A 144179-nucleotide genomic window follows, 5' to 3' on the forward strand; every position below is an offset into this window, starting at 1 on the left:
TTTCTTCTAAAGTACTGTACAGATTTGAATTAAAGTGCGGGATTTTGTTTTAGTGATTTCTTTCGAAACTTTTTTTCGAGTCCCACGCGTGTAATGAAGGCGAATTCTGAAAAATTGTCACGAGCTAAACATCACCGTTAGGCTCTAATGATTATGTGTACCAAGTTTCATCAAGCTACGTTCAGTATTTTGCGAGATATTCTACGCTCACTGAATTTGGAATCACGGCCGCGAGACCGGCCGTGAGAGAGGCCGCGTTTTTGTCCGAGACGTCGTTTTTGTCCAGGAGGTATTTTCTTATCATGAGCATGGTGACTCAGTGGTGTGGTTACAGACTTACACTGTCTTACACTTTAAACACTTACAGTACTGTCAGGTCAGTGACAGTTCAGAGTACTCGGAGAGTAGTCCACAGCTTGGACCGATTCGACACTAGCGATTTTTGAAAGATAATCAGCGAAGGCGAGGAGGCCGGGCGGTTTAGCAAAGCAGAATTGGAGCAGCAAGTTGCGACTTGCGTGTTTGAGACCACAACAAGCTGAGAATATTATTATAATTATATGATGTTTAGAATCGGCCACAGCCTCACAGGCAGATGGCCTAATAAACGCTGAAACCGCTAGTCTGCTACTATTGTTATATTATTATTATTGCTGCAACCAGCATCTTCAGTGGCCAAACTTTCGACCGATTTTCAAGTCAAATGTGCTTCTGGACTTATAATGGTCCTTTTTGATTGGCCTTCTCTAAAGAAATTAAGTGATGATCACTTGGTCAGCAGAGCTGCTGAGGCCTTTGTTAGTCTGAGCCTCTGAGGCTCTGTAGTCTGTACAACCTTGAAATTTTGAACCATACCAAGTTGAACTTTGAAGCCCCTCTAAAATAGGCATTTAGGCGGCACCTAATGATTGAGGCTAATGACGCAACAGATTCTTTACTTTGGTCACTCACTTTCCTGAGTGAGGGTGAGGGACCCCTTTGACTTATTTTTCTGTAACTAGGCATGATATTTCTTTCTCTGCTGAGTCTGCTCGAACTGCTCCTGATGCATCATGCAGGCCCTGGATTCCTGGAACTTCAAGAGTTGTATTGTTCAGCCCCAGACTGCCAGTCCTTTGTGAAATTATGATATATGCCTCTGGCTCTAGGCTCTACTCAGCAGGCTAGATAGTACTTTATACTTATACATGCCACTAGTAGCCTAGCACCCTAGCTAATTTAATCTTTGCACCTACCTGTACATCATTTACACCACGGCACCACGTCCTACGGTCCTGGTAGTCCTGCCCTACATTAACTTACTTATAAACAGCAGTCATATCATGGAAGCTACACCCTTCACCACTTTGATTTTCAAGCGGCTTTCTCCAGTCAGTCCAGTGCATCATCAACATTTTTATGTCTCCCGGCCCCAGCTACCCACCAACTGGCCTTCTCTAACTCTAACATTTGCGTGTCTCTTCACCAGATTTTACCATAATTAGTGCACATCTTCTGCTTCACTGCTTGCTATATCCAGGGCCTACCATTAGTACCATATCCATAACGCCAGAAACTTGAACCACCTCTCAATTCTGATTTACTTGATGTACTTACTTAGTGTGCCTGTGCTATTTCCAGCCCCCAATGAGTCCAATCAGCTTACAAATTTGTTAGATTCGACCAAGCTGACTGGCCTGCCTCTGAGGCTGCTTTCAAGAGATCCCTGCCAGCTGCCTCCACCTTGAATGGAGACAAATTGACCCTGAGAGTGAGAGACATCCTGGATGCCTCACTTATGCCATTTGTGTCAAGCGTTATCTATGCTCCAAATTACAGAAGGACTTCTCTTCCTCTCTTGACCTGGGCACCTAGTTCTCATTGTGAAATGGAGCAATATAGGAGCACACAACCGTAATTTCCACATTAGCTTTCTAAATACCCTGGCATGAGCATCATATGCCCTAATATGAAATATGCAGGCTTTAGAACTCCTCTGCCTTGTTTTGCCAAACCTACTAAGACTGTACTAACCATTCAAAATTCATTTCTGAATGTAGCCACTGCATACCACAAAATAAGGTCAATGGACCATCTCCACACTGAATTGGTAGTTTTCCCTGTCAGCTCACCAGAACCTTGCAAGCTTACAGCTCCTATGACCGTGCCCTTGCCTCCAGCCCATAGCCCATCCACCATTTGTTTTCTTTTATAATGGCCTGAACAGATCAAATAAAGATGCCATCAATCACGTTGGCCGCGATTGCACGTTGGCCGCGATTGCACGTTGGCCGCGATTGCTGATTTGGCCCGAATGCCGTACGGGCGATAGGTTCAAACTTGTATATCTTCAGTTACCCGGCAGATAGCAAGGAGAAAAGTTGTGTGCAGCTCTGCAGGGGTATGTTCTGTCATTGTGTCACGTAAAATTCGTGGCCGCATTTGGTGCACATTGCTCAGGGTTGAAATTCGTCATTATTCCTGCCGATGTGTACCAAATGAAGCCATGCCTGTTGTGGCTCATATTGGCTCACGCCGCCTATCGTAATCACTTCTAATACTGCGAGTGATGTGTACCAAGCAAAGACATGCATCTATGGCTCATATTGCGGAAAAACGCCTAAAGTTATCGCTTTTATCACTGTGAGTGATGCGCACAAGAAATCTACATTAGTTTTGAGTCACAATTGCACACATAATGACTACTGGTATCTCTTAGCTTTTTGTGAACGATGTATATTACGCATGGAAATTACTATGGAAAGAGATTGGTGTCCAGGTTTTCATAATCCTGAATAAAATTGAGGGTATTTACATTGTTAGTTCAGTTATATTTACCTTATAGAGATCATTCATTGTATATATTGTCTTTAGCTTCTGTTACAAGCAGCATTTCAGAGAAAGAGAAAAATCAGGATGTATATCTCAAATTATCGAGTGGGACAGAGGACAGCCCACTTTCATTGAACCAACTTGAACTAAAGCCAGGATGCGCTGCCATGAATGCTACAACATACTCTCAGCAAATGAGGGAAGTGCCGTAGCAAAGGTGAAACGCGAAGGGTACAAAAATATTTTGATGACTGTGAAGGAAAACCATACATGTGCGATAATTGTTTTTCAATCACGTACTGCCAACATTGGGTGATGTTGACAACACCCAGTGTTGTAGTTTCAGATAAATAAAAAAATATTTTATTTTGTTTTCATGCAAAGATAGATACATATATCGCTTTCATCAATGGACACAAATTTCGTAATTTTTGTATTACTTGCATTTGACAATAAAACTATTTCTCTAAGCAGTAGTTGACTTCAAAGCATTCCCTAACATGCCTATTTAATAGCATCATTGAAATTTTAAATTTGAAAGAGTAATAAGATTTTATAAAAATATGTATTTTTCATATGAATGTACCACATGTGTACACATCGCGATTTTGAGAAGTACAGCGTGTACATATATGGCGCACATCGCGGCCAACGTGTTAAACACTCTTTTGGTTGCCTACTCCTAATTGGCGCCATCATGACCACTGGCACTCAAGGGCAGGTAGGTAGGTTTCAAAAGTTTCCACCCAAGTAGCCGAGATCACAAAGAAGTTTGTGATTTTTTATCTCCATTTATCTGTATGTAATTTTCACACAAGGAAATGTGGCTAAGCATATGTAAACTATTTGTTTTCCATATTACCTTCATTTTGAGTATTGTGCTAATTGCTAATCTATTGTATGCTGTACTTAACTAATATTGTTGGTATATGCTTATGGAAAAGTCCTTCATACTTGTTCAGTGATTGCAAAAAATCCTTTGTGCTAATAGAGTAAGGATGTATTTATATTCATCTATCCCCTGCAGTTTCAGCCAATAATTATTTCTTAATAAACATTGCCATGGCGAGTAAAGGCTCTAGAGTTCCATCAACATTTTTTAAGCTACCATCACTGTTTGGTTTCATTTTGATGGCAATTGCTACACCATTCTTCTATGTAAGTTGAAATATTGTTATTAAAAATCATAATAATAAGCATCTGTATAAAAAAGTTAGTTATCTGTGCAATATGCCATTCCTCAATTATTTTTTATTCATGTATAGATATAAGGTCTTCTTATTCTGCTAATTATCATTATTTCTTGTCTCTTTCTGAGGTCTTTCCATCATTATTAAAAATTTTTGCTCTTGATAGATTTCAGTAATTCTAAATCTCTAAAATTTAGACTTAATCAAATTCCAATTTAAATATTTGTGCAACTTTTTTGTTTCAAGTAAACAATTAGGCACACTATCTCATTTCTAGTAGGCTAACATGTTGCTGCCACAGATAAATATATAATCCATGAATTTTTAGAATCCCATCCCATTTAATATAGTAATTTAGTAAATATTTCCATCTGATATTTTCTGACTAATTATTATAATAAGAGGAGTAAAATTCAAATCTACATTCAACACAGAATCCCAATTAAACTTCTTCATGAAATTAAACTTAGATTCCTGATTTTCTATCCAGTCTTATATTACAAGTTTAAATCATATAACAATTCTCTAATGCAACCTCCCATTTTCAGTGAGTTGCAACTCCACCTTAAAAATTAAATTTATAGGTTATGTCCTAACACCATAATTATTGAGAATATGTGCCCAATCACCCATATATATTTCCATGAATTAAGTAAACTCCCAAAATTTTACAAATTCATAATCGAGATATGATCAATGGTAATAATGTTTTTGTTCTAAAATATATACCTATATATATATATATTTTTTTTTTCAGTTTGTTTGGTTATCACCCAAAGAAATTCCATCATTTGTCATCAGCCCCATTGCTGATGTCATTGTGTATTGTGATGCCCACTTTGCTTTTTGGATCAACTTAGGGTGAGTTCAGAGCAAATTTCAGAAATGAAAAGTACTCAAATTTAATAGGAGACATTGAAAGAAAATAGTTATAGTTATTTTTATTATTTTTTTGTTTTTTCATATTAGTATTAGTATTAGTATTATTTATTGTTTTCATAATATTGGAGTTTAGTATTCATTATCAAATATCTGTCTTCATATAACTCATGTATTTTTCCTCAATTCTGCATGCATTCTGGAATTAGGTTTGTGAAATTTGTAGTTGGTTTCTTATGATGGATTAGTTTTTTATCCTGGACCCAAAAGAACTAAAATACATTCAAAATGACCATTGTATTACAGGATTTAAATTATACACTCACTCCTTAAGCTGGTATAATTTTTTTTCTGGTATAAATAATACCAGAATAATAAATATTATTATAAATAATAATTTATTTTTATTCTGGTATAACCATGCTGCATTTATATACTCTTTTTGTTCGATTAATTTTAACATATCTTTTTGTTCATGATATTTTTCAGTTCATCTCATAATTTGTCATCTCACAAGTTGAAATTCTTCAAAGAGTTCTATCAGATGTACTCCAGGCTTTACCACATCAATGATTCCTTTATTAGCGTAAAGAGATATATCTGAAAATAACCCATGAACGCTTGTAGTTATTGCTATTGTGTTTCAGGATGTGGACTACAATTGGGATCCATGTGTGTGAGAGCATTGTGGCCTTGATTCTCAGTTTCCGGTATGGACTTACGCTACTGACTTCACTTCTGTGGATGATACAGACTTTTGTGTTTGGAGTCTTCTCATTGTCAATTCTGTGGAATGCACCTGACCATTTTGCCAAATCGAAAAAGAAAAAATATTGAGGACTTAACGTGCCACCATCGTGTAACGACCGTGCCATCTGTTAACTATATTCTCCTCGGGACGATTCAATTTTAGTTCTCTTTCAAAGGGCCAGGAGTATTTTACTAAATGACTTGTAGCTGTAGCGCGATCTCCACTTGATCGCACGATTGCTGGATTTAACGATTGCCGTACGATGTTGTCGTGCCTCGCGACCGAACTCTCTTGTGACGCTGGTGCTCTCCCTCGCGACCGAACTCTGTTGTGACGCTGGTGCTCTCCCTCGCGACCGAACTCGGTTGTGACGCTGGTGCTCTCCCTCGCGACCGAACTCGGTTGTGACGCTGGTGCTCTCCCTCGCGACCGAACTCGGTTGTGACGCTGGTGCTGCCTTCAGTGTAGCGCAGCAACGCGCGCTCACTCGATATTGATGCACTCAGATCCACAGCTTATCTGAGCTGCTCCGAATACATCTTTATTTTTCTGCATAAACCTTCTGAATGGCCTTTTCAAATAAGGCCTGAGTTTAAATTTCTAGCATTGGTATGACAACACGTCAACACCTCGCTTGTGAACGGTATGATATCAAGCGCGAGGAGATATCGAGCTGCTAGCAGAGTTGGCTACTGAGACAGAGCTTCTTTTTCGCATATTTTCTCAATTATGGAAAAAAGGCGCTATTGTGCTCTACATGTCCGTCCGTCCGTGGTGTCCGTCCGTCCGTGATGGACGGACGTGAGAAAATGCTCTTTCTGTCACTCACTGCAGTGAGTACGGTACTGATCTAATTTTTCGTACCTGATTTGTTTTTGGCCTCGTAAAACACGCCAGTGATTCTCATCCTTGTCCACACCTTTACTCTTGCGTTATTATACAACTTGAATTTATATCTTGCGTCTATCGTTGTTTATTGAAGGAGCTTTATATTTTACTATGTAATTCTGTGAATTGGAGTATTGGATGCAAGCACACCACAAAATTCTAAGTTTCACACAGCAGGCGTATTTAATAATTAAACACTTAACATCATGCGCTCTAGCTTAGCTATGGTACCTACGGTACTTGATTTTTTGGGGTTGATGATGAAAATTATTTTTGCATAATTTATCGTCTTGTAAAATTCACATGCAGCATAAAATTATATGAAGAACTCGCGATCATATTATCTTGAAACTGCACTATTGGATAATTATTATTTACATTTAATTGATCGCTTCAGAATATTTTTTGGATAGATTATATGCACGCAGACGAACCGAAGGTAATGATCATTTGTTCACCAGGCCGCTCGTGTCTATTGCCCAACATAAATGTTATTTTCTTTCTTCGTCGTTCTACTGAGCTCTCTAAACGTATATTATAAACTTGTTACTGTACTGAATGCTGGATCGACACTGAACTTGTTCACGCCATAATGTGTCATTGTTGTATAATATCACGGCCTTATACGTGAGCGTACGTTGGCTTGAGTGCTTCCAATTCAAGACTTAGCACCTTATATAAATCTAATGTAATGCTCTTGTAGATGCTCAAACAAAATAGCTAATTTTTCAGTAACGTCCCGATAGTTTGAGCAACGATTATTACTCCTCAGCAACGACCACAACACAAGTTCTCCGTGTAAAATTTTTCTCGAGAATGCAGCTGGAAGACACCCTAAGCGGCCGCCTGAGCCGTCGGGAGTTCCCTTAACAAACTAATTACAACGAGAGAAGCTCAAAACCTTGACTTCTTTTGTCACAAAAAATAATTTAATCGGTGAATCAGTTCTGAAGTAGGATACGACTGGCATGTATTTGTTTTTGTATGTTTTAATGTGGCTTGAAGTGTTGCGTTTCGTTTAGCGGAATCAAAAATGAAATCTGTGTGGTTTATGATACCTGTAAGAAGATTGAGCTGTCATTTCATAGTAACTTGCTCGTTAGAAGTAACTGGGTTAAACGTTCTCTTGCCAAATATGCGAATTCAAAGCAGCTGAAGTGAAATATATTGTGTAAGATGCTTGTGCATTAAATGTTATTAATTTGTAGTTTGTACCATTCCATTATTCAAATTTTAGTACACCTAAGTAGCATTCCATAATTGCAATAATCAACAGGGTCGCAAATTAAATACGCTTCTCTAATACATCATAAGGTATTATTGTCCGAGCTCGAAACATTTCGAAGAGCCTCGTTTTAATGCATGTTAATAATAAATTGTTTATATGGTACTGTATGCGTTATGAGAGGGTTTTATTTGTTGGTATAATATAAAACGTTTTCGTTAAAATTGTTTTTATTTAATTTTCCTTCAACTAAACGGTATTATGTAAATTTACCGAGATCTTTTTACGCGACGATGAGTCGAAAAACCGGAGCTCTGAAGCAGTTGTTTGATAGCCCATTAGTAAACTACGCTTTGTTGGTACCATCAGGCCTTTAATGGGACGTCCAGAACCTTCTCCCCAAGCCATGATTAAGCTTCGGACTGTAGTGCTGAAGATAGAATAGAATAGAAGTGTCGGCACTGGAGAAATAGGCCCATGGTCTGTTGCCGATTCTTGATTTTTTTTTTTTTCTTGACTTGACTCACAAGGGATCCGCCCTTTGGAACCCGTTCTTTCCATAAGTGACGATTGATTGAGATAGCTGCTGGACTTATTGTCTGTTCTTGAAGGCGTTCATACTCGGAGTTCGTCTTCTTAACGAGGTGCAGATTGGTAAGAAGATATGTATAATTTATTTATGATTGTTAGTGACATTAATGATAGTTCAACACTTTCGGGTTTTGTCGCAATTTTTTCCTGGGATTCTTCACATGCTGAGAAGAACTGCGCCACCAATTGAAGCTTTTTGTACGCTTTATGAGAGTGGAAGTACTGTGTTAGCATCGCTATAAAATTATTTTAGCACTGCAAAATCTAGTTTGTTGAATGCTTGTATTAGAGTCTAAAATTTCAAGACACTTCTTATCCAGATGTTTTTAGTTATATCGACTGTGAATATGTAATATTTCTTGGTTAATTACACGTGGCGGCTAATTTTTCTTTCCCGAGAAAAGAACGCCTCCAGGCAAAAAAAAAAAAACACAAAACCGGTGGCCCAACAAATTGATTTGCACATTGTACAAGCATTTGAAGACCAAAACAAAACATGTCTTCTCGCTTCGAATCACCGACATGTGGAACAGCCTCCCCGATTACGTCGTTGACTCTCCGAGTATGAAATATGGAAAAATATATAATAGCGGTTTCAGCGTTATGGCCGTAGGCCTGTCGCCGATTCTTAACATCGCAGAACATTCACAGCATTTTGCGGTCTCGAACTCGCAACTCACTGCTACAATTCCGCTATGCTTAACCGCCCGGCCTCCTTGCCGATTCTGACCAGAAACTGGCGCACAGAGCTGGGATCGAACCCGCGCCTCTCTCCGCCAATCCTGGTACTCTGAACTTTAACCACTGAGCCACCCTGCCCATTTATGTTCAGACTTGAAATGCCTAGCACCATATCGAACCCGGTGGGAGTCTAGTAGCTATTTCAAACTATCGTCAGTCCTGAAGAGATCCAGTCAAATGACACGATTTTAGATCTTCTGTGAACAAGTCACGAAAAGTAAGAATTGGCGACAGGCCACATCAGGCCTACTCTTTAGCCCCGACATAGCTGTGTAACTTATGTTATGTAATCGCTGGATCAGTATTTCTAGAGATACATTTCATTGATCTGATCCTGCACAGTCCGCATTGCGTCCTTGAATATTTTTACGCTAAAAGAATCTCAATATTTGTTGCTATATGCTTTATATACACTTTTTTCTGCCGAATAATTTACGTCGCTAAGGTGTTATTCAATCTTTCGTAAAATTCCCTGTGATTATATGCATTGCTTAACGAGCATTTCTCGTCCTTGATTAACAAGTGTTTATCAATAATTTCCCAGTGAAATATAATTACTCATTAGGAGTTTTGTCAAGCCATAGATATAAATTTGGAACAAGCGTAAAGGGAAAACGGCACTGGCTATTATTGCTATAATTTGATAATCCCGCTTTCTTTTGCGCATCATGGTAACCGGCCTAGTTTGGCATCAGTCGATGTAAGCACGGCAGGACTGTGTGAAGTGGTTGTGTTCATGATGGCATCTAGAATATTGAGACCTGCAGGAAAATTATTCACTAAATATTCTAATAGAGCTTCTTCAGTGCAGGTAAGACACAATTTTGCAAAGTAAAGCAACAATAAGAATGAAGAAATGATTTGAATGGCTGAAACTTTAATAAAATGTTGAAACTATTTAGGTAGGTACATCAAAAATTTTTGCATCCGAAATGCACTAAATCAGTAAATGACTTGTAAGAATAATTTCTTTCTTAATCGAATATCTATCTAGATTCAAACTCAAACCTTCTAGGTTAATGAAACTGATGCCAATGCTTGATTCTGAAAAGCCCATAACTTAATATTGTTAGCTACTGAATTGGGCCATACCTACCTACAGTCCTACCTAGTCTACTCTATAGAGATATTAGTTATGAATTTTTGTACCATCTCTTTTGACAGTTTGACTTAGTTTATAATTCCCTGTAAATTTCTAATCATAATAATCAACTATCAAGTGATTTTTTCATATTTTCTACCAGGATAATAAATACCTAGAAGGCTAGAAGGTTTGATTTCTTTTTTTTTTTCTTAATCTACTATCCCATATCTGTTAAAGTGTTAAGAATGTCATGATTTTGGTTTTTAAGAGGAGTCAACATATGAACTGGTAACAAAACTAAACATATGATAACCTACCTAGTACCTAGTGACATGGTGGCAATCCATAGGTTATTCAAAAGAACCTGTTCTTATGTCATTTTGAACCGATCAACGCTTCTTTACGGACCGATCGTAAAACACCTTCACCGGCAAAAGCTTTTGCACTTCTGAAGAAAGTCAGCTGACAGCTACACCTGTCTCTTATACACATCTAGATGTGTATAAGAGACAGGCATCCACTTGAAATCCTATCGACTCATTCGACTGTATAGTATACAACTTACAAGTCATAGAGCTGTCTCTTATACACATCTAGATGTGTATAAGAGACAGCCCCCCCGCTGAGCCGGACCGGGCGATGCTCTTGCAAACGCATAAGTATTCACAATAATTCCCTGCCACCATGCAGGCTAGTGACTTTGCTCCCATTATTTCAACCACTTGACTGTGAGTTTTTGAACTCAATTTTACAAACTTAATGTGGGTTTGTTTACATCTAAAATTAACATGAAAAATAAGTTGTAGCCTTGAACTAGGCCTACTACTAAACATAAACTGAGCGATAACTAAACCAAACAAACCTCATACGACTTAGCAAGACTTAAGTTATAAGAAAAGCTAACACTGTTTGAAATAAACATGTGCACAATTCAAATATTTTATATCCATTTACTTCATTTAATTATTTTATATATAGTCTTATAATTGTTTTGTTTCTAGTTTTAAATTCACATGTTTGAAGATTGAAATTAAATATTTTAATTAGAATACCTACTTGTATTAGGGGGGAAAATCTTTCTAATTGCCTTAAAGGTCAATACAATCTCAACCTCTCTAGAGTCTAGAGATATACAGGGTGGGGCACAGGGGCAGAACCAATCCAAATTGGCGATTTTTTTTATTTTTTTAAAAAAATAAAAAAAATCAAAAATCAATGATTTTTTTTATTTTGTCATGATTTATTTGATTTTTTTTATTTTTTCAGTTTTTTTTTGTATTTTTGAGGTGTTATTTTTTATGTTGCAATTAGCCTACTAACAATAACAGTATATGGATCATAATGGATGGCTAAAAAAGGTAAAAGACTGTTTAGTATTTTATCGTTATCAGAAGAACTGTTTGGTGATCTATACACGACGCCTATGAGGAGGCTATCTTTGCCTTTTAGATTAAGTTCGCACCACACTGATTCTCTAGCTGATTGATGTTCTGCAGATAACTTGACTTGCTGGGCCCCATAAGAGGTTCTAACCCACACTAATTTGTCATTCATAGTACATTTATACTAAAGCGTGAATAACAATACCTCAATATATATTAAAAAATGCCACTCAATATTTTCAAATATATGAAAAAATCAAAAAAAATAAAAAAAAATCATGATTTTTTTATAAAAAAATCAAGTGATTTAATCACATGATTTAATCATTTTGATTTAATCATTGCCAACCCTGGAACCAATTGAGCAGTTTTGAGTTAAAATAAAAGAGTAATGGAGGTAGTAGGTACATAAAGTAGAAAGTTTATTTTCCTAGAGGTTAGCATAACGTACCACTTAAAATACTTGTGTTTTGAAAACAATATCTGGAAGATGGGGGCTGTTAGCTGCAACACAATGTTGGAGTCGTTCTCAGAGGAGGGAGTAACCATAACAGTGAATTCTGATTGCTATGCTGCAAAGTTGCAAAATTTCTTGCAGCTCATGATGGAAAACATTGTTGAAAATGAAGCATTGGGAGATGTGTGGTTCCAGCAGGATGGGGCACAGCCTGAATGTCACTCAATGTTTTGAAATGCATGTTCCGAGACTCTGAGTGGTGATTTACAGTGGCCTGCGAGGTCACCTGATTTGAGCATTTGCGATTTCTTTCTTTGGGGACATCTAAAAGAAAGGGGTTCAGAAGTCACCCTCACACCCTACCACAGCTAAGGGAACGGATTATTGCAGCAGAGGTTATGACCATACCTTGCCATGTGTGTGAACGTGCTGTAGAAAACTTCCAAGAATGACTCCAACAGTGTGATGCCGCTAACAAACCCCATCTTCCTGATATTATTTTCAAAACACTAGTATTTTAAATGGTATGTTATGCTAATCTTGAAGAAAATAAACTTTCTTCTTCATGTACCTCCATTCTCTTTTATTTTGCCTCAAAACTGTTCAATCAGTTCTGCCCCACCCTGTATAACCTAGCTAACACATTTAAATTGTATATTGTAATCAATCTATAACAAATAGTCAAATAGTTAATGACTACTTATAGCCTTATAAGAATTAGCTAAGCTGCTAGCTATATACAATGTATTGCACACTTGATGCTTCTGTACCAAAAACATTCAATTTATTGGAACCTAATACACGCTAAAGGTAACAAGTTTATATACCAATTTGTGATTCATAGTACATCTATACTAAACCATGAATAACAATGCCTCAATATAAATTAAAGACTGCAACTCAATATATTTAAATATGAGAAAATAAAAAAAAATAAAAAATCATGATTTTTTATAAGAAAATCAAGTGATTTAATCACATGATTTAATCATTGCCAACCCTGGTTTCATGTATTCAATTTATTTTTTCTGGCAGCCTGCACTCTGGCGTTCTGCATCGACTGCTCTTGATTATGAACAAGCAGTTCTGAATGTGCCTGCAACTCGACTCACTGTCCTTGACAATGGCATGAAAGTTGCCTCTGAAGACTCGGGTGCTCCAACTGCAACTGTTGGTCTCTGGATTGACACCGGGTCTCGTCATGAAACTGAGCGCAACAATGGAGTTGCCCACTTTCTGGAGCACATGGCCTTCAAGGTAAAATTAAGTAATAGGTGGTTTTTCTGTATCATCAACATAATTGTGATTTTCTGCTGGCATTCTTTTCATCATAAGCAGTTGATTGATATCTTGATTTGAAAATTAATCAATTTATGCATTTTTCTCTTCATTATTATCATTTTTTGAGGCTTTTCATTAATAATTCTTATTCATTTTTGTTACATTGTTTTTCTCGATATCTTGTCATTCATTCTGATAGTTACTGTTTTTAGTTAAATTCAAACTTTCTTTGACCCTGTGTGTTCACAGTATTTGCACATGAACACCAAGCTCTTGTAATTTATCATCAAAGTTTCAGAGTCTTTTCCTGGTAACAAAACAATTATGTCTTCAGCGTACTTTTGCTTTCTAAAATTATTTTGAGTTTAGGTTTGTAGAAATAAATATCTTACTTTCACTCATTAATACAGATTGAAACTTTCAGGGCACTAACAAGCGCAGCCAGACTGACTTGGAGTTGGAAGTGGAGAACATGGGAGCTCATCTGAACGCATACACTTCACGGGAGCAGACTGTGTTCTATGCCAAGTGTTTCAGCCAGGACGTTCCTCGTGCTGTAGAGATTCTTTCTGATATTGTACAGAACAGCAAGTTGGGCGAGGTTTGTTCCAGGCTCCTCTTGATACAAAAGTTTGAATTTTACTATTATTATGGCTGTACTAGTAGTATATTATGGGCTATTTGGAACGTCTTGTTTCATTTGTAATTTTCTAACTGTCCGAGATTAAGGCATACGTATATATACTGTAGTAAAAAATTTTTATACACGTGCTATTGATGACCAGATTATTCGTTGATTTATATTATCTGGGAGTGGAACTTTTCTTCAGATGACGGTAGATCAAAAGGCAAGTTTCAGGAAGTAGTTTTTCTTTATTAACGACGTTTCAAATGCAACAAACATTCATTTTCAAGTTAGAAGAGGCATTAAATATTGACATTTTGGTGGAAATTAGTACATAATATAAGTAAGTAAGATACAACAGTAAAATTTTGGACCAAAAACTACTCGGAAAACTCTTCCAGAGTTCAGACAATTTGGTAGTCAGAAAATAGATAGCTGGAGTCCAATCTGTAGAGTTGAGGGGTTCAGCTATCGCCGGTCGGTTGTTGTCAGGCCACTGCATGATCACGATGCTGGTGAGCACCCTCAGCACAATGCGAGTGACTGTCTAGTTGTGAGCTTGTCTCGCGTGGTTCACCTGCCCTCCAGTTTGAAGGTAACTAACGAGACAGCGGCTCGGTGTCTTGATTGTTAGTCCAATTTGTCTGATGTTGTCCAAAACATGAAGCAGTCTACAACCTTCTTTGAAGCAAAATTTATAGACTACACCGGCCTCTCGGATAACTCCTGCATTTTTTTGCAGGGGCCTTTGTTGCTCTTAGTTTGGAATTTGACGTTGTTGTCAAGGGTGTCACGAAGCCTGTTGAATTCATCGACGATTTTGAGATGAACTTGCTTGTTGATAATGCTTTGAGACCTGCTATGGTTGTGAGCTTGACTCTGGTGGTAGGAGAAACAGCAGTGTAATGTCGCAGCTGTTACTCCAATAAACCAAATGTAATCCATAACGTGAAGAAGTCTACCACCTTCTTTGAAGTAAAATTTATAGAATACACCGGCCTCTTGGAAAACTCTTGCTTTTTTGCAGGAGCCATTGTTCGATATAGTCCGAGGTTTGATTTTGTTGCCAAGGGTGTCACGGAGCCAGTCGAATTCATCGACGATCTTGAGATGCTGCTGCTCGATTGTAATACTTTGAGACCTGGTCTGGTTGTGAGCTTGTCTCTGGTGGGAGGAGAAACGACTGTCCAATGTCGTAGTTGTTACTGCAATCACCCGAATGTAATCCAAAAAATGAAGAAGTCTACAACCTTATTTGGGGCAAAATTTACAGATTACACCGGTCTCTCGCAGAACTCCCACTTCTTTGCAATGGCCATTGCTCAGTATAGTCCGGGGTGTGACGTTGTGGTCATGGGTGTCACGGAGCCAGTTCAATTCATCGATGTTCTTGAGATGAAGCTGCTCGATTGGAATATTTTGAGGTCGGTTCAGATACTTTTCGGAGTCTCCAGATTTCATATTCATGACTGCACGTTTGACGTTTCTCGAAATTAGTTCAGTTCTGCAGTAAAATTTTTCTGCATCTCGAAATTAGTTCAGTAAAATTTTTCTGCATGTGCAGGCTGAGATTGAGCGCGAGCGCGGCGTAATCCTGCGGGAGATGCAGGAGGTGGAAGGCAACATGCAGGAGGTGGTGTTTGATCATCTGCACGCCATTGCTTTCCAGGGCACTCCTCTTGCCCAGACCATTCTTGGCCCTACTAAGAATATTCAGTAAGTTCAATTTTTCTTACCAAGGATGTGGAACTTTCATTTTGTTCTTGTTTCAATTATTTTTCCAATTGTAATACACTATAACTTCAATTATTCAAATTTGGCAGCCGCAAGTTGGTTGCAATCAATATCCATTTTGCCACGAGCCCAAATCTTGTGTAAATTTTTTAGTCTCATAGTGGGTGGGTGGGTGAGAGTGTTTGAAGCCTGGTGCCACAACTAGGTCGAGGCTGTTCTGACGCGTATCCATGATAGGTACTTATCATGTATTACATTAACCAAAAACTGAAATTTCATTCTTATTGGGAGAATAGGAAATGTTATGAGGAAAGGGACGATAGCATAAGACCGAAAATTTGAATTTAATTATGCGATGGGTAAACATAAATTTATTTTATAGAAAGCAAAAGTCTTTTCCTTATTTTGAAACGAGAATACAATTGGTGTCCTATTTTCTATGTAAAATGCGAGTTTGAAATGGTCTTTACCTAATTAGGATACATACGCTTTATTATTATCAGCTGAATTAGAGATTACTAGAATAATGGCATTTGGGTTGAGAGGATTTTAAATTTCAGCAATTTATTAAGCCCAGACAATGCTGGGCTAAACTGACTAGTATATAATACCGGTAGTTTTGTGATGCAATTTTTTTATCTTGAATACCTGCTGATGAAAATGAACATCTATCTTCAAATTTAATTTCATCCTGTCATATGTAATATTAATTACAAATTCTGTAGGTAACTTAGTAAACTCGAGACTTTTCCATTGCAATAGTTTTTATAATTCGGTATATATGTTGTACGCAATATTTTCAAATATCACTTAATTTCTCAGGTCAATTAGTCGGCGCGACTTGGTGGACTACATCCAAGCACACTACACAGGCCCCCGCATGGTGCTGGCGGGCGCTGGGGGAGTGGACCACAATACCCTCACTGATCTTGCCAAGGAGCACTTCAAAGGCCTTACAGGCTCTCATAGGGATATCCCATCTCTGCCTTCCTACTGCCGTTACACTGGTCAGCCTGCCCATCATATTATTATACACACATGATTCTTTTGTCACTAAGTAACATTCGGCTTATGGTTGTGCTTTTTGTATGATAGAGAACGTGGCTTTGTAATCGCGTATCAAGCAGTAGTAAAGGAAATTTTTTCATAAAACCAACGCCGAAAATTTTAATTACCTCTTAATTTAAATTAGGATTACCTAGCGACAAGATAATTCCAACTGTCACCACTCAATGCTTTCCTCGATTTTCGCCTTATAGTAAATAATGACTCGTGCGCGACACCGATCACCTTATTTTTTGCTATCTATCCGCAAATTCTAAAAAGCATGACCCTATATCAGTTCACTTCTGTCACTAATCATTCAACTAGAAATAATTGCGTGGCCTGAAAGCAGATATTATTTGAAATTTTTTTCGTAAGTTTTTTGTCATGGCCAAAATTTTGTGAAAATTGTATAATTAAAGAACATTTATTTATTTTGGTCCGGAATTATGTCATCCTTGTGACATTATCCATCTGATTTATTAATGTCTGTTAATGATTATATTAATTATTAATTAACATACTTCTTATTTCTCAAGTTCCTGAGCACATGTGCTCGAGGACAAATATGCATAATCATGATTATAACCTAACTTGATTTACTTGAAGAAATTTTCACTTTTTTACTCAGGTTCTGAGGTTCGTGTTCGTGACGACGACATGCCCCTTGCGTACATGGCGATCGCCGTACAAGGCTGTGGATGGAACAACCCTGACAACATCCCTCTCATGATCGCCAATACCATCGTCGGCAACTGGGACAGAACGCACGGCGGCGGCATGAACACTGCAGTCAACCTTGCTAAGGTCAGAGATTTTAATACAGTGCTGTGAACTTATCCATGCTCGAACACTGCAGTCAACCTTGCTAAGGTCAGAGATTTTAATACAGTGCTGTGAACTTTATTCATGGTCGAACACTGCAGTCAACCTTGCTAAGGTCAGAGACGTTAATGCAACGCTGTGAACTTTATCCATGCTCAGTGTTTGAGGGAACTTGAGATTTGTAAGATAATACAGTCAACCATGCCAGTGTCAGAGACATCATTGCTATGCACTGCAAACTTTATTCATGCTCCTTGCTTCTGAGAAAGAAGGGCTTGTAAAATAATTCTGTCGATCTTATTTTCCTTCTGTTTATTATGTTCAAATTGCATCCATTTAATATCTCGTTTTGATTATGTCCCAGAAGATCTGAGTATAATATTACGTTATTAATTCAATTGGAGCATGAAATCGTTGTTATACGAGTACCGGTAATAGCTTGTGTGCCTGAATACTAAAGTGATAGAAACAAGTGAATGTACCAATTTGAAAAATATTAAAATAAATGCGTTTCCTAAATTGAGTACCATTGTTTATAATGTATACTACAGACCTGTGTATACAGCTTTTATTCTTACGACAGGCATGCACTGAGGGATCGCTTGCTCACTCTTACCAGTCATTCAACACCTGCTACAAAGATACGGGTCTCTGGGGCATCTACTTCGTCACTGAGAAGATGAAGATCATTGTGAGTGTTGTTTCCTGACGTCACTTCTTTGTTGTTCAAACCTTCATTATTTTACGGTGACATTCCTAACAAATTACTTTCTTCGTCGAAAATTCTATTTTGTATTTTTTCTTGCGACTCTCCTTTTCTTGACTCCTCGTTTGTCTCACTGCTGGTATCGCTCGACCTGTCGTTCGTCGTTTATTTATGTTCTGTCTTACTTTCTTAATCCTCTTAGACAGAATTTTTTTTTTCGTCAATGAAAGTTTGGCAAAATGTTTATTGATTGCTGTTCCAGTGTGTATTTTATGAATATTATGTATTATTGCGTTCTTGGTGGAACTCGTGCATTGACAAGTTCGACCTGTTAAGGTCGCATTATCCATCTGCGGCAACATCCTTTCTTTTAAATGTTTATTTTCCTGAAATATGGTATCGGGACACCATATTTCTATTCTTATTTAATTTTCCCGTGCTGCTATCCAAGACCTATTTGATGCTTTCGTGGCAGCCTGGTGTTGGGAAATGGTTTATATTTCTATTGTTAAAAATTCTCGTGTACAGGACCTTGTGTTCAACATTCAACACGAATGGATGAGGCTGTGCGAGACAGTGACCGACTTTGAAGTGGAGCGCGCCAAGAACATGTTGCGGACCAACATGCTGCTGCAACTGGACGGCACCACGCCCATCTGCGAGGACATTGGTCGTCAAATTCTCTGCTATGGCCGCCGCATTCCCTTCTCCGAGCTGGATGCCAGGATTGCTGTATGTGCATAATGATAGATGGAAAATTTTGTTATAGTATTTTTTATTATTGTATTATCGTGATAATGTGTATGAACGTCAGTTTTATGGATCAAATTATAGTTGTAAATTCTTACAATATTTTATGGCTCTGAGAGGTTTTGTTCGTGTTGGGTTTGATGATAAAATGCAATTTTTGATCCTCCGTTCATGAGAACCTGTTTGTTCATAAATTATATTACGATAATTTCAACTGATATATGTTGAAAAAAATAGAATGTAAGACGAGGGAAACGCTGTTATTAAACTTTTTGCACACTATATTTAACTCGTTTACAGCAGAAGAATCCATCATGTGCTACGGCCACAATTGTTCAGCAGAAAATTCTTAATTAAACAAAAGTTAAATATTTATTCTTCATGCTTATTCGAATGCATTGCATCTAATCAATATATTGCGGATATCAACTGAGCAAAATTAGTACAGACTAAAAACCTAATTTTCATCAATGAGTAAATGTGATAATAACGATGGTCCTTATGTTTGCAGGCTGTGAATGCGGAGGTGGTGCGCGAAGTGTGCACCAAGTACATCTACGACAAGTGCCCAGTTCAAGTCGGTGTTGGGCCCATCGAGCAAATGCGTGACTACAACAACCTGCGCTCTGGCTTCTACTGGCTCAGGATCTAAAGTAAATTTCCTCAATATCCAACCCATGATTTTTCTTTTGATTGTATTGTTTTCATAGTGGCGAAAAAGAACCTGTTCGTGCGGGCATGACTTTGGATATCATTCATTTAAAGTTTTATGTCCTTTCAAACTAGACATTCGATAGGTGAATTACCCAGCATATTAAATGGCAGAGCTAATTGTAGAACCAATCGGAGAGCAAAAACTTTTTGTCTTCACAGCCATAGAATGAGTGAGCAAAGACTTATGTCTGCAACAAGTGCCACTCATGCTTTTCGTGGAGCTTAAGCTACAGTTATTTGTTAAGCTGTTATAAGTTATTTTGTTGCATCAATTGAGAAGAAAGGTGATTAAACAATACCTCCGCCAAGGTACAAATTTAATTGCGAAAATGTCTACGAAAACATCTCCATATCGTCATCAGTTATTTAATGTACAGGGATATACCAGCGGCGCTGTGTGACTGTTGTAAATAGTTTCATAAGTTACAAATTATAAATCACAGGAATTTACTCAATGGTTTCATTTCAACCTGTATAGACATGCTGACATTTTCAGAGAAGTTTTTCTCGTTGCTATATGCAGGGTTAAGCTCCCCCAAATCAAGTTGTTGATGTTTAAACCTCCTGAAAGTATTGATGAAAGCCTTTCTAAATCATTACTGCCTCAAGTTACTGGGTTGTTATATAATCCTTAATGGACCATTGAGCACTGGTGACCACATATCAATCAGGGATTATGATCTTAACCGCATCGCCTGATAGCAGCACCTCATGGTTGTAATTAATACATGTATTAATTCAACCATGGCATCACATCATCTTCCCTGCATAAGAATTCCCATCAATCCTCATTGGAATCCCATTAGACTCGCCCATCCTCATTACCCTGCGTTTATTTTACAAGGCATAAATGCTTACGGTCTCACTAACTGCAACGAAAAGATTAGAGAAGCTGCGTTGGGTATTTTATTTCAGCTGCTCTATCCACTAGACGTTGGAGGTTCGATGAAATGGGAGACGCGGAGTTAGCTTTACTAAGATTCGTGAAAGCGAAAGAAACTTATGCCCTTCATCTTATGAAAGCGAAATGCCGGTTCAACTGTGTTATTGCATTCTGTACTGAAGTGTTCCAGTGAATAGTCTGGAATTAAGTAAAGTCAGTAAAAAATTGAGTGCAAATAATTGATTGAAAAACTGAGTACAGCCATTAAAAATAGAGTGCGGGTAACGATTGATTGGGAAAAAATTGAGTACGATTTAACTTTATTAATGATATATGCTAAGCAAATTAAATAATCTCAGCCAGTATAAATTTGCTAACATGGTAGAAAACTAATTCTAAATGTGATAAAAAATTATCTTAACATCACAAAAAAATGATCTGATCTAAAACACCATCGTCGAGTTTTCCTGTGCTGTTTTTTTTTTTTTTGTTTAAATGTGTGTATGTACATGTGTGTGTTTACTTGAGTGTACACTGTACATACGTACATGCTTGATAAGCGAGCATGAACAGCTGCACGGTGCTAGTTGCTGGTAAATGTATATATTTTACGACCAAATTCCGGTGGATGCTAAGTTTCATTATTTAATTCCCAATTATTTGGAATTTCATCTCTCTCATTGCCTAGACATGTATTTATACCGCTGTAGGCCTTGTTGTGTGTTTTGTTTCTCTAATCCCCGTTTAAGTGAAATGTATATACCTGCCGTCCGACAGCGCGAGACTACTGAACTCGGGCAACGATTTTGGATCAACAATTGAATAAGAAAATTAGCATTTGATCAGGTGAAAAAATACTGTACGGCAAAACGCAAGACCTAATTATTAAAGTTTAATTTATGGTCAAATGACGCATTTTGCATCCACAAACGTGTGTTTTTTAAAGGGAATCAATCGAAAAATTTCAAAAATATTTCACAAAATGACAGATATAGCGTCGGTATCCACAATACTTGCGAGTATAAAGCTCGACTTCCAGCTCAATTTGAAAATTTACTGCGAACTTCTACGAATTGGAAATAAAATCGGAAGCATGGAAAGCCAAAAACCGAAAGCGCAACTTCTTCGAAACTTTGGAAACTCACAGAGGAATTGGCAGCTTGGAACTGCCTGCTGTGAAGAATCTTTAATGACGACCCGAAACAATTTATGCGGGGCTGAAACAACCAGCAGCTCGAGCAGTACAAAAGAAAGCTGCGAGTGCAATGACCAAACGGAAGATTCTTGCAAGGAAAGCACCTCTTCTTCGTCAAGTTCGAGCTCCAGTTCTGATGACGGATGCCGGGATCCATGCCGGGGAAGGCGCAGGAAGATGATCAAGGAAAAGATCACCGGAGCTTTCACTAGAAACCGACTATAGAAGGGCGGTGTGGACAACAAATGTAAGGTTGATAACTGTGAAAAAGCAGTTCCTAAATGCAACTATAATGTGATCAACGCTCGAGTCTGTGGCAGCAGTGGAGCATATATACACCCAGCATTCAAAATCGAAGAAAGCACAGATTCGACATGTGCTAGCAGCAAAAGTCTGGATGGTAACCCGTGCAGTGCGGCCTGTGGAAAAAGTAAATCTGAAACAACATCATCAGGAAGCAGCTGCAAAACTCGAAGCTTGAAGTGCATTAGTTTAACTGAAGATGAATCGGACGGTTGCTCAGCCACCAGCGAAGTTACAGTTTGTGCAGCGCGCCGTTGCTTCTCAAAGCCAACCTCAGAGGGGAATAAATATTGCTCAACAAACAGTGGAATTAAGTCGTGTTCAAGCTCAACGAGATGTAAGAAAAGTTCTGGAAGCTCATCCTGTGCTCCATCGAAAAGCAAATGCAGTTGCTCATCAGGAGGTAATACCAGAACGTTTTCTTCCAGCGGAAAAACGTGCACTTCTGATTCGAAAAGCAAGTCAAATGAATCGTCGAGCAACACGCGATGCAAAACTTCTGGGAGCAAATCTGCAACATCTGAGAAGAAATGCAGCTCCTCGCGGTCAGGGGGTGAAAGTACCGTAACAGTTTGCTCGGCTACTGATAATATGGGAAGAAAATCAAGTACGGGTGCCTCTTCTAATTGTAAATCAAGTACGACTGAAACCCACTCCTCAAGATCTCAATCCACTACAGACTCCCGAGGCAAATAAAAGAAACTGAATTCAGCATCCAGCAGCGCAGGAATCAGAAATCGATCAGAGAGGACTTTGAACCGAAGCTCGCAGTTGAGTGACGACGAGTCTTCCGAAGCAGACGACACGAAGAGTTCGGCAAAACGCAGCTCAAGCTCTTCCAAGACCCAAAAATCTTCAAGCTCTAGCAGAAAAGGGGTCAGCAGTGACTCGTCAGATAAACTGACTCGATCGACGACAGAAAGTGGTTCGTCTCGAAGAACTTCCTCGAAATTGAGTTCAGTTTCTGGGACCGCTTCTACATCAAATAATTCATCGAGTAAGAGCAAGACTGGCGACACATATTCCACCTCTTCTTCCGGCAGTCAGACTACGAGCCCGAGTTCGGCCTCGACGAATGAAAGTTCCAGCACGACCATGTCGACTTCACAAACACGCAGTACAGGTTTTAGTTCAAAAAGCGCAACTCAAGGCTCAACGGACTACTGTTCGTTTTGTAAAACTGCAAGCACTTATACTGAGAGTGACTCGGAGGAATCTTCCTGCAAAGCTAACGCATCGAGCACAACCTCGTCGAAAGAGTTGGATTGTTGGTGCAGAAAGTCCAACTTTTTAACAATGAACGGCGGAAAGTACTGATGTGGAGATCTGATTACTGATGTTTCCTGATTGCTGAAAACAGCGAATCAAATGATGCTCCTGGAGCCTTTTCAATTTTGAGCGTAAATGATTGATTTAAAAATGTGATTTGTGAACTGATTATGAATAAACTCTCTTTTGTTTGACTTTAAATTAAATTATAATTTAAATTATTATTTTCCTTTGAGAAAAATCAAAGCAGCTCATGTAATGAATGATGAGGGATCTTTACTAAATCACGAAGTTAATTAATTTACTCAGATGCCACTCCTCCGTCTCGGAATAGTGCTTTCGAAAAGAACCAGGACTATGAAACGAGTCGAGACAGATCCAGGAAAAATCTAGAAAAAGTTTTTAGAAATATCCTGAATTAAATTTCGTTAACGTTAAAATAATTCAGTCCCGCAATTTTGAACGGGCGTCCCGAATGTTATGAAACATTACGAAACAGATGTCATATGAGATATGACGAACGCATAGATAAAAAGTGAATAGATAGATGTTCAATTATTAACTCACTGTTTAACAGCCTTGACGATGGATGGCTGATGGAATAATTTTGGTGTTAATCCATGCATGGTACTGCGTGCTATTGCTGACACTGCAGTACTGCACTGCACGTCGGTGCAGCACCTAATAAACGCTGAAACCGCTATTTATTAATTAATTAATTAATCTTAGGTTGCGCATTTTATGTAGTGATTGCCAACCTAGTGATCGTGATTTTCATCCGAGTATGAAGCACGTAAAAATTTTTGTCTCGAACATGCCAATTTTACAGCCTATTTAACTTTTTGCCGTGAAACCCGTAAATCAAGGCGAAATTGTCATGACTTAAATATCACGTTACATTCTAATGTATACATGCGTCAAGCTTCATCGCGCTGTGTTCATTAGTTTGGGAGATATTTTAGGGTCGCTCTGCACTGTAAACCTATCAGTGATGTCGGCGCTGAAGAGTAGGCCTGATGTGGCCTGTCGCCGATTCTTTTACTTTTCGTGACTAGTTCATAGAAGATCTAAAATGGTGTCATTTAACCGGATCTTTTCAGGGCTGATGATAGTTTGAAATAGCTACTCGACTTCCACCGGGTTCGATATGGTGCTGGGCATTTCGAGTCATAACATATATTTTTCCATAGCTTTATCTAGTCTGTTCTTGAACGCGTTCATACTTGGAGCGCCAACGATAATGATAAAATCTTGCGAACCGACCCGAAAATTATCTGAAAACGGCGAGTCCCGTCAACTAACGTGCAATGAAGAGGGAGAAAGTTTATATCCAAGGTCACCCTAATCGAATGCGGCGCACGTTACTTAAGGAGAATATGATCTGACAAGAAAATAGTTAAAAATTAAAATACTTATAAATAAATGGTTCTGGCGGGTCAGCGAGCCAGTGATGGTCGTAGAACTACCAGTGGCACCAAGTGCCCGGAAAAACTGACCTATCACCCCCCCCCCTCTCTAGTCGCCACTACCAGGATGGGCAATTACAACAACAACAACGAGTTTGCCCGCGCTTTAGATATTCCAAGGGATTACCACAACTTAAATTGACCTTGTGTAAATTACGACACACTAAGAAATGAGTGAGACTTTACTAATGGTGGTGCACTTTTCGTTCCTATGTGTGTTCCCGGACCCAATTTTGCCCGGCTAAAGCTCGTATCTGAGCAGAAAGTGCGTCGGAATTTGAACAATATAACTTATTCAGTCTTCTGAATGTGATTACGAGACCTTCATTAATGTTACGTGGTCAAAGGATTAGTTATGATATGATGTGCTTAAGTAAATTATTGTACTTTATTGTCGATGCGACATATCGCTAAACGACCTCCAGTCGAAGTTGCGTTTGACATCAATATAAGGAACGTCCCAGTTCAAAAATTTAACAAATATTTCGAAGCAAGGTAGAGAAAATTAGGCGTTTGAATCGGTTTCAAAACATATATGTAATGTAATAACATAGAAAGAGGTTAATTATTTCTTCCATCATAACCTCAATCCTGATACTAGAAAAATATTTGTCCGTTCAAGAATCTTATAAGAATTGCAAAGTAGGTGTTTAGTTTAGTAGCCGAATGATCAATTTATAAGCGATTGGGGTGTTATCCAGATTTTCTAATGAAATAGAAATGAACTTGAATGAATTCCAATGAAATGTCATCAAAGAATTCAAGTTTTTTTTCCAGTCATCGTTGAGCTACTGTAAATAATATTATCTCGTATCCTAGACGATGTCCATAGACCCCTTAACTTTTGGGCTTTATTTGACAGAAACTTTTTTTTCAATAGACCTTGTCTCCACTTCGTAAGAATTATGCTGCAAACAATATAATTATTCAATTTTACAGCATCGATGATCTATGATTAGAGGGTTATGGGTGCATGTAAAAGTGACCGCCCACTCAATTAACAAAACTATTAGCATTAATTTAGGCATCTTATTATGCACGAAGTCGAAGACAATTTTACTGTGCTACGATTCTGTCCCCGAATGCTTAGATGTGCAAATAGGCATTACATTGAAAATGAAAACCACTTCAAAAAGACAAATTTATTCATTACAGGGCATTTCTGGTCACAATAACCGAGGTGAATATTGTATGCGTGCAAGTTTATTAAAGTTAATAAACCAACCACGACAAGTTCACATCAGAAAACCCAAGCTGCTCATTCCTATATCCCAACCTTAATAACATCACCATTTAAGCACAGGTTTATAATCCCGTGTGTTGGTTCAATAACTATGGCTTGAACACATAACTTAGTAGTCATCTACTTCCTATTTAATAACTTCAACACAATAGAAGCTATATAATATACTTTAACACAATTCTTCCAAGAGATAATAAAGCTTGTGTTAATTAATGTGCTGAAGTGCTTCACAAGAAACAGTGTACTCGCAGCATTCAGCACGCGGTTGTCTTAACACAAGACACGGGAATGTATATATAATTCATGATGCATATCTAAGGCTTATTCACATCAAGCTAAATTAACTGAATAAAGCAGTGATAGCTTACACATTATCAAGTTCAACACTTGGAACGTGGCACAAACAAGTTAATATAGAACTGAGGGATCGCAATACAGAAATCATGGTAATCTTATGGCAATTTTTCAGATGAAAAACACACGAAGAAACAACATCGCGTCAACAGGAAGTTACATTTTGATAAGACAATGCAATCGGTTATCAATTAAGGCATGCCGATTCAGTTAGTTTTGAAAATGATTGTAAAGTCAAATCACTCAATGCTTGTTGAGTCACTTAATGTTGCTCAAATCACAAACAATGTTGGCACCATTTGTCATTGATCTGAACATGCGAGCAATTGTCACTTTAAGAGATGAAGTGAGAATACAATAAATGAAAATTTAACAAATATTTCGAAGCAAGGTGGAGAAAAATAAGCGTTAGAATCGGTTTCAAAAGAATATGTATTGTAATAACATTATAATCCTCGTGTTATATATTGAAAAAACGTGTAAATGTGATAAGTATAAATTTTACCTTATTCAGGTCGAAAATGTTGGGACCAGCTAAAACCGCAACACGGCTTGTGCTAGTCACTGTATCAGTCATGACATGTCTATTTCATTGCTGAGGAACCCAGTGACATTTTGAAAATAAACTTCAAGTTGAAATCTAAAAAAAGAACCTCCAATGATTTGACTCTCAATTGCTTGGAATTTCACTGAACATTTTTTGACGATCGTACTCAAAGTTGGGCGCAATGATCCACGGTATGCACGATAGCCCTAGTTGGAGTCGATATATGTGACCGTGGAATGAAACCTACGAATAATCTGGTTACATTTAACACGTCGCAATATCAATACAAAATCATAGATTCCCGAGTTTTCAGCGTCATTGCGGTAGGTTAGTTAGACCTAGAACAAAAATAAAAGTATTTAGTATCGTTTTACACGTGGGTAGCTCAACTGATATAGTTATTGTCTTTCTAATACAATTGCTTGACCAAAAAGCTTTTTTCGGTGAAACATGTTGAGTTCACTACTGGGATGTATGGAATTACACGACAATGCAATCATTTATATGAATAAATGCTCATTTCATTTAATCATTCTACGTTTTATCGAGAAATTTCAAGCTTCAAAACAACTCCAGCTCACCTTTAACAAATGCTTTACTTGCTAATGGTGTTTGAAAGATTAAAATTCATCTTACGTGATTTGTGAAACAAAGCGCGTTTATCAGTGTTATATGTGAAACAGTGAACCCATCATAATATTGAAAATTAAGCCCGAACTGGGTACTTCACCATTATTTTGTAATTTACTCTGGCCTGATTCATCGACCAGAACATTTACAAAGTACACTTAACGATGTGGAAATGAATGTTAAATAACATCAAGTGTGCTTCCACGGGGTTGATTTGCTCAATATGATTTCCTGTTGAAATGAAAGAAATGTAAAAATTAAAATTGCATATATATGCAGAAACGCAAATTTATTTACTAACTTGAACGTAAAAATTTACCTGAACAGTTTCTACGAATGCCTCTTCAAACGCCTAGTAAGTCAAATTATCGAAAATTATGGTCGCATTTGAACGTCAAAATCGCAGAAACAAGATGGACAGGAGGAAATCGCGACATGGTCGCTAGTGACATGGTTCATGTCTGTAGTGTAGCGGTCTCTTGTGCAGATGGCAAGCCTGCAGTAACAGGCTATGGTGTTACATTTATCCGAGTTGTCAGCCACAATTCCTACATCAATAGCATTTCCATACCAGTTACAAAGCTATTTCTACTGCAATTTTCTCGCTTGTTCCAATGCATGTTTTCCACCAAATCAACTATCTTTGTTATTTAAAATGCAAATTTATTCTTAGATTGTTTTTCCTGGCCCGTTAAAACGTTTACTCCTCCTCAATCAAAAATGAAGCAGAAATTCGAGGTCTGATACATTCCCTAGCATCAATTCCTTGAGCCGTTGTGACGCCGTCACTCAAAGCATGGTAAATAAAAATTCATCAGTAACGCCCCAGGAAACTGTGAAGCTCACGCCTACGTATTTGACAGAACATCGTTCACACGACTTCGAACATCCACCAACTCTCCACAATACTCAGCAAATGAAATTTTATTGAAATAAAACCTACAAATATCAATGATAAGCCTAGTCAGCACAACCTTGACTGATTATGCATATAATTATTTTTCGATGGTCCAGATTAATCATGTTGGAGCCTCAAGATGTACCACGAAAAATAATAGTATGTGAACTTTGGAAATTACATCGCTGTAGAATATTTAATAATTGAAGTTCAAATTATTCGCAAAATAATTTTTGACACTTTAGCTGTAAAAAAACAAGCTACAGGTCGTCGGCAAATGCCTCCAACGCAAGAAATCTAACCTTGTATGATCACGCTCGGATATTGAGAAGCGATACACATATGAAGTGATATATTGGAGAACACAACATAAAATAAGGAAACCATGAGAAAACTATGCATCTAGAGTGAGAATAATATGCTGGGTCAGCTCAAAAGTCGAACACATCTAAAGCAATTCAAATTTAAATTTTATACAACGAGGATAATGCATTTCTCATGGCGAGATTCATCAGTGGACATTGGTGGTCATGGCTCTGATGCCGTTGACAGCAGGAGTGTCGCCACAGGTCGAAGGTTCGCTCTCCTCAGGGATGCTTTCTTCAGGGATGCTCGTGTCCAGCTCGCTGGCCGAGTTATCCTCCTGCGTTTCTGACCGGGATTCCTCATCGGCCTGAGCACCGGCGCCGTTCACGAGGCTCTTGCTCGTCTTCCTGCTCTTGTAGCCTTCAGGCTTGGGCGTAAAGTTTGTCCACTCCATCGTCTCCGGGTCCAGATACTCGATGCTGTTCAGGAAGTTCTTACCTGGGGATGAATAACTTCATTATTTATAGGAAACTATCGATGTCAATTCACAGAATAATACATTACTTATAATTAATTGAACCTGCTCAGCGTCCAGTTCTTCAATAGTACCGTACGGTACCTAATAAGAACGTGGCATGGTCTCAAGTGTAGTAGTTAAGAATGAACCTCACCTGAGAAGCCACCAACAGCGTAGAGCTTGCCATCGACGACAGCGACGCCGACGTTCGCCCTGCATGTGGTCATGGAGGGGCCTGGCGACCAGCTGTTGGTGTCGGGGTCGTAGATCTCCGTGGAGCACAGCGACTGCTTGCCGTCGAACCCGCCCACCATGAACAGCTTCCCTGCTCACACAGCGAAAGATATCAGCGACTTGCAAGTAGTATCAAAGTTTCTTATCATATTCCATAGTATTTTTTGTAATTTATGTTTAAAGCGAGCGGGAACATTCCACAGCGGATCCGCTTTCAAGGTAAGTATTTGAAGATAAATCTATTAGGAACCTTTCACAAACGTAGCACAAGTGTATTAGAGTACATGTAAACGGTAGTGTACTGAAAAAGTTGCATTTGTAAATAAAATGTGAAGCTTTAACGCACATAATACAGCGTCTTGAAATGATAAGGGAAAAAACAAGAAGTATCATATAGACGCCAAATACAAATAACGAGTTGTTAGCTTACTTGTGAGCGCTATTTTTCAAACAGGTTTTACAAGAAAAACAAACAGGTAACAACAAACATTTACAAACAGGCCATGTAAATCACCCACTCTAAGTTATGCAAGTAAAGTTAACAATTTCCGACACTACTTTACAACATCACATCAAACAGTCTAAGAGTGGGCACCTTTGAAGGCGGCCAGTCCATGCCCTCTTCTGGCGGTGCCGATGGGGGCGCCCATGCGCCACTCGTTGAGCTCCGTGTCCAGCACCTCGACCGAGCTCAGGCAATTCAGGACGTCGTAGCCGCCCACGGCGTACACCTTGCCATCCAGGGCCGCCACTCCAGCTTGGTACCGACCTGACGTACATGAAAGGTTAGCAAGTTATAAGTTAGTAAACTTTAGCAAGTTACCGGTACCTCGACTGCCAGGTAGCGACCTGACGTACATGAAAGGCTAGCTAGTTATAGGTTAGTAAACTTCAGCAAGTTACCGGTACCTGGACTGCCAGGTAGCAACCTGACGTACATGAAAGGTCAGCAAGTTATAGGTTAGTAAACTTCAGCAAGTTACCCAGTTACCTAGACTGCCAGGTAGCGACCTGACGTGCATGAAAGGTTAGCAAGTTATAGGTTAGTAAACTTCAGCAAGTTACCGGTACCTCGACTGCCAGGTACCGACCTGACGTACATGAAAGGTTAGCAAGTTATCTCGACTGCCAGGCAGCGACATGACGTAAATCCTAGCTAATAAAATGGCTGATACTTTGCTTGGCCACCACTTGAAGAACCTCCACCGACGTGAGTTCAGGGTTGTCAGGCTGCCAGCTAGCAGCGTATGCCATTACGTTTTTGCTACGTCACCACTAAATATTATTGCAAACCTTCTTGCAGTCCAGTATATACTCACTGAAGAGCCTAGGAAGCATTTATAGCCATCTAAAGTAGGATTAATTAATTAATAAGCGATTTGTTGTTTCTTGCGCCAAACGTCACGCTCGCGTGGGCGGAGGCTCTGGTGGCGGTCGGAGGGGCTGCACCGGATGAGGAGGAAGGTGGGCGAAAGCAGGGAGGGTGGCAAGGAACGTCGACGAATAAGAGATTTAATCGATAGCGTCGAGAAGCATATCAATGAGCTACAAAGCATGAGTTAGCATGTCAAGTAATAAGACAAAAACGAGCAGCTTACCGATGTTGAGAGAAGCGATAGTAGTCCACGTGTTGGTCTGAGGCTCGTACACATCGCACTGCTTGATGCCACCGTGACCGTAGCACCCGCCCACGCAGTAGATCTTGCCGTTGAAGCTACACACTCCTGAAGCATAACCAGAAAACCTCATCTTAGATGCGGGCGTTCATCTTAAATTCAAACGTTCAAGAGTGATCGCTGAAAAGCAAAAGCCGTTAATTTAATCATACTAGGAATTCCCAGGAATCTGTTAATGCTAATATGGACTTTCCAACTTGAAATCAAAATTATTTTCCTCGGAATAAACTGTGGAAACACTAATAATGGACAATTGAATCGCTAATCGCTAAACCGAATTCGGGAACCTGTATTCATAAAAATGACGACTGTATGTTGAACAGAAATTTTGTAAACTGCAAACAATTTGCACAAGTAGAAAGAATTAGGCTGAGATTATTGTACCCAATGCTCTCAATATTTCTGTAAAATCATGCTAACGTTAACGATTTGCTTGGTCTAGTGACTCATATAATAGATCGTTTATATTAAACCTGCAACATAAGGGCACAGGCGGCTAACGTGGCTTCGAGGTGTGTTCGGAGCAAATGCAAATATCGTCAAATAAACGATCTTGATCAGCTATAGAGGAGTCACCGCAAGATTAAAACTCAACATATCACAAGTGCACCAAACTTAACCTTAGTCACCTTATTGATGGGAAAACCTACACCACATTGAGTACCTGTCGTAAAATTAAAAGCAAATATCAATGCAATACCAACAGAAAATTTTCTAATGACACATCTTTTGCGATCCAAGAAAATTTTGACAACGAATTTTTCTGCAAGCAGCAGCCACTCTGCGATTAAAAAAAATTAGAACTTTCCTTCCCGCGCCGGCATAATACAGAATTTGGACTTGTTTGAGTTTCTCCTCATACAAAAACCTGCCTCGAACTCGAACTTCACGTTCAAAAACAACAGTGCCGCAATCTGCCACAAAAAATTCTCAGGAAACACGCTACAACAAAGGGCTCTCTGCAAGCAAATAATTTCATTATGGAATAAGGAGCAAAGTTAATGCAATACGGAAACGAAACGAGTTATTTAAGAACGAGTTTCAATTTGAAAACTACACCTTGTTTTCAAACACATCATGTGTACTCACGAGCCGAGTTAATAATCTTCAGAAGCATCTCTATTACTCAAGTAAGGTAGAGAAATGGGCAGATCAAGCTACAAATGGCAGTCTTGTTGTGTTCCATGAAAGGATTAGCATATTTACTTGCATTGGAAAGCTTCAAACGAAGTAAGATACAACACACCGTCTTTATCAATGAGCGTCCTGTCAAAAAAAAAGAAGCCCCGCTGAAAGGCAAACAATTTATCTTCTACAAATCAGGCATTTATTTTGCAACGCTCCGGAAGCACGGCTACTCACCAGGACATAAATTAGATGAAGATAAAATAATAATATTTTATGCCAGTCCTGGATTGAAATAAGATGATCATCACTTGAGTTGGGCGCTCTGAAAAAGCACCTAACCTACAGAAAAAGTCTTGTCGCCCACTTGCAGCGACTGCTGTCCTGCACGGAGAAACAGGGAGCAGATGAGCGTACGTTCATGAGAAGCTTCATGCATGACCGGGAGATTAGGATGCACACATTATCACATATTTCAAGATGGCCCTGCAATTACTGATGCTGTGAGTGCAAGTCGTTTGAACTTAAGATCTCAGCACAGCTCATAAATTTACCTACCGGCGTCAGAGGTTTTGATGGAGTCGTACACCGCCATTCAAATTATATACGCTATCAGCATTAATACTTCCTGGTGAAAGAGGACACCAATGCAAGCCAGAAGTCATAGCCAATACAGGGATAGAAGAGCTAATAAGTTGCTAAGAAAAGGTGACCTGCGCATTGCGGGAGACACTTGGTTATCCCTGAGAACTGATATTGGATGGGAACACTGGCGTGGCTGAAGGATATTAGCTAGCAAACAGGAGATGAATCATTAGAGGATATAAAAAAATTAAATACTCCCACGGTAAAGTCAAGAAATTAAAAAACGGAGACTACGGAGACTATCTACACTGTGGAAAAAAAACAATAACGAAGAATTTAGTTGAACTCGAAACCTTTCGAAAACCAGAAAAACTCAACCAAACAAAAAAAATAAAGGATGAACGGAAGAGTCTCCTCACTCCTTCACAATAAACACACACTTTAGAAGTAGAATTAAAGTTCGGAAGCCAAGCTGGTGTCCACGATTCCCTAGACAATTGTCAGGAGTAAAAAATATCCGATTATGAGCATTTGAATGCTCAGATATACGTGAGCTTTGTTCCTTCAGAGCTGAAGAAAAAGTCCAGTAACTCACCGGCATTGGATCGCGCCAGAGGCATCTGAGCCACATTTGTCCAGCGCTTGGCATCGGCGTCGAGCACTTCGACGGAGTTGAGCTCCCGTGTTCCGTCACTGCCGCCGATGGCGTAAGCGATGCCGTCCAGAACAGCGAGACCAAAGCGACCGCGTCCTTGTCGCATGTCAGGAAACTTCGTCCAAGTGTTGTCCTTGGGCGAATAAACTTCAGCATCTCGCAGACATTCAACTCTGTCGTAGCCCCCGGACACGAGAAGAGTTCCATTGAAATTATCGACGCCGCAGCCGCACTTGGAGCTCGCCATGTGGGGGATTAGAGTGTAGCTGTCAACCTTCTCGACGCTGGCAGGGCGTGACTGGTGCGGCGTGCGTAGAGTGGGCGACGGGGGCTGTGACACTTGCATGATGGACAGCACTGAGACCACTCCGTTCAATGTTACGATCGACAGGAACGAGCGATCTGCAACCACAGGTAGATAAGCAACTAAGAATAGAAGCTACGGACATTCAATGGAAAAATATTATAAACTCGCATAACTACAGCATACTCAAGTCGACATTCACCATATATAAATCTTAGAATTGATTATTATATCATCCCTAATGGCGTCAGAGAGTGCAAGCCTTGAACGTGCGTACGAATTGATTAACAAATAACTCAACTAATTAACAGATTGACTGGCTTCGGGAAACTGTATGCTATTAATTTTACTTCCGACTCGTGTTAAGTATATCTAGCGATGTTTGCAGGACTTAATATATTTCAAAAGACTGACCAGTAACTTCAGAATGAGCGATGAGCTTCCACTCAGCGTCCTGCGCGTCCTCCTCGTCCGAGATGCTGCGGGAGTAGAGCATCATGCGCGGCTTGGCAGGGTGCAGCCCCACAACTATTTTCTTCGTCCCCTGTAATATACAAAATATTCATCACACCAGTGCCATAAGGACCGAGAAATAAAATGGAAAATAATACAGACTTATTTAATGTATACAAAGTAAATATTCATCACACCAGTGCCATAAATACCGAGAAATAAGATGGAAAAGAAAAGAGATTTATTAAATGTAACCGTGAATATGAATGTCTGAAGTGGCAGAGCACTTGCATAGATAATTTTTGTCTTCGTGGGAATAAGCAAGATTGGCAACTTTATGCCCCTGCATGTTTTGTTTCGTTTTTATATGAAAATTTCATTGAATTTGTTACAAATTATCAATCAAATTTGCCGACTTAGCTTAAACGCATCTCGAAATAATTGCAAAGCAATAAAACGAAGATCATTATAACATTATTAACTATAACAGCGCAAAGACCTACGAATGCACTTTACAATTAAATTATTTACAAGATCCGCAGACACTCTGCCATAAAACAAATGTCATCTCCTAAAAACAGAAGCCCTATAATATTTGAATTATTCAATTTAAAGGGATCATGTGATGGCGGAGAAGAGGCAGTACCTTCAAGCTCGTCTTGGAAAGCCTATAATATTTGAATTATTTAAGTTAAAGGGATCATGTGATGACGAGAAGACAGTACCTTCAAGCTCGTCTTGGAAAGCCAATAATATTTTAATTTCTTAAGTTAAAGGGATCATGTGATGGCGAGAAGAGGCAGTACCTTCAATTTTGTCTTGGAAGGCCTATAATATATGAATTATTCGAGTTAAAGGGATCATGTGATGTCGAGAAGGGGCAGTACCTTCAAGCTCGTCTTGGAAAGCTTGCGGGAAATTTTCTTGTAGTCCTGCACCATCTCCGAGTCCTGATAGTCCCCAGTGCGGATGTCGCTGCAGTCGTGCAGGGAATTATCGATGTTCAAGTACAACAGATGTTTCTGTGAACATAATAATATCGTTACATTTTTTTAAACAAATTCCTATACACTTTTAAACTCCATTGAAGCGACAATTCTAACCCAATACAGGGTTATGCAAACATAACATTATTTTAACCTTTTTGAAACAAATTTCTACACTTTTTAACTCTAATGAAGCCAGAATTCTAACCCAATACAGGGTTAGTTGAAAAAAGAGGTGACATGTACAATGCGCGGTCCTGTTTCTAATCCTTGGCCCTGCAGGCATTTATACAAACATAATTATACAGTAACCTTCTAGAAATAACTCAATAACGCTATTTTAAACGTCATCCACAATATCTGATACAAACAAACGAACTACTTGAAATAACTCAATAACGTTATTTTAAACCGACATCCACAGTATTTGATCACAATTAAAAACAAACGAACTACTTGAAATAACTCAATAACGCTATTTTAAACCGACATCCACAGTATCTGAACGCTATTTTAAACCGGCATCCACAGTATTTGATCACAATTAAAAACAAACTTCGTTAAATATTTTACGGACCTTCTCCTTGAGAGACTCGAGCGTGATGTCTTCCTCTTCCATCTGGCGCCGGATCCACTCGAGCACGAGCGTGCAGAGCGCGTGGCTGGTGATGGACGCGTCGTCTGCCGAGTATTGCATCACGCGCACCTGTAGGCGACTCACGCCCCCCGTGTCCTTGCTCACGCGCACCAGGTCAAGCTGCCCACGCGTACGCAGTTAAATTACATCACTGAAAATTGACAGCCATAACTGGCATCGTGAAAATTTACAGCCATAACTGGCATCGTGAAAATTTACAGCCATAACTGGCATCGTGAAAATTTACAGCCATAACTGGCATCGATAATAACATTTATGATGAAAAGTTCAGAGCCGCTGCAATTCCATCTGCATCATCGAAAAGTTGAATCAATCAGTCCTATTAATAACATTTATGATCAAAAAGCCCAGAGCCCTGCAATATAATAAAAACGAGCCTGTAACGGATAGAAAGAATATAATAGCCACTTGATGTTTATATAAGCAGGCACTAATAATTTTCCAGTTATAGTGTAATTTAAATTCAAATTCAATGCCAGCAGCGAACAATTCAGAGATTATTAATGTGGAAATCCAAGGCTGCGCTTCCATATGTAACAGCTGGTCTAGTCCCTCCAGGCGTTGTGTAACCCATTAACGCAACAGACAATAATTGGACAATGATGGGGATTTCTAAACTTCTCAAATTCGTACTTCAGTCTTAGAAAAACATTCCCTTTAAGATGCTAGGTGCACTTATTGCTTCTATGACGTTCGCAACAAAAGTTATTAGCAATAACCATGAATACATAAGCTATAGAAGAGTTAAATGAAAGCATCAATTAATGCAAAAGAAACAATCACTAATATATAAGTAAATTTGAAAGATACTCCAACTTTATTTTCACTTACAAAGAATGGCCTCACTTTGTGATTAATTACGCCGGAAGCAGCAGTCACATGGTTAATTTCAAAGAATCCAGATCACGAACTCAAGATATGAAGTGAAAATTCAATGTAACTACGATATCAACTGTAACGAGACTTCCGTTTGTATATAAACCGCAGCTCTACAGTAAAAAACATAGAGACGAGTTACTGCACCGAGTGATGCTATAGTGACTAGTCTCTCTGCATTAGCTAGGCTCACCCTGAGTTTGTGCGTGACTGCACCGAGTGATGCTATAGTGACTAGTCTCTGCATTAGCTAGGCTCACCCTGAGTTTGTTGGCAGCGACATAGACATGCCTGACCAGCCTGGCTGGCACATCCAAGTCTCCTGTGTAGGCAAACTTGACCAGCTTCTCCAGGGACTCCTGCTCGAAGCTGCCGCTCAGCTTGTACACAACCTGCACAGAGCGGCATTCGTCACGACATTTCATTCTCTTCACTGAGCGAACATGATTAGGAATAAGAATATAAATAACCGATGATTAGGAATAAGAATATACAAATTCATACATAATTCATAATTTTAAAAGTCATACATTTTGATAAAATCCCAATAGTCTCTGGAACAACAGCAAATTGAAACTTAGGTTTTTCTAATCCTTTATCAAACATCTCTTAGGTTGCACTAAAATGTCCAGATCAGCGTTCCATGACATCATTGAGAGTACTTATCCCGTCATGGTTTAGACAACAAAATTCAAGAAAATAAGAATCACATAGACCTTTGTATGAGATAAACCGATATTTCTGAACTGTTATTAATTAAATATTGAATGATAATTAAAAGTGTCGATAATTAAAAATTCCATAACTACAACACGCAATAGCCATACACACGAAGACTTCAGCACGCAAAAATCAAATACCTACACTAAGACTCTAGCACGCGATTAGCAGTTATAAAATAAAAGACCCAATATTAAAGCAAGACAGAATTTTCCGGGCATCAGCTTATAATCGTAAATCACGGACTGAACCTGTAACGAAGAAGACAACAACGTAACAGAACAAAAATGAGATTTTTCTTGCAGACGCTCGCAATCATAATCTTGTAACTGAAGATTAGCACGTGTGACCTTTTAGAAGTATACTGATAAAAGATAGATACGTTGTGTCGGAGACTCGATGATAGAAGTTCTTAAACGGTAGAGCACTGAACTGTTGTTACTATAGCAAGGTCTAGGATGCAACATTCCTTATTGTTGCTGAGCAAGTCCTGCTACACTTATCATTACGGGCTTAAGCGATCAAACCTCTAGTGTTTCACTTTCGCGCGTCGTACGAGTAAGTGTAACCAATAATTTTGTGATAAAGCAGCTCAACCACAGTAAAAAAAGTCAGTAAAAAGTGTACTAGCTCCACGAAGTCGTTTCTTATGGATGCTCCTGTGAAGAGGCAGCGATACAAGGTCAAGCTCATAAACAAATGCTTTATCGTACGAATAAGCCAGTTTTACTTGTTAATACTAACATGAAGAGTAATGCAAGATCACTGGGCAAATAATGAGAGCTAAGGAAGGCACTCACCTTATCCTCTCGAGCCGTCTTCTTGCTCTCGTCAGTAGTGAAGAGCTCGAAGAAATACGGACTGGCACAAGCAAGCACTGAACGATGGGCATGGATTTCCGCAGTTCCGATCTGCATAAAAAATCCATATGATTATAGAAATTCAAAAAGGCAACATAATGAGATTAAGATGACGCAGCATTGAATTTTTCCCGAGAATCGAACTAATTTCTTGATATTTTCACACAAATATAGCTCAGACCTAAATCATACAGGGAATACAATTAGAGCAATTTCAAAACGAGAAATAACAGCTTTTTCATATGATGAATCTAAGAAAGGCCTTGAGTGAGTCAGTTGTTCTTTATTAACGACTGCCTGACACGAGCGATCGATAGAACCTTAAATGAATAAAAAAATAAATCCTAGGAACCAAAGATCAATAAGCGAGTCATGATATATGATGATTAGCAAGAGAGTCTCAAGCATAATCAATCTCATTAAGTTTTGGCTTGTTCTTTGGTCATTGGGAGTTGACTTAAGTAATAAATTGGGAATTTCTAAACAACTAGTAGCAATAATGAATGATATTCAATAAGATACCATGAAACTTTATGCAAACATTTTCTACCTTCAAACTGTTTACACCTGCAGAGCGTCGTCACTGAACTGCATACACCTACAGTACAACATCACTAAAGAACACACCTGTAGTACATCACTATAGTACACACCTGTATTACATCACTACCTACACAAGCCTGTAATACATCATTATATGAACACACTTGTAATATATCACTAAATTACGCTCACTTATGAAACAACACTAATCTACTCAGACAGGCAATACATCACTGAAGTACACGTCTGTAATACATCATATAACTACACACCTGTAGCACAACATCGCCTGTAACACATCACCACAGTACACACCTGTAGCACACCACAGTACACACCTGTAGCACACCACCACAGTACATACCTGTAGCACACCACCACAGTACACACCTGTAGCACACCACAGTACACACCTGTAGCACATCATAGTACACACCTGTAGCACACCACAGTACACACCTGTAGCACACCACAGTACACACCTGTAGCACATCACAGTACACACCTGTAGCACACCACAGTACACACCTGTAGTACATCACAGTACACACCTGTAGCACACCACAGTACGCACCTGTAGCACACCACCACAGTACACACCTGTAGCACACCACAGCACACACCTGTAGCACACCACAGTACACCTGTAGCACACCACAGTACACACCTGTAGCACACCACAGTACACACCTGTAGCACAACATCACAAAAGTGTCGGGTTTTGCGGAACTGATTGAGCTGCGCCATGCGCTGCTTCATCATTTCGGTGCTGTCGCTCAGAGTCAAGTTGCTCGCCATGGTCACCATCCCTGCGTCTGCAATAAACAAAATACAAAAATGCTGATCATTTATAAAAAATTATCATTATTGAGATCAAAAAGACGTTGGTAACGGTAAATTTATAGTCACCAAAAAGTCAAAGGGCAGATATTCGTCAGTTTTTTCGGGAAAAGCCACAGGATAGAGCGAGCGAATGTTGAAAAATATTGTCGTCAGAGAGATTAGACAAGTCGGCCAACGCTCCATGGTGGAGACACGAGCAGCCGTGTATACCGAGCTCTGCTCAAGAATTGAGTATAGGAAAAGTTATTAACATTTCTATTGAGATGAAATGCTACAGACATTATACTGAATTTTGTTCATTAAAAAATAAGACAAGTCGGCCAACGCTCCATGCTGGAGACATGAGCAGCCATGTATACCGAGCCCTGCTCAAGAATTGAGTACCTACCGTATATAAAAAAGTTATTAACATTTCCATCGAGATAAAATGCTACAGACATTATACTGAATTTTGTTAATTAAAAAATAAGACAAGCGTCCAACGCTCCATGCTGGAGACATGAGCAGCCGTATATACCGAGCCCTGCTCAAGAATTTAGTATAGGAAAAGTTATTAACATTTCTACTGAGATGAAATGCTACCGACATTATATATACTGAATTTTGTTCATTAAAAAATAAGACAAGTCGGCCAACGCTCCATGGTGGAGACATGAGCAGCCGTATATACCGAGCCCTGCTCAAGAATAGAGTACCGTATATAAAAAAAATTATTAACATTTCCATCGAGATAAAATGCTACAGACATTATACCTACTGAATTTTGTTCATTAAAAAATAAGAGTACGCGAAAAGAAATTGGGTATTGACATCAAAATAAGCCGTCTGAGGCTTCTACTTGTACGTAATCGTAAATAAACCGTGAAAAAAAAACTTGAAAAATCATTGTGTACGGAAAATAAAATAATGGTATGTTGAATTATGAATCTCGGGTCCACATAAAATTTTTTCTAATTCAAACGAATCCATTCACCAGCATGATGCAGTGAAATACTATCTGCACTGCGGTGTATTCCATCAGAATTCTTGCTGCCGATAAACATATTAGAAATTAGAAATATATTAGAATATCTGAGAAAACTTCCGCGGAAACAAAGCTGAAACAAAGTAGATATATTAACAATCTCTTGCAGGAATCAGTAGGTAAAATTTCTCTAATTTCCAAATTAAACCTAATATCAATACACCTAATAATCAAAAGTACACCACATCTCTAATTTCTAAACTAAACCTAATATTAATAAAAATTTAAAAGCAAAGAATAGTCCACAAAAATTCATATCTTTATAGAAAACGTTTTCTATAAAGATATGAATTTTTGTGGACTATTCTTAGCTTTTAAATTTTTAGTCAACTTACGATTAAAGCAAATACGTGACATTAATACTCTAATATTAATATACCTAATAACCTAAAGTATACCACATCTCTAATTTCTGAACTAAACCTAATATTAATATACCAAATAATGCTAAGTATACACTACATACCCTCAGTGTTAAGCCTGAGACGAGCGTTGCAGCGGTTAAAACTCGTATGCACAGAAACCTATTTCTAGAAGCGTCAAGTTTGAGTGCGCGTAAGAGAACGCTTCTGCATGACATCTTGTCGTTCAAATTAGTTTTTTGAAGTGTGTAATGCGCTATTGAACTCTTAGCTGAACGGCTGCTTTATCACTCCTACTTAAGTAAGCAAGGGTAATATAAACAGAAATGCTTGTTGAACGCGTTCCTCTCGCTGAATAATTATGCCTATGGACTATTTATTCCAATGACAAATAGATACGTGCCAATTGCAGAGTTTGCAGCATGAGCAATCAATCAATTAGCTGAAGTGCTCGGAATATCAGATAATTAAAAGCTATATGAAAGGCCCCGAAAATAATAGGAAACATAATACTCAGCAGTAACTTATAAAATAAAAGTTCATCGAGTTGTGATCACTTGATATTAATCACTATTTGACTGCAGTCAAATTGTACGTTCTTATATATACTTCAATGAATATTATGGAATGATAGTAAACCTTTATGCTATCATTAGTCTAAATACATATAGATTAACACTTAAAATTATACCATTTACCTTTATAAAAATTATACAAAAACTTTTTTCAATTCTCGACCCAGTATTAAACTGGCAAACATATACGAAACGGAGGTATCTGAAATAGAGTATTTCATATCCGTCCCTGAGAATTGTTGTAATGAAGCTCAGCAGCTTTCGGTCAGAGGCTCAAATGTGAGCAAAATATCTTGTGAATATCTCAAAAAATATCTTATCTCTCAAATGTGAGCAAAATATAAGCTTTTGGTCAGAGGCTTCGAAATGTGAGCAAAATATCAACACGACGAGCATGCCGTGATCGTCGGTAGCAACGATATGAAAAACGTAATTCTGATACCTGCGCCTAATCAAAAACTAGTCAAATTTCTCAGAATATACAATACTATATTCATCATAAATGTTTCTAAATAATTTGGGGACTATTCTGGAAAATGCCACGCTCGTTATCCGAGTTTACATTGTAGGATTTCTTTTGTTTGCATTTTTGGAGATTGTAGAGTCTAATTTATGTTAGATAATTTGTTAGTAGAATGATTCATTTGTAAGCTCTAGATTTTTGAGCGCAATGCGTTTTCGTAGCTAGTTTAGCGCCAGTAGCTCTTCTTTGGAATCGAAATAGATTTTCATGAAGGCAAAATTTAGCACTAAAACCGAGAATAGTCATTTCGATGGTCAACTTATGGGGAGCTTGAAGATTTGAGCGAAATAAAGGAAATAATTCTTAAAGGGAAAAAATGTTTTGAAGTAAAAAAATGAATAGAATAAGAAATGATATACGTTTTGTAACCTTGACGACTGACTAATTATTATATTGAGATATTTTCGAGTCAGATCAAGCAGACGAGTTTAACTTGTTGTGAACACCAGAAATTGATAATTGTTAACCGAGGTCGGTTATATCCTGCAGAACAATTCAAGATTTAACAAATATATTGCACTTGCCCGTTCCTCATTCTGACAAAAGTTGTACTTTTTATTCGAGGCTGGTAAGTGGTAACTGATTTAAAAGGGTTCGTTTTTTAACAAAGATATTTTTTGTCTTAAAATCATAAATGAGGTGAAATTCTAGCGTACGAAACGATACAGTTGAGTTTTTGCCAAATAAAATATAAATGACACCAAAGATAGCTTTATCATCGAGCAGGCAATTCGCGCAAAAAAATGAGAATTTCCTAAATTGAATGAACGAGCCTGGTTGCAAATCTCATCATGACCTAATAAACTTTCAACTCCATGCATTGAGATTCACGACGTAGTTCTGGGGTGGTTGCCATGGTAACACGTGTTGACGACTGTACTCCGTTGCCATGGCGACCACGGGTGGCAAGTCTAAGGTCACCATGCATATAGCGTTCATCGAACCAGCACTGCACCATAATCATTGAAATATAGCTGATTAAATTGAACAATAACGGTCATTAGAACATTCTCACAGAGTAATAAACAACAATGTATCCGCTAATATCATATATATGAAGGTTTCATCAAAGATAACATCATTCTTAACTTGCATAATTCGCGCGTTTACAAAATCGCAATGTCTTATGACTCAGCGTTGACCAACCTTAATACAAGACTAGCATATTGAATACAATATTTATTTTTAAGTACAAGCAGATGCGTGCAGCGCGATTAAATAGAATATTAAATACTGATGCATTGGTAAAGCTACCGCCACGCGGCCATTGATCGCTGAACATGTTGATGCGCACTCAAGAAATGTTACAGGTTGTATCCGGTCCAACGCACGCACTTGACTGGATAAGTAGGTTAACGGTACTCATAATTATGAGTCACAGTTGTTTGGTTATCAAATCGCCATCTGTAGCTGAAATTGTTCGCAAAAAAAACAAACCTTACGAACAAGCTGAGTTTTCGAGAAAAGATTCCTTCTACACATCTGTGCTGCTAACAATTAAAATACGCTTCATAAGAGTCGAATATAATGGTAAACTAAGTAGAAATTTTCAACTTCTGTGTGATCATTTTCCATCATTGCGATTCCATAGAGATAATCTCAAGCATTTAACGTCTCAGAAAAATATTAATAGAGCTCAATGTTTTGGTCGCGTAAGAGCATGATTTTCTCAACTCAGGATTCCTGAACACAGCCTATTGCGCAAAAGTATAAATTCATCAGCAGAATATCTTATAAAGACGCTCCGTGCCTTGCCATTAATTATTGATGGTGGATCATAAGGGCTGAACACGTATACTGGATACATTAAGTTACAGTTTGTACGCTTCTAGCAGTTCATATGACGCATGCGTTCTCTTCGTTTGCGGCACCAAACTCAGCAAATGCTTCCAATATATGCTTGCTCACACATTAAATAGATAAAAATAGCACAATAGAATTTCCAAAACAAAGGCTATTTCCAAAAACAAAAGGCTCCAAAAAAAAGATTTTTTTTTTTGAGCCTTTCGTTTTGGAGGTTTTTTGGAGCCTCCAAAAAAAAGGTTTTTTCCAAAGGCTCCAAAAACAAAGGCGATTGCAAAGACCAGTTATCAAAAACGAATTCTGGAGATATCTGGTTTTGCTCTCGAATTTTTACGACAATTCCTAAAAGCATGAACCTTCACTTGCACAATACGATGAATTCAGTTCAGTTTTGCTAACCTCTATATAGTTTATTATGCAGTACATACAATCATGTCTCTACGTCAAAGAAATACATTACTCCTGGCAATTAAAGGAAGCTATTCCACGCGACTTTTCCAGCCATGCACACAACGGACTTCAAACGGAATGTTCGCTTCATCCGCAAACTATGACATTCACTGCACAAAATCTTCATAGCTTCGACAAATTGTACTCCCACACGTGTCCTTTCTGGAACCTTCACTCAAAATGTTTTGGTTATTGCGAGGAAAAACCACTGATAAAAAATGTGATGCCGTGGCCACGTGACCGACCAGAGACATGGCCACAGGTTTTCTATGATCTTTCCTTTTCTTTTCCAATACACAAGCAAACGAAGGAAATAAAGAACGTTCCCCTGAACTTCGTAAGCCTAACGCTGGAGGGTATAGCTTCAGCAGTGGACGTATGCCCTACCAATATGCAGATCCAACTGCACAACTCATGGCGTTAAGTAGGAGACGAAATTAACAAGTTTCAGCCTAGATCAGATGAAAATGTTATTTATGAGAACGCATCTCCTTCACAACTGTCTCGTTAAGTAGGAGATGAAATTAAAAAGTTTCAGCCTGGATCAGATGAAAATGTTATTTATGAGAACGCATCTCCTTCAAAACGGTCTTAATGAGAATATTACAATATAAAACCGGCAATTTCTGGTTTTTTGATGGACGAGTGAAGTTGGAATTTTGCATAGAAATCGAAGTCGATTTGCTCAAAATAATGGTAGAAAATAAATTTAAAATTTCTGACTCTTATTAACAAGCTCGACTCCAGCACTCCAGATATTGACGTAGAACAAAATTGGTTTGTAAAGTTTTTAAATGTTAAATTTATCGATTATGAATTAGTATCGCCAATTGAAATTGAAACAACGTAAACTTAGTCATGTTCATATTGCTGTGGAAGAATAACACAGCGCAATCGTTTACAAAGATACACGAAATACAACAAAAATGCCAAAAATTGATACAGATATCGAATAACATGACAAATCGATTGATTCACTCGATCTCGAAAAAAACTTGAACTTCATACAAGAAAGCCATTGTGATAAAAAGATATTGAATAATTAAAAAGTACAGAAGACCGTGGAACAAGCTATCTCAAAATCAAATGCTTTCTAACAATTATATATCGCAGATACATTAGACACTCACCGTGTGGTTCATCATCGTAAATTTCGAAAGAACCCATGATTACTCAGAAAGATTGTTTAAAATTTTCGATTTGAATGTCGAAAAAGAAGCTTCTCGAGCAGAAGGCCTAAGTTAAGAAGCCCCACACGAGGCAGGCGGCAGAGCGTCGATGTGAACTGGACACGGACTCAACCATCACTGGACCAGCCGCTGAGCCGCCCGTCAAGAAGCCCAACGTGGTCCGCAATCGCATTTATCACAATATAATCGGACACAACGTTATGTTCCTAAAACCAATAGATCTTGATGTCTGATACTACAAAGGTATTTACGTCTAGGCCTAGCACAAATCTGAAGTGATAACAGCTCTGATAACTTAATATTTGGGTCTCGGGATGTTTTTACGTAGAGGAAAGACCAATTACGTCGCGTGGTGATCCCTAGGCAACAGTTCGCATCCTGTAAACAAAGCCTGGCGCTTCGTGATGGCAACATTTGGGACTGCGTCAGCGCAGTCATAAAAGACAGTTCGGTGAGAATGATGAGAAAGAAAATATAACTATTATTTCTTATTCTTCTCTAAACATCTGGAAGTATAGATAGCCACAGAAGTTATACTATATATATATATAGATAGTAGTAGTATATATAGCCCGAAGCGAAAATTGTAATGAATTTGTACTCTATTTACACGACAAAATCATGTACACAAATTCTATGCAAATACTGTCTCTGAGTAACTACGAAAACCTACGTAGTTTTTTTAACGTATTTTATTCTAAACCTCTGGAAATTGCGTCACACTCTTCAACATTTTTTACCAGAACGTATCAGGCACGAAATCATAATATTTTCCGATCTTCCTTACACATAATTTTATGTGGGAAACATTGTTTCGGCACGTTTTATTATTCAGTTTTGCATGTAGAGCACATAAAGCGAATTATTCGCAAGTATCAAGCAACGTTAGAACCATGTTTGACTAAACATTTTACTTTGAATATTGAGATTCTAACAATAAAATTGATTTGATTTCTGGCGCACGCCTAATTTTACTTGTCTAGCCTTCTTAATTTAATTTATGCATACATCTTGAAGCAAATGTTTTCGATACATTTCATTTTTTTTTTTTTTTTGCGCATTTCTCATTTATGGAAAAAATGCGCTATTGTGCTCGTCATGTCCGTCTGTCCGTGACTTCACGTTTTCATCGATTTTGAGAGAATGCGCTCTCTGTCACTCACTGCAATGAGTACTGAGTTAGGTATATTTTTGTATATATTACACAGACGAGAAAACCAGAGCCTTTTTATCCAAAATTTAACTAAATCCTCAATAAATGTTTTAATGGAAACTTTGCAGTTTCCTGCCTCGAATAAAATATATGAAGTGAAACAACAGGCCATGGGCCTATTTCTTCAACGCCGACACTTCTATTCTATTCTATGACATAGCTGGATATAATTATGGAGTACTATAGCATGAGAAAGCATGTTGCCACAATACTTTTAATATGTACGACAGAAGCAAACTCCATACAAGTCGCAATTCTCTTCAAGTTAAGAAGAAACAATCGAGCGACAAGTCGGAAATTTAACGCTAGGCTTGCTAAACTCATTCGGTGAAAGTGAGCCATAATTATTAATAAATTGTTATTAAAATTAAATGAATTATTATTACAAAATTATTTGTATGAAGAAATTTTAAAAATAACTTTCATGATATAATAACTTTTAAGAACTTTTTTCCACATGCGCGTGGAATGCAAATTTGTACGTCATGCACTTGTCTGCATATACATGAAAATTGGGTAATGGCGCAGTTCTCTTGGAAAACGAAATTGGAAGACGGTAGGAATAAAAATGTAAAGAACTTTGCTACTTTAGAAACATTTACCAGCAACTAGAACAAATTTTTAAATACATTTTTACTGGTCATAAATTCAATATTATATAATATTTATTGAATAAATGACTAATTGCTTCTCGTATTAACCATTTTAATACTTGCTGCTCATACATACAATATGCTTTCTTAGCTGTATAAAATAAATTTGAAAGATAAAGCGTCCGATGCGATCGTAAATAATGAACGCATTCACAGCCTTGACTTGTAAGTGAAAAATATCAGGGCCTTTACGAAATTACGAATAGCCACGACTCAATACTAATATTCAGAGGCTTGTGCATCAAGTAACTTATTAGTTTCGCTATTTGATCCAAGAAACTCAAGAAGATAACCGACCAGATGACGGAACAAAAATCCCCCAAAATAGGATGTTTCGGTAAAGATATTTGTTGACCAAAAAAAGAAAATTATATTGTCAACGCACCCGGTGAAGACGGCAAACGTACAGAATATGTTTCACTATAAGTTCAACTAGGAAACAATTTCTCATAGCTCGGTGAATGCAAAGCGGTCACATTATAGACGCTATTGTACAGAGATAAGCAAAGATGACTTTATAACTTCTATGCAATCCATAGTTCTCAGAAATTCATGACATCAATTATGAAGCGACCGTTTTTCACTCCATTTGTATACCAGCATCATATGCCACCTCAGATCCATCGTTTACTCAGCTTGAATTTTTGCAACTTAATGAGCCAAATAATTCAAATAAAAATTAAAATTATTCGTTAACCAAGCAGCATGGCTTATACCTTCTACACAACTCATGGAAAAACGATATGGGTTTCAAAGAAATAGAATCAAGAATACGTCTGTCTCAATACTGGGCGACGTGATAAAAACTCTACCTAGTTTAACTAGCAGGTAAAATAAAATAAATAAATAAAAATAAAATCACATGTGCAGCAGCAGTTTTACGTAGTTTTCAAGGACAATTTAAATAATGTAAATCTCTAATTCAATGCTCGTCTAGCATTAATATTATGACCCTAACACCAAGACTTCCCGAACAGTGTAGGTACTGCCTAAACAATAGACATACAGTAACTATCTCGGGAGTACTTTCAAATGAATCGAAAACATGAATTCTACTCAAGATACTTCGTTCCATGTGCACCCTTATACAGATATTAACACGTTTTTTGAAAAGTAAAGAGATATACACTCACGAATGTAGAGTTTATTACAAGTATTCGGGTAAAACAGCCAGCAGAATACCAGTTTGAATCTGGATTGAATCTTGAATCTGCTCTATACGCCGTTATACTGCATGCTAGAAGCGTCTTACGTTATTGCATTGAAAATACGGTTGGAAAATTACGATCTTTTACGCAATTGTTTGGTGTTTTGATAAATCCGATTCGACAATTACCTAAAGATAACGTTCAATATTGTTTCAACATTCGATTGCAATCAATTTTTAAGAGATACATATGTGCACCATAGTTTTCTACGAAGTTCACGGCAATTGCTCTGAACTATAAAAAAAATGAGTGTATTGCTGTAGCATGAAAAAATTGAAGAAGGAAAAATAAAAAAGCGAAAATCACCTAATTCGTCATAGGTCAGACCTATTACACACATAGCTTCCTTATACGCAGTTGGATAACTTGAGTGAAATCGCCTGACAATCATTTTAGAGGTCAACTTGACGATAAAGAAAAACACACACGCCTCAACAAAGAATTTACACGTGCAGGTCTGCGATATGATTTTTTTGTCAGTTCAATCACGTCAACGAATTATCGCGTGTTACGGCGAGCTTTAGAATCACCATATTAATAATCATCAAAACTCCAGCTTTGTCCAGGGCACTGAAAAATTTAACTGCACGTTTCAGCCTAACTACAAATGCTATTTTAGAAAATATTTGACTATTAAGGATGAAAAGCCAGCCATAAAAATTCACGGTCATATAGTAGAATGCCAAAGCTTAATGCTACAACTTATAATTTTATTTAAAACCCTCAGTCAACTCTGAATAGCATTAAATGTGAGCAAATGTCATCTGAAAATTCAACGATGAATCATGTGAACATTCCAAATTTATGAACTAGAACAATGTTATTATTTTAATTATTGTTTCAAGTTAAAAGAATGCAAGAATTTTCCAGCCCGTATGAAGCTGCAGCGCGTTCAACAATATCAAGGTACTGCCTGTTGCCTGGCAGTACATATATGCATTATGCAAGGCATTCAAGGACCGGTTGTCCCGTCTAGACTTCTCAGCCGCACCATCAGCAACATCACTACTGAATGTGAAGAATACAATATTTGTATTCTATGATACAATATTTGTATTCCTACATAACGACAAAGAATACATAGGCATATAACTAAAGAACAGGAAATAAGATTAAACATTCATAATACGTACGGTACCTAGTATTTTGTGACTGGTATTTATCGGGAACGTAATGCGGCAAATCTCAAATATTTAAAAAGTGGAGGAGCATAAAAGTTTGTTAACTCAAAAAATAAATGCAGCTAATAATATTCGTATGTTTCGAGTAGTACAAAATAATTTTGAATGCTATACGAATTCCTCCACAGACCACTTTGAAACGGCATCAAATAAGTAACAATAAATAAACTTAGTACGGCATCGAATGAATACATTCTTGGAACCTCAATTGAAATATTCAAGGAAACGCCGAGTAATTAGCAAATCGAGGTAAATTAAGTTTGGTTTCTGAACAAAATGTTAGAAGGCAAACAACATAAATCATAATGGTTGACTTAGCGATAGTCCGCGATACCGAGATATGATTGCGAGAAGAATGCACTCACATTGTTATGCCACACGAAGAAGAGACGACGCTAACGAATGAATATACATAAAGTGACATAAACTAAAAATAAAGTTTATGAAATTCAAACTTATGGAAACGTTATTAAAGAAACTGCGCATGAGGTGAGACGTGAGCCCACCACGTGTAACCATGGGCTGGATCAAGCAGTGAGATGGCGGCCGAAGCCTGAGAGTTAGCCAGAAGTCGGCCCCCAACGCGCGCAAAAAGCTGACTAGTTCAACTGGTTTCTCTGGTGATTTCAGAGGAAGCGATCCACCTTTACAGATGTCTACCCCAAAGAGTTGTTCTGGAGAATAATTTCCAATAAAGAGAAGAGGAGACAATGAAGCAAGCGAGTTCTAATTCTTGCTGTAGTGATTCAAGAGGTTGGAATGTTTACGAAATATTGTTCTGCTCATTCACTTAAATAGTGACGATTCTTCAGGAGTGAAATGATTTGTCGAGCAGCAAGGATGCAGTCTCATATACGTTTAAGATAAAAACACTAAGCGAGTCGGTAGAAATGCATTAACCCCGACTTAAATAGCTACAATTCAACCAACGCCAGACGATTTTGTAATTATAATTAATTTTAGCTTGACTACCACAGTGCTTTGCCGCAGCAACCTAAGCATTGCTATAATTAATTTGCATAAATATATACTATACAAAATAAGAAAGTAAGCTGAATGTAATTTTAAGTTTAAAAATTAAATGACCATTATTGAAACTAAGTCTGTCTATAAGACGAGTAACGTGGACACCCTTAATTCCAATGGACAACTTGATAATAATCTGATTATTCTGACTCTTATCAGGACACGCGTCCAACTCCGAGGATTTGTGCAGCTTTTCTCCTGAAATTAGTATTAGATAAATAAATAAATATTTTTATTTTCGCCAAAAATTTCTAATCGGTGTAAACCTAATGCGTTGATTTGTGGAAGTTTTTTTATTAATATTTCAGACTAACAGGGACCATTTTTCACATTCACTGACGCGTTATTTCCCGCCTTGTAAAACGCTACAGAATTACAGAATAGGCTAAACGAAATTTTGGATCGGTCAATCTAATTCCAATCAAAAATACAATGTTCGATAGATTTTGGGAAGTTCGATAGATTTTGGGAACTAGCTAGTTCACATAATTGTGTGCTCCTACCTAACTGTTAGAGAGTGAAATATTGGCAAGGGCAACATATTACTTGGACTAATCAGACGCTCATACGAGTTCCTAGATGCAGATACGATGAAGCAGTTGTTTGTTGCCGTCGTACACCCGAGTCTAGAGTTTGGAAACGTTGTGTGGTCACCGAGATTCGAAAAGGACAGAAATTTTGTAGAGAATGTTCAAAGACGTGCAACATGGATAATTCCAGGCTTGAAGGGCAAGTCCTATGAAGAAAGATTGAAGATTATGAAGCTTCCAAGCCTCAGTTATCGACGTCTGCGTGGGGACCTCATTGAAATGTACAAGTATACTCATGGTTTATACAAGGTCCCCGAAGGATTACTAGAATTTGAAGCAAGAACCAACACCAGGGCCCACGGCTATAAACTAAAAAAACTGCGCTGCAACTTCTCCACGCGACAAAATTTCTTCTCGCTTCGAATCACCGACACGTGGAACAGCCTCCCCGATGACATCGTTGGCGCTCCAAGTATGAACGCGTTCAAGAACAGACTAGATATAGCTATGGAAAAATATATGTTCAGATTTGAAATGCCTAGCTCCTTATCGAACCCGGTGGAAGTCTAGTAGCTACTTGAAACTATCGTCAGTCATGAAAAGGTCCGGTCAAATGAAACGATATTAGATCTTCTGTGAACAAGGCACGAAAAGTAAAAGAATCGGCGACAGGCCACATCAGGCCTACACTTCAGCGCCGAGATCGTTATGTTATAATTATGTAATTACCTACGTTAATTGTCATTATGAGAGATCTGCATTGTATACTTATTCTTCAGGTAAGAACAAGCACCAAAGCCTATTAAATGTCGTAAACGCACAACACAAAAACATTTAGAATGAATTGAAAGATTCTACGGATTAAATAAAAAATTATTATCATTATAATACTTACGCCGAAATTTAATGCTGCCGGTTCCATATTACTCACCTTGGTATAAAAATATGTCTGGAATGCAAAGTACTATGTGGGCTGAACGCCTCGATTTTCCTTATTAAAATTTGTACAGCGGTACCTCACTTGAAGTGAACGAACTAGCACAGCTTATCACTAACCACAGACAAACAGCAGCACACAATTGCCGCCAGTGAACTAAGGCTAGAGAATAACAGTTCTGGCGCCCATAATCCGTTTTCTTGGGGCCCCGAAGGAACTATTACAGGAGTGAAAGTTACACGAGGTATCCAGCTTGTCTTTTGAGTGTGCTAAACCAAGAAATTCTCCAACACAGTATTTAAGCAAAAATCTCAAAAAATGCTGCAGGCCGGGAAGTTTTACAGAAGCCCCAACGCTATCACAATCTTGTCGATAATTATCGAACGAGATATGCCGAAACACACTCCAGTTTCTGCGTTCAGTAGCCGCCAGTGTTCATGAATGACTGTTGTATGCTTGGTACGCTACAATCAAGCAAACGATTAGCTTTTCAGATAAGTTAGGAGATAATGCACGAATGATAATCGCTGTTCTTCTCAACACCTGAACTCAGCATGAGAGATGCGAATTGACTAGCCCGGCCACCCAGAGCTCTACCTTCTCAGTGCTATACTGCCCCCTTCTCCCTAGTCCCATCCCCCGTCTTTGCCCTGCGTTGCCAAATGCCACCATCTAAACATTGTCTCGTTTACGAGGATGCAACAATCCGCCAATTTCGACACTACATCTTTAGAATTTGAACTCAATAATTATTATTCCTCTGCAACTACCTGTTTATCTATGTTATGAGAATAATTTTCATAATCTAATATAAATGATCAGATCCAGAAGAAATTGCATGCACCTTTAAGCCAGTTTTAGCGAATCCCGGCGCAGAATGTAAGATCAATAAGTGAGTCTGCTAAGAACGGCCGCACGCGTCTCCCACATCACATTGAAGGCTGCGAACATGCGGTTTGATGTTCACTTGAAACTGATCCAACATATCATTGAAAAATCTCATTATCAGCTTCTTTCTATAATTTAACAATTATCTTCATCACACTCTGGTAAAATTACTTGGATCTGGTATGTGTAATGACGAAATTGGTTGACTGCGACTCAGATATCGTTTCCCAATGTTTTTTACGAGCGTTTAGCAATCATGTAAATCCTCTGGCCGGGTAGATGCCGCTACTCTCTTGTAACATGATCGAGCCAAAAAAATTCTAAACAAAAAAGTACTATCATAGTATGATAATCTGCGCATCCACTTGTTATACGCTGTTTCTTTACAATAGTGACGAAAGAGGCCTGAAAATGAACCCGAGAAGCAGTCGCATGTTCATTTTCCTTTAATTCGTTACATCACGAGACCTACCGGAAGCATATCGGAAGAAAAATATATCGGCTCGTCTAATGACAAGATTTTTCCTGTTCGCCTACTTAATTTTTTTAATCTTTTCCTTCAGAGTTCTTATTGATACTTATTTTCCTTTTATTGCGATTGAAAGAATACATCTAAGAATTTTGAGAGCACTTACATACTGATGGAATCACACATTTACTCGTTTACTATTGCAAAAGCTATAATAAAGCTACAAATGTGTAACGCTTTACGGATTATATATGATGCTTTTTCACAGATTTCCTATTAATTTGACAGAGCATCAAAATTTCCTACGTGAATCTGTTTCCTGCGTTAGAGAATTAATCGAATTTTTAGGTGGAAATTACAGCGCTATCAATTTTGTGGAACTTGATTGAAATGTGCGGAAAATGGATGTTATTTATACTAAACGCACTTTGATCAGAATTACAATCATAATTGTTATTGCTTTCTGTAAGTTGTTTGTTTCACAAATGACTTTCAATGGCGTTAATTTTCAGCAAACGCGCACAATGGAAACAAGTAAAGTTAAGTTTGATAAATTAACTTGCAATCAAATTCAAATTTCTAAAAAAAATATAAGGGCAAATTCCGAGTAAACGTTAGAAATAATAATTTTAATATATATTATTGCATGGAATTATGAATTACACATGCAAATTGATTCAACGACCAATTATTGATAAAAAAAATACGTATTCAATCAACTCTCTCTTCCTTACGCTTTAACAGAGGTAATTTTAACGCTGTTAGTAATTGGAAAATTTTTGTTTCAATTTCAAAAATTGTAAATTTCTTGCTTAACTTTAGGGAATTGAAAGCTAAGATTTTTGTAAAAGTTTCTAGGAACAGCTGCTTTAATAGTTTTCGTGATCATTGATCGTTGTTTAAAGAGATGGAGTTTTTTTTATCATTCCTGACACTCGTTCTATTCTTACATTTATATACTGTAATGTGTCGCAATTACCTCTTTAATGACATATATCTCTTTGCCATTTCTATTTCTAAAATAAAATTGTTTTTTAAATGTGTCCTACTTTTTGTCCACGACGCTACAATTAAGCGTGTCACTCGCACGATGTTGGGATATTGTATTTATTAGATCTCATATCCTACCGCTATACACTTTCAATTAGGAAATACTTCCATAGAGACTACCCGCACCCCGTGCAAGAAAATATATTATGTGATGAACCGTTTACCGGTCCCGTTAAACAATCTCGTGCGGTAATGGAGGTTGTGGGCCAGATCTTCCCCATTTTTTGCGTTCCGTGGAAGTCATTGATAACGATAACAGATTCCATGAGTCACGAGACATCACATGAGTGCTGGAGATAATTCAATTTTTGTTAAAAAATTGCTATGTGTGAATGTAATTTTTACCAAACGCAAAATTGTTCCATGCAAAATTTGCATATGAATGGAACTTTGAATTGATTGATACGAGCTACGTCGGGCCAACCTTCTATTAGTGTATATTGTGGCTCTGATATACTAATAAACAGTGATCGACATAATTGAAAATATTTTAACTTAATACATGCAGTTATTTACACAGGAAGTGTAACTGAATATTGTTTTCTTTCTGTAACGACAGCCTCTAAATTTTGCTCTGACGTCACAGAGTCAGGTGATGCCGCTGTGCGGCGGCGGGGGTGCATGAGACATGGCAGCCTGCCCTGTCTTGCACTCTTCTTTCTTATTTCAGAGGCTAATTGTTCTACAGAGAATTGGGAGCGTTTCTGTTTAGTGGTGAGAGAATTAAGAGACCGTATCAACTAACAGTGCGACGGTTGGCGGGTGCCCAAGTTTTCTTGGTCTAGTCTGGGTCGACTAAATTTGGTTGCTTTTTGTCAAGTCGAGCGGTAAAATTAGGGCTGCTTGAATGTAGCTGTCGATGTTATTATTTTAAAACCAAATCCCATATTTGGTGTTTTAGAATTTTATACTGAATATTTTATTTAGCTGGTCAAGATAGCGTTTTAGGATCGCAAATCTCGTATTCGCGGTTGCAATGGAAGTCAAATTTACATTCCGACTTGCTCAAATTATTTATTAATTAAAAAAATTAGCCATTTGAGATATGAATAGATGAAGTTTGTTGTAGATGAAGTATTAATTTAATTTTTGGAAGTAATGCCTTATAAAATTTGTCATATAGGTTTCTAAAAATAATGTATCACAAGCGTAAGAGTTCAGCACAAGATAATTTCGGTGACCAAAACTTTGAGGCTTTACTTACACAAACAAAAATCTATGATCTACTGCATTAACAATAATAATGTTAATTTAACGACAAATCAAGACAGTAGAGACTATTAAAAATTATGGTTATGATAGATATAAATGATTATAATAAGAAGGCATGATTTGCCAATTTGCTTGCAATAGAATTAGTTATCAAACCGAAAGAATGTTATCTACATACTCCCGCGACACGACTATTGGACTACGTATCCAAGATTGAATGTAAGGACTAAAAATTAGGGTTATGCTTATGAAATAACAATGATTATAATAAGAAATCATGATTTGCCAATTTGCTTGCAATAGAATTAGTTATCAAACCGAAAGAATGTTATCTACGTACTCCCGCGACGCGACTATTGGACTACGTATCCAAGATTGCACGTTATCAGCCCACGAGAAGTAGGGCGTCAGGCTAAGTTTAGCTTCCATCTCTTGTGACAGCTCACAGACTGATGCTTCTTCTATGTTGCCATATCTTCTCAAATGGTTCGTCCATTTATCGTCAGGACGCCTACTACTCTATTTTCTTTGAATGTAGCCTCAACTTTTTGATGGTGTAAATCTGTGACCGTTCGATAAGATTTACTTTTGTGGAATACAAGTTAAAAAAAGTACCAGCAAGCCATGCGTATTCCACTAACATCAGACTAAAACTACACTCAGCTTCTCGTAAAACACAATCATAAATGGGAGCAAAAAACATTCCTAAAATCGTACTTATGGCACCAAAGTTCTGTAATAGTATATCAAGTATTCATCGAGCATATGTTTAGATTTTTTCCGAAAATTCATATATATCGCTCTTTACCTAAATCAGCTAAGCACTGTTGGCAAGGGGAAACGATGGGTTGATGATAGACTTGTGTCAGTGTACTTCAGTAGAAGACGTTGAACCCGACACTTTAGTTCTGAAAGTGCAGATTAATAGGATGAACAATAATCAACGACATCTTACGCAAGCAGTCATTTGGCTATTTTTTTTAATTTATATATTTATATATATAAATTCATAATCTATTATATCATATTAAGATATTTATATCTTAATAATATCTTAAATCTTTATATCTTATATATTTAATATATCTTAATAAATATCATATTAAGATATTTACATCTTAATATGATCCAAAAAATTATAAGATATAATTATATAAATAATTATATCTTATTTATATTTTTTTGGCTAAATTTTTTGGATCATGTTAAGATATTTATTATTTTAATAGATTTCGCGTGTTTGAAGCCTGACCCTGCAAGTCTGCAGAAGCTGCACCTTGTATGCAGTTTTTGCTTTTTTTATAAATTTAGTTTCGAAGAGTTAGAGTTTCATTCACATTTTAAAAGTAAATTTAAAAAGAGCTCCGTAGTAAATGTTGAACGGGTCTTTCTTCAATAACCATGTCTTTCGATGGAGATCACGCTGGTCGGTGTCTTTGTCACCATAAGTCAAAAACCCCAACTATATACAAAAATAGCTTTCGTTAAACAACTATAAATGAGCGATGAGAACATGGATCTAAGGTGGATAAATCCACAAATCCCAGTAATATCTCATCCCAAACAAAGTCCGGATAAAGAAGCTATTATTCAATAATGATGAATATACTAGACTAGACAGTTGCACGCATTTTGCGTCTGTATGTAATTTGCGGGAAGACAATTTGTCCTCGCGGTTAGCCCCATACAGAATCTACCTGGTATCGTAGTTTCAAATGTTAACAACTTGATTTCTTGAAAAACAAATTTTGGAGTATAAATTAATAAATTTTTTATCTGTGAGAGTAAGTTTTTCTATTTCACAGACCTTACACCGTTTTAGCACTATGCTGAACCTGAGTTTACACAAAAATAACTATCCGAAAGGTTGTTATCGATAAATGAGTCGCAGTGCATTTGCAACAGCAAGAAGAACTTATTGTACATGATCGATGTTACTCTACCCATATGACTGTAGCAATTGTTTGTTAAGTTGATAGTATTTGGCTCACAGCACATGGATACATATGTTCTGGTGAGACCGGAGTGAGAAGAGTTACCAGGAGAAAGTATCGTTACTCTAGACATCCTTGATCATCCCTCCGAAGCCACAATATGGACGATTTCACCTTCAATGTTTAAACACAAGGCCTACCAGCATCACGGTCTCGTCTTGTTGCTGGGTGGAATTTTCCCCCCAACAGCGTTTCTCCTACTTATGATGCTAACAACTGCGAGATACCAGAGAACAGCTCGTGCTATAATGGCTGCACAAAATATTATGAAAGTGTTACTGAGAAATATTCAGTCCACCTCAGCAGTTTATTAAACAGTTATAATTGATAACTAAATGTAGAACTACGATTTAAATAGTTTAAATTCGTCAGACACTGTACCTCCACGAATTTTATACGTACCGTACATGATGTCAAAAACTTATTTGACAAGCAGATAAATTTTGTAATTTTCAATGGAAACTGAGTTACTTCGAATCAATTTCTGCACATTGAATACAAAAGAATTGAGCTAAGTTATTGCTCCGTTCTAACTAGAGCGGCAAGTGCAATGGGTGATGCTTATCGATGGTGAAATAAGACGGGATTTCCTTTACGCACAATGTGTGTCCCGACCTTGGAATACTGCAGGGTGAGCACGCAACGAAGCTAAGAATGAGCTTCACATACAGAGGATTAATTGGAATCTTCATTAACTTTATAAAATAATTCACACACCATGTTTGCAGAGGAGTAATAGAAGCCATCAACTGTGTATCTGTTGCTGATGATGAAATGGGTGTTCTTGAATTGAAAAACTTGCTTCTAAGTTTCGGTTGCACGTCCATGGATCCGTACATACTTTTAAGTGAGACGTAGTCAAAATTTATCTTTTTGCGCTTAAATGTGTCATTCTGGCCCAGTTAGGCTCGGTAGAAAGCGTACTAGTGCTACGATAGCTTATCAGGTGTTGTGGGTAAAATGTGTCACTACTGAAACAATATGAACCATTATATATTCTGGGCGAAAAATTGCCACTTTCATTGTAATGGTAAAACAAAGTCAAGCATGCCTGCTATTCCCCAAAATGAAGTTTGTTAACCTTATATATAAAATTTATTTGTCATAAAAAGGCCCATCAGATGCTCCCATCCCCATACTGCAATAAACAATAAATGAAGCAAGCACATCTCACACGTTCCGTACGCATTTCGCTTCGCCATGCAGGTCTTAAATATTTCATCGTCTCTAATGCTTGTGTAAGTCTTAATTCTTGTCGCTTTACCCATTTTGTGAAGTAGCTAGAGATCACGCAAAAGCGAGTTTAAGAGAATTTTAATACAATAGTTCTTCCTATGTAATAGAATATTATTTTATATTTAATTTTATGTAATAGAATAGAACTCAAAAATGTCGTTTAAATGGTTAACGCAATGCCGACATTATAAACATTAATTTTTCTGGTCAATTATCCGGCGGATAATTTTCCGGCTTTATTTTAATTTAATGTAACCTAGCAATTTGACTTAATCAAAATTAAAAAATCGAATATTTTAATCCAAGATAGGTTTCTAAAAAAACACAAAACTTATATACGTTTCTCACACAAGTGCAAAGCCTACTAAGAAACCGACAATATAATCGAACGAGTTCTGAGTTATCTTTAGAGTGGTTGTTTTATGGTAGTACGTTTATGAGAATATTGTTTGATATAAGAAGCTGCAAGAAGATGGCTTGTTAGCTTCCCAAAACGTTGCTAACCTACACACGATAGTTATTTGATAATAAATATAATTTGTATTACTAAATAATGATTTCTACTTTGGTCGAATATGTAACATTTACGCCCAACAGCTGTTTAAATATTTTGCGACTCACTGCGAACGTTCGGGAAAAACTCCTAAACTATAGAGGTTGATAAATAACCTAATGCAACATTGTTGTACAAATTGGAGTATGACATAGTTACAAATCCAAATAAAAATTTGAGTGCAGCGTAATCTTGATTCTGAATTTAATGGCGAGTAACTTCATTACTTAGACCATTCGGCTAACTGTAACTGTAAGAAAATGTAGAATCATTTTTACTGGTTTATTTATGAACTTGACTAAACACTATCTTGTTAAATGTGAATACCTAGAACTGATATGAAAAAAAAACTGACGCAGAAAGCGAATGTTTGGAGTGAATCTTGCAATAGTTTATGTTAATACAAACATGCTTATTTATAGTATAACAACACTAATTCAATTAAAACCATTCGCCCTGATATTTCAAGCAGAGATTAGCTCCATTCAAAGAATTTGTAGTTATTCATACTGTAGGTCTTGCACTAATGTATTTTTTTAAATAATGCGAATATTTGAGCCAGATTACATTCAGAGAAATTTCAGCCCATAGAAACGAGTCATCCGGATAAGCATGGTTGAAGTAATATTAGTTGAAGTAATATTAGTTCAACCATGCGTATAAGAGGGTCATAGGGACGCAATTTATATACGTCACAGATCAGCAGCTGCTCATGTCAAGTCCATTATATTATTATTGAAATTGCATTGTCATTTGTTTGAAAATTTCTCTAGAATTACAAACACTAGCCCGGAGGCCCAGAACTCTGGAAAAAAAATTAACGCGCTGACGCTTATGGGAGCTGTGAGTTAGGCATGCAAATGGTACCAAAACAGGGTATTTAGCGTAATGCGTAAAAATTTGCAAAAAAAATCTTAAAAAAACTCGCAGGAAGATATTGTGAACATTTTGAATAATATCCTGCGTAAATCAACAGTTGTGGCTGTCCAGTGGTTACAGTTCAGAGTACCAAGATTGGCGCAGAGAGGCGAGGGGTCGATCACAACTCTGCGCGCCAGTTTCTGGTCAGAATCGGCAAGGAGGCCGGGCGGTTAAGCACAGCGAATTGTAGCAGTGAGTTGCGAGTTCGAGACCGCAAAATTCTGTGAATGTTCTGCGATGTTAAAAATCGGCGACAGGCCTACGGCCTACTAAAGCTGAAACCGCTATTATTATTATTATTATAATATGGTTATGATCGTTTATGATTTAACAAGGATGGGCGTGGAAACCCTGCTATGAAAATTCGTGTTGAAAAATTTTCCAGAGTGTCCCAGTGGGGGAAAATTTAGTTTTTACGGTCAATGCAACTTATAGGTCCTCAATTATAAAAAAATTTTGTTCCAGTCATTGTAATTGTTGCACCAATCAGTAAGTAATTAGTGATAAGTAATAATAACAAGGTGAATTGAAATGCCGTCAATGGCATTGTTTGGCAAAGGATTGGGATAACAAGTTGAATTTGTTGAAATGAGATTTATTCGGATGTAACTAGGAAATAATGATATAAAATGATGAACTACCGTGGATAATGCAAAGTATTCACGCAAACAAGTTTTAGAAATGACCAAACATTGGATCCGCAGTTTCGGCTGACTTTGACTTCAAAGTGATTTGACCGTTAGTTTCCCTCCAACAAAAGTATTGCTTCTCAAACAACAGCCTAAGCTGCCTAAAAATTTAATACTATTATTATTAACAGGCACTCATCAGGCGGCAGGCGCGCCCTGTGGCTGATTATGAATTATGTTTTGTTATTTTTATGATCTGATCGTTAGGTCTAATTCGTGGATTTGGTTAAAAAGTTCTATTCATATATTAAAAATTAGAATTAGCTATTGAATTTCTAATTTTGTACAATTGTATTTGTACTGAACTGACTACTTTCTTTCTCAAATTTTCTGTGCATAGCCCTAGTTGCCAACCAGAAATTTTTTCAAGTCAGTTCATTTTTAACTACCTTATCTACCTACTCAACATATAAACTGATAATGATATGGAACTTGAGGGAGAGTCTAAAAAACTCTCTGCTTTGCCACTATGAATTTTATTGATACCTATCACATTATTCTCAAATCTCATATTTGTCTGACACATTAAGGATGAATCGAGAAATGAAAAACTCTAAAAAAAATCGTATATGTTACTCGAGGACTCGAGGTCTGTTTGCTTTACGTGACTCTCAAAACACCGCACGACGCACCACGGCACCAGCAATGATGAAACGTCACAAAATTTTGCCATATTTATTTAAAAGCCTTTAGCATGCAAACCTACCAGGCCACTATGCAGAGGGTGGATGCAGCGTTGCCAATATATGGATTTTTAAGCCCAAAACGTCGCCGGCCATTTTAAAGATGCGTCGCCGGGTAATTTTTAATGAAAAGCCCTTTACGCTGAGTAATGACGAACTATTTACAAGCCACGAACTTATTTAAAGGTTGCATGCACGTGTTACCCCAAATAACTAATTTTACCCTAAAAACAGTCTGATTGTACAGCAAGTGTCAAGTGAACACGTAATAAAGCAGTCTGACTGCTCTAATGTGACTGAAACTACGCAATCAAAAAAACGTTGTTTACATTTTTTGCGGGAACTCATCGCAACTGATTTCCGGACAAGCTTCGCTGCATCGTAATCCATCCAACGTACCGGAAACCTTACTTTTTTTTCTAAATAGTTGACCGAAGACTGAGAAATATATTAAATGCAAGAATTTCAATCTAAATGTGTCAGCAAGATCTTCTGAAGGCGAAAATTTGGCTACTGAAGCGTCGCCAAAGATCTTGCAATATTCATCCACTCTCTGCACAGTGGCTACCAGGCTACCAAATCCCTATATTCCGACACTGTGTGTGACTAGGCTATATTTGGCACGTGGTGAGACCGCTGAGATGTATTTCAACCGCGCTTCAAATTTTACTAATACGTAATTCCGACATCCATGGTGGCAATCCATAGGTTATTCAAAAGAACCTGTTCTTATGTCATTTTGAACCGATCAATGCTTCTTTACGGACCGATCGTAAAACACCTTCACCGGCAAAAGCTTTTGCACTTCTGAAGAAAGTCAGCTGACAGCTACACTGGCCGTGGGGCGTGGTGGACCAAATTTGAATTTGAATGCATCCACTTGAAATCCTATCGACTCATTCGACTGTATAGTATACAACTTACAAGTCAATGAAGTCATAGAGCCTAAATTTTAAATATCTCTAAAAAAATTTACGTTTCTGCATGTATTATAATGCTGTTAACATTAGCAAACTTTGAATTATCTCTGATGCAGCAAACGCATAAGTACTCACAATAATTCCCTGCCACCATGCCGACATCCACGTGTTCAAATTCCGATTGCTATGTGAGCTGTATTGGAATATGACATGGCTTTGAATTAGAACACTATTGAATATTGAGCACTAATTAATTAGGCTTTTAATTAACAGTTATTAAGCTTTTAATTAAGAAAATTTTAATTTTTGCACACAGCTTGGAACGAGCTGTGTGTGTCCAATTCAAGTTGTGTCAGAATTAGTTTTTATGTGTCTAAATCAATTTCTCAACTTAATCATCTATTAATTTATTTACCACTTAAAATCAGCAAATACAAGTATACTTAAAGGATTCCTAATATATTCACAAACGTATTTAAAAGTCTCAAACCATAATATTCTTTCTACACAAACAGTTTATCACTATTTGGTAGAGCAACTGAGCAAGGTCACCTGTCAACTTTGACACATTTTTGGTTGATCTCATTGGGTGGCATGCACCGTCTCTCTTTGGATTTCAACATTTTCCTGCTAGATGGCCCAGACCTAGTATTTTGGCAGTAGTTTGTCACGCAAATGTATGACGTCGCTATTTCAACCAATAGACAACCATCAACAAATGCATGGAACTAAAACAAAGCTTAATATAAAGGAAAAACTAGAGAGGTGTCAGAACTCGGAATTACCCACGATGTCGGAATATACCGCGTTTACCCTATTGAGTGTTGAACTGTGTCACTGTTATTAGCAATGTTAGGAATGTTAGGTAGGGTAACCTGTAAATGTGGTATATTCTGACACTTTAAGGACATAGCAAAAAATAAATGGCTAAAAATACACCGTACACGCAACTCGAGTTCTGTTTGCTTTACATCACTCTCAAAACACCGCACTAGGGTAAACGTGGTATATTCCAACACTTTAAGGACGTAGCAAAAAATGAATGGCTCTAAAAAATACACCATATGTGCAACTCAAGTTCTGTTTGCTTTACATCACTCTCAAAACACTGCACTACGCGCCAGCAACAATGAAACGTCATAAAATGTTGCCATATTTAGTTAAAAGCCTTTAGAATGCAAACCTACCAAATCCATATATTCCGACACTGTGTGTGACTAAATTTGGCATTTTGTGAGACTAATTCCAGCCGCGCTTCAAACTCTACCAATTCATAATGCCGACACTCTTGTGTTCGAATTCCGATTTGCTGTGTGAGCTGTATTGGAATATGACACAGCTTGGAATTAGAACACTATTGAATATTGAACACTACTTATGAGCTATATTTACTACACTTTTAATTAAGAGCTATTGAGCTTTTAATTAACCCTTTATGCCCTGGCGTGACGAATTCGTTACACCAGGGACTAGCTACCTTTTCCAACAATTTCACGCTTTCTGTCATTTTTTTCGAAAAATTCACAGGATTAAAAAAAGTCTTAGATTTATTTTTTACATATGTGTACCAAGTTTCAAAGTTATCTGTCAGTAAATAACCGAAATATAATTTCCAATTTCCAATGGCAATGTCCAATTTCTTATGGAAATTCTATTTTGGTTATTTACTAACAGATAATTTTGAAACTTGGTACACATATGTAAAAGATAAATCTAAGACTTTTTTGTTCATAGGAATTTTTCGAAAAAAGTGAAAGAAAATGTGAAATTCTTAGAAAACCGCCAAAAAGGGGGTACTGTAGAAATCTATCTCCTATGATTTTCAAGCTACAACATTGAGACGCATATCATTAGATGCGTAAGGACCATATCTATCCATTGGTCCTTGCTGTTTTTCGAAATTCTAATTTTTGTGGGTGGGGTGGGCATTTAAAAAAAAATTATTTCTCCCCCACCCTTTCGAATTTCCCCTCCCCTTTTTTCAAAATATTTTCAAAACTTTAACGAAATTGAAAAAAAGCTTCAACCAATCTCTAGATCTTTTACTTGCGAATCGAACGGTTTATTTCTCATTGCTGTAGCTTAAAAACTCTGGGAGGAAATAGGTTTGCAGTGACAATAAGTGTGAATGTTCAGTAGAGCGCAACTAAGTCCCAAAATAGGCATTCAAGGTGACATGGATGCAAGACTAGACATTACTGGAGCCGAAATTCAGTCAAGGATAGTGGGAACAACTGCATGAGCACCATCCCACACGACAGCAGCCGGGTAACTAGTCTTCAGGTTGCATATTTATGTGCCCAACCAATAATTTTCGCCTATATTAAATGTGAAAGAACTCCCCCACCCCTAACACTTTCACGAACTGTCGTCATGGCATAAATCAACGTACAGAGATGATTTTGGTACCATTGGATAGGTCAGAATGTCAGCTTCAAAGTGAGACTTAAAACCGAAAAAGTGAATTTTACGATTTTTGTCCCAGAAATTCAGGGCGTAAAGGGTTAAGAAAATTGTAATTTTTGCACACAGCTTGGAACGAGCTGTGTCTGTCTAATTCCAAGCTGTATCGGAATTAGTTTTTATGTGTCTAAAACTGTTTCTTAACTTAATCATTTATTAATTTTTTTACCACTTGAAATCAGCAAATACAAGTATACGGTACTTAAAGGATTCCTAATATATTTACAGGCATATTTAAAAGTCTCAAACAAATATATTCTTTCTAGTTTCTACACAAACAGTTTATCATTATTTGGTAGAGCAAGGTCAACTATCAACTTTGACACATTTTTTGATGTTCTCACTGGGTGATGCGCATTGTCTCTCTTTGGATCTCAAGATTTTCCCACCAGACGGCCCAGACTTAGTGTTATGGCAATAGTATGGCGCGCAAAAGTATGATGTCACTATTTCAACCATTAACAAAAGCATGGAACTAAGAAAAAGCTTAATATAAAGGAAAAAAGTTGAGTAGTGTCGGAATTACCCACGATGTCGGAATATACCGCGTTTACCCTAGCCAGTGGCAGAGTTTTTTAGTGGCAAAGCAGAGCGATTTTTAGACTCTCCTCAAGTTCAATTTTAAGTCCTGTAATATAAGTAGATCAGCAAAGTATCATGGATACAAGAATAGTAACAAACCAGAGATTTTTTATAACAGCACTTCTCTTCAACTTCACTTTTTTTTTTTTGTCTGTCTGCTACAAATCATATAATTGATATTTAACACACTTCTACCTGTCCAATCAATCGTAAATTTTGCACACTTGTAAACTTGCGTAAAGTTAGAGACAATGCATGAATCAATTGACAGAATAAATACTTTTTTTTAATATTCTTTCATTGGGCATCAGTCAGAGTTCAGAGTTGCATTTCAATTTTTTTAACAAGCATACTGGCAACTTTCTTCCCTGGCATACTGGTGTACATCCTAACAAGTAACAACAACAAACCACACCTTCCACTTTCCAGACCATGGCAATTGGCCCAACCAGGATGTCAATATAACTTATAAGATCAAAATGGGATGGCTGATGAAGATCCTCAAAAGATGCCAATGTAAGGACAGAAAGGTCAAGGTGGCTGATCATTGCTGCTGATGATGATCCTCAAAAATTGCCAATGCACGGTCAATGTGACTGATGAAGATCCTGACACTGATGGGGGTTGAGGCGCTGAGGCAAGGTTGAGGTGGCTGATGAATTTCAAAAGATGCCAATATCTTGAACTGAAAAGCCCTACTCTACAGCCTGGGTCACTGCAAATTATCATTCATGTCCTTAATGATGGTAATGCCCAATGTCCATTCCAATCATTGCGCATTGGCCGTAACAATCATAATGTACATACATCTGTGCCAAACATTGTGCATTGGCCATATTGATAAAAAATCACAATCTATGGAGAAGTTGAATTGGCAGCTGCCATCAGCGCGGTCTGCCTTGATCATACCTTGGTGTCTTTTTGGTGCCCTTGACCTATTGTCAGGCAGCAATATTAAGTGCTACCTGACTAAATAATATGTCAGGTAGCGCTTAATATTTCTCAAATCCCTTAAATATTTCTCTTGCACCTGAGGACAAGGATTTGTTGACTGAAGAAGAGGGATAAGTCAAGACACTATCTGTTGGTGAAAACTATCTTGATATGGAGTGGTTATACATGAGAGATACAATACAGGTATAGGCATCAACCTAAGGTTGAGGTAAATTTGACAAATGTGACACGATGGCATGCTTGTCAGTTACTGGAGGCTTTACTTAAATTCCCAGCCCTTTTATAGAATTATGACTTTGATCCAGTATATACTGTAGTCTTGTTCGTGTGATCTGGCACATGATGTTGTCTATGCAGACTAAGGTCATGTATTTCTTCACCAATCTCTACCACATCTAGTGTATATTCCATATATTCACTAGATGCCAGGGTGCAAGCAGCGTCGCCAATATATGGGTTTGTAAGCCCAAAGCGTCGCCAACCATTTTCAAGATCATTGCTGGGTAATTTTCAATGAGATCTCTGAGATCAGAGATGGATACAATATAGTTTGACTGGGCCTAATCTTTCAGGTTGCTGACGCTTGTTTAATACAAAGTCAAATACATGCAGGTAAAGTTCTAGACTGCACGAAGGTTAAATGTTTCTTAGGTAGGCAGTACATCGGAGCTCAGTACTCGTGGACACGCTGGAAATCTTTAAATCTAACAGTCGCCGCTCAGTAGAACTGTCTAGTTATGCTGGTCAAAATTTATAGTCATTCAACTTGCATAAATGATCGTCTAAGCAGAAGGCAGAGCCAGTGGCAAGACCATAATCAAGGCTGGTCCTCTGGGTCTGCCATACTTGGTCCACTCATCCGGCCAACTTAGACAGCCAGTATCAATTACAGATAATCTAATGTACATATAGTCTCATATGTATATATAGGTAAGATATATAGACTATATTATATATAGATAATATATACATTTAGTCTCAATTACAGAAGATCTAATTTTAGAATATGATTATAATGAATATAATAGATGCCTAGTTGACACCTGACACTATGCTATGCCATATAAACTTTATTGTCTGGTGAGAGAGTTGGCTGTTGTTAGCTAGATTGGAATTTTTCTACTTTTGAATAAAATATTGTGACTCCAAAGTGACCAATTTTTATTCATTTTGAATCTTGCAGCACAATATTTCAGTTTTATCAACAATAAGATAAGAGATAGTTCATCTAGATTATTCTAGCAAGAATCTTGCAGTTCTGAATGCATCAGCAAAGCTCTAGTCACAGCTGGCACAGTAGATGTGTTCCATGCCAGGTTGTTGGTATGTGAGATGTGACATCAATTGCTGAATCTTGACTCTGGATCCTGCTCCTCCTTCTTGAGCTTGAATCCAGGATGAACATTCAAGATTTCTGAGCAGGCTGGAATTCTAATTTCTAGGACAATGCATAAAGCCTGTCATTTTTGGGTGGATGCATGTCTAGAACCCCTAGGGTAGTAGCTTCTATGAACTACTACCCTAATTTGAGTTTTTCATCGGACAGATATTACTAATTTGTAGTTTGATCTTAAATTTACGTTAATAAGTCCTAACTTCCTTGTATGATAGTCATGAGCTAAAACTGAAATTCGTCAGGCCATCCTTGAATTCTCTAATCATGACTGTTTCCAAATGTTTGACTGTGTTTTTAAAATCCAAATGTTTGTCATAAAATCCAGAATTTCCAGGGATATTACTTAGATTCATAGAACATAAACTCGTAACTTCTCACCAGAGGAGAAAAGAAAATATGTGCTTATTTTAGTTAGTTGCCTTGATTAGGACTAATTTATGCATTTCACTTTCACCAATTCCAGGGTCTTTGACCTGATTTATTATTTAACTTGAATGACTAAGTTCTTTTTTTTTATTACAGGTGCAATATTTAAGTTATTTGAGGATGCCTCTTCCCTCTACTCAAGACCTGGATGCCAGGTTTGCAGTTTTTCTTAATCCCATCAGAGATTTAACTAAAAATTGGGAAGTTGATATTGCAAAGGTAAGCTATTTTTTCTGTTTTATTGCTTGTAGAGAAATATGATAGTCATATTAATGGAAAAATGTTGTGTGCTCTTATGTTAAAAGCAGAATAACTTGTTCATGTACGATATAATTATTTATTTCTTGCTTGCAGTATCTGGAAGAATATTTGGAGGAGCTTCTGGAGGTCCAAATCACTTTTGATGGCGGGGAAACGGTGATGAACTTTGCTGAGGCTGCAATGCTAATACAAGGCTCTGCAACAGTGTACAGTAAAAAGGTGAGCACCATAAGTTTTGTTTAACAGATGTTATACAATGTGTGACAAATGCAACTATTATTTAGATTGTTTTTTTTTTTTGTGTTAATAGCTTTTTTTAACAGCAACAAGATGAATGACCTTCTGAATAAATATATACCCATATGTTTTTAATGTGCTGATGATAATTGTACTTTCAAAATGATCTAAAACATATATAATAATATTTCAACCTTGATATTTTTCAGGTAGAGTTTTTATGGCAAATGACACTTCAAATGCTTGAGTTATTGTCAAGTAAACGCAAATTTGAGTCCCACGATGGAGACAAAGCAACTGATGGTGCAGCTGCTGGTGGCAGTGGCAAAAATAAGCCTGGAGTTCATGACCAAACTGTTGATTTTCAACGCATAGATAATGTAGGAATGGGACGGAACATAACTATAAAAGAAGATGATGAAGTTGATCTGGATGAGTTTGGTCATAAAAAAACATTTTCATTTCTTCCTGCCACTCCTTTGCATCTGGTGGAAAAGGAAAGTGAGAAGTGCAAAAACAAAATTAATCTCTACCTGATCAATGGAGAAACCTTTGGTGGCAAAGATGACTTCCGGCTAAACAGATCTTATATGACCCCTGCTGGCCTAATGTGTTTGGACTTGCCAACTGAGCTGCTGCAGCGGAAAGATGAGCTTGGGCCGGCTGAAGATGGACCTTGCGCTCTTTCACCAATTAGAGAAGATCCTGAAGTGAGTGCTGTGTATCACCTGCTTCATGTGTAAATGATATTCTAAATCAACTGATTTATTTTATTGGCTATTTTAATTAGTTTGCATGTTATCATTCCTAAGGAACTAAAATTGTGCATAGGAGATTCAAAGGGGGTGTTACTTCTTACTGTCACTCTTGTGTTATGTGCTGCTTATGTATTCAATTAAAATAATTTTAAAGACACTTTTGACAGAAGAAGAAAAAATTCTGTGCATAATATTAGATTCTGTGCAATATAAGATTTATCTTATATTCTATTTGGTTGTAAAATAAACTTGTGTTGGAGGGTTTTTTTGGGAAATTTTTCAGTGAATTAACATAGTTTTCAACAATTTTATTGTTAATTTTAGGTTTTCAAAGAATTAATCAAGTGTGAGATAACTGCTGCTCATTTTAATAACATCCCTTTGATGAATATTTTAGTGGAGAAATATTTTAGATTATTTGGAGACAATTTTGGTTACTGATCATTTTACAAAGCATTGACTGGTTAACAAATTATGTAGTTAGTAGCTGGAATGATGTTAATTATACAGATAAAAGATCCTGTTGGTATAGTAGTGCACAGTTTTTAAACAGAAGAATTTATTGCATAGGAAGCTTGTGGTATTTTAGTATAAATTCACATATATAGTTTATTAATATAAAATTTATTTCTTTTCTCATTAGTTGGAAGAAGACAATCATGATGGTTTTTCTCCTGGGCAACTCTCTCCTCTGCCTGTTTTTGGTAAGTCTTGATGCTATTTCAAAATTATTTTTGAAATACAAAAACTCATAAATACAACCTTTTGGCATGTGTGATCAGCTGCTGCAAATTCTTTGATGCATAATAATCTGATGATGCATAATTTTTTATGTATTAAATCAGTTACTTGGCCCTGTCATTGATACAGTTTTGTCTGCCATGAGTTCTTTGCTCTGTGCCATGAGTTCTTTGCTCTGTGCCACGAGTTCTTTGCTCTGTGCCATGAGTTCTTTGCTCTGTGCCATGAGTTCTTTGCTCTGTGCTATGAGTTCTTGTGAAGCATTGCTTGGTAATTGGTTTGTGCCCTTTATTTTTTTCATAATAATTCTGTGAGGTCATTAATTCATCATCAACCAGTTTTATTGTTTTGATGTTCCTAATGATCAGGGTAGTTGATTTTTAATATGTGATGACACCGGCATGCCGCCATTCAGTAGTTAATTAGACTTCTAGCCACTTTTACATTGTTCAATACATTTTTGCTTACATATATAGCTTTGAAAATGTTCAGTACCTGTTTTAATGCCAATACCAATATATAAAAGCCTACACAATAGAAAAAAATGGAATTACTGTATAGACTACATGAGTTCCCCAAAGTTCATGTGAAAGTTTTGCTGGACGAAACGTTTCATGCTGGTTTTTGTTGCCCTTGTAAATAAATTTATGGACGTTTATGTGAAATATTGCAGAGGATCATGCAACAGAATTGAACCTCGGCCCATTGGAGGACGATGCAGGGTTTGCTGACGCTGCTGCAGTGTTCCCTGAGGCTGAAGGCTTCCCTGCCGTGGAAGTCGCTGCACCGCCCCTGGAGATGCGGAGGTTTGGGGGACCATCCATTCAATGAGTGTCGTTTCCACGTGATTAATGGAACTTGATGATGATTGGTTGATGTGTCAATCGGTATCTATGTGTGCTAATTGTTTAGTGATGTGGTGTGCAGCGTCAGGTGTGCAAATTGTTGTGTAATGTACCCATCACCAGTGGCACCAAATGTCGGGTGTTGTGCAAATCACCAGTTGCGCCAAATGTTCTGTGTGGTACAACATTATGTATGCCAATTGTTGGCTGTGCCAATTCTTGATTTTTGTGTCAATGGTCGAGCATTATGAAGTCATTTTTAGCCAAATGATTTATAATTGTCTGTTTATTATAATTAATTAAGTTTTGTATGTGCAGGCAGGGCATGCGTCGGCGTGCCGCTGCTGAGGAGATCGTCGCACTGCCACTCAAGCTACACGAGCCATGGAAGCCCCTGGACTGCCATGAACCCAAACTCTCACCGCGCCCCGTCAGAGCTGGCAGACTTCGGCGTCCTCCTCCCTGCTCCTGCCACAAAACTCCGCCTGTAAATCCTTATTTATTCCTTATAACTTATTGCACGTCGCTTTGTTTGTAAACGTCACTTTGTTGGTAAATCGTCACTTTGTTGGTAAATCGTCACTTTGTTGGTAAATCGTCACTTTGTTGGTAAATCGTCACTTTGTTGGTAAAATGTGACTTTGTTGGTAAATTTTCTAAGAATAGTGCATAATCTGAGACCGGCTATGTAAGCTTCATGGAGAGTATATATTTAATTGTCAAACCATTGAACTTTCTATTGATGAAAGTTCAACAATATTGTTGCATGTAGGGTAGCGTCCTGAATGTATCAATGATCTGCTATGATCTATAATCTATTCCCAGGCCAACATTCGGAAGCGCAAAAAATGTGCCGATAAAATCTCTGGCAAAGCTACTGATGAATCTCCACCCATCGACCAGCACCTACTGAAGCACCTACCCGATCTTGCTAACAACAATAATACCACTAGCAAAGCAGATCTTCACCCTGCTCTGAGAGACCAAGTAAGTATTGTTTTTTGTATTGATATAGATTTTCTCTCGATGAAATACAGTTCTTTATTTTTTGTTTGGATTCTTTAACTCTCTTTTTTGTTTTGTGTGACCTATTTTAATTCAATAGATTTCAAGATTTGCGATCCCAGATACAATACAGGTTGACTTAGTGATGAGTAAGGTTCCTGTTAAGTTAGACAGTCAAATGTCTTCTAAGACCATGCTGAGGTGGAGGACTTAAGACTTGAGAAAGTCTTAAGTCTTGGGAAGACTTAAGTCTTAGGTCTTGGGAAGACAAGACTTAAGACTTGGGAGCTGTATCCAGTGGAATCTGATACACTGCTGACGGGCAAAGGCTTGCCAGCCTTACACTAGCATATAACACGTAACAGTTTCTTATGATGTAACGCCAACGCACACATTACAGACCTTGTGACTTGTGAACAGATCCTTGTATAACTTACATTAATGTTGCCAGGCTTTGCAAGAAGAAGAAACCCGCGCTGAGCTGTTGAGACAAAGACGCGTATGCGCGGCAGCACCAGACGGCGCGCCCGAGAGGATTGCGGAGACGGACAATCTTCAGCAGCACGACGCGCCCTTTGGTCTGGACGATGATGATGATATTGCTGCCGATGCAGCTTTGGGTGGGTGATTTTTTTAATAGATATTAAGTTGCAAATTCAATTCTTTACTTGCTTGACAGTGTAATCAACATTTACCCTTTATCAACCTGATTACTTAACTAAACGCGGCAAATTAATGAACCTATTTGTACTCGTTGATCTGTTGGTATCTATTACAGTATTTCATCTATTTTACGACGTATATCACTACCTATAGTTTGTATATGTAACTTGGTCTATTTATTTGATATTTTTAAGTAATTTTTTTAATTTGTTGGTGATTAATTTTCATCCTTTAGGCTTTTTGTTATCGTTTTGCATATCTTAATTAAGGTTTCATACAATGTATAATTTCAAAGTTATTAGTTCACCTAAATAATATAGGACCATAACAGAGTTTGTGACTAATGACATTCATCAAGAATACATCCAAGTAAACAATTTTCTTTAGGATATCCTGCGTTAATGTTTGTTGCCTTCAAAGTTTTTATTCATTTTAAATCAGTTTGTCTTCTTTGAAGACATCAGCGAAGTTGGAGATACTTGAAATAGAGTGCAGAGATTTTTGGATAGTTGCTTCGAAATTGTACCTGGTAAGTGAAGGCAAATTTGTTGTGCAGACGTTGACGACGCAGAGATGGTCCCTAATTTGTCATTTGACCTGCCCGACCCACACACTGGCTTGCTGGGCGATGACGACGTCGGACGGTCTGGACGTGATAGGGTGAACCCCTCAGCTGCTCACAACGACACGCTGCAGTACGAGCCTGACGGCGAGTACGAGGCACTCGTGCAGCAGTGGGTGGCTGAGTACATCGTTAATGCCCAGGTATTGTTCGATGAGATCTTAGTTAATGCTTTAGTGGGTGTCTGGCTGAGTTACATTGTTAATGCCCAGGTATTGTTTGACGCGATCTTAGTAAGAGCTTTAGTGGAGGACCGGCTGAGTTACATTGTTAATACCCATGTATTGTTCGATGCGATCTTAGTAAGAGCTTTAGTTAATGGCTGCCTAAAGTACATCGTTAATGCCCAGGTATTGTTCGATGCGATCTTAGTAAGAGCTTTAGTGGGTGTCTGGCTGAGTTACATTGTTAATGCCCAGGTAGTGTTTGATGCGATCTTAGTAAGAGCTTTAGTTAATGGCTGCCTAAATTACATCGTTAATGCAGAGGTATTGTTTGATGCGATCATAATAAGAGCTTTAGTGGAGGACCGGCTGAGTTACATTGTTAATGCCCTGGTATTGTTTGATGCGATCCTAGTAAGAGCTTTAGTAGATGGCTGAGTGCATCGTTAATGCCCAGATATTGTTTTATACGATCTTGGTAATAGCTTGGTTTTCAGGCAAGAATTCTTAATCAGGTTGGCGCAAGAGAGCAACTGTAACGTTACACTTGTGAATAATTTTTAGTCATAGTTCCATCAATTCCAATCATACATTTTTAATTTCTGACACAACGTGTTGGTGGAATAATCTAGTATATTTTTAAACTATGCTTTGGTTTTATTGCAATTATTACAGTTATTTTTGATTTCCTCATTCATAATTGCCCAACTGTTACGTGTTATAAACCTTGCAGGACAGCATAGCGTCGAGCGAACTGGTGAAACGTGTGAGCAAATGGAGGTCTAAAATTTCTCCTGTTTTGGCTTTGGAAGAAGAAAGGCAAGCGTTCGACATTCATGCCTACGGTGACAAGGTTATTATTGCTCTAAAATTTAATATATTGTTTTCATGTTGCTTGTATTTAATTATGCACCAATGGAAAGAATTAATTCACTAAGCACCAAAAAAAGTTGCATTCACATTGATTATTAAATTCGGTGAGCTTTGTGTGAAGAATGTGTTCTTATGTTCTGAACAGTTTGCTCCACAAATGAATCTTTATTTAATAGCGAATTCAGATTTCCGACAATTCAGGTGGTCGGACAAGTTGGCAATAGAATTGAAAAACACTATAAATCAAAAGTCAGGTTAGGCCTATAATATCTAAGTCAGCCAAGAATCGAATATTTTATCAAAGTTTATTGAAATTGTACATTAGTTTGCCTGAGAACTTCTTTTAAGATTTATTTCGACTTGCAGATTTTGCGGAGTTTTACGTCCGATGTGGGTGAGGTGCTGCCGTTCAGGAACATCGTGTCGGGATTGCAGAGAAACGAAGTTGCTAGAATGTTCTTGTCATCTCTTATGCTGGTGAGCCCATGCATAAACAAATTATTAATTTTTCTTGTAATTTTATTTCTGTGGCCATATAAGCTCTTATTGGTTTGTATCATGACGGCACGCTGAAAGTGATTGCTACGGCGTAATGCTGCATGGTTACAATTTAATTTTAGTTAAAAATGCGCACTATTAGCACGCGATGTTTATGAAGCTGTCACTAAACCCTTCTTTTTTGACAGGCAAACACGTACAACGTGGAGCCCATTTTAACTGAGCCTGGGGAGATGCCGATGGACTGCCTGACGTTAAGATTGTTGTCCCGCGTACGACACCACGAGGAGATGGAGGCGTACGTGGCCCCTTCTCAACACAACGTCCGGCCTGGCGAGGTCCAGGCGCCTGCCAGACGTTTGCTCTCCTCCCCTCGTCCGCCTGCCAAGAGGTGACAATATCTCGGTATTTTCTCTCGATCTCCGTATTTTGACATATGATTTGTACTTTCATCCGTTTTCTTTGACGATTTCAGTAATACTTACTTAATGAAATAATCAGAATCGTTTTTTTTTTGGCATGCATAATTTTTTCACTTACATGCAACGTCAAAGTATTGTCCATAATTTTGAGGACTCGTCGGACTCTCAAAGCTTTACAATTATTATGATAATGAATATTTGGCGTTTGCTGGATCCACTTAGAACGTTAAAGTTCCAAAATACTTAGAAGTGGAGGCAAGAGGTTAAAAATATTCCACTGAATCTCTATTTATGCTCCAAAAATATCATTTTGCTCAGGCCTTATGATTAAACTAAAAATGCAAACTTTCATTTGTAATTTAATTGATAATGTTTTTCAGAGGCAAACAATTACCTTCAAGAGGCAAAGCCAAAGTTTCACGGCGTCAGGAGCGAAATTTGGGCGACTCAGATACATCTGACTCAGACTCTAGCATCTCTACAGCTTCTGAGCCTCTGACCAACGGAGTGGAGGAACCCACTGATCTCATATGTGATCGAATTACCAAAGTTACGGAAGGAACTGTCTGCACGGACATCACACAGCGGGCAGTCAACGATCCAGAACTCCTGCTCCAAGCGCGAGCAGGAAAGAGAGCTTTAAGTGTAGAGTAACTGTAAAGATGATTAATTCGTGCAGAGTGAATGACGGCACGGCTTAACATGGCGTGTATTTTCAGTTTGGGATGTTGCTCTTTTAATGTTGAAGTTACCTGTTGTCTACTAAATATTTCTGATTGAGGTGTCACATTTGTTTTCTTGCACAGTTTTGGTGTGTCACCCCACAAGGGACCTGATTATTGTACATTTAGTTAATTTATTAATTTCTAAAAGAATTAGAGGTGTGATGCATGCTGGAATTGCGTTTTGATGGATTTTGGTATACTTTTACACACTTTTTATGTTGACAAGAACTTGGAATATTGGATTGGAATGTATTTTTAGCCTATTTGTGCTCAAGCAAAGAAAGTACTATTTTTGGAACTCCATTATTCACAGTAAATATTTTTCCAGAACCGTCGAAAAGTTACTCTCCATTCCAGTGTAATCAATGACTCTGCTATTAGAGAAAAATGGTAACAAGTAGACAGATTGTGAGGCATGACCTAATTAAAAAATATCAACGCTAACTGGTCGTAATAAACTAGTTTTTGAAATTTAACGTTGTTCGTTATCCATAAAACCTTTAGAGTAAAAAAAAAAGAGAAATGAAAGAACTCGTTTCCACACTCGAGGTCAACAAATTTATTGATGAAAATTGCTGTCAACTTGCTAAGCCGACTAATTGATAAATTCACTGACAAATTAAACCAACAACTATGTTGATAAGTAACAATATTCAAAGGATGAAACTGCAGAGACGAGACATTGAACGATTTTTTTCGGGCGACTGCACTAATTCTTGGAGCACCATGAAATGTTGAAAGGCAATATAAATGCAATTCAAAATCAGCGTCAAAAAGAAAGATATCACTTACCCGGCCTGCTACCCTAGACGTTCAGATGAAGTCTGTGATCGCTAAAAAAATCAATATTGCTGCTTGTGGCACACGATTGAGCAGGAAACGAGATTATGCATTTTTTCTCGGAGCTTGGAAGCTGAGGAACATCAGCAACAAATTACCTGATTACTAAATCAAATTCTCCGTTGATGTCGAGTTCTTAGTTCTTGCACACATGAAAGATGAAATGAATTGTGAGAAAAACGGATCAACAAGTGCCAACTACTCTTGCAATGAGCACGCGGCAGCGACATCCTAGTGACGCTCACTAGGATGGCACTTTTAAATAAGAGAATCAAAGACAACTACAGATTCTCAGTCGCGGCCTGCGGTACGCTAAGGTTAAAACAAGTGGATCAAAACAACATCGCACTCTGAACCAGGGTGAATAAAATTCAACGATGAAATAGATAAAAAAATAACAGGACCAAGAAGTAACACTGGACATTTAAAACACTTTCATGTGATCTGGCCATTAATGACTAGACATTTTCCTACTGATTGCATTTTTTGACGATTGTTTACATCGCGATTCTTCATTCAAAGTTCATTCATCAGCCCGCACACAACTATGACTTTGGTAGCAAAAAAAATTATCGTCCCATCATTTATATTGCTAAGCAGCTTTTTAAAAAGAAATGAAGTAATCATTCAGTAAGGTAACGGGCTTCACAGCAAAGAGACATATAACAGATTTGAATGAACGGCAGGAGGATGTAGAAAGTTCAAACATTTATAATAACAACGTAAATTAAAGATGAAACGACTCAGGTGCGTGGAAAGCTTCAATTTGACAATGTCATTGAAACAATTACACGTAAAGCACCATTAGTTTTTATGGTGTAATCGAGCTGCCTACCGTACAAGATAAGCAAGAATTTAAGTACTAATCAGAGGAGATAAATGTCGCAAAACCATGCAATTATATACGTACTCGTATCAATGCTAAGTGGAAGACATACACATGGAAACCAGTTGATGGTTAGCAAGCCTGTTCAGCGAGAAGTTGTTCGCCAGTTATCCAAGTCAAGTGCAGCTGTCGGTATCATGAATAAGATGGCTAAGTTCAGAGAAAGAGATAAATAATAATGAATAATATTAAGTACAAAAATATTAATAGGTACAAAATAATCATTAGCAACCAATTCTTGATCGCAAGAGCAAAGGCACCGGACAATTAGGCAGTAACTAGATTCATTTGCAACGCAATTCTTTCGAAAAGCATAAAACAACTCAACCAAAGGAAATGAATTCACTTTAAACTCAAAGCTCCTATGTAACTCATGATCCAAACATTGAAGCCTACAGCAATCAAAACTAAAATTTTCACAAGAACAACGAGAGTAACAGAGCAAAACAGACTTCTGGACTGGATGTAAAAGGTCTTGATACTTTACTATTCTGAATCGAATCTCTACTTCTTGCAAGCAACGGAGTCTGACATATTTTTTGAGGCCACACATTTTTATTGCATTCATAAATGTATTACAAGGCATTAATGCTTCACATATACATAGAGATTCGTAGATGTGAAAATACGTGAAGAATAAAACATTTTTTTACTATTGGCTCATTACCGCAGATAACAACATTATATATTAAAACATATTGTAACCATTAGATTCGATAATTGTCAAGAATACTACAAAAGAGATAACGAGGGCAAATATGACATTCTTTCCATACAACTTCTCAGTAAATTGATGCTAACGCCGAGCTAACTGTTCTGTATTACGAACGGTGTTAGAAACTATCAAATCCACGAGTTCTTTGTAGAATTCTGTACTTATCTGGATCTCGAACCGACAACTCACTGCTCCAATTTAGCTCTTCTTTACCAATGTACAAATTGCCCGATTTTGATAAAAATTTGCACAGGTTAGACAATAATCGAATCCTCAACACACAGCTCTTATTTCGGTAAACTCAACAGTGATTCAACACATTTATGAGGAAGAAATGCCGCAAACAATTTTATCTTTACAAATAATCCTATTTAAATAGAGTAAAGTAAACACTTAGCAGGATCACTATATAAATTATCGATATAAAAACACGCATGCACAAAATAATGCTACAGATTCATTTCAAAATTTGAAACGCCGAAAAAGAGACACATTACCACGAATCATCCATTTTTCCAATGAAGGTCGACATTATTTCGTCGTCTTGGGTGAATTTTCCAGCTTCCTGAAGGAGCGAACAAATGTAAGGTCCAGCATGCAGTTATTACAAATAAAGGTTATGCTAAAATAATAAAATATTAAAATCAAGAATGAAAACTAATTGTGAATTTCTGGCTTGATTTATAAATCGATGATTTCTCATGTACATTTATAAGGCTGCAAATAAGAAGTTTACAGAAAATCAGCATCGTAGACTGAACGATAATGCCCAAAAAAGAAATGGCTATTTGGCAGATATCAGATGTTGAATGAACTTCGAGTAAACCGATTTTCAACGAAATCAACATAATCATTTGCCCAGTACAAAGGCTGTGAATAGGGACAAAGTGTGTTGCGTAACATCAGTATAGTAGTTATATTTCAACCTAAATCAATACATTTAATTTTAGAAGAGGAGAGAATATCATACCATTTTGAATTTCTTTAAAATACTGTTTAGCTTTCAGGGAAGCTGTATGCATATCAACGTTTGCTCCCGCACGTCTCAGACTTTATCTTAGCCTACTTACGACAAAACACACGAAAACATGAAAAACAATATAAAAATAAGCTACAGTATACAAATTCCTAAAATTTATTACAAAAATACAGCTTGATAAAAATATATTCTTTAGCTACCTAATTCACTCAGTTTTGTAAGTAAGGATATGAAGAAGACTTATTCTCTTAAAATATCCTATGAGTAATGAGCTCAACTCGTCTTCACTACAGTAAATTACCTCTTAAATTACAGAAAACGAAAAACAACTTAGTTTTAGTCGCGTACAAATGCAGCAGTATCCCCTCTAGGACTCGGATGGATATTTCCCATAACACCGTTTAGGTTCAATGCCTCAACAGATTAACACATATGCCCAGCTGACAATCCGGACAAATTCTGATATAATCCTGATATTGGAGCAGATGTGCATAAGAAATCGAGTCTTCAGATCTGGACAAATGGAAAATTACCAAAGTATTGGTGAGTAAAATGACGTGAAAACCACAGTAATTTTTGATTTATGATAAATTAAAGGTATCAATAATTATCTAATATCAGATGGAAGAGAAGATGACTTATTTACTATTCTAAGAAACGAGCATTGATTTATAATTGAGATTCACGATGATAACACAAGACAGAAGAGTGCCTTTAAAACGTGTAATAACGAGTCGTCACTAGCTCGCAGGTTTGGCCGAAATTTATAGTTTCCAGTATGCTGGATTAAGTACTTCGTGGTGCAATGCTTCGTATATTACGACATTGTAGGAAAGTAATCCTTTAATCACACAGGCAACAACAATGGCGTAAAATTAACGTTACAGAAATGATTTGCATTGTTATTGCGCAAAGTTTTTTTTAAGGGAATTCTTGTAATTTAACGTAATCAACCTAGCTATGCAAGTTATAATAATATAATGACAGAAATAATATCGTCCATAGCTAAGATGATAAGTTGGAATTAACATAAATTCGCCTCATTAATTGTGGAAAATCCATTGCTAAGGAGTTAAAATCTGAAATGCACGTTGCCTTACAGAAGAATTTTTGATAGCACAAACACTCATTATGTCAGCATTAAAATTGAAGATCTTTCAGCAACATCACAATATTTGCCAATCTTTCTTCAGATTGAATCCAAATATTTTCTGGTGCATCAGTCTCGATGTTCTTTTGACTTGGCGGTGGTGGCTTTAGAGACAACACTGGATGCTCCTGAAGCGACAGCACCAATAACAGACCCCGCCCCGTTCACCACGCCTGAACTCACTGAGTAAGTGGTACCAGCAATCCATTTTGCTCCAGACACTCCAGCACCCACGCTGCCCGAGCCTGTAGACACCAACAGTCACTTAGATATAACAATTGGATGTCAGCTAAAACCACGAGCAACAACATTATTCAATTCTGAACAGGGATGGTAACTGACTATTTTAATGCTGAACAGGGATGGTAACAGACTATTTTAATTCTGAACAGGGATGGTAACTGACTATTTTAATTCTGAACAGGGAGGGTAACTGACTATTTTAATTCTGAACTGGGTTGGTAACCAAATATTTTAATAAAAACATTTTTTGGCTAAAGTATAGGGTCATCAGCTTCCCAACAGTTGAATTTCATTTCAGACCATGTTTTCTTTCAGATGTAAGATGGAAACTCTGATTGACAAGAGCATAGCAATTTTAGAATTGAGCAAGATTCGACATCTAAGCAAGAAAAAATTACAATGAAAGGAGCTTCTTAAAATCCTCCATTACCTTTCAATTGCAGTATGAATGGTTAGAGTGCAAATTCTAAAGATATTTCTAAGAAAAACTTTGTACAAAATAAAGTTTGGAACTTAATGTAAATGAATAAATATTCAAGACAAACTACATAAACCAATACAATTAAGCATGGTGATCAAATACAGATAGAATTGGCCAATATATTCCCACCTTTGATTGAATGACTGATCAAAAGAAAATTATTAAAATTACAGTCAGTACAAATGTATATCTAAAAATTAAATTCTGCAATTGTTCAAACTACGAAATTAAGCAAATTACAATGATTATTATCAATAGAATAAATTTTTAATGGATCAGAGAAATATCAAAGCATAACTTAAACCATATCCAAGCATAACTTGAGCCATATCCAAGCATAACTTGAGCCATATCCAAGCATAACTTGAGCCATATCAAAGCATAACTTGAGCCATATCACAGCATAACTTGAGCCATATCAAAGCATAACTTGAGCCATATTAAAGCATAACTTGAGCCATATCAAAGCATACCTTGAGCCATATCAAAGCATAACTTGAGCCATATCCAAGCATAACTTGAGCCATATCAAAGTATAACTTGAGTCTTGAGCCATATCAAAGCATAACTTGAACCATATCAAAGCATAACTTGAGCCATATCAAAGCATAACTTGAGCCATATCAAAGCATAACTTGAGCCATATCAAAGCATAACTTGAGCCATATCAAAGCATACCTTGAGCCATATCACAGCTGTAAGCTTACCAACAGAATATATTCCAGATGCCAGACCACACACAGCTTTGCTCAGGTAGCCTGACTGTGGAGCAGGGCTGGGCTCAGAGGAAGCAGATCCGATGGAGGCTGAATCTGGACTGGAGGTATCAACCTGTTTGGAGCCATCATCCTTCTTGGTTGACCCATCGTCTGAGGAAGCCTGAATAGATCATAGATGCTGGTAAATTGTCAAATTGCTATGCATATTTTAAATTTATTTATTTACAACACATTCTGCCTTATAGGATTGAGGTCAAGATATTTACAACTGCTTACTTTTCCCATGCTAAAGACATTCAAGAAAAGGGGTTGAACTTGGCCCAGTGGTTACAGTTCAGAGTACCAGGATTGGCGCAGAGAGGCGCGGGTTCGATCCCAGCTCTGTGCGCCAGTTTCTGGTCAGAATCGGCAAGGAGGCCGGGCGGTTAAGCACAGCAGAATTGTAACAGTGAGTTGCGAGTTCGAGACCGCAAAATGCTGTGAGTGTTCTGCGATGTTAAGAATCGGCGACAGGCCTACGGCCTACTAAACGCTGAAACCGCTATTATATTATTTATTATTAACTCTTTCACTACTACATTCATTTTGGCTACTTTAGCTAATTTTACAAATTTCACTCAAATTATTGAGCTGGTTTGATCAGCCAAATGCCAGAATGCACAATGCACAAAGCAGGCAACTAGTGGAAAGCAAAAACTATAGTTTAAAAAATCATCAGCTGATTACCAAAATGTGTTTAAGTAGACAGCTGGCATGAACTTGGGAAGCAAAAATTTATAACAAATTTACATCGGCTGAATGCCAAAATGCATATTGCACAAAACAGCCAGATAAGTGAGATAACTACAGCACTGTCAAATAGGGTAATAAGAGAAGATTTTTTTTAGTGATAACTTTATGCTAGACATTTTAGTGGGGGCATAGCACTGAACAGCAGAAGTTGAAAATTTTCAAAATGACAGGTTTGTGAACAGCAATTTTTTCAATAAAATGCTGCATAGTGATAGGGGCAAAGCAGAGAGTTTTTTTGACTTTTCTGCAAGTAAAATTTTGAGTCCTATTAGCAATGTAGATCATCAAAGTATTACGGATACTATATGTCCATTATAATTTATTATTAATGGTCCATACTTCATACCATTACCAAGTTACCAACATTATCATATAAAGGATATTGGTTTAAATCTTGAGTAAATGCAGATATAAAAAATAAACTGATTCCAAGAAATAACAGGTTTGCCACTGTTACTGAAATTACAGGATATTTGACCTGCAATCCACAATTAAGAATAAAAGTAAAACTTTTCCCAACTACCGTAGCTCCAAAAAACGCTTAGGTCGCTTACCGGTCTAACATAGCTATATATTCCTTTGATGTAGCTAGCCATACTTCAGAATGTTGATAAACTTAAGAAATGAACTAGAACTCCAATAATTTTAAATCGAAATCAACCAATACTTTACAAGCTCTTGTTAATGATTCACAAGTTGAACGCTTTGAGTTTGAGGCACAACCTACAGGCTGCAGATAGTCAGCTACAGGTGTACAAGTCTGATGTAAACAAAGCGATTCGACAAAACAGCTGATTCCTCTTGCCGCAACAGATCATTCGAAGACGTGTAGCATGAAAACCGGATAAGGTACCTTTTTATTAACTTCAAGTTCACGTTTCAAATATATACTTCCGATTTATGTCTAAAATTACTTTTCTTAAAAAATCGTAGAACGATATAATATCTCGTGCTGTGTATTTGAAATATGAAATCTATTCTCGACATGTTACGTCTCAATCATGAAGTGAAACACGAAAAATTATGTAAATATTTCAGTTGTTTTTTTTTTTTTGCAAGACACGCTTTGCATCTCTCAAACCGCGAAACACTAAAACAAAGAACGCTGGCGGCCAAGTCTTGCTAAAATAAACTTCAAAGAGTCTACCGTGATGTTGACGCTTATCAAAGATTTCATGCTTCCCAACATATACTTCAGGCCTTCGATTTAACGACGATTGAATGAAAGTATAATCATTACCCTCTGCGCCACTCCTGATCCAGGGTAGAAGCAATCGTCAGTTTTAGCAGCAAATGTCAAATTGCGAATTCATTGCACTTTATCGCACCCATTGTTGCTTCGAACCCACTACTGCATAAATCTTAATTTCCGAGTATTATTCTTTATCGAATGTCATGTTGTCTACTATTGTTACTTCCCAAGTAGCTTAACAAATCGGGTCCTGTGCGGTCCACGTTTTCTGCTAACTCTATTGGAGGAATTTCAGTCAGATTAGTCATATCCCATTCTAGAGCTCGTGAAATATTTGAGTGACAAGTGAATTGTCTTTATCTCGCCCATTTAATCAAATATTTTAGTTTTTATTTACAAAATCAAACAAAGTTGCCGGCATACTTTTCTGACAAGATTAATCATTGCTCAACTTTTTTCACTTATGTAAGTCATTCCAGTACATTGATCAAGAATTTTTGGCAAATTAGCAGTATATAGAACATAATGGTGTAACCAAAAGCGAGAAATAACACACTAACAGAAAGAGGCTCCTCTCCCATCCCCGAGCTTTCCAAGTTTTATCCTGGTACTAGCAGAGTAAATGTATGTTCTTGGAAGCTGGACAAAAAAAAAAAAAAAAAAAAATCGGCACCAACACTTCTAACGTGATCACCGAAAACGACACACCGGGTTCCCGACGGTACTCGATAGGTACGTTAAGAGGTACTAGACTATTCAAGTTTATTTTTATGGAATTTCAAAAGACGATGACTGCTCAGCAGAAATTCTCATCATTACTACTCAAGGCGAGGAGAAACTCGAGAAATCGAAGACATGGAAATGCTCAGCTCGAGCAATCGAGGTCATTAAAATGCTATCGATTTATAGCCGAGTTAGCTATGTTGAGAATATCGCAATTACCTGCAAGAAGTTTAAATAGCTAGAATATGGGGAAAAACAAACCATTCGCCGTTTTGCTTTAATAGATTTATCGAATACCAGCACAAAATTGGAGAATTTCGCAACATGCAGAGTCTGGGGCCTGTCTGAATTCTTCAAATTATCCAGCATTGACGAAAGCCGTCAGTAAGGAGTCAACATTCTTTATGAAAGCAAATGCGAGTTGGAATCAAGCGACAAGTTGAGCGTGCACCATTAGCTTCCGCAAAGTTTGGTTGATGTGACCACGTACTGAGCACCCCAAAAATTCAAAGAAAACAGACAGGCCCCCGTAATTTTTCATCTTGTGGGAAGGACAAGGAGCCATTATTTGCACTCTGATGTCGTACACAGACCGCTCCAGTAACCAATGAAGCAGATACCTGTGAATTAAAAAAAGGGCGTGAGTGACTTGAAACATCGCTAGACTTATTTATCGCAGTCAATACAACGCTCACTATAATTGACAAAAATCGTATAAATCCTATTTAAAATGTTGCATGGAAAGGGATACAACTCACAGTTCATGTACGTCCACCGTAAATGTTGTAGGAGCCTCAGTCTTGACGGCGTCGGTCCATGTAGTCCCTACCGCGGTCTGAACGCTCTCCAATGTGATTGCTACGGCGGTCCATGTAATCGCCGCGTCCGCCACGGTCCTGGCGGTCTTGTCCGTCTCTGCGGTCGCGGCCCGTGTTGCCTCCCCATGGCTTCTGGCGATCGCGATAGCCGCCGCCCTGTAAAATCCAGGTAATCCGTTAAAAAATATATTGCATTCAAGATCAAGCAGACATGACAAGAGGATCATCAGGTTAGAGAGATTTTGAGTCATCAACAGAATACAGGAGTTCATGTTGTCATCACATTGCTGGCGATAGAGCGGTATGGAGAGAACAAAGATATTCAAAGTGTCAACTTACCTGCATGTTGCGCTGGAAAAAGGGTTTTTGATCGAGAATCCGATCGTTGTTCTCGACAAGATTGTGCAACTTGTCAGCCAGTTGAAGGGATAGAGACTGCAGCTGAGAAGGTTCCGTCTTGTGCATCACTAGACAAAAAGTAGGCTCGTCCAGCGATCCCTATGAAATGTAAAACGTCGGTAAAACCAAATTTAAATTTTTTAGAAAGAATTAACAATTATCATTTCGCAAGTTACCTTTAATACTGAACTGCATGGGAATTATACCGTTGGCAAACGTTCAACTCACCATTATCTCTTCATTAATGATCATTTTGCTGATTATAGCATGAACAGTGGCGTGAGGAAGCTCGAACATTTCAGAAAGCGTGACCAGCGAGATGGAGTCGTACACGTGCGAATAAGTGAAGAGATAGGTACGCAAACTTTCTTCTTGCACCTTGCGACCGAGCATCTCACGAACTTCGTCGGCATTGTGGAACAAATCCCACACCTTGCCGTTCATCTTTTCGTTGAGAAGTAGATCTCTGAAAATATTTTATACACGATTAAAGAAAGAAATTGAAGCAGAAGCACAACCGAAATGAATTCGTCACAGGTCAGAAAAAATCATCAACAAGAAAATTCAGTTGAACGAAAGTTTAAACATCATTTAAATTATTTCGTCAGGGAAGAGATTTTCATCAACGGATACACACCTGGCAGTGCGCCAGTTACCATTCCGCATGGCTTTGGAGGCTGCCACAACGTGCTCTCTCATGCTCTCAGGAGGACCCACGAGCGACTGACGTTCAGAGTTCTTCAGTTGGTGATGGAAGCTTTTCGAAATCATACGACGGCGCGCGTCAAACTCATGAGCAGCCATGTAAGGAATCTCTATTAGCATGGCAGAAACCAAATAAACGCATTCCAACATCTCTAAATTGATGTGCATATGGAATGGAATCTGCCGTTCTTTTTCTTGTTTCTCTTGTTCAGAGGTACGCTCGTTCTGTCGAAGTGGCAACAAGCCTTGAGCAAGAAGTTCTTTAGCGCGACCACCGGATTGTATGTCAAGCAACGCGTTGTGTGCCTCCTTGATATGAGAGTGTCTGAAGCCACACAAGCCAAGTTGCACGAGAGTGCGGTTGTACAAGATCTGGGTGGGCAAGTCCGAGTGCTGAATAGTATCCTGTAAAATAAGTTACATTTAGGCTCATATTCCAACTCCGTACCTTGTACACAAACTTGCCATCGTAACAAAATTTCTTGTAATGATCCAAGTGCAACAATCAATTTCATGCTCAACCAAAGACGGTACAAGATAAAGCGGCCAGTTTAGTATAGCACATCATGAAAACTGAACAATGTGACCGTTCAGTCCAGTAGCAGTGAGTATTTTGGTGACAATTCTATCAGAAACTCGTTAGACACGCCCGAGCACAATAATGCCGAGAAGACTGGCTGAGGCCGGATTGCATGACATGAAAAATATACGTATAAAGGAGCAAAAAAGAAATTATTCAGCGGCTGCTTGGAAATAAGGTGTTATGTTTGAACCTTGTCTGGTAGACATTCGATAAAGAAAGCCTTAATTAACGGCACATTTTCATATAGCGCTCAATGAGACCGATGCCATTATGAGCAGCAGTTGTCTACGAGCGCTTGAGGAGGCATAATGCAGTATCATTTCCAGGTCTTTAATAAAAAGCTGTTGTCATTGATAGTTTGGAAGATTCATTTGAGAATCGACATAAAATAAGATTCACGTAGTAAATCAAGAGTTGGTAACATTTATGGAATCAAGTTTGACAATCGGTAATTAATATCTCAGATGAGAAAATAGTATTTGTCGGACCGTCACTCGTGTCAATCTTACAATGCGAACGACACAGGATTAACAGACGTCATTAATCTGGCACTTTCAAGGACTGATGCTAGTACTAACAGCAGCCTAGTAGCCGTGCCGTAGAAAGAACAAAAACATCTCCGCCAAAAACCGTCTTCATCGAAGCATATGAATAATGTCAAATGCTAAACAGATACCTCACAGCTTGAGCCTTCAAGCAGTAGGGTTACTCTATCATAACAATGAAAGTGCATCAGTCTGTTACATTTGTGTCGAAGAGCTTTTTCCAATTAGAGCATTATCGATTATATCAATTTCCTCTGATACTACTTAGAGCTGAGAATAAAAATAATATCTAATTAAAAACTTAAGACGCTGATATAGAGTTTACTGTGAGAAGCTTGACATGGTTTATAACTATGTAAATATCCACTGTTTCGCAACAGCTTCTTGACACAGAGCCTCGAAAATCATTAAGCGGGTAGGAAAGCGAGCATGATCACATGCTGTGAAGATATGACCACATTCAACTCTTAACGTGTCCGAGAAACACCTCACGCCTCTCCCTGTTAGGAGAACCGTAAGCCTGGGCCCTCGGTTACTCTGGGCGCACGTATAAGTTGCTGAGCCTGAACCCAGCCTCCAGCTTTCGAGCGTCCCCAATATTGACGGTAACTCAAATTTTACAAACTGAGATGCCTTTCGACGGCAGGAAGTAAGACGGCTAAGGTTATTTTATCCTAGTCCTTGCACTAGATTTGAGGTTGTTCGAATATTAACGCATCATGTTCTTCATGTACGTTCCTCAATCACGACGGATATCGTTAGACACGTTACTTATGCCACAAACAGTTAGAAGCATCGTACGTCTGGGCCGTCACTTCCTTGGAGCCCGGTAAGTTGCTAAGCCTAGACCCAGTTTCGATTTTCGAGCGTAAACGTTAAATTCACACAATAAAATACAGAGAATCATCGGCTAGTTTAAAAAGAGTTAATCAACGACGACAAGACTCTTAAAGGTGATGAATAATGACGTTAAAATTTTACCGAGACAAAGTTAGTGTCCGAGAAGCACCTCACGCTTCTCCCGGTTAGGATAGAACCGTAAGCCTGGGCCCTCGGTTACTATAGGCGCACGTGTAAGGTGCTGAGCCTGAACCCAGCCTCCAGCTATGGAGCGCCACATGTCATAAATTTCTTGCGTATCGACACAATAGGCAAAACAAAGTTCTACTGTATGGGCGGTACCTACACGAAAGCAATCATTATATGAAACTAGTATCAAACCAAACGAGAGAAGTAAAGCAGGCTGAGGTTCTGACCTGAAGATGTGCCATGAGCATAAGGTCGCGAGCTTGATACCATCGATCGTGCAACGCCATGTGGTAGATGTGGCAGAGCACCGCACGCGTCCGCAGGCGGTCAGTGTTGTCGCGCACGTAAATATACGAGCAAAGCTTCTCCATAAGCTTCAAGGAAGTTTCTTCGCTCTCTGGTATTTTACCCTGATGAAAATATACAAATAATTATAAGTTGTATCTTAAACATTCAGTTTATAAACAGAAATGCATCGCATAGTCAGCAATTAATGGTCTGATATAAAGCAGTTCATCAAACAGTCGAGACTAGTTGTACTATGAGAATGTAGAACCAAGTGAAACGAGCTGATGAGCTGGGCCTACTGCTCGAAGAAGCTCTTTCTCCATCAAGCGTCTAAAAACTCGTTGCTCAGTCTAAAAAGCATACAAGTTCGCATTATTTCAGTAATCAAGGCACAGAAATTAAACTCTGAAAAATATTAGGCCTAGAATATGCACAATTTATCTTCAACATAAATCTCGCAAAAAAGAATGCAGAGTAGTTTCTGACTGAATTCAAAAAGTGAATCTTACCCTAGCTTGGTCGGCAGCTTTCTTGTCATACTTGTAGTAGACGTGCTCTATTTTCCTGAGGTAAATGCGACATACGTCAGGAACAAGGCCATGTTTCTCCTGATAGTCCAGCATGGTATCAATGATCTTGCAAACCTTCACTTCGTCTCTGAGTTTAACAATAAACTCGTTGCTGTGAGCATCGCAAGCTTTGACCAGCTTGCAGAACTCCACGTCCATCCTGTCTATGATCGTGACGACATCTCCATGCACTCTGTATGGCGATGTTTCTAGGTTCTCGTCCTCTTCGGTGATGTTGGAACCGATGCTCAAATCGGGCATATCAAGTAACATCTCCAGGAGCTCCTCAATTTTCTTCAACACCTTCTCCCAGAGCTCTGGTTTCATGGCATCGGAACCAGACGGCGCGTAGTCATAAATAGACATGATGAGGTGGTACTGAATCTTTATATACATGGCATTGCCAAGGTTGTTTTCACGTGCGATGCCCATCAGTTCGTGCACGAGCTCGATTTGCTCCTTACGATCGGTGCCTTTCTTGCCGCGAGCCGCAATGATTTCGTTGAGCTTGTTGGTCACACTCTTGATGCTGATTTCGTCATCCTTGCCAAACATTTTAGGTTTTTCCTGAAAATTTATTTTGCGTTACTATTGTCCTGCAATATGATCAAAAATACGTTGCAGTAAGTGAACTCGACAAACTCAAATCGGCGCGATATGAAGTAAAGCCTAATATAAAAAACACAACGTACAGTAGAAATTGCTAGCCATTGGATAATAAATTTTATAGGTTGTCGCTCACCGTGGGAATAACTGAACCCTTTTTCACTGTCTCCCAACCGCCATCAGCTTCTTTAGGAGCTTTGGGTTCTTTTTTGCGCTCACTACGATGTTTCTTCTTGGTCTCATCCTCCTCACGTGTTACAGTTTTCTTCAAGAATTTTTCTCTGCAATATCGATGGCCTTGATAAATACTCAACTAAAGTGAGGACCTACACAATTCGTATATCAAGAAAAAAAAATTGACATGTATCACGCATCAATCATTTACAAATCTTGCGGTATTGTAATTACACGAAAGATCTGACATACCTGAGTGGAACCAAGCCACCCGGATCAGAGTCTGAAGAAGACTCATCGCTGTCACTGCCCCAGTCACTGTACTCATCTTCATCGTCCGCATCGTCACCTGCAGCCATCCTGTCCACAGCGATCCTGCTGTCGCCGCTGATGCAGAGTTTAAAAGTTAGTTGAGCAATATACTCAAGAAAGAAGTCAATAAGAAGAGCTAAGTTAAAATTAAAGAAAATTTTATGATTCCTTCCCCATGCATGGTCACGTTCACATCGTTTTGTTGAGTGCTAATCAATCGGCCAACAAAAGTTGGTAGAGTGGTATAGCTCACGTTTTCTCTTGCAAGCGTCTGCCGCCCCTCTCTATTCAAAGAAGAGCATCTAAGCTTGCAGTATTTCAAGCACAACATATGGGCAAGTTTTTATTTTAAAATTAGACGAGTATACCATTGTTATTAGTATACCATTGTTATTAGGCAATACCAAAAAATCTGCTACAATGCACAAGAATTTGGAGATGACATGATTTGTTAAGAAATATATTAAATGGAGACGTACCTAGCAACTGAGGTTTCTTTCTTGAAAGCAGCAGGAGTCAACATGTCATCTTCAGCATCTGAGCCGCCATCTTGCTCGGCCAAATCTTCTTCCTCTTCATCGCTGTCGCCCACGTCAGGGTTCTCCCTGAATGCCGTCAATTCATTCTCGAAATCTTTGACGTATTTGCGCAATTTCTGGCGCATTGTTGCCAGACCTTTAGCATTGTTTTTGTTCATTTTCTTACGACCTTCTTTATCGTCCCAAATCTGAAAGTTAAAATATACATGGCTTAAGGACTAGATTCTTCACAAAGATAACGTTATCAAAGATGTCCTACACGAAAATCTATATTAGAATGTCACATAACAAAGGGCACATTTAAGTGATATCAAACTTACTTACCATGTTGAGATAATCTTCCAGTTCAACTAGACATCTGATATAGAAGCGTGGAATTTTTCCCCCATCTTCCTTCTCGATGACAACCGCAGCTTTGATGTAAGCTCGGCACAGGTCCTCAAAGCCTGAACACGTTCACCTTTTATATTAGGAAGCAGTTCGACTACAACGAGGTCCCAATTGCAATCAATGGAAAAGTTGGGAGTAAAATTAGTCACGAGGGTGAAATTTTCTCTGATCAGAATTCCTAGATTGTAATCATGGAACAGGTTTTGTACGAGGCCGACTTAGAAAAAAGCATCAAGGAAATTTCATTACTGAACATTCCTATTTTCTTTTTGAACGCGAGATGGATGTACAGAACAATATATTCCTCACTTGCATTTAAAGTTTACGTTTAGAATTATCTTAAAAATAATTGGGCTACAATTGAATCTATAGCAATTATTCCAAGATGCACTCACTGGAGTGTAGACTGGCCAAGTCTTTGTTCTTCTTGTAGTTCTTGATGTTTTTAATAATGTTTTGAAGCTCTTCATACCGCTTTTCCTTGGCAGAGCGGACGACACGTTTCGTGTCTTCCTCGTCATCACTGAAGCGTGCCAAGAAATTAGTTGGCTCACGAATTTCTTCTTCACTTTCTGACTCGCTGGAGCCAGAGTCTGACATGAAGAACCTGGACGTCATGGTGGCAGTCTTGGAGCACACCAGCCACTACTCCTGCAACCAGACAACGGCGAGAATTATTTTCACTTATAATGTTACTGACAGCCTCACAGGAAATATCTAATTCTCCACTGCATTTCTGCCGGTTAAAGATCATTTGTAGAAATAGAAGTAGGTAATAGATATATACTTTCTGAAATACTAGCCAAATGTACCACGATTAATTTTTACAGAACGAGTAACAAGCACAGCAGGACAAAGCCCAACGTCGACACAGATTTTGACAATATTTGTATGTGCACCAGTGAGGACAATAAGCACAGTGCCAGACAAAATGGTTAATCAAGCCAACCAAGAAATTCATGAACATTAAAATGCAGCTGGCAAGGATAAAAATCTGCTACATCTGTATCACTATAGGGCTCATTAGTCCTTAGTTTATCACCTCATGTAGGGTAGGTAATCTTGCATTGATGCTAAGAAATTTCACTGACGGCAGTAAGAACAAAAGTGAATGCAAACATCTTTAATCTTGAAAAAAAAAAAATGCCCTTTAGATTTCCATACGTTATTGAAGCAACGCAGTAGACAATTCAGCATTAGTTTATAAAGCACACAAGAATCATCTACCTCTCAAAAAGGTAAATTAAGTTTTGCACCTTTTCATATGAATATTGAAAAATGTTAGATGAGAAGTAGCTTTCAAATTAAAATGTTAGAAGAGAAGTAGCTTTCAAATTATTTTCTAACATTATCCATCCTCAAAATCATTTATAAACATCATGAGGAACTATGTAAATTAGAATATCCTGTCTCTCTTAGCCTCCTTACACTTGGTATAGCACTCAAGCATATGTTGTAGCCGAGAATATTCTCTTGCACCATGCTTAGGAAAGCCTTGATACAGGAGTATCATGGCTATTTTGTGGTGCAACATTCTTTCATCGACAGCACCATCATATTTCATAACACCAACATTCTGCCATTTAGCTCCTGGGCTACCCATTCCAACCAACCATTGAATCAATTTCATAATTAGATAATGATAAGATAAAAAAATTACAAAGTTGCAAGTGATAACACATTTTCTACAGATATTTATTCCTCAACTGTTACCGAGTGACAATTCTAGGTAATTCATGGCCATAATTATCAGTACATGCAGATACAGGGGTTGCACAAATTAAAGGAAATGCCTGACATTTTGATCTCAATTATTGAACATGTTATAAATAATGAAAACTTCTAATTTTTAGGTTTCATTTTTGCTGCTAATTGACATTTTATCCTTGCACAGATATTTTTAATAAATTTTTATGTTTAAAATCTCATAACCTATAAATGGCAAATCTCTCTAGCCACTCATTTTCTTTAGATTCAGAAAATGCATTGCAAAGGGCATCCCAGCTTTAAATCAATTTTAATGATAAACCAACAATTTTTGGGCAAAAAGTGAGAAAACTGGGTATTCAAATTTCTATGACAGAATCACTCAGAAATTTCCTATTTATACTGTCAGCTAAACAATAATGGAGGCATACACAGTATTTGACGGCATCAATTTGTCTTGATGGGGATTTTAAACACCAACATTTTCAGATAAAATGCCCAAGTACAATGTAGCAAGTTGTGCTCAAGAATAATAACTTAAATTATATATATATTGACAATTGGCCCTTACTATCTTGCTCTGCTAACTGCAACACAATGTCCTCAGCCAATCCATTCACACAAAGCACAGGGTTCTTAGAACTTTACCACTCTAAAATCCCTACCATACCTAGTTGCTCAATCTAGCATGCTCTAGTTATGCACCATCACACTATCTTGATAAAAAAACAGAGAATCTACCAAGCTTTCACTGCCAACATCACACATGTACACCAATATCCATTCTCCCCTCTGGGTTGAGTCGTTGAGGTTAAAGAGAAGTAAGAACAAAAGGCTTCCAACCATCCCTGTATCTACCAGCATATATTCGACTATTATTATACTTCATTGAATCTTACATAACCTTCAATCATTAACATTCCTTCTAGCACTCTAAGCAGCATTTCAATCTCCCAAGTTATTCATTTTGTCAGTACCTGGGGCCGGATTATCAAAACTTCGTAACTTTCTGTACTTACGACAAAAAAGTTTTGTGGTACGTAAATACACCCTAATTTTGGCATTATTAAAACTTTCGTACGCAAGTCTTAGCTAAAAGCCTAAATTTTTTTCCCGCGCAAATGTTTTTATAATACCACCGTTAGTATTACGTTGTCATAGCAACGCCACTCGTAAGTCGATTTTGCGTACTTACAAAGTTTTGATTATACGGCCCCTGGAAAAGCCAAATTCACCATTTCCCTTTTTTTCTACTCCAAGTTGGTTCACTACAAATACATGTCATCTTCTTACCCTTTCACTTGTTGTCAAGAAGACTCATCATTATTACAACATTAATTGATTCAAATACTCATGACAGCGCCAAATATCTAATGCATGTAGGCAAGTGCAACTGGCCTGTATTCTAGTTTTTCTCTTCCCTTTGTGACCGAGTACTTCTTGATAATACAGTTTTCACTCCCAGCATTACAATAAGAAATATAACTCAGTTCTCACTGCAGTGAGTGACAAAGCGCGCATTTTCTCATTGACAAAAACTTAAGGTCATGGACAGACAGACATGGTGGGCACAATAGTGCATTTTTTCCATAAACGAGAAAATGTGCTAAAAACAATCGCTCATTTATCCAAAAAACACTTGCTTGCATCATTCAATATCCTGATTGCAATCAGCCCTCACACCTCCATAGTGGCAGAGTCCATACTAACATCTTGTCCATTCCATCAGCTTAAATATTTTATATATATTTACTTTTCCCCCTTTGTTACACTTCATCTATTCTATACTTAGATCTTAGCATTCTACAGGTACATTACACAGCATCTGTCATTTGCCTGATGCATCAAATATTTTCCCAAGGTTTTAATCCACACAAGGTGCCGTGTCAGCTTCTCATATTCTCAGTCAGTTATCCTCTTCAGGCTTGATATTTTATGATCAACTTAAAACTATAGCATAAAAAATCAAAGCAACATCCCTGGCACAAGAAAAAAACTTAGAACACCTATAGGCATAAGTGAATGCCCAATAGGTTCTTATATTTCCCAGCTGCTCTACCATTACCTAATGCCACTAATGCATTGAATAGAAAGAATCTGATATGCAAAAGCAAAACCACTACTTTCCAGGTAGATTTATAGAGCTTTATACATATATAATTAATAACCCATCCCAACGAATCAGTCCTGACCAGCATTCCAACATTTTAAGTGAAACGCAGGCTTACGCAGCAAGGAAAGAAGATTGGCCAAGTATGCTCATCATCTTCACTCACAGTCTCACAGTAGCTGAGTAGCAAGAGACTTTTTCAAGAAATTAGTCACTGGCCTGGCAGAGGAAGGGTTTCTTTAGACTCTTCTTGTGAAATGACAATATGATTAGCTAAGACATTAGAATTAGTGGGTGGCTACTGGCTGAGCAGTTTTGACTTCTGCATCACACTCACAGGCCTGTCAGGCCACAGCACACTGCTCCCAATTTCCCAAACCCCATTCAATTTGTTATACCTAGATCATATTGTCAGAGTAGGTACTATACATACCTAGGCTAGAATCCTGTTAGGTATAGACCAGGAACTAGGAAGCATCATGGTTACCAGCATAATATTAGTAGGCCTACCTACCACAGTGACACAGTCCACACACACAGGATATTGATTGAAATTTTTAGTAGGGTATTCAATTAAAAATCTTGATAAACACCTCTGGTTTGCCATTAAATAGCTAGCTACTATTATTCAGGCACTATAAATTATAGATAGGCTAATGCAGTAATGCTCAGGATATAATTGTAAAAATTCACACAATAGGCTAGGCTACATTTCATACTTTCACCACATTACATCTTGTTGAATTAACATGGGAAATTTTAAAATTGCCATAAAAGCCCATAAGTAGGCCCCTACATGAAATCGAGTTAAGACTGCAACCAAGATAAAAAGGTCATATGACTTATGAGTGACTTCGGCTAAGCCTGGGATTGACCAAGACTGAACTCACTGAAGACTTTACTGAATTACGATCGCCAGAAAAATTTGCAGTCACTATATTTCTCACGAGAATGAAATAGAAATTTAAGAGGTACGCCATTGGCATATAGTATATACTACCTACTGATTTAGGCGTTCAACCGGCTTTTTAGACAATTGGCTACAGTTAGTGTTACAAATACAAGTCACTCACCTAAGAGAGACTAAACCTATGACGTTGATACAACGGGACCCGTAATTATTGATTGCCACAGCGGACGGCATGACAGAAGGTTCGATAATTTATTTCAACTTGCAAGAAGAAATGAAGGCGGCAACTTAATTGATAAGAGATGTCGTGGGTACTCACCAACTAAATGATGCTAGGCGCCAGCTTTACCGAGTGGCAGGAGGATAGAAGCGCAAGAACCATTTACCAAGTGTTGAAACGAGCCAGAGAGCTGCTGCTTCTTTCTATCGAACAAAGTTATTATCCGTTTTTATTAATTTTGAATGCCATTATGCAACAAATTTGAAATCTAAAATATTTCAAGGGAATGAAGAATATTCACTGCTTAACTGAATAAGCAAATAATTTATGATGAAACGAATTTGAAAACTTTAAATTATTTCTTCATGAAACTATAGAGTATGTGCTTAAATAGAAAATTTTGTACAAAAAACTAATAATTTTATCGAAAAATATATCATGATCAAACTAATTTTATGATATATACGTATTGAACAGAAAAAATATGTCACCGAGTTGACATTTGGCGGACTGAGCTACTTATCGGAAATTGCTTCTAAACTACTGAATATGTTTGAACGAAACTTTTAATATATATCTCTAACTATCAAACAGTGATGTTTAGCTCGTGACAAATCTTTTATATTTTGCCTTTGTCAGCGATTTTTTTTAAATTTCACCTTCATTCGTGAGTTATACAGCAATACGGGTCGAAATTTGCAGTGACCAAGAAATTTCTTTTAAACTAATGGACAGATTTGAACAAAACACTGAATATACATTCCTATTCACTCAGCGGTGATACTGAGCTCGTAAAGTCAAAGTGGAACATTGCAATTTGCACTTGAATCATCTGCAGTAAAGTTTGAATTATTCACTAAAATGTTTATTCATACGTTCAACAGTGGATTTAGCGTATTGCCGTATAACTCGCGAATGAAGGAGAAATCGAAAAAATTTTTACGAACAGAAGATCAGCATTGGGTCCCAATAAATATGTGTACAATGTAACATTGAGCTCTGTTGATTACTTTGGGAAATATTTCTTGGTCACCGCAAATTTGAAAACCGGCCGTAAAATCGGCCTCAGACATGCCAGTCGTTTCTCCTTATATATCTCGCAAAGTATTAATGTACAGCGTATTTGTTTCTTAAATCTTGTCTCCTCCAATTTCTGTATTGGCACGTTTAAAACAGTTATCTTGAACAACGCCATTTCACTTTCGTTCACTTAGTATAGTATAGTATAGTATCTTCGGCATTAAAGAATAGGCCTGGATAGGCCTGTCGCTGATTCATGTACTTTTCTTGACTAGACTGGCCTTTTGATCAGATCTTTTCAACGGACGGTAGATTTAAAATCGCTTATTCCCTATCGCCATTAATTTTCGCCCTCTCATTTCGCAACGCTTTTCGACTTCGGACTTTCATTTGTTAGTGTTGTTTGTAAGCTAATGGAAACTGTTGTGAGGGATAGGATTATCGATCACTTGACTGCTCAATATCTCATATCAGATTGTCAACATGGTTTTATTACCGGTAGATTCTGCACCAATAACTTATTATCTACGTTGAACGATTGGACTCGCCTGCTGGACGAAAGGGAGCCAGTGGATGCATTGTACCTCGATTTTGCCAAAGCATTTAACAGTGTTCCGCATGAGCGGCTGTGGCGTAAAGTGAAGTCTTTTGGAATTAAGGGAAACGTACTCCAATGGATCAGAGATTTTCTAGTAGGTAGACGACAACGTGTCTGTATTAACGGAACCGTGTCAGACCCCATGGGCATCAGTGCGCAGTGGCGTGCCGCAAGGAAGCGTTCTTGGGCCTATTTTGTTCGTTGCTTTTATAAACGATTTGCCAGAAGCAGTGTCCAGCGGGTGCTCCATGTATGCCGACGACACAAAAGTTTATAATACAGTGAAGGATGCGTCAAATAAAGCGCAGTTACAAAGTGATCTTGACTGTTTAGTTAATTGGGCTGATACGTGGCAGCTGCGGTTTGATGCTGACAAGTGTAAAGTACTTCGCCTTGGGAAGAACAATGAACAGTAAGATTGCAGTATGAGAAGACATGGTTGCAACGAGAGAGTAACGTTTGAAAAGTCTTGAGTGGAAAAACATCTCGGAGTTTATGTCGACAAGGAGCTGAAATTTTCTAAGCATATTGAAACGCAAGCTAACACAACCGACAAACTTCTTGGACTAATCAGACGTTCATACAAGTTCCTAGATACAGAAGCGATGAAGCAGTTGTTTGTTTCTGTCGTGCGCCCGAATCTAGAGTTTGGTAAGAGTTTCAGTCTTGTACGTCTGCAGTTGTCAGTGTGGTCCAGCCCTCTGTGATCTGCAGTTGTTAGTGTGGTCCAGCCCTCTGTGTTCTTCACCTGTCAGCGAGGTCCAGCCCTCTGTGCTCGTCACTTGTCAGTATAGTCCAGCCCTCTGTGCTCGTCACTTGTCAGTATAGTCCAGCCCTCTAGTCCAGCCCTCTCTGTTCGTCACTTGTCAGTATAGTCCAGCCCTCTGTGCTCGTCACTTGTCAGTATAGTCCAGCTCTCTGTGTATTGCAGTTGCGTACTCAAGTGGCTCTGGATTTGTGAATGGCAGTGCAGTGTCGGAGCTCTGGTGCAGTGAGGGAGCGTAACAGTGTCGTGTTTTGTGAATGGAAATTATCAAGAAGAGAGAAATGGTCTTTTACCTTAGCAGGTGAGTAATTGTCTGCAGGTAGTTTAAAAAAAAGTTTAAATTGAATTTTGAATTTGAATTTTGGAATTCCCCATTGTCATTAATATTGTGTTTCTCTGTCATGATAGGCACAAGTGTGGGCCCGATTTGAATAGTTTGTTTAAATTTGTTAATTTAAATATGTTTAAATTCAAAAATTTAAATTTGTTAATTTGTTTAAATTGTTTCTTCAATAAATACAACTTCCAGCAGCAACGAGCTGTCTTTAATATAATTTCGGGCAAAATTTAAAGAAAGTGAGACAATATCATAAGATTATCATCATAGTAAGCTAAACGACGTTGATCTGCCACTAAACTTAATTAAAATTTAAAAACATATTTTCGCAATTATTTTCGTCGTGGTCCCATCCATGGTTGAACTAGTATATGTAAGGTTGACCCATCAGAAGCCCATTTTTGCGGATGTAGTTCGTTGTTCGCCTGTGACGTCACTGATCTCAGTGACGTCACGGGCATTAACCAATTACTGAAATTCGATTATACCAGTCAACCAATCCGTCATGGGAATGACGGGTTTGTTTAAGTTTCTCGATCTACGTGACGTAACAAGAAAGCTGAATTGAGAGACGGAACTTCTCGTGGGTCAACCTTATATATGGTCCCATCGTTCTTATTGGGCTCTGTCTTCGACTTAGTTAGTAGCTTCGCTATATCTACTTGAAAAATTGATTCTTTCTTTCGTGATATTTTGGGTACAAATGTTAATGGAAAAACTTAATGAAAATTTCAAAACATATTCTCGCAATTATTTTCGTCGTGGTCCAATCGTTCTTATTGGGCTCAGTCTTCGATTTAGTAGCTTCGCTATATCTACTTGAAAAATTGATTCTTTCTTTCGTGATATTGGGTACAAATGTTAATGGAAAAATTTACTGAAAATTTCAAAATATGTTCTCGCAATTATTTACGTCGTGGTCCCATCGTTTTTATTGGGCTCAGTCATCGATTTAGTTAGTAGCATCGCTATATCTACTAGAAAAAATGATTCTTTGTTTCTTGGTTGATATTGGGTACAAATGTTATTGGGGGAAATTTAATGAAAACTTCGAAATATATTATCGCAATCATTTTCGTCGTGGTCCCATCGTTTTTACTGGGCTCAGTCATCGATTTAGTTAGTAGCATCGCTGTATCTACTAGAAAAATTGATTCTTTGTTTTGTGGTTGATGTTGAGTCCAGATGTTGGTGGGACCTCGACATCTGCAGGTCCAGATGACGAGATGCAGGTGCGCCGGAAAGATATGAAATAAATCACCACCAGTCCCAATACCATCCCGGAACACGTGTTGTTCTTGTAATTGTGTCAGCAACCAGGAAAATTTATTTTTTCCAGTTTTCACGAAAAATTCAAGAATCGGCAACAGGCCATGGGCCTATTTCTTCAGTGCCGACACTTCTATTCTATTCTTCTATTCTATTCTTAACATGTTTAAATTTTTGCATTAAAAAATTTTGATTCGAAAGCCCTTAATTAATTTTTAAGTTGACATGACACGTGATTTGGTCACATCGCCGAACGGCCGACACGACGTGACATGATACGTGGCAGCTGCGGTTTAATGCTGACAAGTGTAAAGTACTTCACCTCGGAAAGAACAATGAACAGCATGATTACAGTATGAGAAGACATGGTTGCAACGAGAGAGTAATGATTGAAAAGTCTAACATGTTTGATGTGCACTGTGACACGACGTGACATGTTTGATGTGCACTGTGACACGACGTGACATGTTTGATGTGCACTATGACATGACATAACATGTTTGATGTTTACTGTGACACGACGTAACAAGTTTGATATGCACTATTACACGACGTATTATTCTATATGTACTGTTCTGTGTGACACGACGTAACATGTTTGATGTGCACTGTTCACTGTGACACGACGTAACATAGATGTAATGCACTGTTAACGTAACTCCGTATTAAATCATCATTGCAAAATCTAATTTAAATTATTTTGAGATGTTGTAATTGAAATTTTTAAAAACGATATTTTACGCATTGTTTTGATCGTGAAAATTCCCACATTGTTCTTATCAGTAGCTTTTTTTCAAACTATCGTCAGTTTTGAAAAGATCAGGAAAAAGGACCTGTTTTTAGACCTCCTGTGAACAAGTCACGAATAGTATAAGATTCGGCGACAGGCCACATCAGGCCTATTCTTCAGCGCCGACATCACTATGTTATGTTATGATATGAATGATTAACTCATTAGCTTTATAGTGACGTTAGAACTGGACGCTTGGTGTGAACATGCTGGCATGTTCATGTAAAGGGCATGTTAAATAGTATGCTTAGTATTATGCATTTATATTAACTATATATACCTAACTTTTACGACTATAATGCGACCAGCTATCAGACTCAGCGAGTGCCGGACATTCATTTGAATATCTTATTAATTTTATATCCTGTTATCTTCCTCGTTTCTCATCTCGCGTGAAGCATATAATCAAAAAATTTCCGTAATTATCATGCATAAAAGTTAGGCAGCCTAAAAATTCTTATTACAAAATTTCGTCCCTGCTTATGAAATCAGAGCCAAACATTTGCAGTCGTTTTTATTGGCGGCCATAATCCACCGTGAAGTAATTTATGTGCAAATTTTCTGTTTCAATTGGAAATCGAAAGTATCAAGACTTATAACGTGGTTTAGTGCCATTGATTTTGTAGTTATATTGAACGCTGACGTTGAATTGAATAAAATTTATCTACATAAGTCGACGGCATGTGATGTGAAACCGGCTGCATTTCGAACTCACAGGGAAGTAGCTTATCAGAGCATGGACACCTGCGATGTCAGCTGTACAATTACCTGCACGGCTAACTTTCACATTTCGTAAAATGCATCGAACGCCAATGGAGTACAGAAAGACACAGACTTTTGTACTTAACAATATGGCTCGAACGCAGAAATCGAACGCAGAGTAAAAAATAAATCGAACGTCAATGGAGTACAGAAAGACACAGACTTTTGTACTTAACAATATGGCATACAAAAGTATCGATTTAGCTACTTTTGCTGTATCGAGCGGAAGTAGAGCTTAATAAATCGAAATCACCAAGTGAAATGTTCCAGCCGCACTCTGAAAGGCAGAGAAATTAAAAACAATTCAAATGGAACTGGAAACATATGACTTTGCATAGACCACATTTGTCATGGAAGAATGCAGAGATTCATAACGCAGTGAACGTACTGTGTTATATGCTAAATTAGTTTTTGTATTCACGTTTAGGTTTCTATGTTTGGTCGCAGGTGACAGTTCGCATAAGCGAATGGTCTGCTTCTAGTTGTATTTGAACACACAAAAATGACATTATTTTGTCACCTTTCTAATCCTAATTAGTAAGCAAAGCTGCACAACGGGCTCCAAATTGCTCATAAAGTTAGCAGAATTAACTCCGGAAATAATAACTAAGTTAATGGATTACACAACATGCAGGCTTTTAACATGAACGTTTGCGAAGTGACAGTAAACTCTTGTATTTATTTATAGCCATGTTAACATGGCGCTTTAATCTTGGTTTGCACTTATACTTTGTTTCTTACATGAATAGAACCAATGAAATGCACGCAAATATAACTAAATACTCTTAAGAATTTCGCAATTAAATGCGAATAAAAACAATACATTACAACACAAATATCATTTAGTATAGACGACAAATAATAAATAATATTTCATAGGTTTTTCATCGGTAAATATAATATTGCCAGAGATTAGGAGGCGTCATTTCACTAGTAAATTTATGATACTTAATTAAGTTGGATAAGTAAATATTCTTGCTAAAAGGAATACGAATTTATTAAGTAAATGTATGGCAGAAAAATTCACGTATGTACAACAAGTAGCAAAACACTAAAACGAATATTGTCGAACATGTAGGAAATGTCCTTATGAATGAGTATATGAGTTTGGTCAAAATTATCTTAGATCATACATACTGATAAAGGGTAGTGCCGGCCACATTAATGATTAACCGTCTCTATGACCATTGTATTTTTTCCAAACATTGAATTATTAGTGCCACTGCATTCTTAATAATTGTATTTACGAATGGAATTGTACGAATTGTATTTACGAATGAGACATACAACGATTAGACGAGTTGACGAACGGATCAGAACATTTAGAGATACTAGTGGATAAATTTATTTTACTGACAACCGTAAGATTAAAGGGAGCAGAGGTTATGAATGAAGTCTGCATGATGCTCTTCGTCTCCCTTTTAGTAAATCTTATAATCAGAAAATTGTAACGAATGGTGGCGCAAAAAGTAATGCATAATCGGAGAATAATCGATGTTTTAGGATTTCTAAGACCACTAACCTGTATTATTTTGAAAATAGGAGCTAATGGATCAAGATAGATTTATGAGAAGGGATTCCGTAACGGTAAAATGTTGTTTCACCTCAACAATATTGCACGCTACAAATGAACGCAAGACGTGAACTGAACCCATGCTTTCAAAAAAGTTAAGAGATCGTAAGTTCATCAGCCAATCATTGACGGCCTTTCAAGCAAAATCCACCAATCATAGACAAGAAAATAGAGCGTAAGTACTTACGTTCACTTAGCGAGTTTTGAAAGTATGACCCCAGAACGGTACATGATATGAACGTGTCGCAGCTTGTTGCTGCATGCAGTCCAAGTCTTGCAGCGAACACACCTTCCATCGTTCATGGAAGAATTACTTAATTGTTCATCATTTATGGAACAGATTTTGATTTCAACTGAACATAAGCTGTATGTAAATAACTTGTAAAAATAGGTCGCTGCCACAAACACACGTGTGATCTCAAATGCAATTTATGGTAAGATTTTCCGGGTTAAAGATATGTCCTGTACGAGAAAACATCAGACGTAATTTGTTCTAATACTTATAAAGAAATCTGTATATGGGGTCGGGGTAATATGACACCAATCAATGAATATGTTATAAAAAAGCTAATTTTCGGAGATTAAAGTTTTAGATGTTAATTTTGGCTTTTGTTATTGGATTAAGAAACTTGATTTACATGTTTTGGCACTGCTAGATACGAGAACACTGCTCTAACTCAGTCCTATCTCTATGACTACGCGATACAATATACTAATACATTGCGAAGGAGGGACATAGTTTCTCATGGTACGGAAGTATTTGGTACGAAGATAGTTTGGTCAGTTGCCGTCACAGGTCAAAGCTAACAGCGCCTGGTAAGTAATGTGATATTGGCTGAGCAAGAATTGCTACACTGTTAGAAAAATTATCGTTAACGGTATTACCGGCGTTTCAGTGGCCGGTGGGCACGTGAAAAGAAACATCGCGTCGCCGTTTTTATCCTAATTTTACACTAGAAATCCGTAAAACATCTGATAAAAACGGCGAAACAGTTTATTTTCACGGGGCGACCGGCCACTAGAACGCCAGTGGAACCATTTTTTCACCGTTTTTTTCTAACAGTGTATACTCTTCACGGATGTTGAAGCATCAACACTTAGAATAGTTAGAAAACAAATAAAATATGCGTTGGAGTTGCCTGCATAATATACTACTGCTACATGAAGCTGAGAATCGTATTGAAAAGTACGGCACTAACGCGGTTCAGGAATTCACGGGTGCATGGAGTTCACGTCGGGGCAAGTGACATTCGGTTTAAACAATTAAACAGTAAATTTTCAACAGAGTAACTACTCTACACTCTGTTTACATTCAAGGGGCCTCTCAAAAGCAACAAAGGAGCTATTTTAGTACTAACCACTCGACTCAAGTGGCAGTTTGCTCGCACTTACCATGGGCAATAATAAGCTTAGAAAAGGCCTTTATAAAGTGCGATAAAAAAGTGAACGCTATAATTCATTCTAAAGACTCAGTTCAAGACTAACTCACTGGAACAAAGACTTACACTCTAGATGGCACGGTGGGAGTTGGCCGGTACAGTACAGGGCCTATACTTTCAAAAAAGTTAAGAGACCGTAAGTTCATCAGCCAATCATTGACGGCCTTTCAAGCAAAATCCACCAATCATAGGTAAGAAAAAAACAGAGCGTAAGTACTTACGTTCACTTAGCGAGTTTTGAAAGTATGGCCCCAGAACAAGAGAGCTCGTCATCACAACACTGCTCAGCTAGGAGTAACACGTGTGCCTATATAATGTCATTACTGTTACTCGTTACATTAATGTCATTACTATCATTACTAATGTAATGTCATTACTGTTACTCGTTGCATAATTGCAGCCAAGTGTTCCTTTCTACTAATGCAAATTTTACGATCGAGGGGCAAAGTGAGATTTATATTTACTGCAGACACTGATGAACGGAATTACAATGCAGTGCATTGAGTTACACACGCTCGTCAGACATGAAACGTTATAAATAAGCGCGTACATCTTTACCCTCAATTCTCATACGTATGCACAGATGAACAAAATAAATATTACAATCCGACTAATGAAGATTTTGATGAGTTAATAAGCGACTTATTGTTAAAGCGGATTATGGATCTAGCCAAACACGTTGTTGCTGAAGTGCAGTTCCGACCAATTCATTAATTTATGGACTGCTATGTTGTTTCTTGAAGGCTGCGCGAGTGATGTTGTGAGAGTCGGTAATGGCTGTTGGATTTTCGCTTGCTTGTTTTTAGCGCATTTTCTCATTTATGGAAAAAAGGTGCTATTGTCCTCGTCATGTCCGTCCGTCCGTCTGTCTGCCCGTGACTCCACGAACGGACGGACAATAAAATGCGTTCTGTGTCACTCACTGCAGTGAGTACTGAGTTATATTTTTTTTATATTACGCCTACACCTGTGCGTTGGCTGGTCTCACCTGGCAAACAAGCTATAGTGTGCCTCCTAATTATGCCAGCCTCTCACAGAACTAGTCTCGCAGCAAACACTCATTAGAACACATGTGTATACATGTGTTCAGAACACATGTGTATATGCCAGCTACTCACAGAACTCGTCTCGCAGCAAACACTCATTAGAACACATGTGCATACATGTGTTCAGAACACATGTGTATATGGCAGCTACTAACAGAACTAGTCTCGCAGCAAGCAGCAAACACTCATTAGAACACATGTGTATGCATGTGTTCAGAACACATGTGTATATGCCAGCTACTAACAGAACTTGTCTCGCAGCAAACACTCATTAGAACACATGTGTATACATGTGTTCAGAACACATGTGTATATGGCAGCTACTAACAGAACTTGTCTCGCAGCAAACACTCATTAGAACATTTGGACTGACCATGATTGGCTTAGCCAGAACATCTCATCAGAACACATGTGTATACGCCACAACGATCACATGCATCATATGCTCAGCTTTACTCACTTTTCTTGCACGTACAAAATTCATTTTATTAGAAATTCAGGTTAAAGGATCAGGATTGTGTAGTTAATTATAAAATTGTCGGATGAGATGACACTCAGACATGGAATATTAAACCCAGAAAAAAGTCCCAAAACGATCTAAATATCAAGCTGAAGTAACTTGATTCGTTGAAAATTTAAGTTACATTTCGTTTTATCAATCTTCGGCACACGTTTAATGAGAATCGTCATTCCTCAGCTCATCAACGAATAAATCAAGATACGCTATGCAGTCGAAAGTTTCACCATAAGCGCAGTAATCAACATTAGCAAAATGCTGCAGTATTCTTAAGTATTGCAGAATTCTTGCAAGCAAACGTTTAACAAAGCCTCAGTGGGTCTGACACTAACATTATATTGGGCTTGGGTTAACATTCTATATATGATAGCGAATATTTTATATCAGAGGTCGTTATGCGCTGCATTAAAAGTCTTGCCAGCGATAACGTAATTATGGAAATAATTCCTGCATTTATTAATTATGTAATAACTCCTTTAAATTAAGAAGTAGACGTCGAGACGAGTCTGTAGGATTTAAGAAGAGAGCTTCGTCAGCTAACATTAAGACAAGAAAACGAGCGAGAATCTCTGGCACTCGTGTCTAACAAAATACCCGTACTATAATTATACAAACAATAATTGTAATTATACAACAAGGACGACAAAAATATCTGCAGAAATTCATCGAAACAATGAAGAATTATTTTAGTTCTTTGTACGATTGACGCCGGCTTTTCATGTGATATGGTGACCCCAGCATAAATGGTTAGGCCATCTTTTTAGGACACAGATTTTAGTCTTCGTAAAATGTTGACAGCTAGATGCGGGTTTCAAACCCGCAACTCAATGTTTCGATGGCGCTGTGCTCAATCACTTGCTCACATCAATAATTTCGACAAGAAATTTCACAGCTGTCAGAGGGTTTCGAACTCGCAATCCGCTTTTAAAATCTTACATCTTATCCACGCGACCACCCCGGGACTTCTCTGGTTCGGAATAACGAAATTTACCTTTTGAATGCTCACCCGGCAACGCTCATTAAATTGGATTTCGTGAACTTTCATCAATTACTAACATTTAATATGTTATAACAAATGAAAAACAAGTGCTACACAGCGGCGCCTATGGAACACACACTTTAAAAATAACCTTCTCGCGCGAAAAAATCAGTTAAACTCTGTTCATTCACATCTAGGACAAGAGAATCATCGGAATAATTGACAATGTGTTGAGTCTACACGAATATACACAGAAAACATTATACGTTAACAGACTTAAGGTTTTGTAACAAATGATGAACATTTGGCGCACGACGAGCAGAATCGGGAACTTCATCTTGCTGTGGCACCAGACTTGCTGGCGTGGGGTGGCCAGGTTCATCAGATGCGACGTTCGAGTCGTCCAGCAATGCAGATACACTCACTGGAGGCTGTTGAGCTAATGGCGCAGTGTTCAACTCTTGCGTGACTACAGCTTTAGTTATCGCTACCTCTGGCTTTAACCTGCGTGTTCTCTTAAAAAAATTGCTGTCTGCTTCACTGTTTGTTGACTGTCTGGAATCAGATTTCAAATCTTTGGTAGCTATCAAATCATCACTTGATATTTCCCGAGTAATATTCGCTTGAGTACATGACTTTTGTGCACCTTTCGCTTTTTCACTACATCGCTTTTTACGTGTTTCTCTGTCTTTTGAAGGGGAGATATTGTTTTTGTCTTCGACCATCGCCTCTGGGGTTCTTTTTGCAGCGGATGAGATGGTGGGCGCCTCAGAAGCAACTGTGGCTGCGCTTAGCTTACGAAGAGGTAGGGACAGATTTGAGCGAGGCTTTCTTATGGGTGAAGTGATTCCCTTACTGTCGGAACTGGGTTTCTTTGAAAAAATATTTGATGAATTAGAAGGGTTGGATTTGCTGTTTTCATTCGATGTAGGAACATTTTTTTTACTTGAGCCCATCCCGCTTGTCGATTTTTGACTCGTTTTCTCTTCAGCCACAGTGACGGAATTCACGTCAAGAAGATGACAATTAGTGGCAGGCTTAGAGACGTTGCCGTTGGGATCCTGCAGTTGTTCTGGCTTTGCCATGTCAGGATATGGCAGACTTGTTGAAGACGAAGATGAAGATGACTGTAAAGGCACGTCTGAATGGTGGTGGTGGTGGTTAGGGTGATGCTTTCGAAGGCGATGCTGTTTCAGTTTCATGGTGGGCTTATCTGTAGAATAAGGTTTACTGGGAAAAGTTGAGTCGAGCTTGTGTTTGGCTGGCGTTTTGGCTTCAAGAGTTAGACTTGAGTCTCTAGATGTGGAGTCGTGCACAACTTCGTGTAAAGGTTCTTCACTAGGCTTCATTAGTTTGGCTTTACTGCACCTTTTGCTAGAACATTTTTCGTTTCGTGGTTCATGCCTTTTGCTTCTTTTCTTTCTGCCAATACCAATACTCGTGAGAGAAGCGTCCATGGAATGATGATGATGGGTCAAATGATGATGGAAGGCCTGATGGTGCGCGTGGTGTACTGGGTGAAGCGGATGGTGCAGGTTCAGGTTACTAATGCTTGAGGTAACTGTTTCTTCAGAAGTTGAGGGCGATAAATTCCCTATTATAAGTTTTTCCTCATTAGCATTCCTACTATCTTCGTTGATGACGTTATTAACAGAAACATTGTTAGTTTTGGCAGAACATGTAGAATCGGTTCTCTCAAATACAGGATGAGTTGGGGAGGAGGAAGTATTGCAAGGCCCGCCGTCCACTTCCATCCCTACGGAAGACTCGACACTCAAGGGCTCCGTGGCCGGGGATATGACACTGTAAGTGTTCTCAGTGTCCCCGGCTTCGGTGTCCCCCGTCAAGCTAGGACTCGAGGACGAGGTATGGACGATCATCGTGTCATCCGACGTGTGGTGAGAACCTACATCTTCATCGTCCTCGCTGGCCTCTCTCACCAGCTCGTACACGTTAGACGACGCGCGTGACGATGTAAGGTTATCAGGGTACGTGTTTGAAGGGTCAATATAAATCTGCCGCTGCATGGAGTATTGGTGACTTCCAGAGCTGGTGGGGTCTGAATAATACATCACCTCTTCACTGTCAGGTCTGATCGACACGCAAGACGACACGTCAGCGAAGTATATTTCTGATTCTGGATCCATTTTGCCTGTACTATACACAGACTTTGGGTCACTCACACTCTTCAAATGTTTCGAGCCTGGCTTATCAATATTTATTTCTCTCTGGATTTTCGCAAAGGAATTTATGTCTTTGCTATCACAAAATATGGTGTCGACGCGCTCATCGCGCTTGTGTTCAGTGACGTCGTCGAGAGACTTGACTTGTCCTAAAGTTAGTTTCTTGTCCCTATGTCTATGAGGTAGAGAATTTGTACCGTGAGAGGTAGAGTCAACGACGTCACCTTCACTGCTGGGGATAACGTCCCATTTCTTTTTATGACGAGCGCGGGGGGGCCTGCCAAGAGGACGGCTTGGGGAGGTCACGTCCTGAGCCTCATGGCTGATGGCTAAGCCACTCATGGTCAGTCCTCTTCCTGGGGGACTGGCGGGGCCTCTCATGAGGTCAGCCAGAGTCGGGGGCCGGTGAGCAGGGGACATGAGAACGGACGAGCCCTCGTGACGAAGACCTGACGGTGCAGTGTCTCCTCCACGTGACGGCGACATGGACTCGCCAGCCATGGTGGTGACGTTGGCAATATTTTCGGTTGAGGTGGGTTGTGAATAAGGAGGAGGAGGGCCCCAGAGATATCCAGGGAACGCGTCGGGGTACCCCATGGGCATGAAGGCCTCGGGGAAGGAAGGGGGAGGATAAGGAGGCAGATGCAAGGCGACCCCAGGATCAGATAGCGGACGGCTGCCGCGGGGATGTCGGAAGCCAAGACGCCCCTCCAAGCCCCGGGACATGAAGGGCCTTAGCAGGACGCCGGAGTGATGAGGGTGCTGGCGTACTCCGTCTTCCACGCAGCCCCTGCGGCAGGAAATGTACAATGAATTTGCTACGTTCTTTGCGGCATGTTATATTAAATATCTAACAGGATACCACTGCGAATCTCATCAAACACTACAGAAAGAGACTGCTGGAAGTTATAAAGGTGAAAGGACATGCCATTAGAATAGAATAGAATAGATCAAATATTTTATAATCAAATAATAGATCAAATATCGCAACGTATATTGATTATTATTATCACAACTATGTTAACAGGTATTTCCCAACTGAACGAATAATTTTGTTTGAAGGTGTTGGGAAATTTTTGCATGTCAAAACGCTTTGAAATTACATTTTGTTCTGAAAATGTAGTGTTATTTTCCCAATTACATACTGCTTAGTTCAATCAAATCTCAGGCTCATACATTAACTTCCGAGTTATTCAAGAAAACATTTAAATTAAATGGATGTAATAATAATTTAGTCGCTAAATGTAAAATTATTCAAGGTCACATTATTTATTTTTCTGTAATTCAGGTAATTGAACTCTATATAAGCATGAACGTCATCACTTTAAATCTGTTTGCCATTAACCTCTCGTTGAAGAACTTGCTGTATGAAATGTATATTTGCCCGAGTTTTTAAGTAAGAATTTTGGCGCTACGCCGGAAGCAAGTAAGAAAAAAGTGTAAGCAACACGACTGCATCAGTGTAAGCAGCACGACTGCATCAGTGTAAGCAACACGACTGCAGCAGTGTAAGCAACACGACTGCAGCAGTGTAAGCAACACGACTGCAGCAGTGTAAGCAACACGACTGCAGCAGTGTAAGCAACACAACTGCAGCAGTGTAAGCAACACCACTGCAGCAGAGTAAGCAACACGACTGCATCAGTGTAAGCAACACCACTGCAGCAGTGTAAGCAACACGACTGCATCACGAGCATATTGTTACCGTGCTAGCGGGTGGGACAAACCCGTTGTCCACTTCAGAGTTAAACAGTGGAAGCTATTAATCTTGTGTAGACTTTAAATGAATGAATTTTCTATTAAAAGTATACTTAGGGATAGTACAGCAAAACATAAACAAATGAAACAAGTGAAGAGTGTGGCATTGATCAGTGGGCTTACTGGCAGTTCCACTGATAAGGGTTATGAGTACTGTTGGCTGTTCTAGGCCAAAACCTTAGTTTATAGGGAGCACAGGGTAGGACTAGACACTAGAGTGACAGTGACACCAGGTTTGCACTTCCAGACTAAACACAAATACACGGAATGCCAGTGGCTGCTAGTTACTAAATGACAGAACAGAATTGAACGCGACTGTCGTTAGTTGTGCAAATAAATCACTCTGAACTAAAATGGAAATAATTAAATTGAGTTAGACGGTACTGAAAAATAATGAATTAAAACACAGACTGGTTGAGTGATCAAAGGTCAGATGCCTTCCGGCAACAATATGTTTAGTCTTAAAATGCCTCGTACGGAACAACTGAAATCTAGAAGCGATTTTAAATCTACCGTCCGTAAGGCCAGTCTAGTCAAGAAAAGTACAAGAATCGGCGACAGGCCTATCCAGGCCTATTCTTCAATGCCGAAGATACTATACTATACTATGCTATACTACGGTATACTATACTATACTACGGTATACTATGCTATACTATACAAACCTACGGTATACTCTACTATATTATACTACGGTATACTATGCTATACTATACTAAACTACGGTATACTATACTATACTTTACTATACTATACTACGGTATACTAGACTATACTATACTAAACTACGGTATACTATACTTTACTATACTATACTACGGTATACTATGCGATACTATACTATACCATACTATTTATACTATACTTAGTATACTATACTATCAGTCATCACTGAGGAACAGCACCACTGACCCGGCAGCATAGCTCGGGTGGTGCAGGTGAAGCAGCAAAGACCGCGCGCCGTTCCCGCCAGGCGTGTCTGCCTCGGGGCTCAGGACGCCTGACGACCAACACCTGCACAACATAATAATAATAATAATAATAGCGGTTTCAGCGTTTATTAGGCCGTAGGCCAGTCGCCGATTCTTAACATCGCAGAACATTCACAGCATTTTGCGGTCTCGAACTCGCAACTCACTGCTACAATTCTGCTGTGCTTAACCGCCCGGCCTCCTCGCCGATTCTGACCAGAAACTGACGCGCAGAGTTGGATCGAACCCACGCCTCTCTGCGCCAATCTTGGTACTCTGAATTGTAACCACTAGGCACTTGTTACATGACTTGTTCGATTACTCTATATTAGGCAATATTTAAAAGCTACGAGTTCCAACTCTTTTCTTGCTCATTGCCTGTACAAGAAATTGGTTTCCACGAGCAATAATGACGACCCTAAGGCCACCAGCTGCTTACTAATGACTGAATTTATTTTTTTAGAAAATTGTTTTTGAAGTACAACCTCTCAAGTTGGCTTTTTTGAGTTTTGAGTTATTTACGGCACTCGACACCCTACGCTGATTGTTCACACGAAACACGACTTGTGCGTAGATATTTCAAACCTCAGCACCGTGATCCTGCAACACTCCCAGGACAAAGCGAGCATCCATCACGAATGTTAGCACCAATGTTATTCTTACCGCATCACGAACGCTTCTCTTGCCCCATAACCAATGTTATTCTTACACCATCACGAACAATACCCCACAGAAAGCTCGAGCGCAACGCTCCCTCTGGTCAGTAGTTTACATCAGAATAGTTTGCGATACAAGCCAACGAGCGACATTAATGCTAGTACAAGATTACTTCACTTGTCATCGATGGTGTCCCACAAGGCGTAGGGGTAGAGCACCTACCTCTCATCGATGGTGTCCCACAAGGCGTAGGGGTAGAGCACCTACCTCTCATCGATGGTGTCCCACAAGGCGTAGGGGTAGAGGGCCTCCTGTGTTATGGAGGTGGGGAAACCATAGTCGTCGCTGCAGCAGACGCAGTCGGGGGCGAGGCGGGTAGTGGCTGTGATGGCACTGAGGGCTTCACCTCCGTCACGTGTCAGGTCTCCTGACCCTGGTGACGTGAGGGCGTAGGGGCGGCGGTAGAGCTGACGGCGACGAGACTCTAGCTGCGACCAATACATCTTCTTCTTCTCGTGGCTGCGGCGGTAATGGATCATTGTCATCATGGCTTCAATAACAAGGGGGTGTTTACAGTTGGTTACTGTATTACAATGTTAGAAAAAACGGTGAAAAAACGGCCCCACTGGCGTTCTAGTGGCCGGTCGCCCCGTGAAAATAAACTGTTTTGCCGTTTTTATCAGATGTTTTACGGATTTCTAGTGTTAAATGAGAATAAAAACGGTGACACGGTGTTTCTTTGCACGTGCCGACCGGCCACTGAAACGCCGGTAATACCGTTAACGGTAATTTTTCTAACTGTGTATATAATGGGGCTAAGGGGGGTGCTTAATGCACATAGTTTAATTGAAACCCAAATTAGGAAGAACATGTCTCGTCACTAAAAATCTAACGTATACGCTTGTACTGCATTTCTTTGATCGATATTTCTTTTATCTGAAATCCATTGCGATCATGAATATAGTAAACCACGAAAAAATTGTTATCTGTATGACTACCGAGGAATACCTCAGTTATCCTTCACTTCAGGAAAAGTTGTTTCGCTGCTGGTCACATCGTAAGGACCAGCTTTACAATTAATGTCACTTCAGCACATATGTCGCAGGTCTTTAAAATAAATGATTTTTTTTTATAAATAAACTGTACCACTAAACGCTAGCGACATTAAAACCGCTTCGTAGTTTTCAAGCGGCAATTGAACCCAACGAATCGTTAAGTTCTGACTACGTACTATACGGTGTCTTTTACTATAGGTGTCTTTCATAGGTACTTTATAGGTACTATACGGTTTATAGGTACTGTACGGTGTCTTTAGACAAGCGGCGAGTTATGTACAGTATGTACTGACTGGCGACTTATGTGTTATTGACCGTAACAGCTGGTACACGAGCACGTGCACCAGCTGAGTGCTCACCTCAGCAGCTGGTACACGAGCACCAGCTGAGTGCTCACCTCAGCAGCTGGTACACGAGCATGCACGAGAAGATGGACACGAGGATGCCGATGACGGACAGGCCGAACATGGCGCGCAGGCACGCGTACAGCGGCCCGTGGATCACCAGGCACGAGCGCACGTGCGAGAACACGTACCGCTCGTCTGCGTAGTAAACAATAATTTAAATGTATAACGTACATATATATTATTAAATGTACAACGTACATATATATTGCATATGCATTTATGCCGTCTGCATAGTAAACAATAACTTAAATGTACAATGTACATATATATTACATGTACATTAATGCCATCTGCGTAGTAAACAATAACTTAGATGTACAATGTACAAATATTATATATATATAAATGCCATCTGCGTAGTAAACAATAATTTAAATGTATAATGTATAAATATTATACATGTACATGTGCGTAGTAAACAACAAGTTAAATGTACAACGTACATATATATTACATGTACATTAATGCCGTCTGCGTAGTAAACAACAATATAAATGTATAATGTGTAAATATTGTACATATATATTAATGCCATCTGCGTAGTAAACAACAATTTAAATGTACAGTGTACAAATATACATATGCATTTTTGCCATAGATAAATACTTCAGAAAAAAGAAGCGGGCCAGATGCAGGAGCAATAGTAAGATAATCATTTCTCATTATAATACGATTATAAATACATTAGTGCCTACAATGGAGATATTAGAAGCAATGAAGAGCTCGTGAATATGAGCGTAAAAGAAGATAATGAATAAATACAAGGATATTATGGAAAAATTACCTTGCAATCATTAATAAATACAAGCCATAGCTGGAGCAACGCTGCTAATAATGTTACTTTATAATCCCTTATATAATAATAAGCTGTCTTGATATCAAGTTACAAGTGTACTGCTGGAGCACCATTGCTAATAAGTGTAACTTATAATGATAAGTATAATAATACAAAGCTGTGTTAATATACAAGTGTATACGCACTGTGCTGTCCAGGCCCTGCGATGCCTGCGTAGGGCGTACAGGTACAGGACGCTACACCGCGTTGTATAACAATAATAAGCTGTGTTAATATACAAGTGTTAACAATAATAAGCTGTGTTAATATACAAGTGTTAATAATAATAAGCTGTGTTAATATACAAGTGTATACGCACTGTGTTGTCCAGGCCCAGCGATGCCTGCGTAGGGCGTACAGGTACAGGACGCTACACCGCGTAGTATAACAATACTAAGCTGTGTTAATATACAAGTGTTAACAATAATAAGCTGTGTTAATATACAAGTGTTAATAATAATAAGATGTGTTAATATACAAGTGTATACGCACTGTGTTGTCCAGGGCCTGCGATGCCTGCGTAGGGCGTACAGGTACAGGACGCGGCATCAGGCAGGTATTCGCACTCATGCAGCGTCTGGAGACGGTTCATGTGGAGTACAGTCGTGGTCACGGTCACCACCACGCACAGTACTGCGCATACCAGGCACAGACAACCGCACAGCTTGATCTGTACAATGACACAGTGCATTAGTGGCACAGACAACCGCACAGCTTGATCTGTGCAATGACACTGCATTGAAGAACAGACTAGACGAAGCTATGCAGGAGCATATGTTCAGTCTTAAAATGCCTAGCAAATTACGGACCAGGCAATAAGTCCAGACGAAGCTATGCCGGAGCATATGTTCAGTCTTAAAATGCCTAGCAAATTACGGACCAGGCAATAAGTCCAGCAGCTATCTCAATCAATCGTCAGTTATGGAAAGATCGGGTTCCAAAGACCGGATCCCTTGTGAATCAAGTCACGAAAAGTTCAAGAATTGGCAACAGGCCATGGGCCTATTACTTCAGCGCCGACACTTCTATTCTATTCTATTCTATTCTATTAGTGGCACGCAGCAACTTGCACTCGTTACAACCATATATATAATAGTGCAACTTTGATCGCTGGCAAGGGCATATGCTTTTTTATTAATAATTTTCTTCTTCGTTTAGTAATAATTTACAAAAAATCTCGCATAAATGAAGAATTTCTGCCTAACTGTACCAATATTTGGTTATGTCTACAGCTGATATTACTTCAATGTACTACAATTAATGGACAAGTCATAATAGACAAATTTTAGAGCTAGATTATTCATGGCAAGCAGAGCTGATTGCGGTTTTTCTTGTTACTTGAAGTTATATTGCGATGATATTTCATTTATAAGAGCCTGTATTATTATTCGTAGAGCTGAGGTGCAATACTTGAAGTTATATTGAGAGGATATTTCATGTATAAGAGCCTGTATTATTATTCGTATAGCTGAGGAACAAGTCTCACCAGCAGCGGCAGGCGCAGCTGTCGGTGTATGAAGCTGCACACCATCGCGCCCGTTACCATTTGCTGTACAAACAAAAAAATATATATCATCAAAATGTATGTCGAAATATCATAAAATATCAAATATCATCAAAATATGATCGACAGCAAAAATGTCATCACATTCCTACACCATTTGCTGTACAAAAAAAAATATATCATCAAAATGTATATCGAAATATCATCAAATACAAACAAAAAACAACTGTACAAAAAAAAAAATTCTGTTGAATTCAGTCATGGTAATTAGACTTACATTGTGGAAGTGCAATATATTCTCAATTTGATAGTGAAGAAAATAATTTCTTCGAATATAACATCTAGAAAGTAATGGTACAAACAAAATCATTTAAATATAGTTACGATAATTAGACTTGCATTGTGGAAGTGCACGAAAAAAACTCTTTATAATTTTGTAATTGTCAGTTTCAAAGCTAATTATTTCTGCATGAAGCAAATCGGATTTGTTTAATAGCGTTTCCGGATAGCAATTAAATTCGTATTAAATTAAATCAAATTTATTAAATTAGCAATTAAATTCGTTTGTCAGCTAAATTTGCGCTCTCGAGGCAAATTTCACAGCTATATAAAACTGCAAAAGTTACTCCCGCCATGCGCTTGCTTTTTCGCAATAACGGCTTTTAAAGACCACGTGAGAGTTTAATTAAAATAAGAGTTATGAGTTAGCACTTTTCACTCGAGCCTTACAACACATGGAAAATAGTCTTAGCGGTCGACGTATAATAACAACAGCAAATTATGATAAAGTGAAAAAACATTTAAACGTTCATAAACAAACGCATACATCACAAAATTAGAAGCAGCATCACTCCATCAGCACTCGAACGTAATGATTATCATAGTCAATTTTATATGGACCTTATGTCTGAAGGTGTAAATACGACCAATAAATCAAGCGCGAATAGCACCTTTATTCCCGTATAGCCCGTTATTTATATGGCACCTTTCGGTATTTATAAGTATAGCACCTTTATTTTTAAGTGTACCGGTATAGCGCCTTTATTCATAAGTGTACCGGCATAGCGCCTTTATAGGCATACAAATTTAACGACGAAAAATAAATTGATAAAGAACATCGAATAATTAGCCGTTAATATTGAGTAAATATTTTTTAGTTTGGATACAAAGGCATATAAATTTAACGACGAAAAATAAACTGATAAAGAACATCGAATTATTTGTTGTTAAATATTGAGGTAAATGAGGCGAGTGAAGGGCAGAAGCGCTTACCGGATGGCACTGCAGGGAGACCAGCCTCTGTCACGGGGGGCAGAGGGCGCCCGTGCACACAGCGGGGTAAGGGGGCACTCGGGGACAGGCCCCCTGAGGGGTCAAATGAGGGTGGCGTGGTGGTGGTGGTGGTGTCATCGCCACTAGTGGTGTTACTGTAGCCGGTGCTGGTGTTGCTGCTGTTGTAGGCGGTGGTAACGTCAGCGTTGGGTTCCCGGGGTAAAGGCAGCTGCTGACGACCACCAGCTCGTTGGGGTTGGTCACTGAGGTAGTGGGGAGGGAGGAGCCCACTACCCCCTTGGCTGGGAGGTCCTATGGGCATGACAAGAGGCAGGCCGCTGAAGACTGCCGCTCCAGCAATCACTCCACGAAGAGAGAGCCACTCGCAGCCTCAGCCTGGGGGACGGTGGTAACGCATGTTATATGGACACGTCAGCAACAAGATTGCAACACGTCAAGAACAAGTCTGGTACGTGTCGGGCATGCGCCAGAAACAACACATCAGGAACACTTCTGAAACACGTGGGGCACACGTTAAGCTTGCGTGAAGCACACGTCAACAACACATCGGTCTTACGTCAGGAACACGCTGGGACACACACAGAACACACGCTGGGCTCGCGTCGAGTATACACTGAGCACATGCCGAGTAAATCTCGAGCAGGGTACACGTCATGTATACGTGCCGAATACATACGTAGAGGGAAACTGAGAATAGCATACTGAGTGTATATAAATTGGCATACTGAGGAAACGAAGTGGCACTCTGGAAATATAAGGCAGGGTACAGTTAACAAGATGCAAAACACATCGCACCACACGCACTACATTATTTCGTAGCGTCAGTGTTCTGAGCTTTAGACTTCAATGCAAGAGTCAACATGGCACGCTGAAATTTGTCAGAACGTAAGAAATTAATCGCGTATATTTAATTATGGCTGAAAAAGCTGTCAGCGAAACAACTTCTTGGTGTAATCTGAAATGTAATTTAACGTCATACATAGAAGGGGAAATTTACGACTATTCGGGTAATTCAACTCTAACGCTGGCACTGACACCTGCTTCTGTATGACAAGCGCTGCATTTTTATGGCATGCATAATTGATAGTTTTAGAAGAATAACACTTACAAAACAACAATTAATGTGCGTGTTTGTTCACGTAAATTACGTTTGAATTTATCATCGTCTCCTCACAAAAGTAGCACTCAATTACGTGTAAAATATTCATTACCACACTACCCTTTATTCTTTATAGCCCCTGGAAATTCACACATTAAGAATAATGGACGCACGATAGTCGAAAGAGTAAAGTTTATTGAACATATACCGTCACAATCGAGTGACTAGCATACCGACACAATCGAGTGACTAGCATACCGACACAATCGAGTGATTAGCATACCGTCACAATCGAGTGATTAGCATACCGACACAATCGAGTGATTAGCATACCGACACAATCGAGTGATTAGCATACCGACACAATCGAGTGATTAGCATACTGACACAATCGAGTGATTAGCATATCGACACAATCGAGTGATTAGCATACCGACACAATCGAGTAATTAGCATACCGACACAATCGAGTGATTAGCATACCGACACAATCGAGAGATATGGAGAAATTATTTTTTTGAATATATTTAAAAATCAAGTTACGTGAATGCTTCACTAAACTGCGGTTTAGAAGCGTTTGTGTTTGTTTTGTTAAATATTTTTTCGGTACATGCGGTTTTAATTTGGAATTTGACCAGCCAAACAATCGTTTCAAATAAATGACGATATTTACGCTTCATTTGCCTCTAAATATTACAGTGAAAATATCATTCGTACTGAAATGCTGACGATCAAAAAGGCAGAGCAAGCGATTCATTTGCCTTTAAATATTACAGTGAAAATATCATTCGTACTGAAATACTGAAGATGTAAAAGGCAGTGCAAACTGGGCATTTATTTGGGTCGCCTGCCGAAGACCACCACTGCCCTGGATGTAATGGACCATCATGATTCCTGCCTTCCGGAACGTAGCCTTCAACACTTCAAGCCGTCCGTATCTAGGCCGTGGGTCGAACCAGCCCTCGGTCGAACGGCCACTTGTCGAAAGACGATAAATTTTGGAACAGAACTATGCTATCTGAAACCTAGCCTCAGACGCGGTGAATGTAAAATTACGTAATTTAAAGATGCCCGAAAGTCAGATTCGATCCGCGGCCTGGTGGTGCACGGCAGGTTCTATGTGAGGCCGGAGGAAGACAAAGCCGAGTGGTTCACGGCTGATTGGTGGATGTCCGGAGAGATCCAAGGCGTTCGATTCAGGGCTTATTTGTGCACAAAATTGGAGGTGCAGGGCTGCGCTCCCCATTTATTCATTGCAAGCGAATTACTCGATGGCTGTTTCAATGCAGGTAAGTTATAACTAGTCGTAGTTGCGAAATTTACCTCACTTTACAAACAATACTTGACTTTTCCACGACTAGGGCAACGAGAATAATCGGTATTTGATAGTATTCTACATTTAATATATCCTCAATTTAAATTAACGGTTCAGTCCGGAAAACTTTCCAGCCAACAGTATTGATTTGATGGCATAGATCAAAATTAATAAATCTTCATATAGTTTCAAAGCCGACGTGTGAAATACCATTCTGAATTTATTAATGAGGCAGCTCGATAAGTTTCAAAAGGTTTAAACTCCGTATCAAAGTTAGGGAAGGTACAAACAAAGAAATGAGAGACTCCAAGCCTTGTTGTTGCCAAGCTCGTGAGCAGTTCAATTCAATCGCTACTGAATTTATTCAAGCCTTAACAAATGTTCCAGACGTGAACCAGATCATCTATTCGTTGAATAAATCATTATGATAGATAAAATTAAAAAGAAGTTTGTCGCAGCATTGCATTCATAACTTTTGCTAACGTTCTGCTATACTTTCAAGTTGGTTAATATATTATTAATGAGACTGCAAACATCAAGTTCAGCATCGCGTGTAAATCATAACGACGGTAACGACGTTCTCCAACTCGCCAAACTCACTCAGAAATTTTCATCTGTACTACGCAGTAGCTCAACTCAGTACATTAATATGGTGAAAATTTGACGCCTGAAGTTTCGGACTTCAACGCATTTCGTAATTCAATTCATAGTAACGCTTTTCCTAATTTCAAAAATAAATCAGCAAATAATAACGTACTGGAAATAAAATACCGCACTTGAATGTGATATGTTTTACGAGTAACTCAAACATCTCGCAAGTGCCGGTCGCAACCACTCTTAAAATTCATTAATTAATAAAAGAAAAATACACAAGCATAAATTATGGCAACTCGCATGAAAAAATGCAAACATAAACAACTGCGGGAAACTAAACGTGCACGAGAGCTGCCACGAAACGTAAAACTGAAAATAAGTAACAAGGCCGCCCTAATTCGCAACAAACTCCAAAACGCAAAAACATTTAATAGCTGTAAAATAAATTGACTAGACACGCATAACAAATTTAATTTTAGGTTCCTATATTTACGTTCTCTGAAACATTCTCAGAACAAAATTCAGCATCAACAGCCGACAGATAATCCAGGTACTACTGAACTTGCATCTCTTTAGTAAATAAATGCCTATGCCTTGCATTTTTGCACGAAATGTAAATTAGCCAAGGCAGCAACGCATTTCAAACGATGCAGAGGTCATCGGAAACATTGTAAACAAGGGCACTTGCCAATTGCCTGGACTGGCGCTGGTGCTAGTCCAGGCACTGGAAGATGCCCAGCATCTACACCACATCATCACACGATACCAAGTAACATGACGACTAGAACCTACATTATTATGAAGGTGAGGCTGCAGCACGCTTTCAATGAAGCATTGGTTTTCTTTGTACACCTTAAAAAGCACTCAATCAATTGAAAATGTGAAGGAATTCACTGTTGAGCAAAGAGTGACATTAGCACGCACGTTCCCCACTTCAGTCATTCCTGTAATTGTGAGTGAGATGAAAGAATTTCGGTGCGCAAGTCAAGCTGCCAGAAGCACGACGCTTCGTCTAGCAGCATGGAGCGTTGCCAAACAACGTTTGTTATTCAAGACGGCAGAATTACATTGAAACTAGATATCATTATTCATATCTATGCAGAATATTATTTCGGTAGCATTATTCAATATCTTTAGACGTTGATTACTTCAATTAAAAAATTCTCTTACATCGACAAGTGAGCCACTGGCTAAGATCTCATTTGATTATACCGCTGTGCAATCAGTTTAGTCTTTAGATATTATTCCCATATTTTTTAGCTCTTACGGATACTAATAAATGTTGCTTAAATAATTAGCAGAGAAGCAATTGATATAAATTCAGGAAAGTGTAGAACGCTTCCAGCTTCCGAATGACATTCCAGCAAATGCATGCCGGAGTTCACCACACACGAGGTCATTCAATTCAACATTTATGCCCACTATGCGTAAGTAGAGTTATGTGTAGGACTAAATCAATCAAAACTATGAACAAAAATTATTCAATTGATTAATTGTCCATTAAGATAATGATGATAGATATTTTGTGTTGAAGTTCATGAGAAGGTCAGGGGTGCCTGTTTGCGGTATTCCGTGGCATGGCGCGCAGCTTTGGCCCGCATGTCCACGCAAAGCTTTCCTTGTCGCTGTCCTAATTAACCTATTATTACTAGGCATAAGACGAAGAAAAAAATTATTTAATGAAAGGAAAAACGTAATTCCGCATGCTATTTCCCTAATAATTTCTTAACTGGCTTATTTTATTTAAAAAGCTTGCAACGTAAATAAATAATGAAGCTTAGAAACGTGTTTTATTTGAATCCGTTCCCGGGAAGAAATTGGTTCCCGGGAAAATATCGTGGACTAGCATCAATTAAATTATGTTTTGTTAGGGTTTAGGCCACTAAGGCCTGAACCGAATAATGTATGCAGACCGTTCTAGGAATTATGCTTTGTTCCTATTGTGTTTAGTAAAGTGAACAGCTTATGACTGCAAAAGAATGCATTTCAATACACATACAAAAAAAAAACACTATAAATTTTGAGTTTTTACTTATATCGTCTAATACGATGGAGATCAGAACAGTGAACAGAATTTTACTTTCGTTTTAATGTATTAAAAACATTCCGACCGGAAATATGATTGCTCATGATTAAGAATTAGATTTTTACATTGAAAATTCAATTAGACCTCTCAGTTTTGTTAAACATTAGCGTCAGTTTTATGAAACATCCCTTTTGCTACAAGACGTCAGATAGGACAGAGCTCGAGGCTGATGCGTAGAGTTCACAATGGCCATTGAATAAATCAGAACTGACAAGCAGAGCAAAACTAATATCAAAGGAAGGTTCTTCCATAATTTGAAAGCAATGGAAACGTCAAGTAAATTCACCAAACTTCATGAAAATGCCATGTATTTTCAGGAAGCTTCTTGAAACACAGTAGTGATGTTAAAATTTACAATAAAAATGATGAATAGTTTTGTAGTTTTGTGGATGAAGTCAATTGTTGGTTTTTTAGTAACTATATTTTAAGTTTGAAAGTGAACTTAATGAAGGAAGTTGACTGATACAAAAATGATAAGCTTTATTAGTCTTAATTACACTGGACTTGTGAACAAATCGCTGTGGAGTTTTAAAGGCAGCGCCGATCGGCTATCAATGATATAGTCTATTTAGGGATAACCACGCTAAAGCACACACACTTCGGTCGAATTTGTTTAGTGATAAATTTGAGTATATTTTTATGAGATTAAAACGAAGTTAAGAGGAAAAAATCTTGCACTGGATAAGTTAAGGAGTATTTGATTGGCCCGTTCTAATCGGTTCGATTACCAAAAAGAAAAACACTCGCGTATGATTGAGACTGTGATCATCATTTGGTTCAGTGGTAGTTGTAAACGAATATATGATTAGATCTGATTGACACAAACAATGGCTTTTTGTTACGAATCTTTACAAAGAGAATTAAATTTATAATTTGCTTGCTGTTAATAACTTGCTTGTCCCGTGTTACGGACTTTACGGTCTTGCTGTCTGTTTAGACTGTAACTCGGGACACGGATGATTAATGTCCAATTAAGGAGCACCTACAATCTCAGTCTAGATGTGCACAGTGAGAAGTCGAGTCTACACTGAAGGCTTCACATTGAACGAAAACCTGTGGTCAGTGACGGTCACCATTCTGGCATTCACTATTCAATACTTCACGTCGGACATGTAATAGCCGAGCCATTTTTAGCCGGGCAATATCTGAACTTCCGTCAGTTAGTGATCGAAATGAATTGATTCGTTTAGCCACGAAGACAGATACTATAATATAGTATACAGTGTCACTGTGTCATACAAGAGAACGAAATTTAAATTTTGGAACAAGGAGATCTTAGAGCATGAAACGTTGGGCGCATTGAATAGGCCACTTGTCATGTGTCATTGTTGCCAAAACACGGTGTTTGTCACGACAGCACCATAATTCGAACGAGATGAAGGCTGTGGGAAATACTATCAGGAATAGAAGCCACTATTAGTAATTCTTTGGACTAGCGCTATGCAAGCAGATCCAGGATGCCCAGCGACAACAACAAAAACATATCTTAAGACAATTCTTAGGGATACGCTATTCAAAACTTGTATTATAGAACTTCTGTACGCCAAGCATGTTCTCGATGTCTCGAAGGAGGCGCGATGACAAGCGTGTATTGGTGACGAGGCTAAACTTGCCAACACTTCACAGAGATAATCCATACACTCCTTCACTCGATGTAATAACAATGAAACCCCCTCCTTCAAACAACGGAGAAACATCTTTTAAAATTACTAATCGGTTACAAACCTTGTTTTTATCTCTATCTTGGCTTCATCGTTCCGTAACCGATAAAGAGATTTATTGAATCTCTACAAACTCTACGGGTGCTGCACACACACTTCCCCTGCGATCACGAAACATTACTGACGTCACTTTGGTAGTCTTGTGTACGACAACGGCGCTAATTAGGTTAGGAGCCAAATGTTTTGATACGACAAGGGGGGTTATTTCACCTGCATTGTACATTAAAACTGTAAAGACAGATAACTATAAGATATATAATTAAGGATGGAACATCCACTGGGAATCATGCGGACTTATAGAGAATAGCTCTTGCGTGATTTATGATACGAGTATCGATTTTGTTGCTCTACAGGGTAGCAGGCTCGCCACGAGCGCCAGACGTAAGGTTGCCGTTAAAGGATGGAGCAGGAGTGTTCAAAGGATGCTGAACCCTGATGTATTCTTGCCGCAGTAATGTTTGCCTTAGGATGGCGATGTAAACATTGTGCAACGGGACATAATTGTGACATTGGCACGCATTTGAAGACATGTAGATACTCGAAAGCAATGATGTACAGGCGATAGATAGTATTGATAGTAGTGAAAAGCCTCCCTGAAGATATTGTTGACGCTCCGAGTATGAACGCGTTCAAGAACAGACTAGACAAGGCCATTCAGGAGCATATATTTAGTCTTAAAATGCCTCGTACCCTACGGAACAACTGAAGTCTAGAAGCGATTTTAAATCTACCGTCCGTTGAAAAGATTTGATCAAAAGGCCAGTCTAGTCAAGAAAAGTACAAGAATTGGCGACAGGCGAGTTGGTGGTGGAGGTGATGATGGTGGAGGTGATGATGGTGGAGGTGATGATGGTGGAGGTGATGATGGTGGAGGTGATGATGGTGGAGGTGATGATGGTGGGCAGTGGCCCCAGAGCTACAGGCACGGGTTGCGACAGCCCCCCTACCGTCACCAGGCGTATCTAGGTTACCGTCGCGGTCAGTAAAGCTATTTAACGAATAATGTTTTTTTTTATGTTGAATCCGCGGAAAAAAATTTCGAAAAACGTGTATGCATTTGTTTCCTAAACTTGGCCGGAAATTGGTTTCTAAGTTTTGCGGTCAATTATTTATTTAAGGAATTCAGGAATGTACGTACGTAGGTGCTGCCGTCGAACGACGCATAATTGTTGGGTAAATATTAGAAACCATTCAGTGCCTTTGTTTGCTCGGGTCAAATTCCCTTCAATGTTACGGATCATTCTTTGCGCTAGCATTATGGTGAAAATTTTTGACTAGCAAATAACTCACTTGATCTTGCATTTCGATTAACATCTTAAACTCGCATATTAAGGAAAAAAATTTCAAACACTCATGATCAATTTCTTGCCGGGGTCACCGGAGAGACCTAACCAAGCCAGGGCAGTGGATAAGCGGTGTTTAATCGCGATGAATAATTTTCTTCCAGTGCATTACGATGAATACTTTTAACTAGCAAATAACTCACATGATCTTGCATTTCGATAAACATCTTAAACTCGCAAATTAAGGAAAAAAATTCAAGCACTCATGATCAATTTCTTGCCGGGGTCACCGGAGAGACCTAACCAAGCCAGGGCCGCGGATAAGCGGTGTTTAACCGCGATGAATCATTTTCTTCCATTGCATTACAATGAATATTTTTGACTAGCAAATAACTTACATGATCTTGCATTTCGATTAACATCTTAAACTCTAAAATTAAATGAAAACAATTCCAATCACTCATGATCAATTTCTTGCCGGGGTCACCGGAGAGACCTAACCAAGCCAGGGCCGCGGATAAGCGGTGTTGCGGCCGCGTATCATGGATACGCTGCGTGTACGCTGCCGTGCCACGCACGACGCGGGCAAACGCCTGCTGGTGGTGGGTGCGTGAGGTGTTCATGTGTCTGTGATGCGTGAACACTTGAATAGCAACTTTGGGTGCCAGTGCGTGAATACGAAACATTCGTGCAGGTAGTGGGACACTGCACATGGGATGTCCCGTTTTGTCCCTCACGTGTTTTGTCCCTCACGTGTTTTGTCCCTCACGTGTTTTGTCCCTCACGTGAGGTCCCTCACGTGTTCGTGAGGAGTTCATGTGTCAGTGATGCGTGAACACTTGAATTGAAACTTTAGGTGCCAGTGCGTGAAAACGAAACATTCGTGGAGATGGTGGGACACTGCACATGGGATGTCCCGTTTTGATCCAGTGGACGATGCCATACGCAGGCTAACAAGCGCGTCAAAATGGCGGGAAGTTCGAAATTGTTCCGCATATATAAGCGTCTTATACATGTAGTTCACTTGATTGCATCGTATTAGAAATTTGTCAAACTTTTGCTTAGGTGTTATGTGAGCTTAAAATGGAACTGCGTTCTCTAGCCTGTACTTGAGAGGTGTTCTAGCTGAGTGTCGCGGTTATGATACATGATAAAATGTTTATAATTTAGCCTAAAGCATGTAAAGTGACTTATATGTACTATATTGTGGGTCAATTCTTTGTAATACTGGCTTCTGATAAATGATTTATTGACTGGTATTTATTGTGAATGTATATATGTTGGCTAACATTCCCATTCCATGAGTGGGACTAATTAAATAAACTGATGATGACTGTAAAATATGTTGGTATCAGCCATGCATGTTGGCAACACATTGTTGGCACCTCTCACGATTTTAAGCGTCGAAGTCAATATCACGATGTCTGTTGGAACACTAACAAGGCTAATACTGAACACTCCTCTGATTTTTAAAGATCGATTCAACAGTTAATGATAACGAATTGGGAACACGCAGCTGTGGTAAAAATTCCAACAGAAAATGTACATCCCGTCATGAATGAAGCTTCTCACATATGCTGGTGAGTAATAACTTTATTACGCCCTGAAATCAGTTAAAATTTGTTACTACTATATTCGTAAGTTAAAACTCATGAGGCTGCTCTGCATGGGATCATCTTTTACCTTAATTGTTGCTTCCTATCCTAAAGCTTTCACATGATGCCATGATTCATCCTAAATGAATCTTTAGAGAAATTATATCCATTGGTTCAATATCTGGATTATGATTATTTGAATATTCTACCTTGAATTACCTAAAAAATAAAAAAAAATAACCAAGAGGGGTTATCCCTCCTTATAGGCTAACTATACTGCCTTATAGCGGAATGACTAGAGACGTAGCGACCAAAAACACACGACGCAAGGGCGTGTCTGAAGTTAGCGTTTCAGCTGTAACTTCAAAAAATATAACTCTGTATTCACTGCAGTGAGTGACAGAGAGCGCATTTTCTCGTCGACGAAAACTTGAGGTCACGGACAGACGGACGGACGGACGGACAGACAGACAGACGGACGGACGGACACGGCGAGTGCATTTTTTCCATAAATGAGAAAATGCGCTAAAAAACAGAGAATTAGTTTTATTGAAAATTTCCAACGTAATACATATATAATACAATGTAATACGTTTGTATTTACGTTGTAAATACATTTAAATTTTTTGTATTTACAGCGTAAATACAAACGAATATCACGTTTTGTAATTTACTCGTGAATACTCGTGTAACTGAGGCGTCAGTGATTTTCTGCATAGACGCTGAATAAAAATAAAAGGTACATTGAATGTGCCAAGAAGCAAGATTAGGACTCCACAGATCCGTAATTAATCTTATAATTAATTAATCTTAATCTACTTATAACATGAAGAAGCATACTAGTAAATATTCATGCTGGAATAATATGCACATCATTTTTAATTGTTAATATTCCATACATTTTTCTGAATAATCATGATGTTCTATTCTTCGATAGCCAAATATATTTACTAGCTAGTAACTAATTTCAAACTTTCTCTAATACAATATACAATAAATCAGCTCCCATTAATGCATTCAGCAGCAGCCTTAAGAAGTTTTTCTTTCTTCACTACAGAGTCGCAACTTAAAAAAAATTCTTATGTTCAGGCTAGTATTTTGGTAAGGGAAAATGTTTAATATATCAAGCACTTGCACGTGCCGTGAGGGTCACACGGTCGATAGTCAGCACGAAAGCTAAGATTGAAACAGGGAAGAATAAATAATACATTTCATTAAAACTGGCATGCTATATAAATATAACTGCTTAGCTCTGTTAGCTTCGTTACTCGAAGTATTCTTACAGTGCATATGCAAGGCATGTAACCAGTGATTGCTAAGTGGCAAAATAAACTTCTATCTAAATATCAACTATTGATCGCTCAGAGAAAGCTTTTCCTAAACGAACATTCGTTCTATTCTCCTGACATCAATTAATCAATCTTTATGCAACGATATAAAAACATCATTGGTCAATATTTCATGAATGAATCTCGTTCATCAGATTTATGGACATGCATATTGTTGTTTTCAACATGCATTGGTTACGTTCCATTTTGTAGAAAAATAATGGCACTCGGCGTTTTCATTGAAACTGCCAGAGAATGATTTACGAGCCCATGCTGCTCTGGCGCAACAGCTCACCGTTCGTGAATGAAGCATGAATGTTGAAGAATGAAGTTATCAACATATGTGTTCGTTGCTTGACGACAGGTAAATTGTGTGTAGCGCAGACCGCTGTAAGCGACCAATAAGTAACGACCAATACCAGACTTCTACCCTATCTCCATGGGAGAGGCTAATGGACTTGTACCCTAACATCATAGTGGGACTAATAGACTTGTACCCTTTCTCCTGGAGGGTCACTAGCAGACATGTACCCTATCTTCATAAGTGACTATAGCAGACATATACCCTATCTCTATGATTGACTGGCAGACATGTACCCTATCTTCATAAGTGACTATAGCAGACATATACCCTATCTCTATGATTGACTGGCAGACATGCACCCTATCTCCATAAGTGACTATAGCAGACATATACCCTATCTCTATGATTGACTAGCAGACATTTACCCTATCTCCATAAGTGACTAGCAGACATTTACCGTAGGTATCTCTATGACTGGCAGACATGCACCCTATCTCCATGAGTGGGACTAACAGACTTGACACACATCTACCCTATCTCCATGACTATGAGTGGGACTAACAGACTTGACATACAGCTACCCTATCTCCATGAGTGGGACTAACAGACTTGACACACATCTACCCTATCTCCATGAGTGGGACTAACAGACTTGACACACATCTACCCTATCTCCATAAGTGGGACTAACAGACTTGACACACATCTACCCTATCTCCATGATTGGGACTAACAGACTTGACACACATCTACCCTATCTCATTAAGTGGGACTAACAGACTTGACACACATCTACCCTATCTCCATAAGTGGGATTAACAGACTTGACACACATCTACCTTATCTCCATGAGTGGTACTAACAGACTTGACACATATCTACCTTATCTCCATGAGTGGGACTAACAGACTTGACACACATCTACCTTATTTCCATGAGTGGGACTAACAGACTTGACACACATCTACCCTATCTCCATGANAGGTTAACCACGCAGGCGTCTACCACATCACCACGCGCGAGGTTAACCACACAGGCGTCTACCACATCACCACGCACGAGGTTAACCACGCAGGCGTCTACCACATCACCACGCACGAGGTTAACCACGCAGGCGTCTACCACATCACCACGCGCGAGGTTAACCACACAGGCGTTTTCACCTCTTCATGTGTAGCAAGTCACAAATATTTTTACGTGCGCATCTTTACGATTAGCAGTATTAGTGGTACAATGTGCTAGCTGGTACTTTTTACACTAATCTACCAGTTATTGCCCGCGTTATCTGTGTCCATATGCGTACAAATCACGAAGTGTTATCTGTGATTATCACTCGTAATGCCATGTGCAATGCCCTGTGAAATGCATTAAAGGGTATCAGCCAGGAAAAGTTCTGGAAATTATCCTCAATTATTGTAGAAACTTTTTGTTGCCGTGTTTTCACACTAAGTTACAACGTGGTACACACAACGCGATGATTTTACCGTGTCATTCCATCGATCTTCTACAGTTTATATCTTCATTGATTTAGCATCGCCTTGGATCTGTATTCAATTGCAATTTTTTCCAGAAATAAAAATAGAAGTAGCTCTGCGATAAAAAGTGAACAGAGTCTAAAACAGTTTATTAAGCTGTTCATATATCTGTGTGAGCTGAATTACTTTTAACTTGTTTCTTGAGACAAAGGAAAATTTTTTATGGTCAGCCTGACGCGTAGGAGAAAAAAATTCGGCAAAAGCATATTTTTGCGTATTTTGTACAAATGAGTTATAAACAACGCATCCCTCAAGAATTAATGTGTCATTATTGCAAAAAATGCTAACATAATCATTATTGCAAAAAATGCTAACATAATACAAAATGCTAACATAATCTCATAAAGTTAAATGGAATTTATTCTCACAAGCGTAGACTTGAGTGTCTAGGAGAGGACCAAATTCGGGACTTATGGTAAACTAACTCTAAATCACACCACATCATTGTTCTAATGATGAAATGCTCATACAGCGGTGCAGTCTATGTTCCTTATTTCATTATACTTGTTAAAAATTAATAATCCAATTGGCATATTGTAATAATAAATTAAAATTCAACGTCAATTACGTCACGACTTTACTGATACCAGAAAAATACTTTCAAAAATATTTACAGAGACAACATAGCTATTCTATGAAGTCAGTGAATACATAATAATATGCGTTTAAAAATTACTTTTTTTAAAGACAACACTTCTGAAAAATCGAGTGTCTTTGTTGTTACACATGTACAATGAATTTCTAATTTTATTTTCAAATATTAAAAATATTAATTTGACTTTTTTTAAAATTCAAAATTTTTTAAAATGTTCAAAATTATTTATTCTGTCAACTGATTCATATATTGTCTCTAAGACTCTGACTTTATGCAAGTGTGCAAAATTTCAGATCGATTGGACAAGTAGATATGTGTCAAATATTGGTTATAAGATTTGTAGCAGACAAAATTATTCATTTTTTTAATTTTTAAAATCATTTATTCCGTCAATTGATTCATGCATAGTCTCAAACTTTACGCAAGTGTGCAAAATTTCAGAGCGATTGGACAGGTAGAAGTGTGTCAAATATTGATTATTAGATTTGTAGCAGACATACAAACAAGAAGTGAAGTTAAAGTAGAAGTTAAGTGAAGTTAACACGTGAAGTGAAGTTAACACGTGAAGTGAAGTGAACACGTGAACAAGAAGTGAAGTTAAAGAAGAAGTTAAGTGAAGTTAACACGTGAAGTGAAGTGAACACGTGAACAAGAAGTGAAGTTAACACGTGAACAAGAAGTCAAGAAGTGAAGTGAACACGTGAACAAGAAGTGAAGTTAACACGTGAACAAGAAGTCAAGAAGTGAAGTGAACACGTGAACAAGAAGTGAAGTTAAAGAGAATTGTTGTAAAATTGAAGAAGATCAGAGAAGAAGCACCACAAGAGCTGGGATTGTAATCATTAGCGATTTTCTTCCTCTGAGTTGTTTTGACGACACAATGTGATGCCACCTCGGCCTGCAGCACTGCAGCTGTCTCTTATACACATCTAGATGTGTATAAGAGACAGACNAACAAAGGCGCATGTCCATATGTCTCAACAAAGGCGCATGTCCATATGTCTCAACAAAGGCGCATGTCCATATGTCTCAACAAAGGCGCATGTCCATATGTCTCAACAAAGGCGCATGTCCATATGTCTCAACAAAGGCGCATGTCCATATGTCTCAACAAAGGCGCATGTCCATATGTCTCAACAAAGGCGCATGTCCATATGTCTCAACAAAGGCGCATGTCCATATGTCTCAACAAAGGCGCATGTCCATATGTCTCAACAAAGGCGCATGTCCATATGTCTCAACAAAGGCGCATGTCCATATGTCTCAACAAAGGCGCATGTCCATATGTCTCAACAAAGGCGCATGTCCATATGTCTCAACAAAGGCGCATGTCCATATGTCTCAACAAAGGCGCATGTCCATATGTCTCAACAAAGGCGCATGTCCATATGTCTCAACAAAGGCGCATGTCCATATGTCTCAACAAAGGCGCATGTCCATATGTCTCAACAAAGGCGCATGTCCATATGTCTCAACAAAGGCGCATGTCCATATGTCTCAACAAAGGCGCATGTCCATATGTCTCAACAAAGGCGCATGTCCATATGTCTCAACAAAGGCGCATGTCCATATGTCTCAACAAAGGCGCATGTCCATATGTCTCAACAAAGGCGCATGTCCATATGTCTCAACAAAGGCGCATGTCCATATGTCTCAACAAAGGCGCATGTCCATATGTCTCAACAAAGGCGCATGTCCATATGTCTCAACAAAGGCGCATGTCCATATGTCTCAACAAAGGCGCATGTCCATATGTCTCAACAAAGGCGCATGTCCATATGTCTCAACAAAGGCGCATGTCCATATGTCTCAACAAAGGCGCATGTCCATATGTCTCAACAAAGGCGCATGTCCATATGTCTCAACAAAGGCGCATGTCCATATGTCTCAACAAAGGCGCATGTCCATATGTCTCAACAAAGGCGCATGTCCATATGTTTCAACAAAGGCGCGTGTCCATATGTCTCAACAAAGGCGCCTCTCCATATGTCCCGTCAAAGGCGCATGATTATATATCTCGTCAAAGGCGTGTGTTCATTTCAGCGAGTTTGTAGATGGCGTTGCTGTCGTGCATATATGTATATCTGTATCCTAAAATCTATTCACATGAGAAACACAAATATATAAGTTGTGTGTTGAGTGTTTCCCTATTAGCATTTCTCGAGATAACTGTTAAAATGTATAATAGTTCTGAATAAAATTCAGTTACATGACCTTCTGCAGTATTTAAAAAGTCCAGGCTGCTATTGCTACATATGTGCGGATTTCTGTCAGTTCATAGTCACTCTATAAATAAATGTTAATAGCTAAGTAAATATAACTTCCCTAGAATACGTATATTTCAGACTAAACTGTGCAATTCGTATTCGCATTCTGAACCATAGTTAATGTGAAATACCAGCAAGCCACGTGTCTATTGCAATCAAAAGGACGTTAGAATAAGTCGTAAATTTCCCTTCGCTCGATATGGTTGCAAAGAAGTACCACATGTTGCCGATAATTGCGTCCATCACACATGCTAATAATATATAATACTAATCATTAGTATTACATATTAATTATAATATAATACTAATCATTAAGCAGACATTCGAAATTATATTCAATGTTATGCGTCAGTATACTGAAATGTCAGTACTCGTCTTCGCCTTCAAATTATTGAGTAAATAATGTGAATCAGATACAGTATATAATCTTGTCGTTGGTTTGCAATCGAACAATAAATGTGAAAGACACCAACAATGAAGAACTGGGTGATTTATTCAGAAACTTGATAGAATCAAAAAAACTTTTATTGAAGTAATTTACTTCCACACTCAAGGGGAAGTAGTGTTAAAATAATTTGTAAATGCTGGTTTAAATCCGTTTATTGTTTATTTTATTTGTTTTAGTGTAGTTTTTCTATAAAGGTTTAAACCTTTATAGAACAACTTCTTTTTTAATCATTGAGAAGCTTCATTTATTTCTCTTATAAATGTTTACGTCACGGTACAAGTGTTTTACAGAAGAGATGGGTGTTTTAACGCAGAAATGGGTGTTTTACAGAAGAGATGGGTGTTTTAACGCAGAGATGGGTGCATTACAGAAGAGATGGGTGCTTTACAGAAAAAATTGGTCCTTTATAGATGAGATGAGTGCTTTAACGAAAAAATGGGTGCTCTACGGAAAAGATGGTCGCTTTACAGAAGAGATGGGTGCTTTACAGAAGAGAACTGTGATTTACAGAAAAAAGAGGGGCGCTTTACAGAAGAGATGGTGCTATACAGAAGAGATTAGCGCTATATAAAAGAGATAGGAGCTTTACTGAACATGCACTATGCATGTTCTGAGATCATGTATATCTAGATCAGATTTCTTTATGATTTTCCGCTCAACGGATAGCTCAGGTAAGCGCCTGAAATATTCATTGTTTAATAGCTAATGAAAACTCATTGGAGATTGTTATCGGCCGAGAAGTTGTTTTCTTATGTTGGGGTCTATTCAATAAATAAGCAAACAAATTCTGGATTCCCTAAACTTTTAATAAATAACTATAATAATAAACAAATGACGGATACGAGAATACAAATGAATAAACCGTTTTTTTCTTTAGCACTTCTAACTCCGGCCTCAGGTTTCGGAGCCTTTCTGAAAATGCACGAATAAACTAATTATGGACACTAACACATCAGAATATAATGCAAACTTGGCAAAAATTAGTATAGTAACAGATTAATACAAGTAATGATATTCATAGTCGCCTATATAAACTACTGGATATATGTAAACATGACTATCACATGAATAACTAGACGTAATACCTACACGCACGTACCTCTGTGGTGGGATTCCCATACAATGACGAAATACATAGCGCATTTAAACGAGGTCACGTCAAAGGTGAATCAAAACTCTAAACGATAAATTCAGGAGTCCTATTGCGATCCCTTACACCGGTGTACGAGAAATCACATGGTTAATTTAAAATAAGAGTGGTAGCAAACGACAAGGTTAACCAGTGAGCTTCAAGAGCAGCATGACAGTGAACATCAATATTGCGGATTGATGGAACGCAGCCTTAATATAGTACTTTATCGAATTTAGTCTCGCTCAATTTTGGGTTAAAAAGAAAACTGCATACCGGACCTGATTGGTAATCATTTCATCGTCCTGGATCTGATTGGTAATCATTTGATCGTCCTGGACCTGATCGGTTATCATTTGATCCTCCCGGACTTGATCGGTAATCATTTGGTCGTCCCGGATCTGATTGGTAATCATTTCATCATTATTGGGAAGCTTGCAATGATAGAAGTGTGTCTTGTATTGATGGTCGGCCGCCATGACAGAGATAAACGATGCCAATTCAGTGATGGATATAAGGCAGCGGTTGTGTGTGTTTATAACCACACAACTGCTGCACAGCCTCTGAGTGCCATGCAGTTCTGCTGGTGCAGTGAACGCCACTGACACCACCAAAATTAAGGTATGCTGGTGCAGTGACCGCCGCTGCCACCACCAAAATTAAGGTAAAGTCTACTGGTGCAGTGAACGCCACTGCCACCACCAAAATTAAGGTCTACTGGTGCAGTGAACGCCACTAAAAGAAAAGTTTATAAAGGAAACATCATTAATTCCTCATGACTTAATATAGTCGTAAACTAGTGTACATGAAATGAAATGCACCAAAGCTGATTTATTACAGCATAGTTATACATAATCACTGGTTCACAACATACTATATATATCGGGACAGAGCAATGGATGATGTTAGTGATATTATATCCACTGCGTTAAAATTTAATCTTAATTATCATGAACAAGAATTTGGGAGAGGGTTTTAAGCGCAACTGCTGTGAAACATGTACGCTGGCGTGACAAATACAAATAAATACGCTTTTACGAGATCACTAAATGCATGTGCCTGGACCAGGAATGTTCACTTGGTCAATAAAGTTCTGAAGAATAATTAGACGTTGTGACGTCGAGACTGCTTCGATTGAAACGGACAAAGCTATATTTGTTGAAGTAGCCTTATTAATGCCGAGCACAATAATGTAAAATCATAAAGACCATCACCGGAATAAATTTCATCTCGTATCGTTTTTTATTCATCTACAACCCAGTCAATTTTCGTAAACCATAAATTTTTAAATTAATATAAATGTTCAGATCCATGGCTTCGTGTAGCCGTCTTTGGAGTCGCCCTGACAAATCGACATCAATAGCCGCGAGGGGAGATTCAAAGGGCCTGTGTTGCTGTGTCGCTGAAGACCTGAATTATTCACATCCACAAGACTCCGATCAATTGACAAATGCGCTCTGAAGAAAACTCCCAATCTAGTTGTTGATGTCACGCTCGTACAGATGTTTCTTTCAGGCCGCGGCCTTTCTTATTATAGACTAGAATTGATTTTTTAAAGTTGAAATTGTAATTCATTTTGCTTCGGAACCAAATTTTTTGGCGTCTCTGCTGTGACTCATATGGAATTTTAAACTCTCAAATATTCACGCAATACGCAATATACGCAAACAAAAGGTAAAATACGCAAACAACAGGTAATATACGCAAGCAACAGGTAATATACGCAAACAACAGGTAATATACGCAAGCAACAGGTAATATACGCAAGCAACAGGTAATATACGCAAGCAACAGGTAATATACGCTAGCAACAGGTAATCTATTAAAGGAATTAACAGGTAAAAACAGAAGAAAATAAGACAGTAAGCAATGCGGTGACAAGTATTAAAGAGGTTGGCTATCAACGCTGATGCTATTTATGAATGCGCCTTGAACTCTTAAATTCAGGGACACTTTTGAAGGTTTCAATGGCACCTTCTGTCAATGATAAAACGTCCGTCTAATTCAATAGAGATTACGGCGACAAAAGAAACAATTATCCTGTCGGGCTGTTGTCCTAGTCAGACCATGTGTGCCACAAACTGCAATGCCACGTTGTACCCCCTCATCATGTGGCACAAGGTGTGCCACAAACTGCAGTGCCACGTTGTACACCTCATCATGTGACACAAGGTGTGCCACAAACTGCAGTGCCACGCTATATCCATCATCATGTGACAAAAGGTGTGCCACAAACTGCAGTGCCACGCTGTACCCCTCATCATGTGACACAAGGTGTGCCACAAACTGCAGTGCCACACTGTACCCCTCATCATGTGACACAAGGTGTGCCACAAACTGCAGTGCCACGCTATTTTGAGACAATCATAGGCTACAGCTACCTACATTCACTCCATTGACTTATGTTCACAAAAGAATTACATTTTCGTGAAAGTGGTACACGAATAATTTTCTTTAGTGCACAGACAATCAAACGCTAAAAATAGCATTTACGCTCGAGTTCTATTTCTTATTTATGAAAAGAAGTTTATTCAGCCGTTCGCTCGAGTAACAAGTGTTCCGAACATGACGGCACACTCGCGAATGTTTTACACGGATATGTAATTATTTGTATTTCGATTGTCAGGTCTAAATACATATTTTTTCATGCAGTATTGCATTAGGTCTGCTGGCTGGGATATTCGTTACTTAACGTAAATAAAATATCCAAATAAAAAGGATAAGAGATAAAATAAAAAGAACAAGATTTGAATATTCATGATTTCTACAGAAATATTCGAAGCGCACGTTCAAGTATATTTCAGTGAGGCCTGATCATATTTTCGAAAGAAATATGTTCATTAATCTATAAAAAGTTGGCTGAATCATCAATAATTAATTGCAGTAGAGTAAAGAAGAGCCTGCATTCACAGCACGCGTGCTAAGCGTCACTGGGTTCGATTGTTACCGATACTCTGTGGAATAACTACCATGTTACCCATACAATATGTCACCGATACCATTTGTTGCTGCAGCGGGCCATACTTTCAAAACTCGCTATGTTAGCGTAAATAATTACGCTCTATTTTCTTGTCTATGATTGGTGGATTTTGCTTGAAAGGCTGTCAATGATTGGCTGATGAACTTACGATCTCTTAACTTTTTTTGAAAGTATGGCCCCAGGTGCGTACAGAGTAACTCTCGCCCATTTGTTGAGCGACATATTGCGGCACGGTTGCTGGTCTGTAGCTTGGCTATCTGGTGTTGTGTTACCCGCTGCACTCGGCAGTAATCTGCATCTCATTATGTTAGGTTTGTACTGAAATTATCGCGGAGACTGGGCGATAATTTCGCACAGGAAGCATCAACTTTGCACGTGTCGGTGTACGTAAACAGTGGAAATGGTGACAAGAGTATGACAAGCTGAGATGAAATAAATTTTAACGAACAGACGAGGAAAATAATAATAAAAAAAGAGTAGATTAAACAAAGTTCAATGTGGTCCTGATGCTCAACTTCTATTGTGCATTATTTTGAAACATAGTCCCATAGAAGCGACTTGAGGACAGTATAAATGCAGATGTGTAATTATTTATGGTTCAAGCAACAAACTCCAACGTCACAATCATGCCAAGACACAGACAGAAGGTTCCAACAAAGTATCTATCGTCATAACTAACGACTGAAAAATACGTACTATTATGCATAATTTAATGTGGAAATGTATTAATATTTATATAAATAGTCATTTGATCAAGTAAGTTGAATTTGCCTGTTAAGGTTTGTGTGCAGAAGCACTCAACGTAACTTGCTTTTTCTGAAACAAATCGAATATAATGGAAAATTTCCACAGTAAACGCCCAATTTTCAGTTGTTAATTTACCCATCCAGTTATGCATGAGATGGCATTGTGCGAAACTTAACTTTGCCAAACTGCGATGCACGTGGTGCAAAATGAACAAATGTTTTGAAAATTTCAAAAAAATTTAAATTAAATCTAGATTTAATTTCAAAAACAACATTGGCGACGGCTCATTGAGAATGGTCCAGATGAAGATATAAATTTCATACGAGTGCTTTCTTATGAATTTTAAAGAAACCACTTGCATGCGGCGGTGCAACCGTTTATGAAAGCCGATGTTATATGTTGCATGCTGTGCAACCTTTTATGAGATCTGATGTTATATGTTTCATTCTCTGCTCACGTCACTGCAAGAAAGTTGAGATTGACTATTGGTTTGGTTTTAATGGCGTAACTATAGAGTGGTAGGTTTGTGATGGTACGTCACTCGCACGTGACAATGCAACTGTAAATCTGATCACTATATTGATATCGTGGCCTTCAGAAGATAATGTCTAGGCCTTCAAAAATTCGAACCGAAAATTTAATTCCAACTCCGAGACTGGGGAAATAATTTACTTTAATTAGCCGTTTTCTGACTCCCCTGAGTTACTGAGTAATATTTTCTTCTTCTACTAAATGAAATGTACCGATACTGCATCGGAATAATTTCTGACTTATCCTCAGGCCACCACGCCAGCATCCGCAATCCATCCCGAGTTATTGGAAGTCTCCTGTCCTGTACATGAACAGATAAGATATTTGCTTTATCTCGGTAGGGCGCTAATACCTTCGTCGGTGCTGCGCCGTATCTTAACCAAGTAAGTTATCTCGGTACGTAGCGAAGTTGTGTCAAGTTGCTTCCGTCTATAGTTTTTAAATTGGAAAATTGCTTCTGTTATGAATTATAGTTTGTCGGAGATGTCCTCCAGGGAATCAATGCAAGTGATTATCCTAAAGAGGTGAGAGGTTACGCACTGCGGAGAAAGTTACTCCTGTCAATAATTCAAAAGTCACCACTCAACCGCATCTGCATTTAACTTGCTGATCGTACATAAAAACTGTATAATACCGGTCATAATTTGATATATTGGGTTTGATTGACACATTATAACCAAGTAGCCTTTCCGATCGTGCTAGAAAGTTGTCTGTTAACTTTGACCATACTTTCAAAAAAAGTCAAGAGATCGTAAGTCCATCAGCCTATCATTGATGGCCTTTCAAGCAAAATCCACCAATCATGGACAAGAAAATAGAGCGTAAGTACTTACGTTCACTTAGCGAGTTTTGAAAGTACAGATCGTTTAGTTTGAAGGCCGGTGACATTATGTGGAGAAGTTAGTGGCATATTGGCGGGACACTAACCGGCATGGACTGATTCACCATGCAGCCCACCAATGTCGCTTCTGCTACTCTCTCAATGCAAATTTTTTTGCCAGAACAAATTATCGCTAATTCCATCAATTATGCAATTATTCTATTGAAAATTGACGCCAAATTATACCTATGTGATGACTTAATAAACGGCCAATCGAACTGCAGCGTGCCAAATTTATAGCGCATTTTAAGAGTGCAGGTTGAATAGCTTGCCAATGTTTCGGAGTTCGCCCCCAAGCGATGTTTTGTTGACAATAAAAGGCTGAAGTCGATTGGGCGGTCGGTGTTGGTGTTGGTATAGTAAGAAGGATTATCAAACAACAGGGGTTCCTTATTTCATTACGATTGAGCGGTCTGAATACAGAAATGAATACTCACGATCCTAAGTTAAATGTTTCTTAATTGAAAACATTGCCTCACAAAAAGCATTTCATTCGGTATTATTGCAGATTAAGTACATCCAAAAAAAAGGGTGTTTTTTTTTTTAAATTATATGTTTTTTGGGGTGTAGATTACGAATCTGAAATCCATTTTTGGCGGTCGGCATCGGAAATTTTTAATGGAACCTGTTCCTAACTGGACCTAACCTGCGAGGTTTCGTTGATTGGCTAGGTTTTTTCGGCCGCCGGACGGACTCCAAACATAGAAAAAACCTATTGGCTAGGTTTTCCGGCCGCCGGACGGACTCCTAACATAGAAAAAACCTAGCCGATCAACGAAAACCTCGCAGGTTAGGTCCAGTTAGGAACAGGTTCCATTAAAAATTTCCGATGCCGACCGCCAAAAACGGATTTCAGATTCGTAATCTACACCCCAAAAAACATATAATTCAAAAAAAAAACACCCTTTTTTTTGGATGTACTTAATCTGCAATAATACCTTTCATTCTAATTATTGACCTAGATAGAGCATCTATGACGTAAAAAATACGAAATAAATTCAGAGAGGAGGGATTGTGCTATTAGAGCGACTCGTCTATCTTTTCACGTCAGTTTCCTCGTGACAAATTCATGACCTGGTCGTGATGGCATGAACTGGCCGAGAATGTGCGGCTAAGAATACTAAATGGAACATGAACCACGGAATTATCGGAGGATATTTCTCTGGTAGGCCTTTCGGCTAGTGACTGATGACGGTTGATTTCTCAACTTCAAAGTTAGATTCTTTTGCAGGTGAGATGATAGGTAGTGCATTAAATTGTTGTCTTCTGTGACGGTGTTCGCTGCATGGGAGATTTAAATAAGAAAGTGTAACCTGAATTGCTTGTTCAAATTCATAAGAATATTATCCTGAGATGTACAACTGTGTTCCGTTTTCTCCAAACTTTTCCACTATTATTATGTAAGCTTATCGACCTCGTTTACTGAAACTATTCACGTTGCGCGTCGATCGGATAAAGGAGCCTGTATAGCGGAGAGTTCCCAGTGATAAGATAGCTGGCAGATAGTCGAACGATTGCCGCGATGACGACAGTGGCTCTACCATAGTTGACCAAGGATCATCAAGCTTCTCATCCCGCAAGTCATAAATGTTTTAGATTTGTGATACTTGCATTTGTTTCTCTCGACGTGAGGTGACCTCGCATTTCGTTGGATCCAAAGGCTGTGGTGCAAGGATTATACGACGATGAGGTGAACCTAACTTACGTACGATACAAGCGTCATCTACTAGCAAATTTCTTAGCTGACAGCATTTTCTGTTCATTTTTTAGTTTAGCACTATTATCGTTTTGGCGTGCTGCATTATTAAGTTTGGCCGTAAGCTGGGTGGACATAATCCTAATGGTTTTTAAATCAAATTAATCGTTGACGGATTATGTTGCAGGTACTTTCCAATTATTTTCGAAGAACTTAGATATTTACAATAGCATAGAACTATAATTTAGCATAGAACTATTATTTTATCGATACTTAAGCATTAAACACTGAACAGCTACAGCTTATTTATTACAAAATGGAGTAAACATGTAAAATTGCTACACGTTGTGACCAATTCCTCTAAAATTGAGCTAAAATCACGCAATTTTAGATTAATGACATCAAGAATTTTCTGATTGCCGATCGGATACCAAGCTGAGATGGAATTTTTTTTATATCAGGTGCCGTGGAAATTTTTATCAGTTGCCGTTATAACTACCGGTACCGTGGGAAACATTTTCCATCACAATCAGGATGTTATAAATAAAATTTCCGACTTCATTGCGTGAATATTTAAAAAAATCGGCATTTCTAACAATTTTCACGAAAATTTCAGATAGTATAACTAATAGCACGACTGGAATAGAAATTCGATCTTTCAGAGTTTACGTGTTTTGTGAAAATTTTCTGATTTACAAATTTCTCCGAATTGGTGATACCTGATCCCATTAATTTATTAATGTTTGAATTGCTGTTGTCGTTACAAGATAAGCTAATGGATTCCTAACCTGCTGGCACAACAACCAATTAAGTATCGATATTATTTCAGCTTGTTCCCGTACTTTCTATTCGACATATCATTCGGTTAAAAAAAATAATTTTAGACATTTAAATCGTTTGTTACTTGTTAGTTATACTCATTAAGAATGGG

General features: G+C 38.4%; 7 protein-coding genes and 1 long non-coding RNA gene across 10 annotated transcripts in view; 4 read left to right on the top strand and 4 right to left on the bottom strand.

Moving 5' to 3' along the window:
- The first annotated feature begins 3627 nt into the window (after positions 1 to 3627).
- Positions 3628 to 6399, top strand: LOC108673570. The gene is made up of 3 exons (XR_001930985.2): positions 3628 to 3969; positions 4759 to 4862; positions 5528 to 6399. It is a non-coding gene; the product is annotated as an uncharacterized LOC108673570 (long non-coding RNA).
- Positions 6400 to 9756: 3357 nt separating this feature from the next.
- Positions 9757 to 20128, top strand: LOC108673569 (mitochondrial-processing peptidase subunit beta). The gene is made up of 9 exons (XM_018161421.2): positions 9757 to 9887; positions 13035 to 13256; positions 13705 to 13881; positions 15470 to 15621; positions 16462 to 16646; positions 17315 to 17490; positions 18092 to 18199; positions 18743 to 18946; positions 19476 to 20128. The coding sequence occupies exons 1-9, from the start codon at positions 9813 to 9815 to the stop codon at positions 19614 to 19616; spliced, it is 1440 nt and encodes a 479-aa protein (XP_018016910.1). The 5' UTR covers positions 9757 to 9812; the 3' UTR covers positions 19617 to 20128.
- Positions 20129 to 25921: 5793 nt separating this feature from the next.
- LOC108673554 (influenza virus NS1A-binding protein homolog A) lies at positions 25922 to 45840 on the bottom strand. Its single transcript, XM_047883798.1, has 12 exons — positions 45675 to 45840; positions 39655 to 39779; positions 38362 to 38472; positions 37035 to 37233; positions 35885 to 36084; positions 35209 to 35343; positions 34283 to 34412; positions 33505 to 33966; positions 31122 to 31247; positions 30119 to 30292; positions 29444 to 29614; positions 25922 to 29270 (listed from the first exon to the last, which is right to left on the bottom strand). Exons 1-12 carry the CDS (start codon positions 45709 to 45711, stop codon positions 28978 to 28980), a joined length of 2163 nt encoding a protein of 720 aa, XP_047739754.1. The 5' UTR covers positions 45712 to 45840; the 3' UTR covers positions 25922 to 28977.
- Positions 45841 to 68682: 22842 nt separating this feature from the next.
- LOC108673574 (condensin-2 complex subunit H2) lies at positions 68683 to 77063 on the top strand. Of its 2 annotated transcripts, none has more exons than XM_018161426.2 (13): positions 68683 to 69137; positions 69273 to 69398; positions 69626 to 70126; positions 70818 to 70878; positions 71589 to 71721; positions 72079 to 72247; positions 72586 to 72747; positions 73217 to 73385; positions 73985 to 74193; positions 74948 to 75067; positions 75454 to 75564; positions 75774 to 75990; positions 76388 to 76451. In XM_018161426.2, exons 1-12 carry the CDS (start codon positions 69039 to 69041, stop codon positions 75978 to 75980), a joined length of 2067 nt encoding a protein of 688 aa, XP_018016915.1. In that variant the 5' UTR covers positions 68683 to 69038; the 3' UTR covers positions 75981 to 75990; positions 76388 to 76451. The 2 variants fall into 2 exon arrangements, with proteins under 2 accessions (XP_018016915.1, XP_018016914.1); XM_018161425.2 differs by having other exon boundaries at positions 68686 to 69137; positions 75774 to 75976; positions 76388 to 77063.
- Positions 77064 to 80297: 3234 nt separating this feature from the next.
- On the bottom strand, positions 80298 to 84372 carry LOC108673571. Its single transcript, XM_018161422.2, has 3 exons — positions 84092 to 84372; positions 82734 to 82905; positions 80298 to 81547 (listed from the first exon to the last, which is right to left on the bottom strand). The coding sequence occupies exons 1-3, from the start codon at positions 84131 to 84133 to the stop codon at positions 81372 to 81374; spliced, it is 390 nt and encodes a 129-aa protein (XP_018016911.1). The 5' UTR covers positions 84134 to 84372; the 3' UTR covers positions 80298 to 81371.
- A 1350-nt stretch (positions 84373 to 85722) lies between these two features.
- LOC108673564 (eukaryotic translation initiation factor 3 subunit C) lies at positions 85723 to 97537 on the bottom strand. Of its 2 annotated transcripts, none has more exons than XM_018161413.2 (13): positions 97456 to 97537; positions 92805 to 93060; positions 92344 to 92465; positions 91960 to 92207; positions 91421 to 91555; positions 91131 to 91275; positions 90329 to 90955; positions 89759 to 89941; positions 87307 to 87779; positions 86898 to 87135; positions 86610 to 86768; positions 86211 to 86426; positions 85723 to 86072 (listed from the first exon to the last, which is right to left on the bottom strand). In XM_018161413.2, the coding sequence occupies exons 2-12, from the start codon at positions 93025 to 93027 to the stop codon at positions 86247 to 86249; spliced, it is 2733 nt and encodes a 910-aa protein (XP_018016902.1). In that variant the 5' UTR covers positions 93028 to 93060; positions 97456 to 97537; the 3' UTR covers positions 85723 to 86072; positions 86211 to 86246. The 2 variants fall into 2 exon arrangements, with proteins under 2 accessions (XP_018016902.1, XP_018016903.1); XM_018161414.2 differs by lacking the exon at positions 97456 to 97537 and adding an exon at positions 97300 to 97440.
- Positions 97538 to 106116: 8579 nt separating this feature from the next.
- On the bottom strand, positions 106117 to 117849 carry LOC108673573. The gene is made up of 6 exons (XM_018161424.2): positions 117805 to 117849; positions 116811 to 116988; positions 115474 to 115618; positions 114289 to 114540; positions 113306 to 113407; positions 106117 to 111425 (listed from the first exon to the last, which is right to left on the bottom strand). Exons 1-6 carry the CDS (start codon positions 117847 to 117849, stop codon positions 108713 to 108715), a joined length of 3435 nt encoding a protein of 1144 aa, XP_018016913.1. The 3' UTR covers positions 106117 to 108712.
- A 25249-nt stretch (positions 117850 to 143098) lies between these two features.
- The window catches only part of LOC108673555 (beta-1,4-galactosyltransferase galt-1), a gene marked incomplete in the record, with an annotated part of 12715 nt that continues 11634 nt past the window's right edge, over positions 143099 to 144179 (top strand). Inside the window, 1 exon segment of the mRNA XM_047883780.1 lies at positions 143099 to 143242. Coding sequence (XP_047739736.1) covers positions 143238 to 143242 — 5 coding nt within the window.

Source organism: Hyalella azteca, unplaced genomic scaffold (genome assembly GCF_000764305.2).
Source record: "Hyalella azteca isolate HAZT.00-mixed unplaced genomic scaffold, Hazt_2.0.2 contig1740, whole genome shotgun sequence".
Lineage (NCBI taxonomy): Eukaryota > Metazoa > Arthropoda > Malacostraca > Amphipoda > Hyalellidae > Hyalella > Hyalella azteca.

Coding starts and splice junctions, on each gene's coding strand:
- LOC108673569 (XM_018161421.2), top strand. CDS start 9,813: ATGATGGCATCTAGAATATTGAGACCTGCAGGAAAATTATTCACTAAA. Junction 13,882..15,469: donor AGAACAGCAAGTTGGGCGAG/GTTTGTTCCAGG, acceptor CTGCATGTGCAG/GCTGAGATTGAGCGCGAGCG. Junction 16,647..17,314: donor TTCCTACTGCCGTTACACTG/GTCAGCCTGCCC, acceptor TTTTTTACTCAG/GTTCTGAGGTTCGTGTTCGT.
- LOC108673554 (XM_047883798.1), bottom strand. CDS start 45,711: ATGGGTTCTTTCGAAATTTACGATGATGAACCACACG. Junction 37,234..38,361: donor AGACGGCTCGAGAGGATAAG/GTGAGTGCCTTC, acceptor CGCTCTGTGCAG/GTTGTGTACAAGCTGAGCGG. Junction 35,344..35,884: donor TCGAGTCTCTCAAGGAGAAG/GTCCGTAAAATA, acceptor TTATGTTCACAG/AAACATCTGTTGTACTTGAA.
- LOC108673574 (XM_018161425.2), top strand. CDS start 69,039: ATGCCTCTTCCCTCTACTCAAGACCTGGATGCCAGGTTTGCAGTTTTT. Junction 69,399..69,625: donor CAACAGTGTACAGTAAAAAG/GTGAGCACCATA, acceptor GATATTTTTCAG/GTAGAGTTTTTATGGCAAAT. Junction 70,879..71,588: donor CTCTCCTCTGCCTGTTTTTG/GTAAGTCTTGAT, acceptor GAAATATTGCAG/AGGATCATGCAACAGAATTG.
- LOC108673571 (XM_018161422.2), bottom strand. CDS start 84,133: ATGGCTAGCTACATCAAAGGAATATATAGCTATGTTAGACCG. Junction 82,906..84,091: donor TATATAGCTATGTTAGACCG/GTAAGCGACCTA, acceptor TGATCTATTCAG/GCTTCCTCAGACGATGGGTC. Junction 81,548..82,733: donor ATCTGGAATATATTCTGTTG/GTAAGCTTACAG, acceptor TGGTGTCTACAG/GCTCGGGCAGCGTGGGTGCT.
- LOC108673564 (XM_018161413.2), bottom strand. CDS start 93,027: ATGACGTCCAGGTTCTTCATGTCAGACTCTGGCTCCAGCGAGTCAGAA. Junction 92,208..92,343: donor TGGAAGATTATCTCAACATG/GTAAGTAAGTTT, acceptor TTTAACTTTCAG/ATTTGGGACGATAAAGAAGG. Junction 87,136..87,306: donor GGTAACTGGCGCACTGCCAG/GTGTGTATCCGT, acceptor AAATATTTTCAG/AGATCTACTTCTCAACGAAA.
- LOC108673573 (XM_018161424.2), bottom strand. CDS start 117,849: ATGGTGTGCAGCTTCATACACCGACAGCTGCGCCTGCCGCTGCTG. Junction 116,989..117,804: donor AGCTGCGCCTGCCGCTGCTG/GTGAGACTTGTT, acceptor GTCATTGTACAG/ATCAAGCTGTGCGGTTGTCT. Junction 111,426..113,305: donor CACCCGAGCTATGCTGCCGG/GTCAGTGGTGCT, acceptor TTCCTGCCGCAG/GGGCTGCGTGGAAGACGGAG.